Below are 121896 nucleotides of genomic sequence, written 5' to 3' on the forward strand. Positions count from 1 at the left end.
GGGAAAAAAACTTGCGTGACGCGATTAGTCGAGTACATTCTGGAACGCACGCGAGCACCAGCGATTACGTTGGAAAGTACGAGGAGTCATGTATAAATTGCCGAGCACTTGTATATCAAATTTAGACGAGCGTTGATTGCGCTCGCCGCTAACGTTGTGCTTGGAGGGTTGCTTGTTTTTCCTGGGCACCAAGTTTGCCCAATAAAGAGTGAACTTCTTAACTCGCACCTTTGGTTGTGTCTTATTATCAATAATCAATGAATTCCGGGAAATGATGGGGATGACTTGGTAGTGCTTAGCCTAGCCTAAATACGTAGCCAATATCTTGCGATAGCCTATGATAGCCAATCAATATCTAATCGATAATCAATCAATAATCAATAAATTCCGGAAAATGTTGGGGATGACTTGGTAGTGCTTAGCCTAGCCCAAATACGTGGCCAATACCTTGCGATGGTCAATCGATAGCCAATCAATAGCTAATAAATAATCGATGAATAATCAATAAATTCCTAAGAATGCTGGGGATGGTTTGGTAGTGCTTAGCCTAGCCCAAAAGCCCGGACTAGCTTGGTGGCAAAGTCAACTGTTGCAATTGCGTCTCGTACATAATGATCAGCTGCAAGACAACGTACAAGTGGCTGTGCTATGTCTACGAGCTGCAGCTGCTCTTGATGCAATCCGACGAATTAGGCGAAGTGTTCTTGTGGAAGATTGCCTGATTCTACCGAGCCAGTGCACCGCACTGCCAGACTTATGAATTTCGAGGCCCAGTATGCGGACCTCAGAAGGTTCAGTAAGTGTTGTAGCCCCAAGTTGAAATGTAAAAGGGCAGTGCGTGAGCCTTCTACGTCCTGCCTTGTTAGCTACCACGACAAAACCAAAAAAAAAAAAACACAAATCGGCTTTGCAAAGGACTGTGCCCTGGAGTAAAAGGCAGGTGGGGGAAAGAAAACAGTAGTAAACATATATAAATACCGGTATGTGCGCATGCGCAAGTGAACAGGAACATAATACAAACAGAATAAACCACAAAGATACCGGCAAACAAGGGAGAATTATTATAAGCACAGGTCTCCGCGTGAGGGCATAAAATACACTCAACATATAACATGCACTGCATCAAACAAGATATAATTACTAAGCCTACACAAACGCAGAAATTGTTTTTTTTTTATTTTTTATGCTATCATTTCATCCCCCAAAGACAATATCATGTGCGTTGTTCTGCGTAAAAGCTAAAATGGCAGTCAAAATAAACAACCATTTTTACCGCGTATATCGGCTAGGAATTAGCCAGGGCAAATTAAATGTAAAATACGTGTGTAACTTTGCCTTGGCGAGTATGATATGCATTTTTCACAATGGCGAGGTAAGTAGAGAGGGGAGCAGATAACGTATAATTTGTTCATCGTAGCCCGTTCTGGGACGTGGTGTAGTCCAGATATCATTTGTTCTGGTAGGATATATTCTGCCTCATTCGGTAAGGTTCACTATAGCAGGGGAAAAAACACTATCATTTTTTAGTTCACTTTCGTACCGATGTAGCAGTATCGTCCTATAAAGTTGTTGAACAGTTTTTATATCCAAAGCGCTTAATAAAGGGCTGTGGGAGCATAAAAGGAAACATCAGCAATTATTCTGACGGGTTCTTTTTCTGTAACATGTACAGGCTTGAAATATTTGTGTGAGCAGTCGTACCCCAAACTAAGTGACCATATCTTAGGTTAGATAGAAATAAAGCATTATAAATTAGTCCTTTGACCCCTGTAGACAGGAAATTGCCTAAATAACACTCCAGCAATTTCAGATGCTTTAGCAATAAGGTCACCGATGTGGAGGTTCGATAGCATATTCTATTGAAATGTCATGTCAATGTTTTTATTTCAGAGGTGCGAAGTGTCGCGAGACAGGAAATACCTACCGACCTACCGCAAAGTGCCTGAAAAATGGCAAAGAATGCCTTCACATTAAAATAAAGAAAAAAAGAAAGAAAGAAAGAAAGAAAGTTCGTGTTTTCTGAGAACAAATCTTTTTGTACCACGCTCTCCAAGCGCCTATTATTATCCGTCTTGTGTGGCTAACTTAACCTTAACTAGGTGGATTCAAAATTTTCCATTGTTGACAATACACTAAAGACACCTGACCTCCCGTCTAAATTACTTCACACCGGCTTGATTCCAAACAGAGTTGAAGTAAAGATAAAGAGAAATAAGGAGTGCCTTCAATAACAACGTACAAAGGGTATCATGCAGTGAACAAAGAATCACGGCCGGTTTAGTTATTACGATGAGGGGTGCCTGCTGCTCTACAAAGAATAATAATGATAAACCTGGTAGATGGCGACAAGTTAGGTGAACTTCAAAAGGAACGGAAAACTTGCTTCTGGGAGCAAGCAAAAAAAAAAAATATAAGATCTGGTACGGTGATAAAGGTTCCGAAAAAAAGGCGCCAAAATTAAAGCGCATACTTACGTGCGGTACTTGCACAATGCGACCCCCTCCCCCTAAAGTCTTTTCTCGCGTTGGAAACGTAATTTCTGATTCAGCCACAGGCCACTTTGTTGTAACGTATCCAACTTGTAGTGGACCAGATGTGGGGCGCCATGGCGCTCATTTTGGGTGAATCATTTTGGTGATCTTTTTCTCTATCTCTGCAAAGAGGCTAAACAGATGGTCATTGTGGGCAATTTCAACGTCCCGCAACTGGTCTGGGGTTTATATTAAAAAAACTTTATTCACTCTCTTTTTTTTTTTTTTTTTGAGTACGTACAGGCACAAAAGCTTTAGATTTGAAACAGTGCTGCAGACTTCGTGAAAAAGCCCTCCAGCATGTGTGCACGATAAGTGCTGTAGCAGTCCGTGTATGGAGAAGCTAGCAGATAAGGCGCGAAGCCTTTATCTTTATGCGTGCGCAAGCGAGCTCGGCTGAATAAAGCGTCTTGTGAGGGTTTATTTATTTATAGAGGAGGAGGAGGAGGATGTAGACTGCAGGCGGATCTAGCCTTGCAAGACATGCCGGCAATAGCTTATCTCGAGCGCCTCTGTTTAGGGAAATTAGGCACTATTGAGCAGTGATTTAATCGAACTCTTTTAATTTCACACCAAATAGATATGAAGTGCAGAAGAAAGGGACGCAGAAAGCTTCAAAGAAATGCGGGTTGGGGGGGGGGGGGGGGGGGAGCATAACTAAACAAGAATTAGCCTGGCTTCTTTTTTTTTTTTTACATTCAGTACAGGAAATACTCCAAGAGCAATTTCAAAATATGGCGCAAATATGATCTGGTATAGGAGAAAAGCTTGTCCTTTGCTCTGTCTAATTCATTATTCTTTCTGGGGTTTTACGTGCCAAAACCAGTTCTGATTATGAGGCACGCCATAGTGGAGCGCTCCGGATTAATTTTGAGCACCTGGGGTGACAAGAAAATAAATAGAACGCAAGATCATAACAATAATAAAACAAAGAAAAGACAAACAATTCAAGCCCCAGATGACAAAAGGTCAAATAACTTCTCTAAGTCTTGACTGGCTTAAGTGTAACAGCAGGGCTTTCGTGGCTCAGATTGCGTCCCCACTTCTGTCCCGGAACGTTAGCAAATGACTAGTATGTCCTCCTATACCAAGTGAAGTCTGCTGCTAACCGCGCGGTGGTATAGCGGCTGCAGTGACACAGCATGTGCTCAATATTTATTTATTGATACTGCCAATCCCGATTGAGGTCATACCAGGAGGGCATACACAAAATGAGAATGATTAAAGGATACAATATTCACAGAATTCATCGTAAATGGTTAGTATCATGTATTTTATCACCAGGTAGCGGCGAATTGAGTTGCCTGATCTTAAACGAAAAGCTACTGGTGTAGACTACACGAAGTTTCAACCAATGAATGACCCACTCAACGCGCTTGCCCAGTAACCGGGGGACGCTGTATAGACGCAGTCCGGATCAATACTGAAAAGAGGGCCGTATTTACAATCACGGTCGGTCCAACAAGCAGCTTGCATTCATCACTCGATGTAGAGGACAACATCTCTGATGTCCTCACGGTAAAATGAGATTTGTGTATTAGATTGCACCATGTGTTTTTCTTTTTTGCAATGGCGTCCGACTTGACGCTTTCTATAACGCTACAGTGTCCAAGTAACCACTGCAGAAAGATCTTGTGACCTTCTCACGACACTGGTGTGTGTATAGAAACGTTTAATTGAGTAGCTGATTGGCGCTGCTTTGAGCTCCTTTTCGTGAGATCAAGAGATGAGCGCGAGTCTGAAAACTACGCACTTCCGGGCAGGTTGATGACACCTATGTTGCAATGGCGTCCGGATGGCTTCCAGCTCAGTTGGAGACGACGTGATATGGCACAGCTTCTGTTTCATGAGTAACCCAACAGATGGTACCCATATGCTTGTGGTATAACTGCAGTGCATCATCGTGTGTTCGGCAGTGTAAAAGCATAAGCGGTCAGGAGCAAATATTGTTGACTTTTGGCCGATTTCTGGGACCATTGTAGATACGTCTCATGGAGATACGTCACTGCGAAAGTTCTGCCTTATAACAGGACGCTGGAAATTTCGGGAGGTGAACCATAACTTTCGCAAACGACACTGTTCCAAAAGGGTAGATGTAGCATAGGGTCACGTGTCGGAAATTAGTTTGGAGGTGGTCCTGCGTCTCAAGAATGGATGCTGGCAGCCACGTGCATCCCAACAAGTTCCTATTGAAGTTAAAAAGGTAAACTAGAGCGAAACACACGAGACAGAAAGAAGACACGGATAACACGGGTTGTTGTGTTGTTGTGTTGTCCGTGTCTTCTTTCCGTACCATGTGCTTCGCGCTAGTTTAACTTTTAAATGATCTATCAACTAGCCCAACATCTATCCTTCTAGAATTCATCCCTATTGAATATGTGCATTTTAGGAGTCCGAGGTTTATTCGGGGCTCTGCAGCTTGCGAAATCTCTATAAGTTTCAGATTAGTTCGAGACACTGGCCGCAGTCTGGAAGACTGAAACGTAGCAGACTATACCGAAAAGAGACCAATATATATGTATAAACTGCAGGAAAGACGGGACGACGCTGCCCCACGTACTGCCTGTTAACATGCGCAGGATGTTCAGGACTGGAGTGGAAAAACTTAATTTAGGTCCTGCAGGACGCGCTTAGGGCGTCCAGGAAAGATGGCAGATTACAATTCAGTCGTATAACATGTGGAGTTTAAAACCGGTCAAGGGTGACGTCGTAGCCGTCACCTTTCACCTATTCTATTCACCTCTACCAGAAAAGTCTAGAAAAGCTTTAGAAAAAGGTTAATCAGTTAGTTCAGCACGTTTTTTGTAACAACACCATTCCACACTGAACACAATTGTGTAGATGGAGCTTTATCAAAAATGTTGCAGTGGCTTAGCTCGGCTATGCCAGGATATACGTAGCGTTAGCAAAGGTTCAGCTGATTATTCTTAGCTTTCCTGGTTGTCTAGATTGTCAAGGATTAGATTGATTGTCATGCTTACTGCTGCTCCAATGACACACACAAACGCCAGTCAGAAGCGCAGCGGCTCCAGCGCAGTGTCAGACGGCGACTGAGAAGCGAGCGCGCGCCGGCGCCAGTGCGTCTACCACGGCTACGACGTCACTCCTCTTGAATGCGCAGACCGGCGGCGGTGAGTCGCGCGCGGCGGCGGCGCGGTGCGCGAGAGGTGCCGGCTCCGGTGGCTCCGGTGCGCAAGCCGTGTGACATCACTGATCCTTGCGCATGCGCAGCACGGCTCTTGATGTGCCGCGCGAAACGGGCTTGGCTAGGCCAGTGTAGCTAACGCTACAAAAAGTGAATTGAAAGTAACTCGCGTTTCCTTGTGCCACTGCAGTTTGATAGAACTTCATGGACGAGTGAAAAAGGAATGATGTCATGAGAAGGGAGATATTTTGGTAGTGTGGTTCCGCAAAACGTTCACGATGGTTTCCGCTTGATCCTTTCTTTCGACCCGAGCCTCGCAATGAGAGCAAGAAGCTAAACAATCAGTATGGTCATGTATATTTGCACTAGTAAACGTTTTTAGCCCTCCCTTCCTTCTCCTGCTATAAACATTCGCTTATAGGTTTCGAGGCAGAGCAATTCAGTGCCCTATAGCATTTACCTACGCAATCTAAGAACTGTCTTTCATAAATAATGGATGGATACGTGCAAACGGCTTTGTTGTAGAACGACATTCGCTACCTCTTTGCAAAAAAAAAAAAAAAATCACTGGGTCTCTATATGTTATTCCCAAGTGACTTAAAGGCGACAGCCCAAGTGCTGATGCATTAAAAACGGGCACATGACGTACACGTCACTAAGTCTACTTCGCTTAGTAATTCCTCTTAATTCGCTTACACGTCCTCTTAATTCGCCTGCTCATCCGCTTATTTCGCTTACCCGTCCTCTTAATTCGCTTAGTCATCCCTCTTAATTCCCATGCTCGAGGGTAGGACTCCCACCCAAGGTCGTGGATTCGAGTGCCTCAATTAACTATATCTTAATTACCTGTGCCTCAATTAACTTCGCCTTCATTAATACCAAAGGTCACGGGTTTGAGTGCCTTAATTAACTCTATCCTTATTGCCTGTGCTCGTTAACTTCGCATTCATTAACGCCAAAGGCGGAGGGTTCGACTCCGACCAAAGGTCGTGGGTTCGACTCCCACCAAAAGTCGAGGGTTCGTAGCTTTAATTAAGACGAAAGGTTGTGGGGGTTTACAGTGTTTCGGAAGGCTGACACAGTACAACTCAACTCCTCCACTTATTTTCTCGATTATGCACGTAGCAGCGCTGTAATTGCCGTTTAAATTTTCGTTGAAGCTCCGCCCCCCTCTCGCGCCGAGCATAGCGGCGAAAGACCGGGCGCGAGGATGACGTCAATGCAGGGGTTACGAGGAGGCTCTATTTGAATCACGCACCTCGCTGGTATACCTATGACGACGTCACGCTCCTGTTCGCCATCATAGCCCGTTAACCGGCCCGCGGCGTCTCCCGCAGACGCGGCGGGCGCCTTGTTTTTGGTAAATTAAAGCGACTAGCAGTGACTTATGGCCTGTTGAGCTATGAATTTCGTATTGAGGGGGTCAAAAAGTATAATAATTCGTTGAAAGCTCACTTTTTTTCTCAAGGTGCTTCAGCTCCCCTTTAATAATCTGCATATGACACTGAACAGCTTCGTCATCATCGTCGTTGTTGTTCTTGTTGCCTCATGACGCGGCCTTGCTGTCCACTCTCCAAACAGATTTAGGTATAAATTTGTAAACATGAAGTGGCTGCTGAGGACTTCCCCTTGTGTCATAGGTGACTGTCACAGGTACTCGACCATGCTTCCAATGTTGGCGTATGTAGTGACACTACATGTGTGCTATTTGTGCAAAGGTTCACAGGAAGATAGCGCCTGAGACATGACTTTTTCGACCACTATTGATATTCTAAAGCGCAGCTCTTACGCGCCCGTTCCTGCGGCGAGCGTCGGCGTCGTACCTCATTACCGAGCGAACGAGCACAGTGAAAGATGATAGTGGACGCGGGAGGCAGCGGGCGATGAAAGACGGCGAGAGCGAAGATAGCGCGAGAGAGAAAGCTGAGGAGGAGGGCGCAGCGGAACCATGAGGCGGAAAGCAGAGGAAGTGGCTTTGGCGAAATCGTGAGAAGAAAACCGTAGTGCCGCGCAAGACGGACACGGCGACGATGGCCACGAGATGGCGCCAAAGTAGCACGCGTCGTTAGGGTGCCTCGATGCGCTCGCTCGCCTCCGCTCTGTTCGCGGGGGCGCGCTCATCAAGGCACTTTACGCGTCGTCTGTTCACCAAAGCGCTGCATGAGCGGAGCTCTGTCTGCAGCGGCTGCTGTGAATCGCGCCCACGCGTCAACCACGCAACCAGGTTTATGTATGAATTTGTAAACATGAAATGGCTTTTTGAGGACTTGCCACTGTACCATAGGTGACTATCACAATCGCGATCTCCCGATTAGCGAGGCTGTCGCGCCACACTTCGCTCCGTTTGGAACGTACCGCACGAAACAGATTGTCCGTGCCTGCCAATATATATATCCCGAAATGAAAACACGTATACAGCTGCGCTCAAATTTCGCATTAGTGAGTATCGTAATCGTCTGTGAATTTTTAACAGCGGAGCTGTTTAAGGCTGCCGTTATTCCGTTATTCGTACACAAAAAATGTGGGCCGATCCTGGCGGTAGTGCAGAAAAGGTCCAAGCGCAATGGCACAAACCCCTGTGAACTACCGAAGCTGAGCCCGGCTTAGTCTAGCTAAGCATGGTTCGTACTACTTAAGCTTAGTCACTCATCGATAGCCAACCGATAGCCAATCAATAGCTAATCGATAATCGATCAATAATCAATAAATTCAGGAAAATGCTGCGGATGACTTGGTAGTGCTTAGCCTCGCCCAAATAGGTAGCGAATACCTTGCAATAGCCAATCGACAGCCAATAAATAGCTAATCGATTATCGATCAATAATAAATAAATTTCGAAAAAATGCTGGGGACGACTTGGTAGTGCTTAACCTAGCCCTAAAGCCAGGACTAGCTAGGTGCCCATCAGCTCCGCTGTGTCTTTACCATTGCGCCTCCGAAGCAAGCTACGCTAGTTTTTTTTTTTTTTTTTCGCTTTGCAAAGTGAGTTAATTGCCTAACTTTCTTGCGCTTGCTTTCTGTTCCTTTTGTCCTCTTGTCTGTGTACCGTGTTTATAATTTTGGGATACTGGGTATTCTAAAAGCTCACCTTTCCTTTTTGCGGCATTTAAATTTTAAAACAAGGAAGAAAACTCTGCACGTGAGTTACTGGCCCATATGGAGCTATATATGGAGGTGGAATACTCTGGCAGGATTGATATTGCCCACATGAGCGTTTGCTTTTTCTTTCTGTTGTTAATGCTTTACTCTGTTAATGCATTTGTTAATCTTTGCTGTTAGTGCCCCAAGAATAGTTCGAAAACGCGGTATACTAGTTTTAACGCTTTCCTAAAAAACTAGAAAACTCATAAGGTTTATATTTTGAATAAATGTGGGGATTAATAAGGACAACATGCAGGAACAATTTTAAGTTTGTGTGTCAATCAGCGGATGAATTAAAAATGCTAAACCCTCGTTTTGGTGCCGTGTAAACGCGTTATATGAAACGCTACAAAATTTTCTCCGCTTCCATTGGAGGACCGAAAATGGCAGAGATTTTATATTCTGATGAAATGGGTATGACTTTATGCGTAACGGGTGCCGAAAGTTTGGCGTGTCTAGGCTAACTATGTGCTTGGAAAATAATTACTTATTACTCGCCTTTACGCAATATTATGCGATATAGAAGGCGATATACAGTTGCTTTTACCCGCTCTCCTCGGCGAACTCTGCAAGGCACGGAGTTTATATTTCGTTAAAGTAAAAAGCATGTTGCGAGTGACGAGCGATAAATGGTTAACTCAAGCGTTGAATGATTTATTCAAGCATTCCAGAGTATCATACTGCCACTATGTGCAATGTTTACCTGATTCCTAAGACAACTGCGCAAGACAGCAACTTCGAATTGCTTGAAATTAGAGGGAAGGTTAAGCGTATTGTGAAGCGAGACTTTCACGTTCTTGGCCTAAATAAAAACGTCCAAGATAATTACTGAACTCTCGTTTTGTCTCGTTTTTTTTTTTTTTTCATGTGTTATACGAGAGTCTTAGTTGGTTTCTCTAGAGTTGCCGGTGAACTAAACAATTCACCTTGCTTACATCTGACGAAAATAAGGGGAAGGTTACGGGTAACACGTATAGCCAAAGTTCAAAATGTGTGGGTTAATTTCGGCCTTTGCAATAAATTACGTAAGTCCTTAGGAGCATTATGACTGTGTTTTAAGAACAACGCAGAATTCATCCCACTGCCTTGGAAGATCTGTGAACGCGACCAACATCAAATTTATGAAAGATCAAGGGGAGACAGGGGGGAGAGATGGACAATAGCCAATGTTCTGGAGAAGCAAAATGTTTGTGCATGAATTACAGCCTTTGTAAAAATGCCTTAACAAGTGGTCAAAGCGTTATATGCGGGCAAGTCTTCAAACGGAACATATATGGGCAACGTTTTAAAGTATGTGATATAATTACAAACAACTGCAACTCTTATTGCAACTTCTCGAAGGTAACAGCTTCGCTGGAAATTGGGTTGTGATTCTGCTAAGTCGCACAAGTCTGCTGTCATTTTTTTTTTTGTTCAGGGCTGTTGAAACCTGACTACAGGGACAAGTTTGCCTCCTGCCTTCTCGGGAATGGGGTCGGGAATTGAACCCACGACTTGGCCGTCAGCAGCAGAACGCTATCACGGCTGAGTTATCGCCGGTAGGTGGACCACACAACTACACGACACCATGCGCGCCACAGGGCGTATCAAGGGAGTTTCGTCCCGTCACAGAACGGGCACGCAACAGTTTCACAGGCTGCGTCGGTTGACCGCAGCTTCCTGCGCATTTCGTTTACTGTCGCCGCCACGAGCGACGAGGCTGTTCGCCGAAAAGCAGCAAAGGGCCGGCGCCTCTGCGAGCCCGGCGGAGTTCAGTGGCGCGGAGAGCGGGTCGCAGTTCTGCATGGCTGCAGTTCTCGGACCCCCCCGGTCGTCACAGCAACGCGTCCGGGACCCTCTGCCAGAAAACCGACGCCGCGCCACCGGGCCGCATGTGGCGACACCAAGCCGTGCCCCAGCTGCGTGCGCCGGAGCTTCAGGTGAGTCGCCTCCATCAGGTCCCGCCACAGGGTTCCGGTTCCACGAATGGCTGTGGACGCCCGTTTCTGTCTTTTATAGAGACCAGAACTAAGCCACAATGCTGTGCATGTGCTTTCTTCTTGTCGTGTTTTGCTATGGTGTGCTGCATGCCCATTAATAATGCCCTGCAAACTCGCACAATCCTCGGAATTACCTTTTCGCCCAACCTCTCCTTGCTGATATACAATGCTGTCGAGCACGCGGCTTACTTCCGTTTAGTGTTGTCCTCTAAAGGAAGAAACGCGGGAGTAGGACTCCCGGTACATGCCTTACACTATGCTGGGACCACAGAGAATGAAAGTCAGCACATAACTATGGACCCCTACAATACAATTTCAAAACTATTATGCAGCATCCTGAAAACGAAGCATACTACGCTGCCACTCAGCATTTCCGGTGGAAGTCGAACAGGGTGTCATACTTTATCTGTTCTTCATAAACCAAGTTGTTTTAATTTTTGTGCTGCATAACACAGAAAAGTAATAGCCCAGGTTACGTATTAGAACAGACTCTGTACAGAAACTCATTTGAAAGCGAACCGAACTCAACTTTTCTTCCTGTTTATAATCAAAGCTCGAATCGGTGACGGCGACGTCGGCAGATGGTTTTGGCTACTTGTCTAGATAGACTTTTCTTGTTACGCGAAGAAAAATGACGTTACAGCTTTTAAAATGAAAAGGTGGTACGTCATTCGATGGCACTCAATGGATTATCGTTGTCTAGGAATGAAACCTCAAACTCCGACTTATCGGACAACTCTTCAGCCATTCAACGCTGTCCCCTCTAAAACCGTGCAGCGTTCGCTCGAAAAAATTGCGTTAAATATATAGGGTTTGTAAACTTGACCTAGATCACACAAAGAGATGGACATCACTTACACAACAAATTGAAATGCAGAATTGTCTCATTAACGAGGTTTTACTGAAAAAAGAATAACTTTTTAACTCGTGACTTAAGGACACTTTGAATCTTCCAAACTGGAACCTGCGCGTTCGCAAAAACATATCCACTCAGATGCAATTCTAAGGCTTGTACTAGTTTCTAGTTCCCAAATTGGGCGACGAAATGCCTTAGCTTTCCAGTTAAATTTATTAGATACTGCTTAAGACATTGTTTGTTAAAAGTAGTGTATTTTGGGTGAACCTTGACGGTGCCTATCTCGGAACTGCGCGTAGTTTTGAAATTTGTTCCAAGTAGACTTGTCTTTAGAACTCACCTGCTTCAATTCTAAACTTGCAATATGTGCCCTTATGTGTGAATAAAAAGTTATTTAGTGATATTTTGCTAGTTAGTCAGAAATAGTCATTGGACATCTTATACAAGTAATGCCCGCTTCTTTTAGAAATCCAGGTCACACAATAGAATTGTGCGATCTGGCACAGCAGACCTTTTAAAAATTCTAATAAAGGGACACAAAAGAGAAACATTAAATCCGTTTATACAGACAAACTATTCTTTCGAGTTGTGTTTTAATTAATTTCGTGGTAACAGGTATCAGAAAAAGAATGTGAGAGGTCCATGTTCTAAGCTTTGTGCCGAAACCCTAGCGCTGGTGCATCAGTGCGATGTCATGGGTGTCAATCCATTTTCTCGTATCTGGACCACTGCCGCGCAGTAATGCTTATCAAAACTTGCAAAGTTCAGTCTTGGGTTATTTCAGAATACAATGCAGTCGATATTTTCTGATAAAAAAAATCACCTCCCCTTGCACTTCGTGAAGGTAGTCGAACAGCGAAGCTGTGAACAGCGCTACTTACGGGAGATGGGACGCGTCGGCACCCTTGGGCGACGGCGTTCCTAGCGCGTTCCTCACGCTTTTTCTACGACGTTCCCAGACAAGAGTCCCTGACCAAAGCTCCGTATATACAACCAACGCTAACGCGAACTCCTCTCACGCCCCACTCCTCCGTTGACCTACTTTTTTCGTACACCACCATTGGTTGGCGCGCTTCACGCTCTCCCCCTCCAACGCGAGTATTGGACAACGCGACTTACACAACCCCCCCCCTCCCCGTTCTCCTTTTCATCTGCACCCTCTCCCAGCATTCTCACAGGGCTGAGCTCTTCTTTTCCTCTCCTCTCTCGCTAGGTCACGTGATTTTTAGCGAACCGACAACGACAGCACAGGGTCCGCAGAAATAGCTTCGTCGTAATAATTAACTAGGCCCGAGAAGACGCTGCCAAAATCCATGACGTCACGGCATACTAGTATGGGGACTTCAAGACGGCGTCGCCAGCCGTATTTCGTTATTGCGTCTCTTTTGGATCATCAAGCCTGCTCTCACGCTAAGAGTGAATTTGTTGGTAGTGTGAAAGGAAGGCAAAGACATATTCGCAGCGCTTGGGCTTGTACAGACTGGAGGGCACGGACGTTGGTCTTACCGGTCGCATCCAGTACTGGCAAGCTATAGCGCATGAGACTCAGGAACAATGGGTTATAGAGTTGGACAATCGCACTCCAGACGCACCCCACGACTTTCACGAAAGAAATCTGAGGACATGGGTTATCATGGTTAGCTTCTTTTTCAGGCAGAAGACATTTTATTTTATTTTACAGAGTACCTACATCGCCATAAAGGCATTACGTAGGGGGGGAGGGGGGGAACAAAACATAACCAGTAATACAGAAAAGCTTTTGCACCGATATACTCACAAACAGAAGCACTACAATAGTATTTAGAGAGAGACATACAAGTAATGTGAAAAAAAAAACAGGTTTTCAAGATAAATAGCAAATACATTTGTTTTACCAGAGCACCGTCACAGCATAGAATAGAATAGTTCGTTATTTGAGACATTTACTATATCATTTGATAAAGTATTCCATTGTCTAATTGATTTGGGGAAAAAAGAGTAGTAAAACGTGTTTGTTCTGCAGTTATAGGCTGAGATCTTTTTGTTGTTATCAAAGCGAGTCGATATGTAATCCGGTTCCAGAAGATAGATATGGCGATCGATATCTGTCTCACTGTTATATATTCGGTGCAATAGTTTGAGCCTTAACTTCTTCCTACGCATATGTAGCAGATCCCACCCTAAGGTGGCCTTCATTTCGGAAACGCTAGAGTACGGGCTGTAATTATTGCAAACAAACCTTTCTGCTTGGTTCTGTAGTTTTTCCAGTCTATTAATGAGGTAATTTTGATAGGAATCCCATATTACACAAGCATAATCAAGTATTGTTCTGACATGTAAGAAGTATAAAGTTTCTTTAACTTCGCGCGCGTTGCCTGTTTGAAATTTCTGCGAATAAAATGTAACATCCTACTAGCTTCTGCTATGACAGTGTCAATCTGTTTATGCCAAGTGAGTGATTCGGTGAAATAGACTCCTAGATACTTGTATTCCAACTGTATGTCGATAAGCGTGCCATTGATGTTATATCGGTGCTGAAATTTGGATATTTTTCTGTAAAAACTTATGCTACTGCATTTTTTATATTTAAATTCATGTTCCATTTTTTACACCAGTTCGCTACCTTATCTAAATCTGTTTGCAAAGTATCTATGTCATATTCAGTAGTAATTTCTCTGTAAATCACAGAGTCATCGGCAAATAGTTTCATGGGTGGTGTAATTAGTTCGACAATGTCATTTATGTAGATTAAAAACAACAAGGGGCCCAGTACGCTTCCCTGAGGAACGCCCGAAGAAACAGTTATTGGTGTAGATGCGGTGTTGTTTAGGACGACAAAAAGGGTTCTTCCGTTTAGGTAGTTTCGTATCCAATTATGAACGTTTTTGTTTACATTTAACGCAGCAAGCTTTACATCTAAGAGCTTCTGGGACACAGTATCGAAAGGTTTTTGAAAATCAATAAAAACCGCGTCTACCTGACTATTGTTATCAATGGCTTTGGATAAGAAGTGCTGAATTTCTATTAGTTGTGTGTGCTCCTCGTGCTCGAAGACAATCTGATTTTAATGTAGCCGCTTTTGGAGTCTGGCGCGCACTTGAGGATGTGTAATTCCTGACGGCCAAATGCATATATCATCTTCATAGATCGACACATGAACGGATTGCGGAAGGGTCGATGAGCATGAGGTTAAATAGCGTTCGGCTCAAGACTCTACCTTGTGGTACGCCACGGTAGGTATGTTGTGATGTCACACGATCCTCTGTTTGCACAAAGAAGGACCTGTCTTTCAAGTACTGAATATCTATCAAAATACAAGGCCACTTAGACCGACATCGCCCAAGGCGTCAACGATAGCTCGATGAGTTATGTTGTCGTAAGTGCCTTTAAGTCCAGGAACATTACCGCTGACAATATCCTTAGGCTTTTTTCACGTTAAATGGACGAGACAAAGTCTATGACGTTGTCTATAGAAGACAGTCCGCGTCGGAAGCCTGCCATAGAGTCAAGGTTTATCCTGTAATGTTCTAGAAGTCACTCTAGACGTGTCCGCACTTTGCTCAACATCGCCTTTCCTAGACAAGTGGCCAGAACAATGAGACAATAAGACGCCATGGCTAGGGGTGATTTGCCTGGTTTGAGCAGCGGAACCACTCCATGCAGCAGGAACCACCCCTTCAAGCCGTGAATGGTTGTACATGTCTAGAATAGTACGGCGGGTTGTTTGACCGAGGTTACCATGCAAGAGCCGCGTATGCAACGCCTTCAGGCCCAGGCGATGAGTGGCGTCTGGACGCTGCCAACGCCGCTTGCAGTTCCTCGATGGAAAACAGATTCTCCATTCGAGAATCCTGCAAGATTGGAGCGTCATGGAGATCATGTGCAGTGAACGAGTCCTCCGCTGCGCTGATCTCTCGGCAACCTTGACAGAGAGCGATCCAGTGGCACGACGTGGGTTTTCTGGCAGAGCGCCCCGGACGCGTTTCTGTGACGGCGTTGTTGCGGTGATGTTCAAAAACCGCACACCGTTCTCCATATACGTGACAGGGGTTTAAGTGGGTCAAGGGACTCACAAAAGGACTTCCATCCTACAGATTGCAAGAAGCTGATCCGATGCTGGATCTTCTTCCGCATGTGCCTCGCCTACTTTAAGTCGTAGTTAGACTTGGGGGACCTGTACCATCGTTCTGCACGACGGCGAATTGCTCGGAGCCACTTCAATTCCGCTTCGAATTCAGAAAAAAAATTAGGTGTTGGTCTAAAACCACTTGTGGCTTTTTGAGCAGCGTCGTTAATTACCTCCTCGATGTTTGCAGGTAGACAGTGTTCAGTGTATTGACAAATTTCTCCAACTTCACACATTCCAAATCGGGACTTTCGCTTGCCAAGGAAATTCCTTCTAGAGAACCAAATTGTTCACCGCTACCAAATATAGCTGAGGCTGGCAACTAGTGATTTGTGCTCGGTTTGTACGTGTACGCCGCGCGTACCATGCCCATGTTCGTCATATTTCTTGCAGCATTCACAACGCGTACTCAATATACAGACCACAAGTTATCTCAGGCGCGAAGCTTCATACAGCCGAGGGGCGAAACCTTAAATTGACGAATGCAATGTCCCTTTAGCGCCAATCTATAGTATATGGCGATATGCCATTTGACCAGATTACGAGCTTAGGCCGCGAAGAAATTCACCACTTTTAAGGCGAAGCTCTCTTTGCGAAGCCTCCAGGACTTTGCTTACTGTGGATTCTGCTGCTTGGTGCTGCGGTCTTGCCGAATAACTCGCACACAGGGCAGCATTCATATAACCAGGGGTGGGCGAATATTAGAAACTGTCAGATAACCAATCGAATAGGGCCCTATTCGATTCGATCTACGAATAGAATATTCAATGTTCGTGAATGCGAATATTTTTCGAATACATTTCGAATGTTTCAAAACGTCAACTGTGCCCAAATAAACATAAAATTGGAGCAAAATTGCGATAAATTTTCACCCTGGCGGGCATCCTATATACACTATAAACATGAGAACTTGCGTAGTGGAGCAAGCTACGTCACTTAGGTAGCCATACTTTACAGGCTGTACAGCGATCATTCGCGCTTTCTGAAGAGCCCTGTGCATGCGAAGAAACTACTTGTTTGCTCAAAATTCTCCGTTTCTGCTGTTAACAAACAACGCTTCATAACGTACTATGCAATGCCAGAAACTTGCTAACTTTAACAATACTGAGATGTGAATACCGTTTCATATTAATTGTCATAGCGACTGTTCATTATTCAAAAACTATTCGAAAAGCATTAGATATTCGATTCGATTCGCGTCTGGCACTATTCGATTCGTATTCGATGCGGTCTCAAAAGTCACTGATCGCACACCCCTACATAGAACGAATCGGCTTATATGTAGCCCCATCTGTACCACCCTTACAGGTGTGCAGGTGACAGCATCTGTTCTCCACGGAATTACGCAATGAAGTAACAATCATTCATCATCATCAGCCTATATTTTATGTCCACTTCAGGACGAAGGCCTCTCCCTGCGATCTCCAATTACCCCTTTCTTGCGCTAGCGCATTCCAACTTGAACCTGCAAATTTCCTAACTTCATCATCCCATCTGGTTTTCAGCCGTCCTCGACTGCGCTTCCCTTCTCTTGGTATCCATTCTGTAACCCTAATGGTCCACCGGTTATCCATGCTACGCATTACATGGCCTGCCCAGCTCCATTTCTTCCGCTTAATGTCATCTAGAATATCGGCTATCCCCGGTTGTTATCTGATCCACACCACTCTCTTCTTGTCTCTTAACCTTAGGCCTAACATTTTTCGTTCCATTGCTCTTTGTGTGGTCCTTAACTTGTTCTCGAGCTTCTTTGTTAACCTCCAAGTTTCTGCCCCATATGTTAGCAGCGGTAGAATGCAATGATTGTACACTTTTCTTTTCAACGACAGTGGTAAGCTCCCAGTCAGGATTTGGTAATGCCTGCCGTATGCACTCCAACCCAATTTTATTCTGTGAATTTCTTTCTGATGATCAGGGTCCCCTGTGAGTAATTGACCTAGATAAACGTACTTCTTTACAAACGAATGAAGTAACAAACGCTAGCTAAATATCCTTACTGCAACAAATATACGCCTCCAATTGAACGCGTAATTATTTTATTAAAGCAATGCCTACATCCCAGGAGCTCAGCACATTATGCACGGCCTGTTTCTCGCCGAATGAGGTGAGCCGGTTTAGAGCAACAGTAAACTGAGCCCCTCTCGGAGATGGTTCAATGAAGACTGGGCCGATCCCGGAGGCAGCGCGCATTCGTGCGGTGGAGGTTTGCGCGTCTTGGCGGGCAGTCACGTAATAGATATACTGCAGAATGCGGTGCAGAATGTCAACACTTGTACATCAACTAATTAACCGCATCACATAAATTATAATATATGAGATGAATCATAGGCTTATTGTCCACACGTATAGCTAGCGTACACAATTGCAGAAGTTGTAATCTGACATAGCCGACATGGTGTACTTAGCGCGGATGGAGCACAATTAGTATATTGAGATGTCCGTATCTTTAGTCTGATGTCTTCCCGTGTGTTATCTTATATTTTCTATCTGCCCTCCCTCCCAACTACTGTACAACTGCATTTCTGCTCTATAGCAGTGTTAGAATAGCCAGTTCTTTGGTGACAATATAATTTTATTCTCATTTATGTCTCAGTTATTATTAATCTCAACAATATCTTTTTCCCCTATCTCTCTCTCTCTCTAGAATAATGTTTTACTTACAAAAAGCCATAATGTACTATATCCTGTAGGTTTTCAGTTATGCATATCCTTTGTCAATGAAAGCGTTTTTATGTCCATTGTCTAAACGATTTGCTTTTGTCACGAGTGCTTTCTGACGTAATCGTGCATCATAGGGATACAGAGCGGCGTGCTGAAATGTTGCAGTCAATATACCCAGGATACTTCAGTCAACATACTATTGATGTTTCTTGTTTTTTTTTTTCTGTCTCCCACACAACGCTCAAATACATTGTGTTCGAAAAATGTGAAGTACGCGAATGCGTAGAACTTAGAGCGGCCGATACAAATCTCACTCACACTTTCCTGGGCCCATTCTTTCTGTTCTCTCTTTCTCCTTCTTTCTTTTCTTTACATCTTTAATTTATGTAAGTTTTTCTAGAAAAAGAAGGGGGGAAGGGACGCAGGTGAAAAAGTTGCTATAGTTTATTTTTCAATATATGCTGCTTTTCATGCAAAATACTTTCCCACTCACGGCTGACATTTGTACGAGTTAAATATTGTAACAGAAGCTAGTGTTCTTCTTTTGTAGGAAGCTCACGTATAGCTGTGAAGCGGGAACCACGCACGTTGTTGCAAACGTTTGGCTTTTGTTCACGAACGTCACTTCATTAGCAATATGTCGAACGTCCAGATCGTCTGTATACCTACTTTAACGATCGGTTCTCACGCAAGATTTTTTTTTTCGTGAAAACGGGTCTCAGCTTTGCAGCTCAGGACAATCCTGTTGCTGGGCACATTATTAGCGAAGGCCACCGGCCAATAGCACAGAGCGCCAAATATTTGTGAATTCGGCCTTTCCAAACCTGCCAACCTGCTTATGCAGGGATGAGGCTGCCCTGCCGACTTTCAGTTATGGCAAAGCTCTCACAAAAATGTGTAGCGTGCATGATAGCACACAACGACCGGAACAAGACGCAATCATTCTAACACACAAAAAAGAACCCTATGTGAACATCACAAAAAATAGACATTATTATCACGCGCAGTGCGCGTTATAACATATAAACATAAACATATTAGCTATGAGTACACCCTGTATCGCCCACCCATCTGTGATACTTTAGCAAGCATTAGCCTGCTGCAATGACTTACTGCTCGTATGAGGTCGCAGAAATTTCTCGGAAAGGAGGAATGATGAACCACTATCTATTTTAATGGCTTTGGTTATAGAAGGCGGCATTTTACTTCCGTCTTCTGTTACTCACTTGTTTACACCATTCAGTGTAATATTGAAGAATACCTATTTTTATCGTCGCCGCCGCAACTTTCGGTCTTCTCAAGCCAGCACCAGCGTCTATCTGAAACTTCTACATTTTTCACGATGGATCTCCTCCAAACTTTTCCAGGGACCACTAAAATAGCTGAAGCCGAACATCAACTCTACAAGTTGACGTCTTCAGTGCTTCATATGTTAACTTTATTCGCCGGGTTCGGTGACCTCTGTCTGAACTGAGGGGCTATCACATGTGGCAGCTACAGCATAGTGCACTGCATGCACAAAATTACACACGTACATTGCTTATGTTTTTCAGGTGGTCATTTTTGCACCGGCTAACCACTGTTACAAAGTTATCGCTCAGTGCAAGACGCCCCTACGTGTATCAAAATTTTCCCGAATGTTGTCGTCGATTCTGTAGGGAAAAAAAGCTTTCGTGATGCGATTAGTCGAGTACATTCTGGAACGCACGTGAGCAGCAGCGATTGCGTTGGAATGTACAGAGAGTTATGTATAAATTGCCGAGCACTTGTAGATCAAATTTAGACGACTGGTGATTGCGCTCGCCGCTAACGTTGTGCTTGGAGGGTTGCTTGTTTTTCCTGGGCACCAAGTTTGCCCAATAAGGAGTTAACTTCTTAACTCACGCACCTTTGGTTGTGTCTTATTATTCACCATCAGGTCAACGTGAGAGTATGTTGACAAAAATCACCACGCTCTAGTGCTGCTTATTCAATTTAAAGCACTTTAAGTACATTGCGCTGGCTTCTCAGATCTACGAGGGTTAATTTTTTGTAAGTCGCAGTTTCACCCGAGGGGCGAAGCATTGATGGCGATAGCAAAGCATTAGACAGCTACACAAAGTAGGGTTCGTAGTTTTATCGGCCGTACAAATTGCAGTAAACATTCGCTTGCTAAATAAACTAAGCAGCTAGGTGCCACGCGTGCACCGGCAAGCATGAACAGGTCTCACTCGAAGACAACGAACACTCGCTGTCACAACGCTGGCATGATGAAGAGCGCCGTCGGCGGGGATCGAACGCTTCATGCAGCCTCTCGCTTCACCGCCTCTCAGAAACTTGAGATTAAGCGACCTCCAACACTAGGCCCGCGGGAACCCAGAGCATGAAGCCACCAGCCATCTAGGCGCGCCTGAAACCTTTGCACCCGCAGCAGATTAGCTCCAAGATAAGGCGCGTAGGCCATGTATGCGATCAGCCGCGCTTAGCTACGGGCAGCCGTGGTTGCGATAGAGGAGGAGACGCGCACTCTCCTCTCGTAGAATGGTAGAATGCGTTTGATCACGGGACGTCCAACATTGGGCGCGGGAAGACCACGCGCATCGAGCCACCACCCTTCTAGGCTCACTCTTCTATATGGTCACCCGGGGCACGATAGGATGTTATCGCCGTGGGAACTTATACGGAACATCACGGCAATTGCGACGGAGACGAGAACGGCGGTGAAAATCTGCCTGAAGTGTCCAAATAATTGCTATCGCAATAAAACAAAGGTTAGCTCAAACAAAAGTCGAATATACCAGGAGCCCAAGAAATCCGACATTTCTTACTGCTCTCTTTGGATACAGGCTTTCAAAGAACCCTACACTCTAAAAACAGTTGCACCCTTTGGGGCGTATTTTTGCCACAAAACAGTAATCGTCATCTGACTTGCGTGGCTTCCCTTTCTTTAACGCTGTGCGCCCGGCACTTCTCGGTCACGAACGACAAGAGCGTTATCAGCGTGACACAGCGTTCTCGACAGGAAAGTAGCAAGTGCAGAGTTTTCAAGATAGGAAACGCAAGCAAGACAGATGACGATTATTGTTGTGTGGCAAAAATGCACCCCAATGGGTGCAGCTGTTTTTAGAGTGTACGTAAAACCAAGCACCAGGTCACATACAAGTTTGGAGAAAACACCCCGGTGTGGTCTTGCTTCAAGCCGGAGGAGATAAAAGGCAGAAATTCGTGTGACTTTTTTTTAAGCTTGGGCCATGGGGTAAGACAGACAGGAGCGCCGACTCCTCCGCTGCGCAACGCATTCGCTATGGACAAATCGTGAAACACGGACGCCGGGCGTCTAGTTCACTTCTGTGCTCTCTCCCTCCGCTCCACTTCCTAGCGTTCGCACATGTTTTCTCCTCTCCTTCCGAGTCCGACCGTCTACAGTCCTTACGTAGCGCCGTCTGTAGTGGCGTGTGGAAACAATTCCATAGCTTGCTTCCATATGCGCATTCGCTACAGAGGCGGAGAATGGCGGCGGCGACCGCGTCGAGCTGGCGTTGCAGCTCGTCGTCTGCTAGAAACTCGGTTCCTCGGCCGTCTCGATTCGACAGCGATCAAACACAAAAGGTTATGTGCACAAATAAAGAAAAAAACAGAAGAGAACACATGCCCCTCTTCTTTCTGCGCATGTGCAAATCATTTGTACATGTCCCTGAGAAAGCAGACTAAAAATAAAGTTGTACGAAAGGGCACAGCAGCAGTACACGTTTTAGAGCGCAGCTCTTGACGCCCGTTCCTATGGTGAGCTTGGGCGTCGGCGTCGGCGTCGTCGGCGGCGGTGTAACCGAGCGAACCAGAGCAGTGAACGATGAAAATGTGAAAAGCGGTGAGAGCGAAGAGGCACGAGGAAGGAAGCGAAGAGGAGTGTGCAGCGGAAACATGAGGCGGAAAGCGGAGGAGGGTATGGCGAAAGCGTGAGAAGAAAAGCGTAGTGCGGCAACGATGGCTACGAGATGGCGCCAGATTAGCGCGCGTCGTCTGGGAGGTCCATCGGTGGCGGCTGCGGTGAATCTCGCCCACGCGTCACCCACACGCTGCCTCTCGCGATCTCCAGATTAGCGGCGCAGTCGCACCACACTTCACTCCGTTTGGAACGTGCCGCACGAGACAGATTTTCCGCGCCAGCCAATATATCGCGAAATGAAAACACGTATGCAGTTGCGCTCAAATTTCGCATTGGGGAGTATCTTAATTGCCGATGAATTTTTTCACGCCCTATAACGTCTGAAGGTTATGTGCTACGTACTTTTCGTGTTCGGCGCTTTGTTTACTATGCGTGCAGTATGTTTAATTATGCCCGATGGAACAAGGTGTTTAATGTTCGTGCTTGAAAATGCGGAACAACAAAACAGTAATTGATGAAGTGTTTTGTGCCCAGCTATAAATCCGGATATGGCAAAGGACGGGAGAAGTTTATCTCTTTGCAGCACCATCTGATCCGCAGCTGCTGCAGCAGTGGCGACAGAAAATTCCCGGTAGTATGCGACTGCCTAAAGCAAAAAAAAAAAAAAAAAAAAAAAAAAAACATGTGCGCGACATTTCGAGTAGCACCTGAATTTTTATAAGTACTGCAGTGAACATAAAAGGAATGTCCTACTAGACGAAAAGAAAGTCCTTTGATCAACTTCGAAAGGAAACAGTTTGTACGATTTTCGGGGTAAGCCAGGCGCAACTCAGTGATGCTGAATTCCAAAAGCAACCACAATACATCGATGTGGAAAGGCAGTACAACAATTTGTCTACACTGTCGGTGCGCTCCTTTATTCAGGCACGTGCAGGAATGGTAATTCTCAGCCTTGCCTTCAAAAAGATAATGATTCCCACGATCCGAAGCCTAGAGTCCATAGGAATCTGTTCAGCGAAGAGTATGGTTTGAATATGCCTTGCAACGACGATATTGCTGAACAAAGCGGCTCAAGCAGCTCCACAGCACGAAATGACCCAAGCACAAACTCTTCTAGAGCAAGTCAAAATTCACTTTTGCAGGAACAATTTCTGCATCCAGAAAGAGTCAAGCTTCCGCCTTCATGGAACCGCCACAAGGTGCGGAGAGAACCGAGGAACGCAAGAAGCGTCGCGAGAAAAGCAGCAAGCGATGCATCTGCCTACTTTAACGACGCTCAGACAAAAACAGGCACCCTTGCCATAAAAGCTGGTTTTCACTGTCTTCTGACATAGCTCGAGACCAGAAAGGTGGCCGTTGTATCCCCCTCCCCCATTTCTAGTTTCTTTTTGCTTGAATAGTCTTCGTATTTCGTTTATTTTCGGTGGTTTCTCTTCCTGTGTCCACCACAATTCCAAGCAACCTCCCTTAATAAAGGCTGTTGTATGCCCCCCTCCCCCTTTTTCTAGTTTTTTTTTGCATAGTCTTCGTATTTTTTTTCTGTGGTTTTTGTTCCTGTGCCTAGCACAGTTCCATGTAACTTCCCTTAGTGAATGCATGGCAGGGGGCCTGTAAGGTATAATTCGAGTAAATGAATTAAAATGAAATTAAGACCTGTTGGGGGGCGTCTGCTAATATCTATTCGCGAATCGCAATACGTACGCGCGCTATTGGCCTCAGGGCATGCGCAGAGCAGACGACACAACGAGTGTGCAAGGAGGTGCGGGAGCATGGCAAAGCCCAGCCTAGCGCCGTTGCTATAGCAACGGCCGAGAGACCCGAGCTTGGCGCAGCCGCGCAACCACTACATCGGTTGAGTGGAGCAGCACCCCCCCCCCTACCCCACTCACATTTTAACAGCGAAGCTGTTTAACCTGGGCGTTTGCCGTCAGGTGCAACGCCGAAATGTGGGCCGATCCTGGTGGTAGTGCAGAGGGGGTCCAAGCTCAATGGCACATACCCCTGTGAACTAGCGAAGCTGTTTAAGCTCGCGGATGGTCCGTCGAGTGTACGCCGCAAAACCTGCGATGACGTCACCATGCGTCGCCTAGCAATGCTTCGCCCTCGCTGCGCCGACCGCACCGAGCCTCGCCACAGCTGCGTGAGCCGTGGCGTCATCGCACGCGCCGCATCGCTTCACCTTATTAGATTTGCCGAGACATGACGTCACCGCGCCGTGCGGAGTCGTTGCCGCGGCTGCGCAGAGGTGGAGCTAAGCGTTGACGTCACTGCGTCGCCACCGCGGCGCCACAAAGCCCCGCCGTCTCCGCGCCGAGCACATCGCCGCGAAGATGGGGCGGCCGAAGAAGAGGAAGCGCGGCGCGAAAGCCGCCGCGCCGCTACTCGAGAGCGAGTGAGACGACTTCGGTCCGATCCGAGTATAGCTCCGCCGAAGCGGCGGCGAAACGTCGGCGATTCGCAGAAGATCCGAAGTTTTTGAGCGTCCAGAAGCATCCAGATACTTTAATGAACGAGCATTCGTTGCTCCTTGGGCTGTCGATGATTCCGGGGAGATCTTGTGCAAAACGTGGCCGAGTCTAGAAGCGCAACCTCGCAAAAACTTGGCCGAACCGAGATAAAGCTAGGTGGGGTTGCCAGCTTCGCTGTTTGCCCAGTCTTCGCACCACTATAGTGTGAAGCTGCCCCTAATTTTTTCTCTCATGCATAGCGCCGTCTAGCGAACGCGCTGTGGACCGGCAACCGACGTTTCAGGATCTGTCCCTTCCAGACGAGCAGAGTCGGCGCTCGTGTCTATCTTACTCCGTGACCTGGCCTCAATGTTGAATCTGTACCAATAGAGTCCGTCAGAGCGTATAACTGCACTCTCATCTAGTTTGCTCTCGAGTAAACTCATCGTCAGTAAAACAAGAAATAAAACAATCAGCGCATCGGATGGATGATTAATCCGGATATGGACGCCACTTAGTGATAGAGGAAATTTTGTGTGTTCGTAATAATTGCTCGATCGCTGTTGTCCTGTTTGTCACGTCAAAGGAACCACGGCGTTGTTATGTAACTGCATTTAGCAGATATTTGCATTGCCTCAGGACGCAACAGGCATTCTGAGGCAATTACATTGCTCGTGCGAGGAGGCATTCAAGTCTATATCTACAACTAAGATTTCCATACACAAGCAAATGAGATTTATATTGCACTTGTTTACTACTACGGCTATGGCGGTTAGCGAAGAATACCTGAACATATAGCAACATTTTGAAGAAAGCAAAATCGCACTGACGCTCCCTAGCGGCGCTGTTAGCAATATCAACAAAATACCTGATGACTTTTAACTGCAATGCAACGGTGTTTCGATTTCTCGTGCAAGTAATGGCCACCTCTTTGACTAATCCAGCTCACAGACTAGAATTAAGCTGTCAGCCACAGGCGATATTTAAGAATTCTGGAAATCTGAATCCATCCCTGAGTTAATCCCTCCTATCGCGGCGCGCATCTGTGCGTATACGCGTGTGTTCTTCGACCACTCTCTCCGCTTCAACGACTGTCTGTGCGTTCACGTGCGTGCATTTATGTGGGATTTATTCGTGTCGACGCCGCCTTTCATGTGAATCGCGGTGGTGGGTTCCTGTTCGGCGGCTGCGCTTCCTTCGACTTTCTGGCCACTTCTATATAAGTCACCTTAGTTACAGAAACATGTTCAAACATAGATGTAAGGCCGTAAATAACTTCATTTAGTCACACCAGACGTGGCTAAAAATTAACATATGAGGCTCCTTTGTTTATTACTACTCCTCAACAAAGGATGACAGATGTCTGTAAATGCAATTAGAGACACCTCTTGATGCAGATACTCTCCAGTTTTGTTTACCTTTTTCAGGAAGTCATCGTCGTTTATTCTGTCAAAAAGTATGCACATGTACTAAGTGCTTTACCTTGCGTTCAACAGCGTCTGCAGTTCATCTTTTTTGTATTAAGAACGCTAGCTTCCCAAACAGACATTCCGGAACATCGAACTGGCATTTCGTTTATATATAGGCTGCATTTTGGCTGACGGAAGTAATACCGTCATCGATCAAGTTCAAATCGTCTAAAATACTGCGGTGATTGGAACCATATCAATAGCCGATTCGAGCCATTACAGTATTTATTTGGAGCAGGGCACGTGTTCACGAAGGAGTTGGTACAATTATATAGGCTGTAGGCTGGTTGATAAGCTTTTCGAAATAATTCACAAAGCTTTTCGTTCGTAAGTGCCCTTGGCCATTGGGTGGTAACCTTCCCTAATAATATGTTCACCCTCAGGATTAGCTGGAATTCCCTCTTATAGACAATTCTAGCGCAAGAGCTTTTCGTGAATACGAGCCAAGGTACACAGCGGCCAGTCGGTCCAGCGAACATATTATCGAAGGCGGCCGGCAGATTACAAGCACTGATTTTATGAAAGAAAGGTATTGCTAATTCGGCCCTAGATCTGAGTCTGAAGCAATCGGCACGCATCGAAGAGAAACCGCGAGGCAAAGGTACTTTCGGTGCGACCGTCTGCTGTCAACACCTCATCGACGCACACTAGCACGAGGCAGTCTGTCACCGTCGAGTTCCTCAAAGCCCCGTCGTACATACGTTCCAGCAGCGATTTTTGGGCTGCTCGCGCTTCACACGAGTGTGTCTCTTTTGGCTCGATGAAGGAGAAGGACGCAATGACGTCAGTGCTGCCTGCCACGTGCAGCGGTAGAATCGGACGCAGATCAGGGAGCGCGGGAGAGAACTAGGCCTCCCTTGACGGGAGGCCTAGTCAAGCTGTTTACCAACAGCTTTTAGCCTATGATGTCCACCGGAACTCTTGTATTTCTGGAAATAAATCTGTATTGGCAAGTGCCATTCCCTACGCGGATATGAACTTCCGCTCGGCTTGGTCGGCGAAAGGGGAGGTGCAGGCAAGTGACCCAACTTGTGAAGCTGCCAAATTATCCGGCTTCTGAATTCCGACCGTCACTTCTGTAGCCACGTTGTTCGTTTTCTGTCTGTCCCGTATTTAAGACGCCGGCGTCACGTTTTCGCCATTTTGACCTACAGCGTGGGTAGGCTCTGAAAAGCTTATCCGCACGAGCAGACTTAAGACAAAGCTTTAGATCGGGGCTCTTATCTACATATACGTGGGACAGGAGAAATCGTTTTTCTCGGCAACCACTGCACGAAAGTTGAGGAGTTTTGTTGTATTTAAAAGAGAAGTTATAAATCTAGTGACTGGTAGTAGCGAATTTTCGATTTACAAACAGGACTCATTGAAAAAGCTATAGAATGTGCGAACTGCTGCGTTCCTTTTTTTATCTTCTCTTGTTTTCATATATTTTCTGCCCTTACCACATCGCCCTGTGCAGAGTAGCCAACCGGGCACTTCACCTGGTTAACCTGTCTGCTTTTCACCTCTTGTTTTCCTTCCTTCGTTCCTTACACGAAGCCAGAGTCAGGGTTCTTCATTTAATCGTACAATACAAAAGGACGTAATAAACGCAATAACAAGCGCTTGCCGTTCAGCTTATTGTCGCAAAGCAATGCGCTGGGCTGCGAGATAGACAGGCTGTAGTGGCAACAGCATCAATCTTAACGTTACTTATACACGCTGTTTTTCTTTAGCAACACCCAATTGTTAAAAATCACCTGTGTCGGATAGCAATATTCTAACCTTTGAAGTAAGTTGGTCATTGAGGCGGACATTACTTTCACAAGAAATCAAATGCCTAATTTACGACTTACAAAATTTAACTAATTACGGATTTTACTAATTAATTTACAGCACATACTGCAAACTACAAATAGTAGGTAGTGAGTTTGCAAGGCATATCGACTTGGAACGAATTCTTAGGATGGCGCCAGTATCAAGATATGTGCCGTCTAACTAGCCCCAAACAATGCACTGTTGTTCCATTTACGTTTTAAAGCGAAGCTTTGTACCTCTACCAGTCAAGGGTTCTGTCGTGTCCGTCGTTGTAATCAAAAAACGATCCCGACGAACCGCTAACAATTGCAGGTATAGCAGTATAGCTTACTTGAATTCAGGCATTCAGGGTACAACTAAGCACTCGTTTTCGCAAGAAAAACCACAAAAACAAGCTTCAAAGTGATGAGCCAACATGATGGATGATAAGGGCTGCGGGCAAACAACGGAAACAGCCTCGGCGCGGTCCGTAAGATTAGATTGCAGCTGTTGCAAAGCTTATGCAGCTGCTTGAAAGAGGGTTGACGCCATTCGAAACCCTTCCAGCCTAGTAACTGCTTCGGTTCATTTTCTAGACTACCCCACTATGGGGTAGTCTAGTAGTGTATATCACACCGATCATAAAGCAGTAGTGAACATTGTTGTGAAGTAAATAATAAAGGCCGTGGTTAAAGTTACGTTGTAGTGTGTGAAATATCAAGTGCGCCGCAGTCACCGTGAGGGTGGCGTAAAAAGCTTCGCTTTCCAACCATCTTCACAGGGTGGATTGGCGGGCAATTTTTATTGCGATAGCAATTATATGGACACTTCAACCGAATTTCTGCCGTCGGCGTCACCGTCGCCGTCGCCGTAGCCGTCGCCGTCGCCGTCGCCGTGAGGTTCCGTATAGATAAAATCTTCACCGCGCGCCGTATGCCCGAGCGCAAGCGTGCTGGGACGCGCGCTATCACGGAGAGCGAACGCACTCAATCCCCCACGCGCAAGCAACGAAGCGGGAAGCCAGCGCCGGAGGGAGCGGGGGGGGGGGGGGGGGGGGGCACTTCTACTGTGCCAACAACCGCGCTCGTCGCTCGACCGCACGGTCTCTTATCTCTCCCACGCGCAAGCAAGGAAGCGGGAAGCCAGCGCCGGAGGAAGCGGGGGGGGGGGGGGGGGGGCACTTTCTTCTGCCAACAACCGCGCTCGTCGCTCGCCGCACCGTCTCTTATCTCCACACGGCTCTGACCTCTATGCGCCGCGTGCATTCGCGGCTCAGTTTCTGTTGAAGCGATAGACCGCACGTACCTTCGCCCGCAGCGGCGTATGCTTGCTGCCAGCGTTTTGACAGTCGTTGTCTGCAGTCATTCAGTGTGATCTCTTCATGTTTGTTTGTGCGCGCTCACACCACGCTTGTTCATTCAGTTAGTAATAGTCGGATCACCGTTTCACACGCGCCTTCTCGTGGTCATCGAGTCTCTCTTCATGTCGGTCTACTTACGCCGCAGCACACCTGCTTACTTAATCAGCTCATGTTTACTACAATTCATATTGCTACCAAAGCCGCTCACCTTACTTCGTATGACATTGCTGTGTTGCTATCGCATTCATTGCTTCGCCCTTAGGGCGAAACTGTGACATTTTCTTTTTTTATGAAAACGCAGTTTTATGCATTGAAGTACAAAAGTAACTTGAACGCCAATGAATTTCGTTGGAGACATTGAAAATTAATATCTCGAAACTAATGCCATTCTGAAAATTCGTCCAGTGCATATGCCTTGCGAACTCACCTGCTACCAGGGTGTCAATTTTTGGGTTTGGTTCGCGTTCAGGTTCAGGCTTCTGCATATTTTCCGGTTCGGTTCAGGTTCAGCTCCGGAGCAAAAATATAATGGTTCCAACCGGTTTGAACCGGTTCATACGGGTTCATAATGGTTCGGAATTAAGGAGAATGAAAGAACGTAGAAAACGTTTTTCAGCCTCAGCGGCGATTTTATTTGAGAGAAAAGTCATTTATTTCCACTCTGAAGTAACGCGGACGCATGTATCTCTGGTACCTTGATAATATGCAAAAACATTAATACACTGCGACCGGGGGCGTGCAAGTGTACTGCGATTTGTTTCCGAAGGCCATAGTGCCCAAAGCGTTTCGTTTAGTTGCGCCTGTAAGCCGCCTTACACCAGTAACCGCAGCCCAGCCGGCTGTGCACAGCATGGACCGATCTATTAGCGCCCTGTAGTTTTAAAAATGAATATTTTTAATATGAAGTATAGTCAAAGCAATTTTGATAAGCTTATCCACCTCGGGCGAAATATCTCGCAGCTGCTCACAGTTATCGCCTGAAGGCATTTCTACAAGATCCTGAAACATATTCAAGGGGGTATTGCGCTGCCTTGCTATATCTATGAACATACTGCGGTGAACGTTGAGCCGTTCAAGCTCAACATCTTGCCCGTAGAACTTCAACAGGTACGCCCTGCCACTATTGCCAGTCAAAAACTGCTCAATCTGTGTCATGTGCTGCCACATTTCTGGTGGATACCTGTCGTCCAGCGAGGAATCAGCTGCGTCCAATAATTCGTAGAACCGGTGGCGGTACATGCCCTCGGCCGAAGGAAATACGTGAGGTGCAGATCCATCGTCATACCGTCGTGGGCTCTGCCTTTGCCTTGATGATGATGGCCTCACACTATGGCTTGTACCGACACTGGGGGCCGCTGGAGCTTCTCTCTCTTTAACATTCAGTTCCAATTCACGCACCTCTGCGTGTGTCTCCTTCCTAAATCGGCAAAAGCTTTACTTCCTAAGTGCGATAAGACTCTCCTAGACGGCCTCGACCATTTTGCTGCCTGATAAAATCTCCGTGCTGCTTTCTGAAACGCAGTATTTAACTGTTTCTAATTGCGAAAAGGCGAGTGTGATGAGCTTCAGGGTTAAGTGTGCGTCGAATTTTGACAGCGCTTTCAAAAATCCACTGGCTTTGGCTCCGGCGTTGTTCCGTTCTTCTGATGCAAGGCATAAAGAGTCCCATTCATTTTGCTATAATCATTTTATTTATATTCTCAAGGATGACGTGTAGTCTATTCCGGGCTTATTTTTAAAGGTAAGTTCATAGTTGATGTTTCGAGTAAAGAGTCTATTTGGGTGTTCGGGAAGGGTTCGAAGTCTTAGAAGAGAATGTGCACGAAACAAACACCTGCACTTTTCAAGTGGCTGTTCATTTGATTCCGCACAGAGACGTGGAACAGCAGACGTTCGGAGAGCTGCCGTTGCCAGTCGGAATCCCTGATGGCGGACTGGACCTAAAACTTTTGGTGTTGTCATCTTTCTCCTTTGTTGCCGCGAGACAAATCTACGTAGCCGCGGTAATTTAAGGCTGTGCTGTTGTTTCAACTTTTAGGCAACTGTAGTTGTTCAGTCGATTTGTGCAAAACTGTACAAAAAAAGACATGATGCCCCCTGACTCCGCCGCTCATCTCCGGAAGGGGGGGGGGGGGGGGGGGAGTATAGTGTCCCTAGACCCCCGCAAACCACTATCTCAAATATGGAAAACTGTAACAGGCTTACGTTATGTTCTGGAACAACGCTTCCCATTCGAGGCCCCAGCACTTTTCCAACGCCGACAAGACCTCGACGTAGCGGAAGATTTCTGTGCCATCATTGCAGACCAGTCAACGGGCTCAAGTTCGCTTACCTTTAACTACATTCGGGACACACCAGACTCACGCATGGATCTGCCGTTCACCACTCCAGAGCTCGACGTGGCACTTGCCTTATGTAATTGGTCGTCGTCACCTGGCCCACATAGTAGTTCTTACCATGTGGGCCAGGTATATTCTATATTGGTATTTCGTATATTGTGTCACCTCGGGGAACAAGCGCGAAGTGCACTGCTGCACATCTTCAATGAGTCCTGGGAGGATGGAAACGTTCCTCGACAATTGAAGACCAGCCGCTTGGTACCGCTCCTCAACCCTGGCAAGTCTTCTCTAGAGATTACTCTATACCGCCCAATCACGCTGGCTAGTTGAATTGGGAAAGTGATGGAACGAATGATCCTCGCCAGACTTGAATTGTACCTGAAACGCTACGAAGTTTACCCAGCCGTCATGGCTGGCGTTCAACGTCACCGATGCTCCATTGACAACGTCATCGATTTGATTACTTACGTTCAACATCTAAAGGCGTGTGCGATTATCTGTCGCCATGTTCCTCGACATCAAAGGAGCATATGACCGGCCGCTTTCGGAGCAGACCTCTGTTTTTGTATTCTTTTTGTTTATTTTTTTCGTGACCTTGCTTTTTCTCTCCCCAATTCTTTCCGTCTTTCATTTCCCCTTACCCGCTTCCCCTAGTGCAGGGTAGCAAACCACAATCTTTTCGGATTAACCTCCCTGCCTTTCCCACCCCATTTCTCTCTCTCTCTCTCTCTCAGTGGGGGGGGGGGGGGCGCATGGCCCCCTGGAAGAAAATTTCGGGGAGCCTGTGATTTCAGGGGTAGTTTCCTTTGTAGCTTCGTGCTGCATTCGGGTGGATGACACTTTTTCCAATTCACAAAACATGAAATTGAACGGAATTGTTCTTGTGGCATTGGTGCAGCAACATGTGCAAGCACGCGTTAGGTTCCCGCATGTTTTATCATATAAAGGTCGTCTTTTGTTTTACAAAAATTGACAACATAAAGGCTGCCAGAACAGAGCTGAGGTTATTCGAAGATATTTTACTCTTGCTTGTAACGTGGTAATCGCTTGCCGACTAAGGGAGATTTTGATCCTTTGTCCAACATTTCCCCTCTCACGTGGCCTAGCAGAGAGTCCACAGGGCCTTTTGAAGTGTTTGTCAAACCGGTTAAAAACAGTTCCGGTTCCGGTTCAGTTCCAAGGTGGCGTAAAAATAACGATTCGGTTCGGTTCGGTTCGGTTCCGGTTCAGCTGAAATTAGCGGTGCAGCTCCGGTTTTCAGTTCAATTCCGGTTCGGTTCGACACCCTGCCGGCTACAATTCGTAAATTGCAATATGTGCCATAAAGTAAAGAATTAAGTAGGCAATAGTACAATTATGTTAATTATTTATTAAGCATTTTAATTTATTTCCCCTCGAAGCAATGTCCACCTCACCTAGTATCTCACCTCCTCGGTTAGACTGCCACCTGCCATAGGCAATTTTTTTTTTTAATTTGGTACAGCTAAAAAATAAGATGCCTAGTATTTCTTGCTTACCTAACATTAATTTGATTCTTTAGGCATATAATACGCGTGAAATCTTTGCTTGAACGACAGGCTTCAGCAAACAAGGACGAATATTATCTTGGCATGGCTAGACAACGCACCAGAGTCAAGAATCACCAGAACATAAGATTTCTTAAAGTGAAAGACCAGGCTCAGAACATAAATTGAGATAACCCCGCTGATGGAAAGATCGTCTATCGTATTGGTTAGAACGGGCCCTGTTTTTCTCATTAAACGTGGATTTATATATTTAATTGTTCACTAAAAGTCGCGAAAAATGACCTTTGGCACCCCGCGCGGCAAGAACATGTACATACTTGTGAGGTCTACCACCTAGCCTTCTAGTAGTGTACGCGGTTCCTGGTCTTTTTATCAATACTGAAATGCAGTAACATTCTTTCCATTATAAGTTCTTTTCTAACTTACAATATGCAGATTATTCCTTTGTTTGTAGTGAGCAGAAAAGTGGAGCTGCCTTGGCCTTCGTTTTCGATGAGTTGGCTTGGCTCATCTATCGACAGAATAACGACGTCGGGGGCCAGCCTGCCATGACGTAGGCGTGTACTTGGGAAAAAAACGAGGTACAACTATAAGAAAGGTCTCTACAACAACGCAGACTTATTCTACCAGTCTATTTACCTTTAAAAGTGGTTGAAAGGTGACAATATAGGTGGTTAACCACAGTTGCACTTCCTGCAGTGAAGGCAGGACGATGGGCGGCTTTCACATTTTGTGAGACGGGCTATCGGCATCGCTATCACTCCTCAGCGTTTCTGGAGGAGGGACTCTTATGTTTTAGAGGGTGCTCAGATAGAAAAATTCTGCTTACAAAATATCCACGCACTTTTGGAAGTAAGCACTGCAGGTGTAAACACTACCGAGGGTGAGCTTTTCGTTGCGCCATAACAAAAGTGGGTCCATAAAAATCGGTTCTCAGTTCCCTTAAATAAAGACGTTTTACTTCAATCTAGGAGCAGTTTGCTGTATTAAGCACGGATAAAATTGTTTCATGCCACCACCACCGCATCTTTTATGAATTTCAATTTACTTATGTGTGTCAAATTTATCGGTATTTATATGCAGAGACAGCGTCCTTATCTAAGCCTTTCAGGCCTTTTAACGTATCGACAGAAAGTGGCCAGTACTGGCGCTCAAAGCTGTGGAGACTGAAGGCGAAAGTTCCCCAAACCATCCAGAGTCTTGGAGCGTCTGCACCACATGTGGCATCTTTCACGGCTCCAGTGACGCGTCCAGTGTCCTGCACAAACGCACGCATAGCCGCGCATTTCACACGGTGCATCTTACCCATGCCTGTACATGGGAACCTGAAAGCTGCTTCGAAATCTGCTCATGCATAACCGAAAACGTTTCTGCAAGGTTCCTTCGCCGCATAAAACGTTTCGTGTGGACAAGCCCGCTTCTCTATCTCTCTTCGCGTAGCAATAGCTCGCGCGTTGGAAACACTTATGTGGTAGTCGAAAACGTTATCGTGGCGTCATCAAGCATCACTGAGAATAAATTATGAGCACTGAGCAACAGCGCATCATCTTGTACCCAAATATGACACATCTCAAATATGAGACCAGTACTGACCCACTGCACTTGGAGAACTGCAGGGTCGGGAGAATGTAACGATTCTATACTTGTTCTTTCCATTTTCGTGCTTCGTCGGTAGTTCGAGCTGTGCCATGCCAACGTTATCATCATCATCGACCACGAAGCATATGATAAGAAAGGTATAGAAGCAAGCGAAAGCCGTTCTTACATTATAAAGACCCAGGTACTTGCATGCGCGATAGGAAATCGCATTTCTGGTGACACAGTGTGCTGCGTACCTGCCGCCTGCGGAACGGTGATGGTGGCTGAATCATCCAGTAGCCGGAAAGTGGTGTGTAAATAGGTAATTGGGGCCGAATTCACGAATCCGTTAGCTCGTAAGTGCTGTTGGCCACTGACTGGCAGCATTCGCTAATAATATGCTCAGCTTAAGGTTTGGTGGCAACTTGCTCTTATGAACAATTCTAGCTGTATGAGCCTTTTGTGAATTCGAACACTGGAACACATCGCAAGTAGAGCGCGCGCATGTAAGGTAGTGCGGACGCGAACCTCATTCTAGAGCGCGGAATCATTATGCTGCAATGTCGATTTTCGCAGTACATCTGAGGCACTAGATCTGTGAACGGAGATCGCTATGTCGAGACCATCTTTTTCCCCACCGACTCGCACTTGGAAGTGAATTCACAAAGCTTTTCGCTGGTAAGCGGTGTTTGCTACTGACCGGCCGCTTTCGATAATAATATTGTTACGAAACATGTTTATAGAGTGAAACGAGGTACGGGAGGAAGCCACAGGGAAGGACCAGCCGGCACGGAGTACAGCCGAGGTCACGCGCGCCACTCTGCTTCTTCTTTCTCTGGCTAAGACGCGCAGCGCTGCGATATTTTCCCCAGGGTGCAGACGAAGCTCACTGAGCGAGCTAAAGAGACCTGTCAAGGTACTGGTTAAGTCTGGCCACGTGAACAACTTGCGTCATGCGTGAACGCCGATTACTTGCCGTCACTTTGGCAATAACATAGTTCACAACACTCAAGCGAGTGAGTATAACGAATGGTCCCGAGTAACTGGCGAGAAACTTGCAGTACAATCCCTTTTTGCGAACAGGTGTCCACAACGAGACATAGTCACCGGGGGTAAAGTTGACGGGGATATGCCGGGCATCGTTGCGAGTCTTGCTGTGGCCTTGTGAGGACAACGTCCTAAGATGCGTCAGTCGACGAGTTTCTTCAGTACGACACAGAATTTTGGCAATTGAAGGATATTCTTGACACGATAAAGGTAGAATAATGTCCAGAACGCTCAGGGGAGTGCGTGCGTACAGCAGAAGAACGGCGCATATCCAGTAACTTCATGCTTGGCAGTATTGCACGCATACATTACAAAAGGTAAGACGGCGTCTCAATTTTTGTGGTCAGCGGTGACATACATTGACAGCATGTTGGTAAGAGCTCGATTCGTCCGCTCCGTGAGGCCATTGGTTTGCGAATGATAAGGAGCGGAATGACGATAGGCAGAACCACAAAGCCATAAAAGGTCTTCAGCGACGTCGGCGGTGAATTGCCGTCCGCGGTCACTGATGACAACCTGTAGAGCACCGTGACATAGTATGACGTGTTGCAACAAAAAGGAAGATACATCTGCTGCAGTGGCAGATGGAAGTGCCGCCGTTTCCGTGTAACACGCCACAAAATCTACGCGGTAACCAGCTGCGGTAGCCAGCTGGTTACCGCTGGTTAATATAATCCAGCGGTAGCCAGCTGAAGTCTTTGGAAGCGGGCCGAGCAAGTTGTTGCCGACTTTTTCGAAGGGCAATGTCGGTGGTCTAACTGGTTGCAAATAGCCTGCTGAAGCCATCGTCGTTTGCTTGTGGGGCTGACAAACAGTACAGCTGGTGGCATACTGTTTCGTTGTTTTCCGTAGTTTAGGCCAGAAACATCTCTGGCGAAGTCGATGTAGTGCGCATGCAAAGCCAAGGTGCCCGGACGTGATATCGTCGTGCATGGAACGAAGGACAGCAGGGTGCAGGTTTTCGGGCAACACTAGAAGCAATTGAGGACCATCAGCTGAGTAATTTTTTTTTGTGTGTAGCAAACCATTACGAAAGGTAAATGGTGTTTTTCCAGCAGACCCACGTACAGCTGCCCGCAGAGATTGCAAGGTAGGGTCGAAACGTTGCCCGCTCTCGAGAGTACTGAGGTCGGGAAACTCGGAGGAGATGGAAACAAGATAGTCATCGCAGTTATCGTCGTCAGCCTTAGTGCGCGGCGAAGGGAGACGAGATAGGCAGTCAGCATCCGTGTGACATCGTCCGCTCTTGTAGGCGACGGGAAAGCTGTACTCTTGAAGGTGCAACGCCCAGCGCGCCAACCGACCAGACGGGTCGCGCAACGCAACCAGCCAACATATTGAATGATGGTCAGTCACTATCGTGAACGCGCGGCCGTGCAAATACGGACAACTCCTGGATAGTGAAGAGGAGTGCTAGACACTCGAGTTCAGTAACGGTGTAGTTTCTCTCCGCTTTTGTCAGTGTCCGACAATCATAGGCAATGACATGCTGGCGACCACCGTAGCTCTGAACAAGCACAGCGCCAACACCCACACCGCTGGCGTGAGTATGCAGCCCAGTTAAAGCCTCCGGATTGAAATGCTGCAGAACAGGCCCAGAAGTCAACCAAAATTTCTGCTGTTCAAACGCAGATTCGCAATCAGCAGTCCACAAGTAGGGGGTGTGTTTGTGAAGGAGAGAGGTCCGTGGAGAGACAAGGTGCGCGAAATTCTTGATAAACCGTTGAAAATAGGAGCAAAGGCCCAAAAAACTTCCGAGGTCTTTCACGATTTGTGGCTGTTGGAAGTCGCGAACCGCTGGTATCTTTTCAGGGTTTGGTCGTATGCCGTCTTTGTCGACCAGAAAGCCTAGTACGAGGGCTTGACGCGCGCCGAAATGACACTTTTTAGAGTTTAAAATAAGGCCAGCTTGCTGGATACAGTCGAGAACGACCGACAGGCGCTGAGTGTGCTCGTGAAATATCCTGCCGTATATAATGACGTCATATAAATAGCACATGCAAATTTCCCATTTGAGTCCACAGAGCACCGTATCCATAAATCGCTCGAATGTCGCTGGAGCATTGCACATGCCAAAGGGCATAACGTTGAACTCGAAGAGAAAGACGACGCGGAATGGAGGCAGTCGACAGCGTCGTCTATTCGTGGTAGGGGGTATACTTTCTTTGTGAGGGTGTTTAGGCGGTGACAGTCCACACAGAATCTCCATGAGTTGTCTTTTTTCTTGACTAGGATCACAGGAGCAGCCCAGGGGCTACATGATTCCTGGATCACTCGCTTCGGTAACATTTCTTCGACCTGCTCGGCGATGACTTTTCTCTCTGAAGGTGAAACGCGATAAGGCTTCTGGCGAATTGGCGTTGCTTGCCCTGTATGGATGCGGTGTTGCATACGAGACGCCGGTGGTGTATGCGACGCTCGTTGGTCTTCGGCAAAATCAAACACTGTGGCGTAGTGAGCGAGCACTTCTTCAAGTAGACACTGCTCACTAGAAGACAGTGACTTGTTAATCATGCGCTTCAAGTCAGCAGAATAATCATGGCTGGAATCAGGGTTGGGTTTCTTTCCAGTAGTTGTCATTTCGACCGTTCCGACGCTGACAATGGCTTGTTCGTCAAAGCTCGCCAATTTAAGTCCGAGCGGCAAAGTTATCGATTGAGTTGAAACGTTCACTGTCCACAAACAAGTACAACCATCAATGGTGACCACGAGGGAGCGAGGGACGACCACGTTTTTCTATAGCGCGTTACTATAATCGAGCTCGGCTAAACCATAGCAGGAACTCGTACGAGGGCAAGAAGAGTTCACAGGTACAAACATGGCAGTCTGAGGAGGCAAGCACACATCTTGCGACACAGAGAGAGCGTCCGCGGCATCACTGGTGCTATCTGTCATTGAGGCTCACGCGTTGCGGCGAAGAGAAATCGCGTCAGTGCCACAATCCAGAGTTGCCCCCCCACTCACGTAAGAAATCAATTCCTAAAATAATGTCATGCGTTGCGCGTGCAAGCTCAGTAAATTCACTTCGAAATGTCTGGTCCCTTACCGTAATTGAAGCAGAACAAACACCCAGAGGGCGTAACATTTCCTCGCCAACTCCGCGAAAGGTAGCGTTCCGATATCAAGAAAACATAACTTTTATTCCGAAACTATTTTTGAAGGCCAGACTCATAACAGAAACTGCAGCCCCGGTGTCAATTAAAGCAAAAGTACTCACATTGTACACTGAAACACGCACTTTGTTTTTAAACATGATCGCACATGGGGGTGTTGATGAAGATGAATGTATTGCGCCCTCACCCCCGTCGGTCGCTCCAGCTAGTTTCCCAGCGGTGGCGTTGACAACGAGCGACGACGAGGTGACGGAGAGCGCCGTTGTCGTGTCACTGGTGGTGTGAGGCTGCGCTCGAAGACAGGAGGGTCACTGCGGTTCGCGAGTCCCTGCTGCAACCATTAGAAAGGACTGGGAAACTGCCAGGGCTCGTCAGCGGACATTCAGGGGGTATAGGTATTAAACCGTGGAGCACGCTGCTGGCGACGGTGGCAATACCTAGCAATGTGTCCAGGCGCACCACAGCTGTAGCAAATGCGGGAGTCGTGGCTTGTCACGGGTGACATGGGTGTCACGGGTGAAAAGGAACTCGCAGGTTGGTTGTAGAAGGGAGGCGCCCGCGAAACAAATCGTTGTGGCGCATCTTACAGGCGTCACAGACTTGTGGGTTGCGGTAGCCAGTTTCTGCTGTCCACACGATCAGCATAATCCCTGCGAGGCTCTCGGTAACCCTGACGTGCCCAGGTGGCCTGTGGCACGTGAGAGCGCTCGTCAAATGCACACTGATAGCAGACATGAGCGTCGTCAACAACTTTAAGGTGTGCGAGCTCTTCTTTAACCAATTGCGGTATCACAATAGCTGTCGTCATGGGCTGGGATTGACACACTTGCAATAGTGGGGACATTCTCTTAGCGTCCGAACTTTGGTAAAACCCTTCTCATTTTCAGTGCTTCAAACGCCCGGCAATGTTTTTTTTTTTTCAAATCAGCTGGATATTAAGGTCTTCTTTCGTTATAAGACAATTATAAACATCTTGAGCGATTACCTTAAGGAGATGCTCTACTTTTTCTTCGTCGGACATGGTGGCGCTGATGATCCCGCACAGTTTCAGGACAGCCTCTATGTATGTTGTACAAGTTTCGCCTAGTAACTGAGCTCGACGGGAAAGCGTCTGCTCAGCCTTCTTTTTCCTGGAGATCGGGTCCCCAAAGCACTTTGTAAATTATTCTACAAAATCGTCCCAGCTTGTTAGCACGTTCTGGTGGTTTTCAAACCAGAGGAGCGCGGTTCCAGCGAAAAAAAAATCACGTTATCGAGATGCTTCGTAGTACTTCAGTGGTTGTGGCGACTCAATCTTTTGTAGTGCTTCAGCCAATCATTGACGTCTTCGGTCGCCTTCCCCGAAAAGGTGGGCGGCTCACGCATTGGTGTCCAGTAGCCAGCCTGCCTTGTGTGACTGCTATCAAGGTCCATGACGGTGGGGTCGTCAATGGCGTCTCCGGAATCGGCCATGTCCGCTGCCTGTGGTGGTAACCTGACCAAGCGTCTACTCCGTCGCAAAGTCGGTAGAGCGGGATCGTCCAGGATCATCCAGAGTATACCCAGAACTTCCACCAAAAATGTTACGAAATATGTTTATTTAGAGAGTGAAACGAGGTACGGGAGGACCAGCCGGGGGAAGGATCAGACAGGGAAGGACCAGCCGGCACGGAGTACAGCCGAGCGCACACGCCCCACTCTACCTCTTCTTTCTATGGCTCAGACGCGCAGTGCTGCGACAATATGTCCGACGTCGTGGTTGACTGGCATCTACTCTTACGAAGAATTATAACGTAGGGACTTTTATGTGAATACGGGCCCTGGTTGGTAGGACACCGCTAATCGCATTGGCACTTCTGCTGCGCAAATGGCCACTGCTTTCAGCCATGGACCGCTGCACTTACGAAGCTTAAAGCTTCGTTAATTCACCCCCAATGTTTCTAACGCGGGACAACAATAACATAATCGATCAGGTTGTTTACGGATGAGCAACCACATTGAAAAACAGTCATAGCATCCGGATTATACGTCGTAACTTAATATCTACCACTCCAAGCACACCAAAACCATCCTTAACATTAGCTTTCTGGTGTAATTTGCGAGAGCAATGAAACGGTATGATGACAAATCTATAAGGAACTTACTAGAATCAGGGGCTGAATTCACAAAGCTTTTCGTTCGTACGTTTTCTTTGCCATTGACCATCCGCTAATAATGTGTCCAGCATTACTATTGGTAGAATTTGTTCTTACGAACAATTCTATCATAAGGGCTTTTTGTTAATACGGGCCCTTACTCGCGGAACCATTCCATCGCCCTAGGGAGACGCACGTGTCATACTTTCTGACATGATTTTAGAACGCCGCGTACCTAAGGCCCTTAGGCCCGGGTGGTGAAGAACGCCTGGAAGCTCAGTAGCACCGCTTCAAGCTCCTCCACTCCAGAAAAAAGAAATATCGTTTTCAGTAAGTGCGCGAAATTTTGCGCCGAATCCTTCATCTATATATCACTCTCTCGTCGACCTCTTGGAATGGATTTAAAAGGGTCGCGTGGTTGCGGAAAAGACGGAACCTCGTACACGGTGCTCCATATCTGGGACAAGCGGTGACGAGGATTCAGCGACTCACAAAAGTACATCCACCATTGAGAGTGCAGTGTGACTCTTTTGTGTGTGTGTGCGTGTGCGTGTGCGTGTGCGTGTGTGTGTGTGTTGTGTGTGTGTGTGTGTGTGTGTGCGTGCGTGCGTGCGTGCGTGCGTGCGTGCGTGTGTGCGTGTGTGTGTGTGTGTGTGTGTGTGTGTGTGTGTGTGTGTGTGCGTGCGTGTGTGCGTGTGTGTGTGTGTGTGTGTGTGTGTGTGTGTGTGTGTGTGTGTGTGTGTGTGTGTGTGTGTGTGTGTGTGTGTGTGTGTGTGTGTGTGTGTGTGTGTGTGTGTGTGTGTGTGTGTGTGTGTGTGTGTGTGTGTGTGTGTGTGTGTGTGTGTGTGTGTGTGTGTGTGTGTGTGTGTGTTTCGTTTTCGTTTAACGGCGAACCACTCGAGCCACCGAAATTAAGCTTCAAATTATTCACATTATAGAGTGCAGTTAGCCTCCTGCGTGGCTTATTGAATCTCATTCCCCAGGTTCAAGCAGTTGCCTTCCTGATGTATTTCCTCTAAGTCTGGTCGGAACACCAATCAGTCTACTCGTAGTAGAGTCGTAACAGAATATTCAAATGAGCTCTTGATCTTCAGACAAGTAGAAGCATTATCGTTATCGTGTAATTCGATATCTGGTGACCATTGCAAGCTCTATTCAATAAACTGATAACCCAAGGTGAAAACCGGGCATCTATTATGTAAGCACTTGTAGATAAGTCGGACTACCATCGTCGAAACGGCAAGGCCAATGGTGCAGATGACAATGTACAGCGCATGTGGAGGTGGGTCACTTTGGGCATGCGGTATACGGTCTTTCGTCCCTGTGCAGTAGCCTGAAAATTAGATTTGCGCAGAGCAGCTGAATAGCATACAAAAGTTATTACATCGTGAGATGTGCCTTGCTAGGTTCGCACTTATTGGTCGGACTTTTCTCTCAATTAAATATCGTCTTCTTTCTGGGGTTTTACGTGCCAAAACCAGTTCTGATTATGAGGCACGCTGTAGTGGAGGGCTCCGGATTAATTTTGACCACCTGGGGTTCTTTGACGTGCATTACAACGCAAGCACACGGGCTTTTTTTTTTTTTTGCATTTCGCCTCCATCGAAATGCGGCCGCCGCGGCCGGGATTCAATCCCGTGACCTCGTGCTCAATTAAGTATAAATAAACGCTAGATATATTGTTAAGGAAAGAAAAGAAGCATGGGAGCATGAAGATGAATAATATAATTTGATACCATCACTCCCGCAGTGCGGCGCTTGAATTCGAGCCGCTGCCTTCACACGGAAAATCTGCCGCTTGAAAACTGCGACAGGAACTTTCTAGATGATGACGAAACCATTAAGAGCGCAGTAGTTGCAGAGAAAGCGAGTTCATCCATTTTAAAGAGGCGGAGCTTCCAGTGCGCGAGCAATAAATAGCGGTAGGTTTTTTTTTCTTTTTTTTTCCCACCGAGTAGCAAATGGAATATTGAAAAAAAAAAAAACCTTGTTTTCATCGGGCTTCTTCGACCTCGTTCCGTGCGCTGCGCAAACGCAGACAACTGAATTACACATGAGCGACGTCCTGATGCTGCTCACTGGCGTGACAAGTGCACACATTAAAAGTTGAAAGGGAAATAAGCTCGCCTATCCCTAACATTTGCAACAAAGCGATGAAACTGCCCTTGAGGCGACAAGTTTGCAAAAATAATTTCAGTCACACCCCATAGGATTTACAGAATGGGAGATTCGTCGCTTTGCCGAGCTATGCAGGCTGGCCGCTTGCAAACTTCGCGCAGAAGGATTACGCGAAATGTTCTCGATATCGTCACTCAAGGAGAGATAACAGCCTCACTGTCGTGCTGCTCGCCATGTCCCCGAACGGGCTCGCTCACTTTTCAGAAAAGGCCGCTGTGACTAGGAAACCGCTGTAGAGGTACGTATATGCAACGATGACAGCAACACGCCACGCCATCTAGAGGAAATTGATGATCACAAGATGGATTTGTGTGTATGCGATCTTATCCCGAATTGGACATGCAACTCGCCGGAATGACTTTAATTCCGAGGAAATTACGCGGGAAATTAAATAGTGAGCGAACAAAGCAGTGCTTACTACGACTTCAGAAAACAAGCTTCGGAGATTCCCAGAACGCACACAACTCACGGTAGCATGTTCTGTTTTTTTACACCTTATCACATAACCGCTAAATTTCCATGATTGACGCAATATCTTTGTAGATAATAGTTCAAAAACTTCAGCAACTTTAAAAACAATTCTGCCACTAGTGACCATTTCAGTCAGTGTATTCGTGCATCACGATGAAGACATTCTAGAAATTACATGCATCTTTGTACGCCTGGTAACAATCACATTGGGGAATTCCATGTACTCAAAGTAAGTGGAACGTCGAATTCAATGAGCAAATCAATAGTAAATATATACAAGCTCCTGGAATAACGATTAAACCATATCCTTCTACACATATTGCTCGAGGAGACCTTTAAAAGACGGTGCAGGTTGCTTCCTGATGGAAGGAAAATACCACATCTCTACCAAGTGTCTCATTTTCTAATTATGCCTTTTTGAATGCCATTGAGCTCGAGGTTTCTCCGCATTCTGTAAGCATGTATAATGGCGTCCGACCCGACAGTATTGTTGTGGGGACGTGAAACAATCGCGCATTGCAGCTCACTCAAGGAGAATGCAGCGTCTGTAGGTAAGAGCGCTGTGTTAATTGGCAGGTCATGACTTTCTGCTTAGCCATATAACGCGACTAATATCTCAGATCAAGCACATTGTAATTAAAAAAAACGTGTACTAAGTCGACCAATGAGTAAAGTAATACGTCTAGTCGAGTAATAAGCTTAGAAAATTCATCTGCAACCACTCTCTGTCTCCCTCAAGCGCGTCCAGTGTTAGTGCAAGAACACGAAATGGGTGACCATGTGTTATAGGGCTGGCTGATGCGCGCATAACCGACCAAGTTCTGGGGTTCACCTTTAAGGAGACAACACGTCACATAATTAATGTCAGCGCCATTTATCTAGTTTTTGCACGCGCCTACACGTGACACTGTCTTGATGTTTGGCAAATACTGCAGCTACTCTAGACACAATTTTGGCTGCCTGGCGACGCAAACGCAAAATTATGTTAAGCCATGCCCTTGTGTCCCTCGCTAAAATAGCATAGCCCATGCCTCCTGGCCTAGCACATTCTTGATGCGCTGCAGCAGAAGCGGCCACCGTATTTTTTCGAACGTTCATGGGAGAGCTGCGGGTGCGCTTGTTAGATGGTAATTTAGTTAGTATTGTGTTTCTGAAAGTGGAGGTGTTAATGTAATGCGAAGTCCAAATTTTGTGAGATGAGCTACGACAAGTCCCAAGCCGCATTAATCCGCTTCCTAACATCACTTTTTACAATATCTTGGCATCGCTATTGACTAATATAGGCGCTTCTTTTTCATACGCACATTTTATATCCCATTTTTCAGGCCCTCTAATACTAATTTTTCGCTTGCCACGCCAAACAATCTAGCCGCTCGAATGTTAGGCAACCACACATTTATTTATTTTTTCAACATTCTGTAGTAGTTGCCTTGCACCCAGAATCATTCGTGCTGTCTCTGAGCATAACCGATTGTCACCATGGGAATTAACACGGCAGCAGCTTGTCGCCGCCTTCTGGCGTAAGTGGAAGTCATACTGGCGAGCGGAGGAGATCGTGCCGCTGTTTTCGTCGTGAAGGGAAGATTTCTGCAAAGTCGCACATGTCTCCTTATTGAAGAGCTGACAGCGCGAATCATACAATAGGATGACTGCAACGAGATCGCCATACAAGTATATGACCAGAGCCCCAAATGACATAATAGGAGAGCAGCAAGTGACTCACTTATGTGCCCTGCAAGGACAGTCGATAAAAATTCGAGAATAAGCTGCACACAAAGACAGGAACAGGACGCAAACAGAGTTGCCTCGATGCTTTTTATGGTCTTTTTCATTTGAGCTGTTTGATCAGAAATACGGAAACTTGCGCAACGTGAAAGCAAGCCAAAATCGCGTAAATTAGGAGAGCAATTCACAGGATGACCTTTCCAGTGTGAACGTAAGTAGTCGCCAGTCATTCCTTGGTCGCGAGTCCATGTCAGTCACGCTGTAAATGCAATTGGCTGTTGTGAAGGCGTCTTTAGGTGCCCGTGATGACATGTGCTGCAGTTTCATAAACAATAATGAGGCCGCTACCGGGGATAACTCATGTCCGAGCACAATTATAGTTTGTTTTAAAAAGCTTGTATATATTAAATTGATGAAACTATGCACGTCGGCATAGAGGAGAACGTAATGATGACAAAAACCGGACACAGGTAATTATATCGTATTCTATACCGAACAACTACGTAGGACTTGGCAAATGTGATCCGCAAATACATTTCGCGTGCCAAACTGCACAATCGTCATAACGAACTCTCAGCGCCTTCGAACACCACCATTCGGGGCCAAAATTTGCCTCCCCCCCCCCCCCCCCCCCAAATACACATACACAATTTTTTTTCTTTTCCGCTGCAAGATGCCAACCGCTGTACGCCCAAATTTTGGCTGCCAAGCCACCACAGTAGTGTTCCTTCATCTGCCTGGCGACGCTCCTTGAGGTTCGTAGTTTAGTAACGCCAAGCACCCACTTTTCACGGCCCGTTTGATGGACTGCATTCACAAAGGTTTTCTGTCGCGAGAACATCTTGTAATTCGCCGAAAGCGCTCATTAACAAAATATGTTCATTTTCCCGATTGGCCAACGCCTGGTTTTACGAACGACTTTATCATACCAAGTGCTTTTTTTCCATACGGGTTCATGTTCCTGAACGCAGGATCCAGTCCTGCGATCTGGCAGTCACTGTCATAGGACACCAACCTTACGCCCATGTGCGATATTACATAAAATTGTATGTCACAGGGTCGACCATGCGCAGGTATTGCATTGCTGGACGGCACGTCATGCTGCTTATCGCCTTGAAGACAAGTCCACTTGTCGAAACGTTGGCTCCTGCTCTCACCTTGCTCTCGTGTCGCTCATTATCAAAAGCGGGTTTCATAGTATACAGCGAAAGCGGCGTCAGTGTGTACGGTCGGCCCTTTAAAACGAACAGCCTGCGAACGCCGGCGAGCGTGCGCTCGTTGACAAGGACATTAAATGAACAATCGGAAAGGCATTCAAATGAACCGTTCGCCTGAGTTCTGAACTTCTTGGTTTTCTTTATTTCTCTGTACGCCTGCACGGGCTGCACCACACGTCCACCGCACTTGCGAACGAAAAGCTTTGCGAATTCCGCCTCAGATTGACATACTGCAAACTCGCGGTGAAGTTCCCGTTTTAATCCTAATCGCATTGAAATGACGGGACCAGCTTCGTCGCTTCATTTCACTTTGCTGCTCTTCTTCCGTGGTTGTTGTGATCCCCGGTCCGCACCATTTCCCATTTTTATTTCTGCCTTGTTTCGTGAGGCTTCGACGTGAGGAGCCTTCCCTTCGTCGGTGAGCCACCAAAACCACGAACGGGTCGTTTTTATTTCAGGTTTTCTTCTTTATTATATGTTATTTTTTCGAGCCCTAGCATTTTTTTGTGCTTGTATACATCAAACGCTCGCTTTTACTAAATTGAGCTAGTCATGTGTTTAACGGAGCGCGCAAAGACACGTGCAGCCACGTGCGCAAGTTTTTGTCGCTGTTTCTGGAAACTCCTCCAAAAATACGTCCCAGAAATATTCCTATGCACGACTAACTGAATATCTCCGGAAATATTAGAAACAATGGAAAAATATTCTAACCGTTTCTTCGCATATGGAAGCAAAATACCAGCAGACGCAGGTGCATGCGAATAAATGTTTCTAAAATTTCGGATGTTCTAAAACAGATCGCCCACTTTTTTCTTCGCGCGGAGATTCTTGGTAGCTTTCCACCGACCATGAAAGCTGTGCAGGTTTATCATGTTATGGAGGGGAGGCTGGTGTGCTGCCTGCCCACTTCCGGAATTTCACTTTTTGAGATTGTGGAGGGACTATTTACCACATGGTCAATGACATAACACGAAATGTTAAACCTAGGTCAAACATGTGGCCGCCGTTAGGCGTACGTAACGGTGGGAAACGAGCCACCATAAGCGCATTGATTCTCTACTGCGACCCGCCTGAATCTAGTTGAGGATGGCAAAACATTGTTTCAAGATTGTTTTTATGCATTTTTGTAAAATAAATGTTGGCGAATAATTGAGTAAATGTAGACCAAACGTTTTCGTTTTTCTAAATTTCTTGTCGCAACTTCCGTACCATTATTTAAGCGTTACGTGATGAATTTCAAATTTTTCTTTCGTATTTGGGCTGTTTTGGCGTCAGATAAGTTTTTCATAACTTGCTAAGTTCAGCCTTTGGTTCATTCAGAACGCAGTGCAATCTGTTAATGAAAAACAGTTAACCATAGGTCCTTGCGAATGCTGTGCAAATGCCACAATGGGGAAAACTGAGACGCAACTACCACGGGATGGTGCTTTTGCTTTGATGCCAAGAAACGCAAGCGCAAATGCTGCACAGAACTACCAGCCTCTCGGCTCACGTGCACATTGATTACACCAGGTCAGAGGAGTGCTGAAGCAGTGACACGATATTTCTGAGTCCCAATTATTGTGCTTGTTAGGGTAGCTGTCGGCTCCACAATTACAGCACGAAGCTTCAATTACTCGAGAGCACCACAAATAAATAATTACAGCACTTTTTATGCGACCAGTTCCAAACGTGCGCCGCATGTGCATTTCGGCTTTGAACGTGAAAAAAAAGAGACTATTCTTGTCACCGAAAGTGGAAATAGCGATCACGTGGTATCACAATTAACTAAATGGCGTGCCCGTCTGTCCGGTGCAGTGGCTGAAACGACATACACAGACAATGCGGCCGAAATCTGCCATATTTCCCATTCGAATTGTGCGCTTCTCTCGAATGCGCAGGGGAGTCCGCTTTCTCCTTTTGTTCCGTCGGTGTGCTGGCGGACTCAGTTTTGGGCAGCACGGTCATAGTGTGTGTTTACGCGTCAGTGGTGCTTCGTACGATGAGACCGCCACATCAGGCTTCGGTGGGGTGAATAGGCTGCCTTTTCACGTCGGAAGCCGTGCTGCACTTGGCGCGGGATTTTGAATTAGACACAATAAAGTGTAACATAATTAATTATTTGCTATGTTTTCGAGCAATTCAGGCTCCATGCCGTAATTACTGCGTTGACAGCTATCCAATATAGAAATGAGACAAAACTTCTATGTCAGTCCTTCTTTAAAAACGACGAATTCTGTACTTTGTACCCGAATGGACGTGCATTGGCAGACTAGGCAAAACGTCTTAGGAGTTTTCAAAGCCATCTTTTTTCTTGATGATTGTGAATGAGCGCGTTGCCAGGACTGTACTTCCTGTAGTTTTTGACCTGTAAAAGGTCGGATCCTGTATACCGTGACAGCTGATGCTTGTAGAGGTTGCATGCCTATCTGAGCTACAAACGATGGAGATGCAGCACATAACCACCATCAAAAATGCAACAAAAACTGGATGAAACAATATGTCGCCATGATATACTCACAAAGAAACACTGACCTAACTTGCGCATGATTTACATCAATGCAGTTAATTTAATAGGTCAATTCGGACCTTTTCTCTTCTTTTTTTTTGGCTTTTTATGCCCTGGAAAAAAATTGAGAAAAAAAGTTTATATTTTTATTCAATATTGTCAGCTTTTTTTTTCCGAGTCCTCAGATTGTTATGACTAACGCCTAAAAAAAAAGAAAACATTAGCTGTAGACTCCCTCCGGTTCCTGATGGCACAGCGCTGCGCCCTCAAACCATATATATGTTATGCAAATTAACGGATAGTTGTGGTCAGGCGTTATAGTGGAGTTTTGTGATGTGATGGTTTTCGTAAAACTGAAGGTTCTCGACAACAGTAGAGTTGTTTCTTTATAGTACTACATTGCGGTAAAAAATATTTCATATCAGAAATACGAGACACGTAGAAACGCCCGCTGCAGCTCTGATGTGAAGTTTTACTATTCAGTGCTCCCTCTCAGCTCTAAAAGCAGGTTTGGAATACTGCTCTTGTCATTTCATGACTGTTATACATTGTTCCTACCTATGCTTAGGGAGCTACGACGTGTTGATGTGATTTCCTCTTTTAGCGCCTCCATTCACATAATAAGCTTAGGACTGCCAGTGGGGCAAAAGACCAAAAAAAAAGGATATGGCTTTGAAACGTACAAAAACAGCTGTTCATAAAAAATCTCTACATCAAAGCCTGTTACAGCATTCCCGGCTGCTCTGCGTGGCACACGAACTGGTTCGTTAATGTCTGCAAATGAAATTTTCACTTCAGTCCTCTTACAGCAATCAGGCATATGATAAGCTGCAATATTAATCGTCAAGAAGAAACTATTAGTCCAAGGGGATTTATGAACGTGCACAAAAAGGCATTGCGCAGATTCACATATGGGAAACTGTAAGAGCACCGTACGAGCACTGGAGAGCCCCCTTTCTCTATTCCGCTTCTTGCGCCGACAAATTACTGCAACGGGCTGTAAAGGTGAAAAAGAATAAATGCACATATTAATGCAGGCTTCCCAGTAAAGCTACTGGACCGGAGCCTCCATCGTATGCTTGCGACAGGACCAAATAGTAATGTTATAGAACTTGCTCTCTTTTCATTCGGCATTTCTTGACGCACGCACGTATTTTCGTCATTGCAATTTATTACTGGTTAAGCGTTCTTTCGAAGCCATAGAAGACGTGCGAGTATGCCGAAACACCCTCGTACATGAAGTAAATTGTTTGACCCGTTGATAATCAAAGCCATCAACGGAATAATTAACCCTCTTCTCGGGTGTTTCAATATCTCCGCCCACCGTAAGTATTTCCCATTTTTGATCACAAGTGCCAGCTGCTTTTATGGCCTGTTGAAGGGAACAGTTCCGCTGGAATGTTATTCCTTCATTTTTTAAATATACATATACGTTGGCGGTCTACTTAGAAAAAACCATATCCCGCAGAAACTCCTCTAGGAGTTGTCTAAGTATGCGTAAACATTGTGCCTCTTGCTCATCTCCACGCAACCCGGTGTCATTATCCGTGTTATAACACTTGATTTGGCCAGTACAAACGACAGCGCTGCGGCGACACGACCTAGTGCGGAAGGCGGCGGAAGACGGCGCAAGGTGCATTGATAACGCCAGAAAAGTACTGTAGGTGGCGGCGCCAGGTGCGCTGATGACGTTCCGATCATCATAAGTCATTATCGCTCTTTGTCCATCCGTGTCGAACTATTACGAACCATGATCAAAGGACTCCGGCGGCGGCACGGACCGATCAAGCGTACTCTGGCACGGCCGTGCGGACCGTCTCTCGAAAGCGATCTGTGAAAGCGGCAAGGTGCGGCCTGTGCCGAGACCTTTGTGAGTGCTGCGTTATGACCGCTTAGTTAGCGTTGAAGCGACAGGCAGCACGAAAGTAAAGTGGCTCGCGGCTGCAGGCGACTTTGCGATCGTCTTACGGGAAGGACGGACGGATGGACAGTTTTCTTGTTCGGTAAACATTTAAATGCTTACGCATTTAAAACTTCGGTTTTCTGATTAGCTTTTTCTGCTGTTCTGTGTTGTCTTGTGTGGTACCGCGCTGCTGCGCTGTGGTACTAGCACTCAAGCATTGCAAAGCTAGCATCTGGGGCTGAATTCACTAAGCTTTTCGTTCGTAAGTGCTCTTCGCTAATAATATCAGAATTCACTAGAAATTCCTGTTACGAATAATTCTAGCGTAAGAGCTTTTTCTGCGAATACGGGACCTGGTCACCTCAAGCACGCGAAAACGCTACTCTGCCGAGCTAAACATGTTGAGCCTCGGCTTATAAACAGCATTCAGAATGATTGAAAAGCTGGCAACGTAGTGGCGCACTCTTAACTATACCTGGGCAGCGCGACGGAACACAGAAATCAGACAGACGACAAAATATAAGCGGGGCATGCGGTCTATTCCCAACCAGTTCAAGCGAAGCTTGTTATAAGGTACAGATTTCGGTGGCGTACGCAAAACGCTATCATCATCAGCAATGGCTCGAGCGCCCTCGTCTTCTTCCACAGCTAGCACGTTGGCGCCCCTCGACGCAATCGTGCGAACGCGCTCGTGCCCACTGCTCGCGCGTTCGTCGTCGCCGTCATCTTCCACAGCTGGCGCCGTTCCACATCTGCTCGAACGTATTCCCCCAAACGCGCGCATGCGCGCAATGTCATACGTTCGAGCAGATGAGGTTGCGGTCTCATTTTAGCTCCGCCTTCGCCATGGGACGGCCGCGAGTGGTCCGTATACGCCCGAAGAACAGCGATTTTACGAGGAAAGACGCTAAGAGCAGCGGGGTGAATGTGACCGTCGGTGTGTCGCCGCCGACTCGCCTTCCCGAGAAGAACGTGCCCGCGACGCGGCGAGCAAGCGTCCACGTCGCGCCGCAGACCCGGCGGTGCGGGAAGAAGAGCGCGCCCGCGCCTCGGACGTCGTCGTCGCGGCGACTCGCCTTCCCGAGAAGAGGAACGCGCCCACGACGCGGCGCGCAAGAGACGGCGTAGATAAAGATTTGAGGGGCTTTAGGCGCAGCGCCGACGACTATGGCCACAACGAAGGCGCGCGAGGATTCGACGGTGCCTACGCGAGGTTCGAGAGAGACTTTCCTGACCGCAACTTCGGATCGAGCTGTACAGTGTGCGATCGGCTGTGGTTCGACAACGACCTCTTTGAAATCAACGGGATACGGTCGGAAGACCTGTGTTCTACATTTAGATGTACTATCTGCCGGGTGTTCAAAATTAAGCTTTAAGGATTTTTAAAGATCGCTTGTGGCAGGTAGCATAATTGTTATCGATTGAGCTGGGTTATTCGAAGAGGCGGACATTATTAGCGCCAGAAATCGAAACACATATTAAATTAATTAACAAAAATGACTAATGAACTTCTTAGTTAATTACTTTATGACACATATTGCAATTTACGAATTGCAGCCGGTGAGTTTGCAAGACGCATCCACATTGAAATGAATTTCCAGGACAACACCAGTTTCGAGATATTATTTCCCAAAGTGTGGGACGAAATACATGGGCGTTCCAGTTACTTTTTGGCTTCAATGTATAAAACAGTCTTTTGAGTAAGTGCAACAACAGCGCATTTTTACGGCGAGTTTGATAGCGCGTATCTGCAAACTGGTGTGGTTCTGGAAATACATTCTAAGTGGATACACCTTTCAAGTTCTATGAGAACTTTCTTTTTCTTCGTTTTTGAATACCTCCCTAAGCAGAACAGCATTATAATTAATATTATCGGATAACCGTTGTCTTTAACTTCGTCAGGCATGCACGCCTTTAGTCCTCGCTTTCCCTTGAACATTAAAAAAATTAAAAATGCTCAACAATCATTCACTCAATCAATCAGTCTAGCACCTACTCGCTTGCGCAGTTGGCAGTTAATCTTTTTCCACGGTGCATCTATTTTTACTTATCACAGCAGGTTCTAAAAAAACCAAGGGCTCACAAGAAGATAAAGACATAAAATAATCAACGGCTATCAAACAACATTGTAATTTTAAGCCTGGAGGCTCCAGACTGAAGATTCTCTTCGGCCACTGTTGATCGCAATGGCATGTGTTTCACAATACGGTAACATTAACTATGTAATGGCCAACCTATCTACCATAACGTATATGCTATACGTTGAGGTTGATGCCTAAAAATTGAGATTTGAGAGTGGTAAATTCATCGCTTAGTCTATAGTATCGTTTTTCATAACGAATTTCAAGTTTAGGAAAAGAACCGTCATTAATGAATTTAGATACTAATGAAGTTTTTCCAACTCAAACAACATTTCATTAACGTTTTGCACAAATGTTCGTATTCTCTCCAGACCCAGAAATAAATATGGACAAGTAGTTCAAATTTTCCTCAACGTGAGACAATTTGTGGGCATTACAGGGTTAATATAAAACCGCAGTTGCGAAAGTTTGGCTTACTGCATGATCCCTACGCGTGTTCCTTCCAGGGCACCATCGGCAGCGACAACCTGCGTGGCCCTGGCGGCTTCGGCTGATGGGCAGCGCTTGCAGCGTCCGCAAGAGCGGGAAGCGGGCCTCCACGACGGCTGACAGCGCCACAGGCGTGCCCTACCTGACCGAGCGGCTGGAGCAGCACCGGGGCGGCATCAATTGCCTGGCGCTGAGCGAGGACCACTCGCTGCTCGTGTCCGGCAGCGAGGACGGCCGCGTGCTCTTGTGGAGCAGCCAGTCGACGCCCGTCGAACTGCTCGGCACGCTGAGTGGCCACGCGGGCTACGTCACGCACTGCACGGTGCACGGCAACTTCGTGCTCACCGGCTCCGCCGACGGCACGCTGCGCAAGTGGTCCATCGTGGACGCCAAGTGCGTGCACGTCTTCGTTGGCCACGGCGCGCGCGTCAACCGGGTGCTGTGCACGGGCGACCTGGTGCTCAGCACGTCACACGACAAGACGGCGCGCGCGTGGCGCTTCAACGCCGACCTGGACGAACAGGTGCGTCTTCCCGGCTCGCCCCCGCGTGAAGGGTCACCACGCGATTCTGCTTGCGCTCGGCTTGTCCAATGTGAAGAAATGGAGCACGCGCTAGGAGAGGAAAGCGTGCGTCTCCTCCTATAAGCCCTACCGCGGTTGTCTGCATGGCTGATAGCATGCGTTACCCGCGCGCCGTATGCTGGAGGTCATCTGCCGAGGGTGCCATGGGCGAGGCCAGATGACTCCCTCGGCATGGCCAGAGGCAGTTTCTTGGGCGCTGTCTTCCCGCGCGCCTAGTGTTGGAGATCACGTACTGTATGTTTTGGAGAAGCGGCACAGTTCAAACGGTGAAGCAATCGGCAGCACGAAGCATTCGCTTCGGGACTATAGCACGGGCGCACCCCGCTGTCGGCGCTCCTCACCACGCCAGCCTTGTGACTGCTAGTGCTCACGGTCATCGAATACGATAAGTTTTCTTTGCCTCTGTGTGCGTGACTGTTTAATTAGTAAGTGAATGCCTCTTTAGTTAGTAGGGGAATGTTTAAGGCAATGCAAAAAGCCTGATGTAACTAATACATTGCTATCATTATCAATGTTTTGCCTTTCGGACGAAATTTCAACCTTTTTTTCTTCACTCGGGCTTCCGATAGCTGTGGTTCTTGGTGCTATCGGTCCGACATCACGATTGGCTGGCACCCCCCACTCTTACGAGCAGTTCCAGCGCAAAGCTTTCTTGTGAATCCGGGCTCAGGTTCTATGAGACTATGGAGCACCCATATCAGTGGCTATGGATGGTTCAAGCGGCATCTGTAATGAGCACGAAGCTTTTATACCGCTCGCTGCAAATAATCGAAACTCAGTCACCTAAAATTTATTGCAGAAGCTCAGAAATGTCTTAGAGACAACGCCTGTGCTTAGTGAATCGACTGCCGGTGGCGCTGTCATTGGTTCATATATACGCAGTTATAAAGCGAAGTACACCAAGGACGAAATCACGTGTGCTTGCTGTGGTAAAGCTAGAGAAACGGTGGAACATGTTTTATTGGAATGTGAAGAAATCTACCTAGCTGCAAGTTCCTCCTCTGACCTCCTTGAAGTCCTTGGGTTCAGGGATAACACGGGCAAAGTAAACATGTCAGCTGTAGAAATTAGTAAGAGGCGGTTGGAGGTTTGGTGGCAGAAAAGTAGGGAGACCACAAACAACGGAGACGTACAGAAACAGAATTCCCAGTAATTATTCAAAAAGGTTGATGCCTGGAATTCTTTGTATATGTGTGTTTCTCAAAAATAAAAGCAGGTTATTAGGAAAAATAAGAACAAGAGCTTGGTGGCGCAACCCACCACCCCGTTTCAAAGGGGACGCTCAGAGCATCCATCCATCCATGTATACGTATACGGCGTGAGTTCGCATACCATGACATTTTTTGTATTAGTTTTAATCCCCTCCGAGACAAAGCGGAGTTGCGCCCCTTGAGGTGGAAATTGCATACCAGGTTACGACGTTCAGATAGGTAATAAATAAACTTCGTTGTAGCTCAGCTACGTCGAGATAGTCTGCGGACTGAATCAGGGATCGGGTGAATGCAGCTTACTCCTCCCACGTAATCCTTCACAATCTAACATCTTGAATACTTCTTCCGATCAAGCCGTGCATAGCATTATGAAGGTCTTCTTGCCTGGGATCCTTCTTAATCTGTCTTTTTCCGACTTCCTAATGAAGAATTGTAGTAGCCCCCGTGCAATCTCTGGGGATATGTCTTCCTATATTCACGTATGCTTCATCAACCCCTTGACGACGCAAGTTAGGTAATGTAATGCCCAGAACAGATAAGCAGTGCTGTCTATTAGAGTAGCATAATAAATGCCAAGGGAAGGGAAGCGCAGTTGAAGATGGCACGGGATCAGTTCGTGGGATGAGATTAGGAAATGGACTCAGCTGACGCAAGACAGCGGTAATTCTGGGACAGTAAAATGAGCTAACGCAAAGCAGTAAAATCGCTGGGATAGGCCTTCATCCTTCTGTGGACATAAACAGGCAGATGATAATGAGTGTAACGAAAGCAGTGGTGATATTTGTCATGATTAGCACGGTCTGCGTACCATTCCACTACCATAATAGTTAAGAGCCCAAGAACTAGTTTCGTTGTGTTTATCCGCCAATGCTCTGCGTTAGGCAGTTATTGTTTCATCTTCGTCATACGAGCTCCGCAGCCTCCCCTTCGCACTCAGAATTCGGTTGAGAAAAATAGAGCTCCGCCACCGCCATTGAATAAAACTCACATCCATGCGATATAATCGGCTGTTTGGAGCCGGACACTGTCACCATAGTGCTATCAAGCAGCTTCCATGAATGACGAATTTCTTGGAAGTTTTGTGCTCCACGCTAACTATTTTTAATCGTGGAGTCTGTGCATGTATTTAGAAGTCCACTGCAGGTAATATACTGTAGCGGCAATATTGTGTACGTCGCAAAGACACAGTTGATCTTGAGATGATGGCGGTATCCGTTGTGACAGCCTGCTGTAGTGGCAGTTAAGTTCAGAGCCGAAGGAATTGATGAAATCTGCAGATTTACTTTTTTTTTCTTTACAGGAAATGGAAGAGCAGCGGCTGCTGCGTCAAGTGGCAAGCAGCGGCCGCAGCAGTCCACGCAGTACCGCCACCAAGAAGCGGTCAGACAGCCAGGCTAGCACCGTCCAGAAGGACCCCGAAGGAGACGACACCTCCACGTCCTCGGGATTCTCGGAGGGGGCAGACTCCAGATCGCAAACGCACACAGTCGATGACCGCATCACCGTCTTTCGAGTAAGGAACAACGACACTTGTTCAATGTGCTCGCTATAGCAAGAGCCTGGGGACACTGGCGATTCGATAGTCAATAAGGCGACCACATCCCAACTGTCCTCGTGTCAATAAATATCTCCAGCAGCAGCAATAACATGAGATCGCCAAAACAGGGAGAATTCGCAGCAGTAGATTTCACTGTTTACCTTGGAGTGTTTACACGCGTGCTCTCTGGACAGCTGTGGACAGGCGAAGAACTCTCACGCTGCCACTTTCTTCCTGCTTGAGCGCGCTCACAACAATATGGCAAACCGAGGCGTATTCTCCTTCGACAGTTTTTTTCTTAGTGGGTATAGCACAGAGTGTCCGCATCAGGTGTTGTTTACTGCATTGACACGATGGGAAGAAACGCAACTCAGAGTCCGTCATACAAACAACTCTTGGCTAATAAGTGAACACTGCGGAAAAAAGAAAGCATGAAAGAAAAGGGAAACCAAAACAAGATATAGACATGTCTCCGCAAGCATACGTACAGTTCTCTACGCGCATATCATGGAGAGGATAAGCACCTTAACTTATCAGCCATCCTATGCCAGCGGCTTCTAATTCAATGGCTCCTAAGGAACATGATACGGGCTATCAGGATAGACTACAACAGCGGCTTTTTGTTATCAGGGAAGCAAGCAGCGCTTCTCTCGATACGGAGAGTAAAAGTTTGGGCAGAAGTGCAAGTGGCGTGGCTAAGTAAACAAGGAGGCGTCCTCTCTGGGTTAGTTGAGGTAGAAGGGGGCAGCTTGAGTCACCGTTTTCAGGGTGAAATGGTTGCTCAATTATAGTACACTCCAAGGTTGCCTCCGAATTTCTATTGTGCCTATTTGGGCGACATCGAAACGTCTAGCAGGCTAATTAAATAATTTCTTTGTCTCTCTACTTTCACTATGAACAAAATCGTGCGTGCTCAGGCAGATGTGCGCTCTTAGCTTACTTTGCGTAACTGTAGCTCACAATGCGGTCAAGTTTGGCCTCAAAATGTTCTTTATCTAACATTTAAACCATTGCCGTCGTTTTTTTTTTTTATTATTATTATTTTAACACATTGGCGGAATCTCTATGTCGCAATCGCATGCTGATTTTGAGATTTTCTTTTTCTTTTTTTCTTTTTAACAGCGTAGCTGTTTAAGCCGGCCGTAATTTGTGCCGCGAGCAGCAAAACCTCGCCGAGCTATGACGTCACTGCGTTGCCTAGCAACCCCATACCAGTTGTGCGATAGCTTCGCACGACTCCGCGCCGAGACGCTGCGCGCAGCGCGTCTGCTCCTCTTGCCACAAACGTTCCGTGTAGCAGGTGTGAAGGCGGGGTTGCTAGTGTGCGGGCGGTAGTAGCAGCCATGGGGAGACCGAGGAAGAACCGCACTCCCGAGGAAGAGGCCGCTTTCCGGGGATCACGCCGCTTGGTCAAACAAGAATGCAATCGCGGGCGTCGAGCTGATCCTGCCCGGAGAGCTGAGAAAGTTTTAGCCAAGCGACGGCGCAGGGTCGAAGCTGCGCCTCGCTTCTCCCAACTCCGGCAACGCTCCTGCGCCACCGCGCCAATGATGGCGTCACTGCGCGTTGCATAGCGCAGCTTGCAATACCGACGCCGTGTTCCAATGCCGACACCGTGTTCCAGAAGACCCGCTCCGTCAATGCGATGCCTAGCAATCACTTACCCAGCTTGACCCAGCCATGTCATTGCTTCGCGCCGCAATTCTTACTTTGCGTAGTCAAGACATCACTTTGTGAAGCTTGGCCATGATGTCACACTGATTATAAAGGTCATGTCGCCGCGACGGCAACACACTCAACTCTCGTAGACTTCGCACTGAGTAAATGTAACATGGGACGGCCGAAGAAGTACAAGACTCCCGAATTAGAAGCTGCTCAGCTGGAAGCTCGTCGTGATGCCAGCCGAGAACGAATGCGGCGATTGCGTTCTAATCCGGAGTATCGCGCCGAAGCCGTTGCTGCTAAACACGCCAAGGCTAGTAAAACCTCGAAGAAGCTAGGTCGCTCTCCAGCTCCGCTGTTTACTCCCGCCTTGCACCACTAGCGCAAGCTGCCCACTTTTTTTTGAGGGGTGGAGGACGTGAGGGGACGGTATACCATGTCTGAAAGCTCCCGTTCTTGCCTAGGTTGTTTCAAGCACCTTCAATTATGTTTCTACAGCGGCAGCTCTTTGTGTACAGGGTTGTAAATTGGGGGTATGTGTGTTTGTGAGTACAGATCTTTTATTTTTTCGTTGTTTTTTATTTTATTTGACAGCAGTTCTATTTTAGTGTAACCTCTGGAGCACGCTGTATGGCCCATAGTTGGTTTTGCAGGTGTGAGCTGATCAGCGCGGCCGCATCATTATACAGGGTGTTTCAGCGAACACTTTCAAAAACATTTTAGAGGTTGCCTGGGGCAGATAGCACAGTTCTTGTTCATGAGCTGGTGTATTCGAAGAGAAGGACATTACTTGCACAAAAAAAATGAAATTTATAATCGACTAATTAACAAAAATTAACTGACTAAATTTTAAACTAATTACCTTATGGCCTATATTGAAATTTACAAATTCTAGCCGTCTCACGTCACAACATCGACGGCAGCAGAGCTCGCAGCGCTTTGTGCCGCACTGCAATTCATTAGTGAACAAGTGACACACAAATGGACAATTTTCTCCGACTCAAAGGCGGCTCTGCAGTCTCTACTATCACCTTTACACCGCGGTCCACACGAGCAGCTGGTCTTTGAGATTGCCGAGGCAATACACACTCTGACTGAGATAGGGCAAGAAATAACTTTTCAGTGGCTTCCGAGTCACTGTGGAATTATCGGCAATGAACGGGCCGATCAAGCTGCCCGCACAGCTCATAAAGAAGATCACAAACGATCCATACCACTTTCTAGGACTGATGCTGCACGGAAGCTCTGCGTGCTTGCTCGCCAACGCACAAGATCACAATGGAATGAATCGCACTTCATGCATGCTCGCTTATACTCTCTGGACCCAACCCTAAGCCTTCGAGTACCACCAAGGCTTCGCCGAGGAGACGCAACTCTTTTGTGCAGGTTATGGTTGGGCGTTGCGTTTACCAACGGCTATGCGTTCCGCATAGGAATGGCCGACAGCGCAGCCTGTGACCACTGCGGCAATGAAGAATCGATTCAACATATTTTGTGCGCCTGCCCGCAGTACAGTGCGCAAAGACATTCTCTTACCAACGCGTTCAACCAATTGGACGACCGGCCTCTGTCGGAAGAAAAAATTCTCCGCCACAGACTGGACTTAACGTCACAGAAGAAGGCCGTGCAGGCGCTTCTGCGCTTCTTGCGAGCCACCGGCCTATCTGACCGACTGTGATTACAACACTCTTCCAGTGCGACGAAACAATCGCACACCTTCCTTGTGAGTGCCCTCGCTTTAACCCGCAGAGAGCAGCTCTCTCAGCCACGATATATATACTGGACAAACGCCCAATAACGCAAATCAACTTCCTTGGAAACTGGCCTACACGAAAAACAGCGCGAGCCGCCTTGAAGGCACTGTTGCGTTATTTAATGACACCGGACTCTGTGACAAATTATGACTCTACACTGTGTGACTCTACACTGTGTGACTGTACACTGTGTGACTGTACACTGTGTGACTCTACACTGTGTGACTCTACACTGTGTGAGAAATTGTGACTCTACACTGTGTGACGTAGGATGGAACGTTGACACTGTGCAACACTAGAACGCCTTCTCAGACTGCGTGACTATGCCCACAGAAACAGTTCTGTTTTGTGTGTGTGTGTGATTTTCTTTTTCCTTTTTCGCCCTTTTTTATACTTATTTTTTCTCTCTCTCCTGTCAAATCCCTTTACCCCTCCCCCAGTACAGGGTAGCCAACCGGAGATAATGTCTGGTTAACCTCCCTGTCTTTCCTTTACCTTTCTCTCTCTCTCTCTCTACAAATTCTAGCCGTGGAGTTCGCAAGGCGGATCCACTTGGAACGAATCTCAGGATGACACCACTTTCGAGATATTGATTCCCCGAACTTTGCGGAGAAATGCATTGGCGTTCTAGTTACTTTCTTAATAAAACATCATTGTATGCACTGAAGCACAAAAGTAACTGGAACGCCAATGCATTTCTCCGCAAAGTTCGGGAATCAATATGTCGAAACTGGTGTCAACCTGGGAATTCGTTTCATCCTGAGAATTTGAAAGTGTTCGCTGAAACATCCGGTATTATGAAGAACAACAGTTTCACTTGGAACTCTCTAAGGAAGTTAATTCCCTCACTAAACATTACCTTACTTTTTGCAAGAATTTAATGTGTTCTGCTTGCCGCAGTGGACTTCGAGTAAAGTTAATGAATACGTTAACATTCAGTGGCAGCTTCCAGTTGCGTTCACATTCAAAAAGAAAAAAGAACGAAAAAAAAAAGACGGCGGCTGCATGACAACGACTGCAAGACGACGCGCGGGTTTAAAACTCGTCGTCGCTGGCCGCAGCGTAAAAGAGCAAACGTACCGACAGTGCAAATGATGTTTGGAACTCATAATGGGTCTCGCAGTAAAATCCGACTATTTGCAGACACTAACGGCGACGCAGCTGTGCGTTGGACGTGTTGGTTAGCCTATATTTATCGAACATTGTAACGCCAGCAGGCAAGGTCAAGAGGAAGGCGTGGACACCACGCTGGTCCAATCGCACACAGCTTATACAGCTTATACAAGGAAAATTCGCATAACTACCAAGAATTACCTGTTGAAGTTATCGTAACCTGTTGTCCTTATTTCCTGGAACTCTAATTCTCTCCAAGTTCGTAGACGGTATTTTTTGCATATTTTACTACTTCAGACATAAAGCTCACTGTTAGGACATTATTTTAGAAAACAGTAATGGAATCAGTCAACAGTGGGTGAACAAAGCAAGCTTCAACCTGGAGCTTGAACATTTCGTCAAGGAAACTCGTGTTCGACTCCGGCAGAGGCTTCCTTTGTTTGTACAGCTTTGATCAATTCAAGTTTCAATCTTCCGGTGAACCCTTTGTCTAGTTTGGATTAAAATGGAAATAGGGTTTTCTAGTAGTGTACCTAACACACCGAGTGTATATTTAAAGCAGCCTATAAAATGTGGCCATACAGTGACCCATGATCATGTGAGCCATGTTCATGGTGACCTGTGCGTATGAAAATGCACGGACCAAGCATTACACGGACCGTATTCTTGACCTAACACTTTTTGTTTGTCTTTTTAACGATTGCTAACTGCAGCGAAATGAAGAATCAGGCTCATGTCATCAGATATGACACGTCACGATGTCCGCACATAATATCCCCCCCCCCATTTGAGATTGTACGGATGCGCAATGCTCCCTGAGCCCATCTTTGAGGCAGCGCTCCGTCTGTCCGATATAAGCCTTTTCACAAGACAGCGGTAAATATACAGGGTGTTTCAGCGAACACTTTAAATTTTTTTGATTGCCTGTGGTAGATAGCAAAATTAAAGTTTGAGTTGATCTACCCAAAGAGGAGGACATTACTTGCACAAAAACAATTGAGATGCATAATCGAATAATTAACAAAAATTCATAAATTTCAATACATGAAGTCTAGCAGGTGAGACTGCAAGGAATATCCACTTGAAAAGAATTGTGTGGATGACACCATTACGACATATGCGCCGTCCAACTTGCAGGTAAAATTGCACTGTCGTTCCACTTACTTTCTTAAAAAAAGTAGTTTTCTACATTGAAGTACAAAAGTAATAACTGCAACGCCAATCCATTTCTCCGCAAAGTTCGGGAATTAATATCTCAAAACTGGTGTCATCCTGAGAATTCGTTCCAAGTGGATCCGGCCTGCGAACTCCATGGCTAGAATTGGTCAATTTCAATATAGGACCTAAGGTAATTCGTTCAAAACTTAATTAGTGAATATTTGTTAATTAGTCGATTATGCATTTCATTTTGTTGTGCAAGCAATGTCCGCCCTTTCGAGTAGACACAATCATGGACTAGAATTCTGTTAGCCTGCCACAGGCATTTTTTTTCTTATCTATGAAAGTGTTCGCTGAAACACCCTGGTATATACCACGCCTGTTTACAAGCGACTAACTCCGTAGCATGCCTCATTTCGCCGGCCGGTTTTCTTTCCGCGTTATTTACTTTTGGGCACATTTTGGCAAGCTTATCCGGTACTGAAAACTCCACAGGGGTGCCGCACTTCTCGGCTACCTTCTTCAGGCGATGGGGCAGACGGTGCCCACATGGAACTGCTACAGGCTTAGTCTTGCCCCGGCATCTACCCATGTCTTCCCGTCCCTCACCTCGCCTTACTTCCTTTTCATGGGTTTCAGACACCGTGACCGCCAATTCCATCGGGTAGCCTGCTCTCTCCTACCGCGCTACTTGGTCCTGTACACTGTCAATTGGCCCTTCTGTGCGGACAAGACTCCTGGAGCGCATTACGAATGCTGTTTTTTTTTTTTTTTTTTTTTTTTTTTACAATGCCTCTTTTCCCGAGCTTTGAGTGGGCGGACTCATAGCTTAGGATGTCTTTTCTACTGCTGGCTTTCAACGCGCACGACACAACAAATGACAAAAGTTATGGTTGCAAATAAAAGCCACATATTTAGACACCAGTGACATCGTTATGTCATTTCCTGCGCGAAGCAATTAACGGCTCGACAACGACGCCTGCGGTACAAAGACGACGTCAACGACGATGAAGGCTGCATGACGACAGTGGCGACGACCGCAACGGCACGACCACCGCACTTCAGTTGACGGACATCCAAGGCAGCAAAGAGCTTTATCAGTGGAACGCTGAGTACGAAGTGCTGCGCTGAAGCCACCGAGGACCACGGTTCACTTGGCCAAGCGCGTCAAAGCCTGTGCCCTTTCTTAGCAAATAATTAGGTCTGTGCCTTTTTAGCAAATAAATATATCTGTGACAATTACCCCGCATCCTGATCATTTCCAAATCTCATCTCCAGTTCATCGAATCTGTCTCTGCCAAATCTTATCTCCGTCTCTTCTTTAGGTTGCCCATGAGAACAGTTTAACGTGCGCACTTTTGGCGTTCGACGACAACGTCACAAACGCCCGATAAAAAGCAATTAATTATGTCTATGCTGTTAAATTTAATGTTCAGTTCCTCTACACTTAATGCCAGCCCAAATCTCTGCACCTCTGTTACCCTTCACATGCACTGAGCGTTTCGTTATGGACACTAAAACTCGGTTTTGTAGGTCATTGCTGTTTTGCTCAGGAAAAAAAAAAAGCAGAAGCGAATTGAGATGCAAATTGAACGCTGAAGGTTGCCAACATTAGCTGCAGCTTCTGACCTAAATGAGCTTCGTTTCAGGGCCACACGAAGAGTGTCTTCCCGGTGATATTCGTGCCAGCGGACGGGCTCTCAGATTCTGACGCCGAGGACATCGTTGTCACAGGGTCGCACGACTGCACGGCTCGAACCTGGGGCATTTTCTCCGGTGATTGCTTAAAGGTACTCGCATCTTTCTTATTATTATGTTTAAGCTCGAAATGCGTGCAGCGTCATCCAGCAGAATTCTGTCAAGACCTGTCAGAATCTCAAAGTTTCAGCAGGGCCTGGTCCTCACCGTCAATCTAGCAGGGCCCTGCTGGCATCGCACAGGTTCGTCGATTTCGCAGTCTCGCGAAACGGTACCAGTAATCCGCTTTTTCATTTTTCTGTGCTGCCGTCTGCTGCTCTTAGCTGAAAACGTGTTGGAAGGGTGCCGGTGCATTATTCTGGGCCGCGATATTGTAGCGTTGCCTTTCCATTCATTCATTTTATTTGTTCTTCAAAATTACATATTGTGAAAGGAACTTCCAAGGACAAAAACTGCTACTTGACGGCTTGAGGAAATCCTTGGTGCTGGCTTTCTTTTTTTTTCTTTTTTTTTTTCATTGGCAGTCACAGCAACACAGCTAGAATATGGTCAATAAATGAAAAGAACAAAACAGGTAAACACACTTCTGGAACACGCTATGGGCTGCCGCAACATGAAAAAATTAATAATAAGAATAACCGCAAACATACGGTGCAAGCTCATGAAGAAACATTATACCGGGTGTTCCAGCGACCACTTTCAAAAATGTTTAAAGGTTGCCTGTGGCAGATAGCACCCATCTAGTTCATGAGCTGGTCTACTCGAAGAGGTGGATATTACATGTTTAAAAAATTGAAATTCATGTTGAATTAATTAACAAAATTCACTAATTAAGCTGTTAACTAATTACCTTATGGCCCATATTGCAATTTACAAATTCTAACCGAGGAGTTCGCAAGGCTTATCCACTTGGAACGAATTCTCAGGATGACACCAGTTTCGAGATTTAATTCTCGAACTGCAGAAAAATGCATTGGCGTTCCAGTTACTTTTGCGCTTCAATGCATAACACGACGTTTTGTTAAGAAAGTAACTGGAAGACCAATCATTCCTCCGCAAAGTTCGGGAATTATTATTTCGAAACTGGTGTCATCCTGAGAATTCGTTCCAAGTGGATCCGCCTTACGAACTCTACAGCTAGAATTTGTAAATTGCAATTGGACCATAATGTAATTAGTTAAAAACTTAATTAGTGAATCTTTTTCAATTATTCTATTATGCATTTCAATTTTGCACATGTAATGCCCGCCTCTTCGAGTAGACCAGCTCATGAACTAGAATTGTGCAATCTGTCACAGGCAACCTTTAAAATTTTTTAAAGCGTTCGCCGGAGAACCCTAGCTGTATATAGGCGAGATTTGCTAGTATATTGTATATGTCTGTGTATAACATGCATGTCACTCGTGTAACTTGTTTTGATTCGTAAATAACATCACTAGTTGTGTGAAACTGATGTTAGCATAGAAGCGAAAAATGGGCAACTTGTTATGGAAGCATGGCTAATTCCAGATGCGGCTTAACACGTGGCAGATCTTTTGGCGTGTGTAACACCGAAAATTATCCTTGTTTTTACCTGCTCTTTTTGATGACGTAAGACATATCACGTTTTTAAAGTTTCGAACCTTTCGAAGAAACTTTTAGGTGCCAGTCTTCTCGTGTCTTAGATTGTGTCCTAGTAGTTCGGGTTCCTAATTAGCCTTGATGTTTGCATTATCAATTGGGAATTTCCGGTAATGATTTAGCTTCTAAGTAACTAATTTCGGAGCATTTGTACGCCGTAGTTAGTTATACAGTGTGGGATTATCCCCTGATCAATATTTCTCGTGTGATACATCGGATCTCCGATGCTATTCCTTTTCACGCTTTTCGCACGTTGTCAGTGGTCAGAGCGACGCTCCGCCAGCGTCATTATTGCATGTCAGCCGTGGCGCCAATGTTGAGTGCGCGCCGGTTGTGCGTTTCCTTGATCGCGATTGATTATTAATGAGTCCCCAGGACAGCATGTCGATCCTGAAAGCTACTCAGCGCTCACCGGCTACTGGGTGAGAAGTCCTGGCCGCGCTCTTGTTCAAACAAAGTGGTCGACAAAAACAACCCGCCGATTTTGGTATTGCCAATGCGCCTGCCATGGAATTTGTTGTCGAATTTTTTGTCGCAGCTCGCTTTTTTTTTTATTCCTTTTACCCATTCTCTACGGAACACTTCGCATATTCGTTTCAAGAAACCTTAGAGCGCAGTTTTTCGTGTTTGATTACCGATTCAGATGCAGAGCGGTGCATTTGTTGACATCGGCGCATATGGCCGCTCGTCGTTTGCTTAAAATTGAAGGTGGGCGAATATGAACTTTTTGGAATGCGAATCGAATACGAATAGCAAGTATCGAGTATCAAACTGAATATTGAATAGTCAAACGCAGGTGCATATGTTGCAGCAGAAATATTTATTTAGGTCTAGTTAGGTGCTACGCCTGTACTGACTAGGGCAAAAAAGACTGCTAACTATCAGGGACAAAAGAACAGTTTCAAACACAAGATTAAAGTTGTCGATGAAAAAAATCTGCACGATTAGCTTCTCAACAAGTTCAGAGGCTGATTTCAAGCAAGCTTTCCAAGAAAGAATGGCTGCTGCATATGACTAGCTTTCCAAAAAGACTAAATGAATGGTTACCGAAAAAGCATCAGTAGTGGGAGAAAAAGCTGCTGAAGCTCTTGCGTGTCAATAGGCACATGTAAAAGGGCCCCTTGCAAAGAAAACATCACGCAGCGAGCTGCATGATGTTTCGCAGCTGCTCGGGCAGCTCGCAGAGGGTCATCGCCACCGCCGAGAGGACCCTGTCGTTCAGAATCGAATTATTTGCCACAATATATCGCGAATACAAAAGACCTAACGGGTGCGCTCAACATTCGCATCAGGGAGTATCGTAATCGTCGAATAATTTTTTTCTCTCTCTCAGTCCTGCATCGTCATATTATAGCAGACCTGTGGGAATCACTCAGAACAAGACAAAAAATAGGACAGGTATGTTGACGCTGTTATCAACAGCATCTGACGTGCACTGCTAGTTCCGATACTGGGCACAGTGGTCTTTGTAGTTGTGTTGCGTCGTTTCTTTCACTTAGATGAAGAAGAATGGGAAAGTAGGTTACTCTAGAACCGGCTATCCCAAAATCCCAAGTACACTACTATCAAGCATATAAAAGAGAATGCGACCACAGGTACGGCACCGGAAGCACGGTCTACGTGTTTATTATATTTGAGACAGTCATCGCGTAATCGCTAGGAGTGAGGTCGCACAAGTCTTTCCATATATAAAAATGTGCAGCATCTAAACTTGCACATAAACATACTATAACAGTGTTGTGCTATAGCGAAAAGCACAACACGGCAGCGACATGAACTTGTTAAAAAAAATGGGAGTAAACACCACGGAGAGCAGATAGTAATGCCAACCAGAAGCAGTCCATGATATCACTGTTCACTAAGAAATAGCGAAGGTCACCGACCACACCCCTCTGCCTTATTAGGGCGTGACACAAGCACTTTGCTTACAGCTAGAGGCTGTCCTGCAAGGAGGTTCAAATGCCGTGCAGGCAAGCCCGCTACTGGTCATATTTGTAGTTGTGTTGCGTCGTTTCCTTCGCTTAGATGAAGAAAAATGGGGAAGTAGGTTACTTTAGAACCGGCTATAGGACAAACTGGAGGAGCTTCACAAAGCTTCTCCTTTGTAAGTGCTTTTCTCCTTTGGCTGGCCGTCTTACATCACCAGGATTGGCTGGAATTTTCTCTTACGAACAATTCTAGCGTAAGAGCTCTTTGTGAATTCGGCCCCTTATCCATTCGAGCGTCGGGACTGTCGCAGAAGCTACAATCTGGGAAAGTTATTTTGATTCGTCAAAGGAAGTGGGGCTTGCACACTACATCTAAGCGCAGACTGATAGAGGATCGTGCTGTCTTTGTTGTCGTCGCCGTCATTGTTAATACCAAACTGTCAGTCTTCTGTTTGCGACAAACAGCGATAATAGGATGCAATTTGCGGCACCCACCGCAACTGCTGATTTTTACAAACATCAACGTAAACGGCAACAGCAACAAGCGCCGACCCCACTGACATTGACGAATCGACTCTGCCATCTATAAGAAACCAAATGACGCGGTTTTCTTTTTTTTTAACTAACAGTGAACTCTTTCAGTGCAAGCTACCCAGCCTAAGAAGAAAAGCTGGTTCATTAATGACTTTATTGATCGATTTCATCATTCATGCAGGATGAGCAAAACAATACACGATTAGTTTATACCGAAGCTGACTGGAAACGTGCTTGCAATGCAGGGATAAGTCAAGTACCATTTCATTTCTCTTTCGCTTGCTTTTTTTTTACATTACAGTCCCCCCCCCCCCCCCCCCACACACACACACACAAACTGCGTGTACGCCGTAGTCGTTGTCCTGAGTTCGCATCGCAAGAAACCAATATTTTGCAACCCCGAAGCGAAAAGACACTTGAGATAATTGTCAGGGGCATTCTTTCAGCTGTTGCTTCGCTGGAAATGATTACTTTATATCCGGAGGCAAATGGCGTATGTGATTTTTATTGAAGGAAACAACCACCGATGGCGAGGTTCATTAGCTTACTTTTAGATGCTCGAGCTTAATTTTACAGACGTAAATATTCGCATGCTGTTCAGCGTCGTAGAGGCTGAGAGAAAAAGTGATGACTGAAAGGCAGAGGAATTAAACAAACGAAGTCGGATTGGCCGTCATGCTCTCGGGGAATGAAAAAGGAGGCGAAATGAGAAAAAGCACAAACACTATTGCAAACGGCACGCACATGGTCAAGCGTTCGACATTCAGTCATAAGTAGTGTCATAGGTGAGTATATTTCAAAAAAAAAAAGAAAGCAAAATAAATGCAGCAACGCATTTCTGGATTTTTTTCTTCTCAGGGGCACCAAGCCTTGTTCCCGGGATATTCTCTGTGAACTACTTATCGGATCCTGTAATAAAAGCTGAAATTTCTAATAAGGTTAGCAGAGGCAAACCAAGGAAGTGGTGGGTGATCACTGGAGATACTTTAATGCCCACCACTATCCCTGGAAAAGTACCAAGGTCATCTGGATGGCCAGGTTTTTGTTCATTGCCTCTGAACAAAAACATCGTTTTTTTTTTTGTTAAATGATAGAATAAGCCCTACTTTTCTAAGTAAAACAATGCGCAGTAGGCTGCCAGCACGTTACCTTTGTTCTATGCTCCTGTGTCGGTTTTCGGACCTGGAAACGCTGGAAGAGACCACCTCTCACCATATCTGAGTATTTGGGAGCTGACTAGCTTCAAGCTATCCGGCACCATTCATTTTATTGACTGGCCAACGTTCAAATTCAAGGGCCTTTCTTCTCCTTCGTCCCATTCCCTGCAGAGTAGCATGTAGGCGAATATATGATGACTAAACACTCTGCTTTTTCAATAAAGAGCTTTCTCTCTCTCTCATTCTCGGAGGCGGGTGTCACGATGGCTGATCCTCTAGCCTAGAGAACGTCATAAGCAGTGCTCTAGAGCCCGGCACAGATTTTCTTTTGAGGATCCCTGCACGCACACACTTTGACATCGAGTTATAGAAGCTTCGAGCTATTCAATGTCACCTTGAACCAAGATGTAAACGCACAATGTACGTTCATGATTTTATATTGGCCATGAGCACGCAAAAGAAAATGCAACGTTGTATCAGACCTTGAAAGGCAGAGGCTACAAGCACTCAGTAAAGTCAAGCGAACACTGCATACATTCTTTAGAATCACGCATACAACATACAAAACAGCATACGTTTCAATAAATAACAAGCTCAAAACAAGCATCCGAACCACGTAATTGATGATAAGGCGCTCCTGATAACCATGCAAAGCACGTAGCACTCCCTGCATACGTTTCCCGGTAAAGATTACCGTTGCGCAAGCTGCCGCGGCGACGGCAGCTTGCGACGTGGAGAGGGACGTCCCTGTAGCCTTTCGTATATAAAATAACCAGCCTAGCAACTGATTTAAGTGTTGTTGCAGCACCGCTATGGGCGGCGCCGCGCTGTCAACATTACCATTAATCTCATTACTATCATTAGTCTACAATAGCATTACTACCATTAGTCTAAAGCCACAAAGCATCGCACAACCCCCTCAGCAGTTGTAGTGCTGGTTTTCAACAGCTTCGTTGGACATCCACTTTCGCAGGGCCGGGACGGCGAGTCAATTTTTCATCAACAATTCAGTGAGCTTCTGATGCCTTCTGAAGGAGGCCTAAAAAAAATTAAGATATAGGGTTACGTCCCAAAGAAACTCACGTGCTATGAAAGACTCCATATTAAGAGACTCCAGACTCCAGTAGGAGGCTGCAGAACAATTCTGACTACCTGGGAGTCCTTAAGATGGGCCGAAAGCACTGTACGCCAGCGCTTTTGCATCCCCCTACAATATGGATGGTGTCCCCGCGACTAGGAATTGAACGCGCGACCTCGTGTTCAGCAGCAAAACGTCATGGCCACTGATCCGTCGCGTCGTGTGTGCAAGAGGACGGCTGGCGAACCAAGCTCCACTGAAGCATGGCCACTCGGGCACTCACCGTTTTAACGCGATCTTCGCATACACCGCCACTCTTATGGGCGAACTAGAAGCAGGGCTTGCCTTGTCCAGGCATTCGTAATTGCCAGGACCTTATGGCATAACTTACCGCGCTTCAGCGACCTTGGTAAACGGGCTGAGAAAGTACTCCTGCTCCTTACAACGACTCCTGGTAGACAAACACGGTTCCGCAGGAATTGAAGGAAAGTCGCCGGATTCCTCCTCAAGCCGGGCACATCGCCTTTGGACATTGCGTCATACCGTCCCATTGCGCTTACCAGATATATTTGTAGAGTAATTGAGAGGATAGGTTTAGCACATCTGAAGTGGTACATTAAACATTACAGACAGAGAGAGAGAGAACTCATAAGGGCAAGGTAGGGAGGTTAACCAGGCTGAGCCCGGTAGGCGACTCTGCATTGGGGAAGGGGGAAAGGGGATTGAAAGAGAAGAAGGAAGAGAGAAGTTGACGCCCTTCACAGTTACACAGTGAAGCGTTCATCGCTAAGTTAGTCCCAGGTGGTCATACAAGCCGGTGCACCTTAAAATACGCCGAGCACGTTCTTCTTCTGTCCCCGCAGCTCGTTGCCTCCTCCTGGTTTCATTCCGTCGTTGATCCGCGGCCCTGGCACGAGATGCCGAACTAGACGACGAACCATCCTCATCTGAATGCACTCGCCTGGCCGCTTCGTACTTACGACGCTTCTCGAGGCGTGCGGCTCGTTTTTCCTCCGTCTCCTCGGCTCGCTGCCTCCTCTTGGATTCGTTTCGACGACCAAGCCTGGCTTCTTTCAGTCTCTCCGACTCACTTTTCATATCTGCCGACGAATCCCACCAAGCCGCCCCTTCTATATATACGATGCAACGCCGGCTCCTCCGGCGATGCAACGCCGATGCAACGCCGGCGGTTGCTAGGCAACGGCTCAGCTCGCGGTTTCACCGGCTCCTCCTCTGGCGTCATGTCAGATGGCGCGGCGAACGGCGCTGCCAGCTGCGGCGGTTGCTAGGCAACGGCTCAGCTCACGGTGCGGCCACCGACCACAGCGAAACGGCGAGAATACGGCCAATGGAGCATTCGCTACAAAACACAGCAGCGCCTTTGTAGCCCTGCACATAGCAGACGCACGAGGCCACGGGCCCAAGATCGTCTCCACCGTAAAAGGCCTGTCGTCTAAGTGCCCCAAAGCGGTCCGAAAGGCACTCCTCTCATCTTCGTATCTGGTGCATTCACATATGAGTTGTCTAGTGGCTTTCTCAACACCACATGTGCTGCAATTGGCACTGTGCGCCCTTCCAATTAGGAATGAATAGGCGTTTGTAAAGGATCTCCTAGGCATTTAAAAGTTTATTCAGACACTATGGCCGGATTCGAGCGTAGCCATCGCTCTATAGACAACGTTGCCTGACTTCCAATTAGGAATGAATAGGCGTTTGTAAAGGAAACTCCTAGGCATTTAAAAGTTTATACAGACACTATGGCCGGATTCGAGCGTAGCCATCACTCTATAGACAACGTTGCTGACTTCCAATTAGGAATGAATAGGCGTTTGTAAAGAAAAATCCTAGGCATTTAATAGTTACACAGACACTATGGCCGGATTCGAGCGTAGCCATCGCTCTATAGACAACATTGCTGACTTGGTGACGCAAGTCGAGCACCATCTATGGTTCTGTATGTTAAAGGAGCTTATGGTAAATCACCCATGAAGCCATCTTCAACGCGTGAGATGCGTATAGGCTTCGTGGCAAGATACATCTCTGGGTTTGTAACTATACCTATACATGAGGTTGTTTTTCGACAAGAGAGTTTGCTGTTGGGAGTGCTATTACATGGTATTTAGACAGAAAACAACGTAATTACGAGGCAAGAAAGGGAGAAGTATACAGAGCTATTTGTTTTGTGTGTGGTAAAATATATGTCCAAAGAAGGATTACTATGAGGCAAGCAAGACGAGAACACACTCACGCAACAAAAAAATGTCACAGTTTCGCCCTAAGGGCGAAGCAATGAATGCGATAGCAACACAGCAATGTCATACGAAGTAAGCTGAGCGGCTTTGGTAGCAATATGAATTGTAGTAAACATGAGCTGATTAAGTAAGCAGGTGTGCTGCGCCGTAAGTAGACCGACATGAATAGAGACTCGATGACCACGAGAAGGCGCGTGTGAAACGGTGGTGTTGATGAGAAGCGCTGCCCGTGGGCAGTGCGTGCGAAGGGGCACACCTGTAGCGCTGCACTGCCGATCCGGGCAGCATTGCATGTGTAGCGTGCGTTGGAAAATGTGGCCCGACTATTACTAACTGTGATGTGAGCGCGCACAAACAAACATGAATAGATCACACTGAATGACTGCAGACAACGACTGTCAAAACGCGGGCAGCAAGCGCATATATGCCGCAGCGGGCGAAGGTACGTGTGGTCTATCGCTTCAACGGAAACTGAGCGGCGAATGCACAGCGCATAAAGGTCAGAGCCGCGTGGAGATAAGAGAAGGTGCGAGCGAGCGACGAGCGCGGTTGTTGGCAGAGTAGAAGTGCGCCCCCCCCCCCCCCCCCCCCCCGCTCCCTCCGGCGCTCGCTTCCCGCTTCTTTGCTTGCGCGTGGAAGATTGAGTGCGTTCGCTCTCCGTGACAGCGTACGTCCCCGCACGCTTCCGCTCGGGCATACGGCGCGCGGCGAAGATTTTATCTATACGGAACCTCACGGCGACGGCGACGACGACGACGACGACGACGGCGAGGGCGACGCCGACGGCAGAAATCCGGGAAGTGTCCATATAATTGCTATCGCAATAATAAAAAGAATCGAGACAAACCACGTCGTCCGCATAGTGGACTCCTGAGCATTGCACTAGTCGTGGAGCCCCTGAAAGCGGTGTCCTGTGCATTGCGGTCTTTGATACAGCCCTCACTGGACTAATTCACAACCTCCCCTGCACCGTACGACTCCCCGTCTACGCTGCCAGCACCTTCATTCGGATTTCGAGTGTCAGACGGGTGCATCTTCGCGCTTTCACAAGGCGAGCGCGAAGAGGACATTTTCTGTACATTGTGTGTTGCGTATTACATTTTAAGTGCACCAGTACAAAGGCTCCGTAGCTGTTCCTGGGAACTGTAATAAACAACTGATTGATTGATTGATTGATTGATTGATTGATTGATTGTCTGCTGCCTTTCTGAAATTGTATTCTACCATGTGCCATCCACTATTGGAGTATGCTTCTGTGATGTTTGGGGCGCAACTTGCAAATCTAATTCTGACATCATTGAACACGTCCAGAATAAATTTATGTTTATTCTCAAGCACCATTTTTGCCGTTCTGGCGACCATGGTACCGCCCTCTCAGATGTGCCTCAATTCTCATCTGTTAAATGAAGACGCATTCAATCAGACATTTTGTTCCTTTACAAGGAGGCTCATAGCACTAGACATTACCCAAAGCTTCTTGATTATGGACAATTATCTGTGCCGCAAAAGTATACCAGACCGCATTCCGCGCTTTCTGCGCGGCCTTGTTGCAGCAGTCACTGTCCTATGCCTCGACTTCAAAAAAACATGTAATGTGTATTCTGCCTGTATTGATATATTTTAGAGTTCCTTCGCTTTGCTCTTTACATGTGTAGATAATCATGCTGTGTGATTAACTCCCTATTACACCCGCCTACTCGTTTTCTTTTTCCCATTTGTTTCTGTCCTTAAGACTGTTTTGTCTACAATATTTGTATTTTCTGTACATAGTGTCTTGTCTATTACTCCTTAAGTGCACCAATACAAAGCCTCTGTAGCTATTCCTGGCACTGTAATAAACATTTTATTATTATTATTATTATTATTATTATTATTATTATTATTATTATTATTATTATTATTATTATTATTATTATTATTATTATTATTATTATTATTATTATTATTATTATTATTGAGAACTTGAAGAGGAAGATGTTTGTCCGGACCAGTGGCGTACGGCCTGCCCAAGATTTTAAGTGCATTTCAAGGGCCTCCCAGTCCCAGGCCACGGTGGCGCCCTCCCACGAAAAAACTTATCTCTACGCCACTGGTCCAGACATGGCGTGCTTTAAAGGAACGAAAACCTGTAGAACAAAGTTGTGCCCTAGCTTCTGCTACACGACGTTTTTACAATTTATAAAAAAATAACACATGAAGCGCCGCGCCTTTTCCTTTTTTTTTTTTTTCAGCCTGCTGTATACCCCACGGGAACTGTTTAACGATTCTTGCCGGGGGCTACCCGAAACTTTCCTCGTATACGCAGGCTAGCCTTTTGCAAGTCGCACTGCCGCAGATTGCGCACGCCACCCCCGACGCCACGGGGCGCAATATTTCACCGGCCAGAGCGTGTTATTCACGGCAGGAAGATGCCTGCGGGGATGACCCGCTTCCCCTGGGTTGAATACCTCTTTCGGACAGGCAGCCACAAATCAGCGCCTCACCCCCCCACGCCCCTTCCTGCCACGTCGGGACATGGGTCATCCGGTACAGACTTGCGGACGTACAGCACACTGAGAACTGAGCAGTTAAATTTATACCGAAACACTAAGCCGAAACGCCGCCATGCCCCGAATCGCAACCTTTTTGCCACAGCTGTCCACACGTTGCGCTGTGAGATCAATTGCTGCAACGCGCGAGACATCAGCAGTAGCGCAAGTTCTGCCGTTAAAAGACACCGCGCGGCACGCCTGCAAATCAGCGTTGCCCTGCACTGGCAGAAACAGCCTGGTGGCCACGTCGGGAATCGCAGCTTCCTGCGGAAGACAGTTCGGAATGGCCGGATGGGGGCACCGGACACGCGAGCCTCCATAAGGGCGTTCGCGGAACCCCAGGCGGCCGAGCTTTTTCTTCGGAGCCCCTCCATCGTCGCATAGCGCAAAACGACGCGAGCAATTACGGCGCCGGCTAACACCACGCTCCACCGCATTGACGTTCTTACCGTAAAAACCGGACTATAGGTCGAACCGTAGTATAGGTCGACCCCCAACTAACCAATTCTAAAAATGAAACAAATCGTTTTCAATGGCAAAAGTACCGAAAGACACCCTTACATTTAAAAAAATGCGACTCAGCCGGTTGCACAATGGTGACAGTATTCATTTAAATGCTGCTCCGTGCCGTGATGATAAGGTGCTGACAAACACGCAGGTCGATGATATCACGATACGAAACCCACGGCAACCTGGCGGGTTGCCGTGGGCTTCCGCGTACTCAATCGCCTTTTTCTTGAAGGCGACGGTGAATTGCTGTCGGCTTCCGCTCATTTTGAAACAAAATGTGAAAAAGCAGCATGAATGCGATGATTACTTCATCTGCCCATTGTTGCAAGACTTCCCTAGTTTTTCCGCCAATGTCCGGTATATAAGACGAGGGTCGACTTTTCGCAATGGTTTTTTGAAAAAAAGTTCGACCTATATTCCGGTTTTTACGGTAGGTCGCGCTACGGAGCGTGTGGGCTCGCCACGCTGATAGCAGGCATCACCCCTGAAAGAACAGGGAAGCGTATACGAGCGTTTGGACCACCATAGAAGCCGTGAGTGTCTCGAGAAAAGAACCAATAAACAGTCAAGCTACGCATTTTCGCAGTCAAGCACTACAGCGTTGCCCTGTTGGCAGTGGGGATGAATAGCTTTGAGCCTGCCTCGCAGTAGTAAGCACGTTACACGATGCTGATAGCCTGTTTAGCAAAACTTAATCTATACCACGCTAAACACGCGGTAAAATCCTAAATTCCGATCCTGTCTTGTGGAACAAACCTCGTGGAAGTGGCGATTTTTTTTTCTAAGGATTGCGCGATGTCATTAGCCATGTCAATTAAGACAAAGACATGCATGCCGCCATTTTTCCTATTCATTTCACTACTGTTATAACCTGTCTGTCTGTCCTGTCTGTCTGTCCGTCCGTCCGTCCGTCCGTTTGTTTGTTTGTTTGTTTGTTTGTTTGTTTGTTTGTTTGTTTGTTTGTTTGTTTGTTTGTTTGTTTGTTTGTTTGTTTGTTTGTTTGTTTGTTTGTTTGTTTGTTTGTTTGTTTGTTTGTTTGTTTGTTTGTTTGTTTGTTTGTTTGTTTGTCCACCGCGCCCGTCATGCTGATTTCCTGGTTTCAACCACCAGCGACGGCGAGGTTCTGTTTTCTTCCACTTTCATTTCCTTTTTCACCTTGCCCAGCTCACCGTAAAAATTAAAGAAAATGTTATACTATTTCCTTTCAACCACATTTAGACCACTTGATTATCGGGCCGAAGACTTGGGCCTTGAAATGGATCTGTGCAGGCTGCGGTTCACCCACAGTCAAGTCGCGGCCACATTACAGATTCTGCGTGGCCACACAGCGCCAATCAACGCCATGGAGGTGGACGCTGAAGGAGTCTACGTGTTTACGGGCGGCGGCGATGGCGTAATCCGAAGCTGGCACGTCCGCAGCGGTGAATGCCAGCACGTGCTCACTGGACACCAGGGACCCATCGTTTGCCTGCTAGTGAGTGCATTACACTCACAACGCAAACCGCGTTGCAGTTCATTTCTATTAATCGCGCCACTGCACACATGGAGGTAACAGAACGTATTGATTGATTGATTGATTGATTGATTGATTGATTGATTCATTGATTGATTGATTGATTGATTTCGACCATCCAAAGCAACGCCGGCGCAATGAGAGGCGCCGTAGTAGAGTCCTTTGGAGTAATTCTGACCAGCTCGGGCACATTGAAGTACACCAAAACCAACGTACACGATCTTTTTTCGCAGTATGCCCACCCAACCAGAAACCACCTCATAGCCCCTACACAATTCTCTCCGCAATGCCGCTTCTGCGCAGAGCCCGGGTCCCTCAGGCACATAGTAGGGGGCTGCAGAGAGGCACCACTCAATCCTCCGAACCCCTACCACACCAACGAGCTTTGGGAGAGAGCCTTGGCCAGCTCCGACCTCGAAGATCAGCAACGGCTGATTGCGAGGGCCCAGGACGCGGCCCGAGCTCAAGGCATCCTGGAATGAGGACGCCTCTCCAAAGCTGCATTTATACATTAAAGATGTTTATTCTCTCTCTCTCTCTCGCAGTATGCCCCCATAGGAACGTGGTTTGCACGGTTGAGACTCAAACCCGTTAGCTCGTGCGTGGCAGTAGAGCACTATATACATGTATACTACACCGACACGTTGGGTCGACGTCGAAACATGTACGCCTAATAGGATACAGAATATTGTGTATACCTATAGGCCATCTTGGCATTGCGTCTCTCTACCTGCGTTTCAACGGAGGTGAAAGTAAATACGCTAGTTTACCGGGTTGCCTTCTTTATCTATTCCTTTTTCTTGCGCTGGTTTCATGTTTTGCAATATATAATTAAAGCATTCATACAGTTCATCGAATTCTGCGAGCTGGAGGCGATGTTATGCTGCTCAGAAGCGCGAAGATTCCTTGTTTGCAGTGCGCAGTTTTAGAAAGCTTATTTGCATGTTTGCGGAAGATCAAATGCCGTATCTCTCCCGATTTCGCCACGAAAATAAGTACAATTGTGTGTATCATGAAAATGTAACGCTCAAAACGAACAACGCACTGGTCAGCGCTCGCTGTGGTCGCACACTGTTTCTGCTGGTGGTGGTGACGATGTTGCTACAGGTGGGGTTAGCCTGGAAGACTTTGCCTGCAATTGCTTCGCCTGAGCGTCTCTTTCCATGTCGTAAATATATACCTGTTTCCTTGAGTCTCAATCTCTCGTGGAAATGTAACTAAAGAATGCGCAAAGCTTCCTCGCGCTCTGTCCGCGGATTTTCAATGAGCAATTACCACCTAAGTACCCGGAATGCAGGGGATGTCCCCGTTAGAATCGCAAAATGCTCTAGTACAACTACAGTTAAGTGCTAGATGGTAAAATTTACACTCGCCTATTGAGCCAAACATGACTTTCTGTAGCTCCACGTATACTGCCTACACGGCAGTGGAGAGTTCGTGAGCTCGTCGAAGCATAAAGCTACTTTGAATTGATGCATTATACAGGTGATAAATTTGACATGTCCTTCAAACTTTCGCTTCGACGTAAGCTAAACATTTCGGGACTAATACTTTAGGTGATGACCATCTTTCCTGTAAATCACCTATCGGTACTGGATTCATCGATATACGCGACCTCAAGGGGCATCTGCGCGCTTTTCTTGATCGTTGCAATACGGTTTCTTTCTTCTCTTCAGTGTTAAGGAGGCGAGAGAGAGGTATGGTCACTGAGCGCGTTTAACTAATAAGAATAGAAAGCGACGGTTGATGCTGCACTAACAGCAAAAACGGGTTGTTACGCTTGTGGCCCTCAGCACTCACATGGAAAAGCGGCACGCCTTGTAGACCAATGCGCATAACAAGAGCTTGCCACTTCGCTTATAGTATAGCCAATCTTGAAGTGTGATTAGAGAGTGTGAGCATGGGCGCTATAACGTAGAATGATTCCAAACTGTTTTGATTCCAATTCTGAAATCAGCCTTCACGATTGGTCAAAACATTTTCAGGCCACTCCCAACTTCGCCTCTCTGTCACGCGACGTCACAAAAATCGCGATCGCTCCACATATGATATAACGTGTACACACTGATTATGCATGATTAAACCACGCAAAAGAAAAATAATCATTCCTGATTCGACGCCTTTTCACCATTAGCCCTCTGCTATTGGTCCAATTTTTTCTGGCTACGCCCACTTCGCCTGTCTGTCACGCGACCTCACAAAACCGCGTAAACTCACCACGTCAAAGTGACTAGTTCGCGAAAAAAAATGCATTAATATGCCGAACAAAACTGAAAATTTTTCTGAATAGCCACAGACTGCCCCGTTCCGAAAGGAACAGAAGATGGCTGCCCGCCGATCGCTCAGGCCCTCGCTACTCGCACCTTCCGGTGAGCATGTGTTTATTTGCGCATGATAAACATTTTTGCGTGGCAGTAAAACGTTATCGAGCTCTTTCGGCATACATACGACATCGCTCTGCCAACTCTTCCTTGCTGAGGATCCGTTTTAGCGGCATTCTTATCCTTCCGTTGCACGCCGCCGCGATTTTCGACCAGCCACCGCAAGCTAAGTAAGGCGAAGCGGACCAATCGGAGAAGCCGGCAGCACCCTCTTCATGCGGTTATCTATTATCACTGTGCTGGCTCGGCCCCATCGAAACCCTCTCCACTAGAGCGTGCTCATCACCCTTTGTCAGCCAATTAGATAAGAAAACCCGCTGAGTGCAGACAATGTTATTGGTTTTGAAAGCGAACAAAGGTGACCTCCTATAAATGAGGAGAGTGTTTGATTGGGTTGTTTAGACAACGCTGCGGGTCACTTGCCCGATGCTTGCGTCGGTGGTTAAGTAAATTTGACGTCAGGAGTTTGGAATCAAAATAGTTGGGGATCATTTTACGTTATAGCGCCCAATGTGTCGTTCACCATACTTCGTACCTCGAGAATATGATATCGCTCGTATTGAACCATTTGTCGCTAGCCAGTGCAAAAAGAACAATTTGCTTTTCGCGCACCGATGATTTGGTTCGCCATCTGCAATAACATAAATAGTCATAGTCACTTAAGGTGTATTAGTCACTGACTATCTCAAGCCTCTGCCAATAAAAGAGTATGTTTAATCCCTGTTGGTGACCAGAAATTTTCGTTCACCTTTTGAGAAATGTAATAGCTGTAGATGAGATAAAGATCCCGGCATTCTGGCCAAGCATAGCAGTACAACGTGGTCACAGAATAGATTTGCAACTCTCTGAATGTTTTTCGCAACACTCGCACTGCACTTTGGCGGGACGGCTGGCTGTACTGTAAGAGTGGTGGAGCGACCATGAACACTGCACTGTGCGCAGGCGCACAGCAAGATGCTCTACTCGGGCAGCTCGGACAACACCGCCCGAGCGTGGGTCATGGAGTTCGGCGAATGCACCCGCGTCTACCGGGGCCACCAGCACACGGTCGACTGCCTCTGCTACCACGACCGGATGCGTACGTTTTCTTCCCTGACGGGTGCGCATTGTGAAAAGAGAGTTTGAAGCTGTAGACACGCAAAGGGCACAATTTCGGCTTGTGTACAAACCTAAATGGCTGGAGACTACTCCTACGCATGCACTTCCGATTCTAATTCTAGTTGGATTCACACAACGGGCCCAGATCGCTGATTCGGACCACATACGAGCATGACGCAGCTCGGATTCAACGAATCGCGAAACCTCGCCTGCGGCGTCCTTGTGGGCAGCGTGATTCGGTGGCACTGAGCCCGAGTCATGCTCGTGCGTGGAATTCGGTGCGTCGTGTGAATCGGGTTTTATTTTGCATCTTCACGGATACAAGGGGCGTGACCGAAAAGCCAGCAGAGAAGTTGGCTTGGTTGATACACTGGCGAATGCAGCAGGCGAGAACAGGGAAAGCACCCAGGTTGCAGCAGAAAAAAAAAACATTAATATTAGAGTAAAAAGGCGAAAATAGAGAAAAGTTAGAGTAAATTTTAGTAAATAAAACACACTGGCGCATATTATGTCCAATTGAAGCGGAAGGAACACAGAGACTGTCTGTCCCCTGTAATCATTCATTGCATGCCCTTGCATGCAACGCCGAAAATGCCACAATTCAGGGTCACCTTTAACTTCTTCGCGTGCAAAGGACAAATCACGTTGAAGGGGCAGGGTTTTAACAGCGAAGCTGTTTAATCCAGCCGTAATTTGAGGTTCGTATCGTGAAACTGCCGCGCCGTAGCCATGGCAACCAGGCGACGCCACAGCTGCTAGAACACTTGGCGCAACCCCGTGACGGCTGGCGCAACCTCGGCGCCAAGCCACGTCTACCGCGTGTGCACTGCGCATGCGCCATAATGCTATGTAAGCCGGTGCGCGGGGTGACGCTCGATTAGATGTAGCCATAGGACGCCCGAAGGCGGTACACACTCCAGAAGAAGAAGCCGCGATCCGCGAAGCGAGGCTTACCGCTATGCGAGAACGGCAACGGCAGCGACGAGAAGATCCACAGTATGTAGCCAGGGAACTTGAGAACAAGGGGCAGCGGCGACAGGATCCCGAGTTCGGGGGCCGATTGATTGCGTCATAATGAGCTAATAGATGCCTAGCATAACCAAGCTCAACTCAGGCGCAGCCAAGGCCGAACCTAGCTACTACGAAGTTCAACCTAGCTACACGAGTATAGGACCTAGCTACAACCATGTTTAAACTTCGACATAGCCAAGTTCAACCTAGCTACAACCAAGAGACGCAATCAATCGGCCAGATTCGCTGTGTCGTGAGCATTGCGCGGCCTAGTGCAAACTTTCGCCTTTTTTTTTTTTATTAGAACAATTTGCAAAAGCAAGCACCAACGAATCTTGATAGTGAATGTGGCCGTCAAAACGCAGGAAGTCCCTCTGAACAAATTGCTTTGTGAATTCAGAGCATGAAATACAGTATCTGAGCAACCAAAATTTATCTTCTGTCACTAGTCTAAGCGCTTATCGCTATGCGGAAGTTCACTCGAGACTATAGTATGTACTAGTACTAATCAAAGTACTATTCATAAGCTGAGGCAATGTAATAGTTGCGCGAAGCCCAGAGCGCTGACCGAAAGCGCTCGTTTATCCTCCACACGTGAGTATAGCATTCGCGTACACAGAGTAAGCGATCTGTGAGGAATCGCCACTCGTCCCTTACAAGGTGGCTCCCTCGCACGCACCGTCGACGTTGTGCACATTAGTACAAGAAACGTGCACAAAACCGAAACGTGACACAAAGGAGGAACAGGAGCAAGCACGGGAGGAATGCAGGCAGAAGTGTTCGCTCACCATTTGCAAACATTCTCGAACTATATCAACAACTTGCCGACAACCAATCGACAGCGGCGAAGTTATTCCAATAATATATATCGTACCGGAAAACACGCCGCCGGAAGACAGTGTCCACTTAAGAACGGAATTACCTGGGGCCGAATTCGTAAAGCTTTTCGTTCGTAAGTGTTATTTGCTATTGGCCAGCCGCCTTCGCTAATAATATGCCCAGCATTAGGATTGGCTGAAGATACTATATAAAGGGTGTTTCAGCGAACACTTTCAAAATTTATTTAAGGTTGCCTGTGGCAGATAGCACAATTCTAGTTCATGAGCTGGTCTACTCGAAGAGGCGGACATTACTTGCACAAAAAATTCAAATGCATAATCGACTAATTAACAAAAAATTACTAATCAAGCTTTTAACTAATTACCTGATGGCCCATATTGCAATTTACAAATAGTAGCCGTGGAGTTCGCAAGGCGGATCCACTTGGAATTAATTCTCAGGATGACACCAGTTTGGAGATATTAATACCCGAACTTTGCGGAGAAATGCATTGGCATTCCAGTTAATTTTGTGCTTCAATGCAAAAAGCGACGTTTTGTTAAGAACTTAATTGGAACGCCAATGCATTTCTCTGCAAAGTTCGGGTATTAATATCTCGAAACTGGTGTCATCCCGAGAATTCGTTCCAAGTGGATCCGCCTTGCGAACTCCACGGCTACAATTTGTGAATTGCAATATGGGCCATCAGGTAATTAGTTAAAAACTTAATTAGTAAATTTTTGTTAATTATTCGTGTATGCATTTCAATTTCTTCTGCAAGTAATGTCTGCCTCTTCGAGTAGACCAGCTCATGAACTAGAATTGTGCTATCTGCCACAGGCAACCTTTAAAATTTTTTGAAAGTGTTTGCTGAAACACCCTGTATATATAGTAATGGTGTGAGAAGGCAAGGAGGATAACCGGAAGATATCTTGGTTTTCTACCATGCACTGGGGGAAGAGGAAGGGGAAATTAAAGATGGAAGGAATATAGAAGAGACAAAGCAAACATGGCTTAGAAAACTTTCTGTGGGCCTAGTTGGTGCATACTTGACAAACTATTTAAAGCGCATACAAGAGACACAACACAAAAGGAAGGTCAAACACCGGACAGGCGCTACTTTCAACTGTTTTCAACTATAGAAACAGTTGAAAGTAGCACCTGTCCTGTGTGTGACCTTCCTATTGTGCCGTGTCTCTTGTTTGCGCTTTAAAAAAAATGTCAGATAAAGCAAAGGCACGAAAAAAATAGATTAGTTGGGGAACGGTTTGTGAGAACTATAGTTTCTCCACTAGGCCGTTCGAACGCAAAAACTTCGAGATTGCCTTGAGCGACTTGTGGTGTGACGACTGTATAGGCTGGCGTTCCACGACTATCTGCTCCGAAAGCGGGTGGTCGTCAAGATGGGCCAGCGCGGTCGCGAGGAACTGCCTGAGTGTGTTGTATCGTGGACAACCGCAAAAAGCGCGTTCATTAGTTTCCTCGGTGCCGCAGTGGTCACACGCAGCACTATCTTCCCTTTTGGTGCGGAAAGCAAAAGATTTTGTAAAAGCGACGCCAAGCCCAGTGGGCAAAGTACTGTTTGTTGTCTCGAGTCGGGATAGTCCAGGTGGAGGACGAAGTCGAAGGCAGCGGTCCAGTCGGTGCAGAAGTGTGTGCTGGAAACTATAGGTGTGTTCGACAACTATTGTGTGGCATCATTCGCAAGCACTCTATGCTTCGCTGCTGCGTCTTTTCTCAACAGCGGGATTGGTTCTCACACGCCATCTTATGAGCAGATCGAGCAGCTTCATCGGCATGTTCCTTGCCCGTTACACCACAGTGGCTAGGAAGCCACTGAAATATGACTTCGTGTCCTTGCTCGACGAGGCGATGAAGGAGCTCTCGGATTTCTAGAACTAGTTGTTCGTTGAGTCCAAGGCGTAAGGCAGAAAGTAAGCAATTTAAAGCTACCTTGGACACTCCATTTTTGACGTGGTTCATCACGGATTATGCGAAGTGCACTAGGAAAAGCAGAAAGCTCCGCGGCTGTCGATGTTGTCTGGTGAGATGCCTTGAACTTTGCGGTGGTGACTTTCGCAGGAAATATCAGTGATCCTGCAGACCTGTCGACGGTGGTTGAGCCATCAATGCGCAAATGGGTATGATCGCTGTACTGTTCGTACAGCAAGAGCAGCAAAAGTTGCTTGAGAGCTGGTGATGAGAGCTGTGCCTTCGTTCGAATTCTTGGTACTGTCAGTCGAACTTCTAGCTGAGTCAGACACCAAAGGGGAAACAAAACTCCAGCTGCAGCTGTGCAATCTGATGGAAGGTATACACGATAAGGCAGTATCGTCTGACAAAAACATGCGCGTGGTTGGTCTTCCGGAGTGAGGTGAGATATAGTGGAAAGGAGCGCGAACAAGATGCCTGACGTGTGCTCTCAGTGCTTCCATAAGCCCGGCCCACACGGAGCGAATTTTCACGGCGAACTTCGCGCGGCCCGCACGAGCGCGGCGGAACGCGAGCGTGCCGCCGCCGTGCTACACCCACATGCAGCGAATTACAGGTGGCCGCCGCCTCCACGGTTTCAGTGTTGCTAGAAACAGCGTGATTCCATTACCAGTAAAATTCAGTGAAAAATAGTTTTGTATCTGCAACTGAACCATTATTCTGCAACTGAACCATATTGGCCGTATACCTGGACAGCTGTGATCAGTCGATCATTGTACGCGATGCGCGCAGCTTTTGTCGCCATGTTCGCCCTAGGCTCTTTGGCTGGCTAGCCGGTTCAAATGCGGCGGCAGGAAGTCGGACGTGACCGCGCCCTCATTGGTCCGCGCTGACAGCCTTCACTCGCCGCTTCCGGCGAGCGGTTGACCGCCTGCGAACATAAATATACTCGCGGACAACTTTCTGTGGCAATGAAGGGAAAGCTACGGAGGCAAAGCGCGCACAAGCGAGAGCGCTTCTGAAAAGAGTCCCTCGTTTTAAACCGCGTTGGTTTAGGCTAGGGAAGAGAAAACATAAACAGCTTATATATTAGCAGCAGTTAAATAAGACAGAACACACTACTGAGCGTAAAAGTTTACTTATTTTGTGGCTTTTCCCTTCCGTGTCTGGGCAAACGCGAAACCGTCGCACGTGAAAGCTGCGTCGATTCAGCGTCCGTTCCGAGCAACCAAAAGCACTGTCAAACGCTGCCGGACTACTTGGCGCGTTAACACATGTGCAGCATCCATGCGCCCGTAGCTTTCCCTTCATTGCCACAGAAAGTTGTCCGCGAGTATAGTCCGCTTTGATTGACGGCGAACAGCCGCCGGCCGCCTGGCGGACGTCGCGCGCGGCCGTTCGCCAGTTTTTCGCAAGAAAATCGCTCCATGTTAACAATGTGAATCGTGACTGGGTAGTCATGCGCAATCGCAATGGTTTCTTCTGTTGGTGTACATCGTGGCGACACTGACAAACCCTAAGCGCCTGAGCGCTTTCGATTGAATGGACGTATCTGCAGATTGGCAGCAATTTTTTGTTGCGAACAATTCTAGCTTAAGAGGTTTTTGCGAATACAGGCCCTGATTTGCAAACATTCGACAGATTACGGCCGTTGCGTGATTTCGCGGTAGCAGGTATGACCAAGAGCCAGGTGCCCTTGCTTCAGTTTTTGAAGCGTCCTTCGTGGGTTTAAAGATGTTCGGTCTAGTGCCGTCTCAACTACGAAAGGCAATAGTTGCAAAGTAGGCTGCCGAATAAGAAGATAGTTTCGTTGCGGCCAACATCACTCCTATCTGCGCTGTTCGCACCCGAAAATCCGCCATGGAGACTAGGCGCATTTCCCATAAGTGTAATTCGCCCGTTCTTCCTGCTAGCTGAGCGCTTACTATTACAGGCTATTGTTTTTATCTGCTCGCACGCGCTTGCCTTTCGCATCCCTGTAAGTTTTTCTTTCCCAGAACATCCGTAAAGATTCCGAAAACAGACGGAGTGGTAGGCAAATAATGAGCCCTTAGTTATTTAATTAAGTAGCTCTCGACAGCCGCCCTTTACCAAGCACTATATTGTGCACAATCTCAATCAATGAATGCCTTCGTCATCCTCGGAATAGGTCAAGCGTGCTTCCTTGCTTTGTTGTTTTCTTCTTTTTTTTTTCTCTCTATCGCTGCGACAGACGGATGTACGTAGAAACAGTCCAAACGCACACATAAGAAGACCTCATTGACTAATTCTTCGGTGCTCTTTCCTTTTTCCGCTACCGCCTTGCGCCACATTTATAAATTGCAGTACTCTCGAAGCTCTCTGCTAGAGGAAAATGCTGACGCCTCTTTCACATATTTCCCCATTGCGAACCGTTCTTGGAAGCACGCCCATGTTTTTGTTCGCGCTTCCCCCAGGAGACTCAACTTCTTTGTCCGCTTGCTTTTGGCTGGCTCGCGTGCAAAAACAAAGATATGGTCATGAACGTTCCATTGTCCCCAGCTGCCGCGATTCCTTTGTCGGAAGAAGGCCTGTACGAGGCTCGGGCCTTTGGGCCCATTCAAAAGTCCGTATACCGGCATCCTTGGGCAGGATTTATTGTTCCCGAGACTATTAGAATCATACCTTTTCCCGATGGCCCCGTACTATCCTGTGCAGTGAAAATCGCACTGTGACTCTTGCACTTCTCTGCAAAATATATATGATGTCAAATCAACCACAGCTCCCAACTTCAAGAACATTACGTGACCTAGAAACATCATCATCATCATCAGCGCATATTTATGACCGATGCAGAATGAAAGCCTCTTCCTGCGATCTCCAACTACCCCTATCTTGCGCTAGCTGATTCCAACTTGCGCCTGCAAATTTCTTAACTTCATAACCCCACCTAGTTTTCTGCCATCCCCGACAGCGCTTCCCTTCTCCCGGTATCCATTCTGTAACTCTAATGGTCCACCGGTTATCCATACTACGCATTACATGGCCTGCCCAGCACCATTCTTTCCGTTTAATGTCAACTAGAATATCGGCCATCCCCGTTTGTTCTCTGATCCACACCGCTCTCTTCCTGTCTCTTAACGTTAGTCCTAAGATTTTTCGTTCCATCGCTCTTTGTTCGGTCCTTAACTTCTTCTCGAGCTTCCTTGTGAACCTCCAAGTTTCTGCCCCATATGTTAGCACCGATTGAATGCAATGGTTGTACACTTTTCTTTTCAACGATACTGGTAAGCTCCCAGTCAGGATTTGGTAATGCCTGCCGTATGCACTCCAACCCAATTTTATTCTTCTGTAAATTTCTTTCTCATGATCAGGGTCCCCTGTGAGTAATTGACCTAGATAAACGTGCTCCTTTACAGACTCTACAGGCTGACTGGTGATCCTAAATTCTTGTTTCCTTGCCAGGCTATTGAACATTATCTTTTTCTTCTGCATATTAATCTTCAACCCCACTGTACAGGTCAGTATAGAATTCTTCCGCTTGTTTTACTATGTCATCGAAATTACTGATGATATTACCCTGCTTGTCTTTCAGTGCATACATCTTGCCTTATCCTAGGCCAAGTTTTCTTCACACTGATTTCATGCTGCGTCCATACTTTACGGCTTCCTCAATCTTTTCCACGTTGTAATTTCGAATATCCCTTACTTTCTTCTTGTTGATCAGTTTGAACAGTCAGCGAATTCTATCTGATCTCTTGAATTAGACACCTTCATGCTTTGTCATTTCTTTATTAGGTCCTTCGTTACTTGGGAGAGCTTATCTACTGGTTGCCTTGGTGCCTTACCTCCCACTTCAATCGCTGCTTCTGAGATCAGCCTAGTTACGGTTTCATTCATTACCTTTATGTTATCTTCATCTTTCTGTTCTAAAGCTGCATATTTGTTTGCTAGCACCAGCCTGAATAGGTCTGCTTTTACCCTTACTTCGTCTAGGTTGGCGTGTTTCTTCTTGACTAATTTTGCTTTTTCTCTCTTCAAATTGAGAGAAATCCTGGACCTCAATAACCTATTTATGGTCACTGCACTTAACCCTACCTAACACTTCTACATCCTGCACTATGCTGAGATCGGCAGAGAGTATGAAATCTATTTCATTTCTTGTTTCTCCATTAGGGCTTTTCCAGGTCCACTTCCTGTTGCTACGCTTCCTGAAGAAGGTATTCATTGTTCGGAGCCTATTCCTTTCCACGAATTCCACCAACAACTCTCCTCTAGTGTTCCTAGAATCGATGCCGTAATTGCCAATTGCTTGCTCACCAGCCTGCTTTTTCTCCACTTTTGCGTTGAAGTCGCCAATGACTACCTTATACTGAGTTTGCACCTTCCTCATTGTTAATTCAACATGTCCATAAAACTGTTCTATTTCTTCATCATCGTGACTGGAGGTTGGGGCGTAGGTTTGTACAACCTTCATTCTATACCTCCTATTTAGCTTTATTACGACGACTGCAACCCTCTCATTAATGCTCTCGAATTCATCAATGGTGCCCGCTATGTCCTTATGGACTAGAAGTCCTACTCCGAATTCTCTCCTATCTGGAAGACCTCTGTAGCAGAGGACGTGGCCGTTAGTCAGCACTGTATAAGCCTCACCAGTTCTTCTCACCTCACTAAGGCCAATAATATCCCAGGCAATGCCTGATAATTCCTTGCTACGCTAGCCTCACTCGAGAGCTTTCGCGTGTTGAACGTTGCCAGGTTCAGTTTCCAGTGGCGGCCTGTTCGGATCCAGAGATTCTTAGCACCCTCTGCCACGTCGCAGGTCTGACCGGCGCCTTCGTCAGGTGCTCCGCTGCCCTACCTCCGCAGCAACATATGCCCAACTTTAATGCAGGCATAACAGTATTTCGCTTCCACCTCTCGATTAGGCTCCTTAAATTGTTCTGTAACAGCCGCACTTAGTTCATTTTTGTTTTGGAAGTAAATACTACCGCGTAATAGAACGTAGCTGCCCCTACTAAATAAAATAAGCAGAAACTAGAAAAAAAAGAAAACAAGGAACCAATTAAAAGTAAAGTAAGACAAAAATACCCTAATTCTGATGAAGCAGCTTTTTAAATAACGTTATAGGCCCCGCGCACTGCAGTGATGACCAAAAAACATATTAATTCCTCAAATAAGCTGAGTGGATCATAGGGGCACCAGGTGCCATATTTAACAAACATTGCTATGGCTACAACTGCCATCTAGCCTTTCCCGCAGGGAAACAACCTTGCTGTGCCGCTTGTGGCTGGGAGTGGCGTTCACGAACGCTTACTCATTCCGTATGGGAATGGCCGAGAGCCCGATGTGCGACTCCTGTATGTGCGAGGAAACCATCGAGCACCTACTGTGTACCTGTCCTCGCTACGACGTACAACGCCTCTCTCTCAGGACAACTTTAAACCGACTGGACTCGAGACCGTTCTCTGAGGCAAAGATACTCGGACCGTGGCTACACCCGTCACTGGCACAAAAAAAAATTGTCGCAGTTTCACCCGAAAGGCGAATCATCAATTGCGATAGCAAATTAGTAGAGAGCTATACGGAGTAAGGATAGTAGTTTTATCAGCTGTATAAACTTGGACATGCAGCAGCACCAGCAACGCGCAGAACTGTTGTCGACGCCGTCGGCGTTTTGCCCGCGTTCGCACTGAACGCGCGCGGCGTTTTTATATAAATACGCATTTGGTGCCGCAGCTAAACGTCGCCTCCCCTCTCTCTCTCCCTCCCGTCCCCCCACTGCCTCTTGCGCGACGGAAAAAGTCGCGTTTGCTCTCTATATATGGAAAGGAGGAAAGAGACGCTTAATTCTGCAGCCCTTCAGGGAGCACGGCGCAGAACGCGCGTTTGCTATTCGACGTGCGTTCGCTCCCTGTGAAAGCGCGCGTCCCTCGCGCCCTTTCACTCGCACATACAGCGTCCGGTGCGCGGCTACGATTTCATCGCCGTTGACGTCATACGGAACCTCACGGCGACGGCGACGACGACGGCGACGCCGACGGTAAGAAATCCGCTTTGGAGTGTCTATATAATTGCTATCGCAATAGAAGCGATTCGTGCATTAGTACACTATTTAAAGTGCACCGGTTTGAGAGACCGCTTATTGTGTCCCTGTACATCGTCCCACGTGTACTCAGTACTCACTATCGCCCTCTTTTCCTATTTCTATTCCCCTTCCCTTACCCCTAGTGCAGGGTAGCAAGCCGGACGCTCGTCTGGTTAACCTCCCTGCCTTTCCTCGCCTCTCTCTCTCTCTCTTATCATGTTTCGCTATTTTCGCTCTTGGTCAATTGCTCGCGTAAAGCCACGCCGCCGCTATTGCGAGGTACCCGGTCACGGGTCGAAGCAGATATATATAGTAATACCCGTGCCACACGGGCAAAGTAAAGTGCACTTTGAGCGAGTGCACTTCGCGGCTAGTGTCAATCGCAGGCTGCCACACGGGAACGCTTAGTGACACTCGCTGCGGAGTGCACTCGCCGGCGAGTGTGTTCGGCGAACTCACTTCGCGGCGGCAAAGTGTGTAGCCTCGTTAGCAATGCTTAGAAGATACATAAAGTGATATTGAAAGAAGAGTCAGGAGTAATTTTTAATAACATTGTTTTAAATTGCTAACGTTACAAGATAATAAAATGTGCTACACCGCAAAAAAAAAACCAAGAACAGCAAAAAACTACTCTTGCTCTCGGGCTGTTCACGACCACGCCCGATAATGACTGCGCAGTTTGGCGAATCGAGTCGTTTTCACTGTTGCTGGTCAAGTTTCCGTCGTTGCCGGCGCTTATAAAATTGGATTGTAAATGTTGTTTTTAACAATAATAAACTGTTTTCGTGCACACATTTTTATATTAATAAACATATGCTTTCCCGTCTGACTCCCGGTCGCCATGGTCATCAATTTGAAAGAACACTTTTCTTTCTCGTGTAGCAGCACACCGCCAAAGTGACACTCAGCGCGCTGAAGTGCACTCGCTCAAAGATCACTTTACTTTACCCGTGTGGCACGGGTATAAGAAATGCATTGAATCGTCAGGAAGTAAAAGGTCTCACAATATATGGCCCGATTCGGTGTTTGACGCAAAATTAGGCATGACGTAACTGCGCAAATATTTGTTTTTCATCGTATAAAAATACTTCAGCCTATTTGGCTTGCTATCATAACATACTCGGAACGCCCATCCCGTAATCACTTCGCCTTTTTTGCTTTCTCTTTTCTTTACCATCTCAAGCAGCTAAATGCGTCAATTAGGACCGATGGCCGGGTAGTCGTCACACAGTTCCTACCATAGTATTGTTCATTCAGTGTTAAGAGGAATTTGCTTTGGCCTGCGCAATAGCTGATGTGGCAGCAATACGTTTTGTTTTCTCCTCCGACCCCCCCTTTTGTTTCTTAATATATACACGAAAACTTTATTTATGGCCCTACAGCGACAAGACTGAGACCACACGCGTAATAAAGATGTTAGAGACGAATAAGTGCTGCAATTTAACAGGGAAAGCAAAATACGGATCTATTTCTCCCAGAGCGATAACAAAACAGTATTGCGAAGACCGGTGTCATATGGGGGCGAAAAACTCATATGAAATGGTTTCGTTGATTTCTTGCACAAACTACTTTAGGCCGCTTTGGCTGACAGCTCAGCGTTGACACATCGCTGACCATTTCGTGTGATCGGATCGCTGGCGCACTCCGCCCTGATATATGCGGTTGATATCGACGGAGAAATGTAATGGTGGTGAAAATGTCTTGCAAAGATCCCTTAAAAATGCATATCATCATTTGTGGAGGCGGAGGTTCAGTAGCTGTTCCTCTAAATTATTATTTCACTTTTTTACAACGATGGCAGATGGTTAGCATTGATAAATTAACTCGCAAGCTTGCTTGCACTCGTGCTTTTTATTTATTTCGGCTTGACTGCTCACTTGAACTATCCCTTGCAGTAGAGACTGTTCGATACTAGCGACTTGAGTCGTCTATCTTCCCCGCTTGTTCATTTGTTTTCTCACTAGGAGACGCAGACTAAATGCTAAAGTATAATATTTAAGGCGTCAAGCAAGATAGACCATCCTAGAGGAGCAAATGTGACGAGTACACTGACGTGTACCACCTGTTGTGTACTTACCTCGCACACGACATATGCACGACCTGCACGATGCGGGGTTACATTCATATTTACAAATTGCTGTATTTTTAAATGTACCTTATGGCAGACCACCTCGATATCATATATCTATAAATATAATGCCGCGCGACTGGCCACTCGAGGAACTTTGCGTATATTCGCGGGCTTCTTTCACGCTCGGAAAAACACTTTTATGTATCACGTATTGAGCAACAGAAAGCTGTATCGGGAGTTTTAACAGCGGAGCTGTTAAGCCGGCCGTAATGCGTGCCGCCTGCCACTGCGTTGCCTAGCAACCACCTCGCGAAGCGTCGCGCGCTATGCTCGGGAGAGAGAAAATGAGAGCGAGAGAGAGTGCGTGCGCTATGCTTGGGAAAGAGAAAGGGAAAATGAGAGCGAGAGAGAGAGAAACAAATTGTAGCAGCACCACGGTGTAAGAATAAGCAAGAGAGGTGCTGACACTCTTTCCACAACGCGCGACAGCACCGCCCGCTCACGTCCAGATTATGTTCGGCTCGGTTACAGCTCGGTCAGCGCCGTCGTAGAGGGCGCTGCGAAATGCGGTCCCAGCCTTGGTGGCAAGGCGCGTGCTGCCGCTGCTTCGTCTTTCAGCTTGCATGTGCGGCCGCGCTGTTTTGAAGGCACGCTTTTTGTTCGCGCGCCTTTCATGATTTTTTGCTTGGGTATTGTCGCCACGGGCCCTCGACAAAGGTGGCAGTGGTCTTCTGAGGGGCGTTTGAAATGGCTAGAAAGTGCTTTGTTCCGAAATGCAATTCTGGACACCGCACTTGTGCAGAGCGTGTGCCTTTATTCAAAGCGCCGTCCGACAGCGGTCGTCTAGAGCAGTGGCACCATGCAAATCTGATGGCAGACCGAACTCTAATGCCTACCGGCCATGTTTGCGCCAATCATTTTTCAGAGGATACGATATCGACGGCATATTATGCGGAGCTCGATAAAAGGGTTCCCACCTCATTTCCGAACTGTCCAAAGAACCTCACACGGTCAAATAAACTTCGAAAGCCGCTGCGGAAGAGAGAACCTCCTGTGTGCCACAGCAGTTTGTGCAAATTTTGATGCATTTACAAGATATATACTGGGTGACTTAACTATCATGCACCAAGATTTAAAGATGTGCAAATGTCATGTAGCCGGACAGAACCAAGGTAATGTTGTCTGCCTTCGCTTGGAGATACTCACATTTTTTGCATTCCGCCTAATTACATAATTTTTTTCCTAATTGAATAATCAACTTTTTTAATGCTATAATTGGATAAAAATGTGAACGAGAGAATTGTACAGCAACATGGAAAACTCCCGATAGAGCTTTCTGTTTCTCAATACGTGATACAGAAGTGTTTTCCGAGCGTGAACGAAATCCGCGAATACAGCAATATTGCCGCGCGACTGGCCGCTCGAGGCACTTTGCGTGTATTCGTGAGCTTCTTTCATGCTCGGAAAAACACTTCTACGTAGCGCGTATTGAGCAATAGAAAGCTGTATCGGGAGTCTTTCATGTTGCTCTACAATTTTCTCATTGACACTTTTAATCTAATTATAATATATGAGAAGTTGATCAATAAATAAGACTAATTATCTAATTAGGCGGCATGTAAAAAATAAACTGAGTATCTCCAAGGTACGGCAACAATATTACGATGGTTCTGTGCAGATACGTGACACTTGAGTATTTTTTAAATCTTTGTGCACCCTGTATAATACTGTTGTTTTCTGTGCAAATGTGTGCCTGATTTTCAAATTTGTTCCATCCTGGCTGCTGATTTTTTTTTACAATGCGCGTGTGTTGTATATTAAACGCTTGCATGTTTTTATTCAACAGTTTTTCCATTGCGGAAGTGTATGAAAGCGTAAGCTTCTAGGATGGTTCTCCCCTATTAAAATTATCGAGCTGCTTCATGCACAATTTTGTTCGTATGGTGCCTTTGCAAAAAAAAATGTCTATGGGATTGTTGTGTGATGGGTGTAAGTGTATTTGTGGACAGGCTGTAGCATGCATTCTCATATGCAATTTAAGAAAAAAGAAAGTCACGCCTTTTTTTTTTTAGATCTTGCAAGAGCCACTCAATCCTCATGGACGAAAGCCAAATGAATAATATACACGGTCTATGTTAAGTGGCATTAGAATAAAAAAGGCATGTGGTCAGGTTTTCATCAGTAAACTGTATTAGTGATGCTCTAATCCAAGATAAGACGCCTGCCTTCGTCCCGCCTCATAAATTCCCATTTGAAAGAGTTTTTACATAGCTGATGTGCATTCTCATCTTAAGTTCTAGCCATGAACAGCCACTTTGCTCTAGTGCGTTGCATATCGCAAGTTTGCGCCGTTTCATTTCTTAATTTATATCGTGGCCACACTGAATTCGCGCAACGATGCTTGAACGGTTTTCTGAGTGTGAATGGAAGCAGCGATAAGCATGACATAAAACATTTTCCGGTGCAGTCACTCTTTAATTCTGATCGAGGGGTACCACGTGGGCTAACACTTTTACTTTTTTATGCTTGGATGAACGGCTAGACAGGAGAAAACAAATTGTGCGTGCGAGCGTAACTTAAGTGGGCTTTGAGTGCTGCCCGATCGATCCGTGTTCACGTCATTCACGCCCTGCACAAGGAACCTTCATGTTAGCGAAGCATTAAGCCTGGTATACTTATCCTTTAATTTGAAATAACGAATTTCCTTCGCGCATTGAGTTTTACTCGCTCCACTATGCACGAAAATTTAGGGAAGGCAGAGCAATTTCAAGCCGCCAGCTCCGCAAAGCTGGGACCGCTGCCCGCGGCACCATCTATCTGTCCCGCAGCAGAGCTACTCGGTGCGCCCGCGCACTGCCGAACATATTCTGGACGCTCGCGCGTGCGCAGTCTCTACACCTAAATGTTCTTACACCGTGAGCAGCATCAACGCGGCAACGCGCAGAGGTGCTGCCGACGCCATCCGCGCTTCTCCGTTTCCCCGCATTAGCGCCGAACGCTCGCAGTGTCCGTAAGTATACAGCAGGCGCTTCTGGGGGCGGCTCGCCCGAGCTCCCACCAGCTGCGCGCTACTGCGCATGCGCCGTGACGTCATCCCCGCGTGTCGTCTGCTGCGCGCCACCCGTACACTGTGCATAGCTTTCGCCCCACTTCCCCTGCGTGTGCTCGGACTGCAAGTGCTTCGCGAGACGTTCCCCGATGTCACGGACCACGAGGAAATGCTTATACACCTGGTATAACTTAGTACCACTTGGCATTACTTCGTATAACTAAGCATAACTTCGTATAGACAGGACCAGCTAGGAACCGATCAGCTCCGCTGTGTCTTTAGCCTTGAGCCACTAGTGCAAGCTACCCCGATTTTTTTCATATTGCTCTACAATCTTCTCATTGACACTTTTCATCGAATAATAATATTTCAGAAGTTGATTAATTATTTAAGACTGATAAAGGAATGAGGCGGGATGCCAAAAAATAGTCTTACTATCTCCAAGCGACGGCAAACAACATTACCTTGGTGATGTCCAGCTACGTGGCATTTGCATATCTTTACATTTAGGCTTCTCAGGACCTATTTAATAAAGTTCTTTGTCTGTCTGTCTGTCTGGTGCATGATACTTAGGACTCCCTGTATATATATATATATATATATATATATATATATATATATATATACTATCTGCCAATACGCTTAATCGGAGGATTTATAAAACTGCATGTTTTACAATAATGTTGCAATCATTAAAGGTTTGAGATGAAGGCAGTCCAGAAAGATGACTTTGCAGAACAAGGACCGGTAAAAAGTAAAGACCTACCTTCCGATCAATTTTTCCTTATGGTCCATAACCCACGCCTGGCCCATACTGGCGATACGTAGCCGAAGCTCCATTCGGACCAACTAACGAAGCGTGAAACAGAAAGGAATCAGAACAAAGTCCAGGCCCAAGCATCATCACCAGTGACGGCCAATACGTGCGGCCAAAGGGCCAAGTCTACCCTTTGTCTTAACTGCTGTCGTATATTAATTTCTTACGAACGTGCTTAACAGTTCTAATTGTGGAGAACGTTTTTATAAAGGAAGAAAGAAGTTACCAAGCAAGTGTTCCTTGATAAAGCAGCATTTGTATAATATGTAAGAGCAGCAGTTATTTCCCAATATTCTTTTTCTTTTACGCTCACTTAAGCTAAATACTCACTGCAGCGGACTCGGCTTCTTGTAGCGTCCGAACACGCCGGCTATGCGCTGACCCGCTGGCCTCTTTCGGAGCGTGCGCGGACGGAGGGTGAATGCTGCCAAACTACAATTCAAGGAACTTCGTGTTTCCAAAGGATTTCAAGTCTAATTCCATTCTTTGTCGACCAACTCGAGTTCGTCGGCCCTCGGGGCCCCAGAGCATGCAATTCACGTATTCTTCTACCTTATGTCGGCGCATGCCGAAAGGAGCGGGCAAGTATTGTGAAATATCCAACAAGCATATCTAATGAGAGGAGGTGGCCTCTACATATTAGCCAAGTTGTTCGTGCAAAGCTTGGATTAGCAAACGCGCATGCATGGGTGCAAATAAAATGACAAACAACTACGAACAGGCCTTTCAGTGTGGATAGTACGGACTTTGCAGCCAAGTATTAACGTGTCTCGCTCACTTGTGTTAACGCTACATTCGAAGCCTGAAGTGCATTTTGTTTTTGGTAATTAGAGCGTGTGTGTGTGTGTGTGTGTGTGTGTGTGTGTGTGTGTGTGTGTGTGTGTGTGTGTGTGTGTGTGTGTGTGTGTGTGTGTGTGTGTGTGTGTGTGCGTGTGCGTGTGCGTGTGCGTGTGCGTGTGTGTGTGTGTGTGTGTGTGTGTGTGTGTGTGTGTGTGTGTGTGTGTGTGTGTGTGTGTGTGTGTGTGTGTTAGATTACCCAGTACAATAAAACAATTGACTCCAATTAGCTTTTCCAATAAGAATCAACTGGGGCCACTAGGAACCAATTGGAAAATCCTTACTTCCAACCGGTTATGATTGGGTCAGAAGAGAAACCAATTGAAGTTGCCAATTGAAATGAACTGGACCCAATTGAAACCGATTGGAACATTCCTAGTTCCAACTGGTTACGATTGAGTCAAAGTGAAATCAATTGAGTCCCATTCGACTTGCCAATTGGAATCAACTGGGCCATTGGGAAATCCTTACCTCCAATTGGTTACGATTGAGTCAGGGATGCAACCAACTGAGTCCAATTGCACTTGCCAGTTTGAACCAGTTAGGGCCACCTTACATATTAATCCCAACTGAGTCTAATTGGACTACCAATAGGAATAAACTAGCTAGAACGTAACCAACTGGGAAATCATGCTTTCAGTTTATGAACCCATTCAAGGAAACTGGAATGAGTTCTACCATGCATGCAGTACTAAGGCTATAGCAAACCTGTTTCTGACAGCTGGAATATTATTTAGGTTTGCTTTGTGGGTTATATATGTGTATTGGTATTGCCCATTGGTGGCAATTGGGTAATTCCAACCAATTGGTTTCAAACCAATTGGCCCCTATTGGGTACAATTGGTCACTCCAACAAAAACCAATTGGTCACGTTCCAGTTGGTTAAATTGGTCCAGTTATGTACTAATTTACGATTGGAAATCTTCCAATTGGTACCAATTGGAAATTTCCCAATTGGAGTCAATTGCTTTTTTTGACAGGGTCGTTACGCACGTCATCATCTTATTTCTTTATTGACTTGATAGAAGGAGATGTTGGCGCACAAATCTCCTACTCCCTGTCTCATGAACAGATGGTACAGTTATACGTACAAGTTCTTCTGGGCCCCCGCCCAGGGCCCACAGTCTCTGCTGTGCACTCTACGGTTATTAAATGCGATTTCTATGCTTCCCCAACGTGAAAATTGTCCGCGCGTCCGTCCGTCCGTCCATCCCGTAAGACGATCGCTTTCAAGATATAGCCCACAGCAGCGAGCGACTGTACCTTCACGCTGCCTGTAGCTTCAACGCCAACGAGGCGGCGAGAACACAGCGCTCACGGCGCTCTTCAGCACATGCCGCACTCTGCCCGTTCCGCAGATCGCTTTCACAATACGGACCCGCGCGACTCTCTTTAACGCCAAGTGGGCGGCGAAAACACAGCGCGCCAAGCTATGAGCAGTTGGCACTCTGTCGGCATCGCACATCGCTTTCAAGGTACGACCCGCGCCGCCGCGCCCGACGTAGCCGCTGCCGGAGCATGGTTGATCACGGTTCATAATGGTTCGACGCGGCTGGATAATGCGCTAAAGAGCGACAACGGCTTATACTGCTCGGAGCGTCATCAGCGCACCTGGTGCCGCCACCTGCAGTAGAACCAACCAACAAGAGACAGTGCATCTAATAAATGCTGCATACATATCATTTATTTCCTACATTTCCCTCGCCATTTCACTCCACGTCCACATCCGCTGCGGGCTATCCATAACACGAGTGAACATTGCTTCCACTCGCCTCTTCTACGTCGTCTTGTGCAGGTCTCACTTAACAGTTCAGTGTTGCAACCGCGCTTCTCTGTTTCACGATTCTTTCGCGGTTGTTCTCGCAATTATACGAAACACACCATGCGTACGACCACTGAACACCACGTCGTTACTACGAAATGCTTACGCGCTTTTCAGATAACTCCCACAGGAGATTCTACGTGAATTTTTCGTGTTTTCTTCTTCACTACTTTTTTCCGCACTCCGTTCTCCAGACGAAGCGGTTCAGGAGTCTGCCATTGTGTCAGACAGTTACAGCGGTTTTGCTCGTCCGACAGGCTCCACATCTGCGCACAGCTGGGATACAAATGACGTCCAATGAACGAATACGTTAGTGCATGTCACTTTTGACAATGCATGGATGACTTATTTCATCAATAACGCACGAACTTGATACGCCAGAAGGCGTTTGTCACGTGACGTTGAGATGTTCTGCAGCATGTGCAGCTGATTTCACAGTTGGCGGCGACGTCTTGTCGAGGCTTATTACATGTACATTATTAATACGATGTCAAAAAATAACAACTCTGATATCGAAAATAAAATAAGATATAATCAGGCACCTTTTGTGCACGTTTCCTGCTGCATAAAGGTGCGTACCTGCAATGTCAGGCTATCACCTAATGAGTATGCCGCAGTTAATAGGATGGCAGATAAATGAATCAAGGGTTATTCGACCTTTAATTGCGTTTTCTTCGGCTAATGAGTCACCTTTCAGCGCTGAATAAATGAAGTCTTACGAAATGGTAGCGAAGAAGTGCAGACTGAATTATGGCTTTTTTTAATGCCGCCTTACAGTTTCGCAGCTTGGCCTCGCTAATTCTCTGCGCCTCCTTCTTCTCTCCCCTCTCTCTCTTTCTCTCCCTCTTTCTCTCTCTCTCTCTCTCTCTCTCTCTCTCTCACAGTGTACACGGGATCCGGAGACAAGGTTGCCCGCATGTTCGAAGCCAAATCGGGCACACTGAAGCGGTCTTTTCGAGGACACGAGCATGGCGTTGTCTGTATTGAGGTAAGTATGTAATCTGCCACTAACAGATTCTGCCTGGAAAGAATTCTCCAGCGTTCTTGTGCAGAAGGTGGCATATTGACGACTTCAGCAATGACGATACTAATTCAGACAATACTAATATATTTCTCCAGAATGTCTTATATTGCTTCTTTTACTCATGTTTCCTAAGACTGCTCACTAAAAACATCTTCAATTTCAATAATGGACTGCTGTTGCTATTCTGCTGCTTAACATTAAAGGGCAACATGTCAACACGTTTCTTCCACCTAGCAATCGTTGTGACTACGTGTAGGTCACCTTTTTCAAGGAAAGTAAACTTTTTTTTAATTGCCCCTCAGTTTTTATCTCCAACAGCAAACTTACACTCGATCCGGGCGACTTTGTGCATCACTGTACACAATCCACTGTTGATTCGTTTTAAGGGGAACAGCGCGCACAACTACCCTATCCTGTTGTCCCTCGTGTCTTTTATTTCATTTACCCGCCTCCTCATCGTTCTAATTAAGCTTGCCAGTGGTAGCTTTCCAAGTAGGTTAGCCGTCGAAATGGACAAAAAAGCTGAAGAATCATTGGTAGGCTTCGTATATAAAGATGGCCACTGCCTGTAACACGGATACATTTAATCAAGCCACGCACCTATTTATTTACGTTGACAATTTTGGGCCACAAAAGAGCTGCGATGATTCTTGAAATTATCCGGCCTATGCGACTGCTTGTGACTAAACAACGAACGTTTTAGAGTGTGTGCGCGTACTGGTGACTGTCTTCTCTCCTTCTTATCACCTTTTCTGCGTCCCTTTCTTCCTTTCGCCTGTGCATATTACCCAACACGGCTCAGCTTTATTAACGTGGTTGCTTGTCTTTTATCGGTTTTGCCATATCTCTTAATTATAAGTCAAATCAGAACAATTACGAGTCTGAGAAGGTCTCGACCAAGTCCTTTCGCACGCCGTTTTTCCCGCTTTCTCTCACCGCCTTGAATTCGTTACGGGTCTTCTTCACGTCATCGAGTTCACTGTTCTCAATTAAATTGAGTTCTTACAGCTCCTGGTCTGCGAAGAAAAAGAAACGTCAAGGCAGCACGCTGTCACGTTGTTTCTATTTATCTGGCTTCTTGAAAGCAGCGGGTTCGCATCCCTTCTTCTGCGTGTACCTCTTACACGTTGTCTCATTGACACTGAATTCTCAGTAGGAAATGGCATAAAAGAGCGGTCTCGCCTGTAATGCCCGCAATTGGCTCCTTTCTGAGGCTCCCCGAATGAAACACTGTTTTCGTGTTTGCAAGAGAAGGAATGCGCGCGGTCGAACATTGAGGCTTCAAAGCGTAATGCACTGAAACGGTGCATACGCCTCGAGTTTGACAAACGAAGTTTCTCAATTTCGGTTGTTAAGCATGAATGGCAGAGCCAAGCGCGAGTGCCTTGATCCCCCTGATCAAGTTTCTCAACGCCTGCGCTCTGTGCCGAAGCGTTTACTTAGACGTCCGTTCGGCGTGTTTCGCGCTTTGTTCCATCGCCGTCTACAGCAAACTCAGACGCGTCGTTCACGCGTCTAGTTAAGAGTACAATGAAAGATTACGATCAAGAAAGGCGCACTCTCAATTACAGAGGCGCAGCCTGTCCATCGCCAAGTGCAATGATCAACTGCATTTTTGTTCCCTTGTATGTTGGGGCTTGCACAAAAAGATGATCCTGTCCATTGACTGTAGTTTATGCTGTGTTAGTATAACCTTGTAGTAAATTTTTGCTCGTTAACGCAGCGTTTCAACGTTATCGCCGCGCTCACGGCTAATCAATTATTGCTTAAGGTCTGAGAGATGCCTCCACGGGTTAGTGAACTTAAAGGAATCAGCTCACTGCGTCCGCTGCCTCGGTTGCCTACGTGTTGCTAGTGGAGCCATGTATTCAAACCTTAAGTATATTTAATGCTGTATGAGAGAGAGATAGAAGAGAGAGAGAGAGAGAAATAGAAGAGAGGAAAGGCAGGGAGGGTAACAAGACGCACGTCCGGTTTGCTACCCTGCACTGGGGAAAGGGGTATAGGGATGAAAAGAGAGAGAAAGGAAATAGAGAGAGCACAGTTTCGCGCACATTTGAAACTTCGTACGAAGTCTACAGATGGTTGCCAAGACCTGTCGACTTGAGGTAGTGCAACAAGGCTTTCGTGGCTTTCTGTTCCATCGACGCATACGGCCATGGTCCAAGGATCATTTCCGAAAATGGTCGAGAGTCCAGCCGGTTCAATGCTGTCCGAATGCTGTATGAATTCTCCACTTACCCGTGAGCCAAGCTAAAACGTCGAAATCCCAGCCACGGCCATTGTTCCTTGCTTTTTCACATCTCTTGTCATGGCCTTTCTGAGAAAAGTTATTAAAGTTTGAAAAATGTATCCTTCAAGAAATGACCTCATTTTCTAGATAATATTAGACCGGGCATGCACAAGCGAATAAGGCAGATCTAGGCCAGTATTCGTAAAAAACTCTTACGCTAGAAAGGCTCGTAAGTGCAAATTTCAGCCAATCCTGATGCTCGACATATTATTAGTGATGGCGGCTAGCCAATAGAAAATATCTCTTACGAACGATGAGCTTTGTGAATTAGACCCCTAAATATTAAAAGGGCAGAAACACACCTCGGTGTCTCTGGTAGATTGGAAGCTATGAGATTTCCTGTGCCAGCCATTTTTATAAGTCAAGGTCTTGACCACTCGTTCATCTCCAAATATGAGCTTCTTCCTTTTTTTTTGTCATTTAATGCGATCTTACGACGCCACCTTATGAATTCTAACACTAATCGCAATCAAGAATCCAAGGCCGAATTCACAAAACTTCTCATTCGTAAGTGCTCTTTGCCATTGGCTAGCCGGCTTATCTAAAGATATGTGCAACCTCAGTATTAGCTGAATTTTGTTCTTCCATAGAATTCTAGCGTAAGTCGTTTTTGTGAATACGGGCTCACAGCCGAGTTCCCAAAGCTTTTAATTCGTAAGAGCTGTTTACCATTGGCCAGCCGCCAATGGCAAACCACTCACTAACGAAAAGCTTTCAGTTAAGTACTTTTCTATGAATACGAGACCTTTTCACCAAAACACAGCGAAATGCATTCTTGGTATCGAACACGACGATGCTATTTTACATACAAGGAAAGAGAGAAACAAATGCCGCGGAGAAAATAGGGGCCAAATCACTAAGTTTTTCGTTCGTAAGTGCTAATAATATGTTGAGCGACAGGATTGGATGGAATATGCTGCGCTCGCGAACAATTCTAGCCTAAGAGATTTCCGTGAATACGGGCCCTAAGTGTGTTTACGAATAGATAGTATTCATGTGACGTCACGCAGCCATATCTCACCGCGCAGGCACCCTAAGATGGCCACTACGATGACGTCAGTGCAACGTATTATCACGCGCAAACTGTTTTGCTTTTTCACGGCGATTGTTTTACACCGGTTTATCATTGTTATCGCTCTGATCTTCGGCGCAAGACGCGCTTTTGTTGCTGTTTCACCCGTTTATCATTGTTATCGCTCTGACGTTCGACGCAAGGCGCGCTTTTTGTTGCTGTCATGCTGTCATGTTCCTTGCTTACGCCCCTTCTCGACCTGCTGGTACCCCAATATGGCGTCCGCGATGACGTCCGTGCAACCTATGTATAGAACGGCGGTGGCCGTCCTATTGGAGGCAGAAGTGCATGACATCATGTGCTGCCAGGGAAAATCTAATGGCTGTGAATGCTGCATCCCTTGAGTACAACGGGAATAGAAAGAGTGCTTTCCTCAGCGCGCGCATCAGGCCAAGTGGCGCTGCTGGTCTGCGACACATACTAACAGACTGAGCTAACAGTCCACGAATCCAGGGGTTCCCTTTGGGTGTGATAAAACGCTAAGTGCATAAGCAGCTGTGGCTGAATTCATGAATCTTCGCTCGTAAGTGCTATTTGCCATTGGCCAGGCGCGTTCGCTAATAATACGTCCAACATCGCGATTGGCTCGCAGCTGCTCTTACGAATAGTTATAGTGGAAGAGCTTTTTTTGTGAATGCAAGCCCTAATCACCAGCAAGACATACTTCATCATTAGCACGGAACTAAGAGCAAACTTTTTTTGTTTCACGATACTGCAGAATCTGGGAGCACTGAAGCGAGCACCATGTAACCGCATGTGAAATTCGCAAGTAGTGTTGCCGAAAACTCTAGGGAAGCCATTCCTGAAAACAACAGACCGCTCCCAGCCTACATCACGACGAGCCGGTCACGCGAAATTCGGGCACACGCAGGAGTGTTTGGTGGGCAAAAAGAACGCCGCACCCACGCACAGACTCGTCTATCGCGGATGCCCTTTTCTTTTTTATGTGTGTTTTGTGCGCGCCGGCAGAGCCGGCGAGCTGTTACGCGGTCAGATGCCTGCATCACACGAAAAAAAAAAAAAAAGAGCAGCGGGATTTTTTTCTGTTTCTGAAGAGACGAGAAGCGGCGACTAACGTGGTTGCTGGCAATGCACCGCGACAAATGCCAGCCGTCGGACGCCGTGCGTTTTTCGGGTGGCTGCCATTGCACATATCTACGCTGACAAGAAGAACTGTAACCGTTTCGACCGCAGTTTCAGACAGAAACGCTGCTGGGGTACACAGATTATGTGCACCGTAGTTGCCTCTGGATCCGTGGTCGGGCGTTTTTTTTTTTTTCTTTTTTTTTCTTTTTTTTTTAAATTTGAGATGAGTCGCATGTAAGCATGCTGCGCTGCTGCCGCGGATCGAATTTCACGTACGGTGTTCTGTGCATATCGCTATACGTGGCTATTATGTTGCCGAATCCTCAGTTCGGCCAACATTTCGGATCGTTTTTCTATAGCCACCTATGAGGGAACGATCACCGCAACCACAGAACTTCTCTACATGGCGCTGGCAGACAGCTTCTGGCAGCGAACTCATGTACCCGGACAAATAGATTGCCGCTGATGCCTCGGTAGCCTCGGCACAAGGGAAATGGTTTGACCACCAGCTCTTTGCAAGTGTCTCGCACTTCGTTTTGCACACGGCCTGTGAGGTCACACTGTTTATGAAAAGAAGAGGTCCACTGAGTTCCCTTCGCAGAGATCGCAATGTTTGCCATGGTAATGTGATGCGCGATAAAGTCATCCTTCCTTTTCTGGGCAAGAACAGCAGCACAGTACCGACACGTGCTATTCCCTTGGCGCAGAAATGGCTTTCAAACTTGTAAAACTAAGGTAACTTTACGGTGTCGAATACGATCCTTAAAATTTTATCAACACAGGGCTGGTCTGACAACATTTACAAACATTGCAGTAAATTTTGCAATGCCTGAAGTTCTTTTGAGCATTCTCACAAGGATGCTTGCTCAGCCGTTGAAGAGTTCATAGTTCTTTCGAAAAGATCTTTTAGTTAAATTTGTATTTATTAGTTATTTTCTATTCTTTTGATTCTTTCTCAATTATGTTGTTTTCCCGAAATACTAATCGTCTTCCGATTCCATCGGCATGTTGGGCAATTCCCCACAGTGGGTATGAGCCAGTGACAGAGGGCAAATAAACAAACAACAGCCTTCTCGATCGCACGTTATAATCAACTGAACTTCGAAGATCATAAAGTTGTGTGTGCTAATCATTTTTTGCCGCTATTTTCATGGCTGCGGCCGTGTGAATTTCACTGATGTTCTTGGGCATGTCGCACATTCAAGGGCTGCATAGCACAGCGTATTTCAATTTTTTCCCACCCCACGAAGAGAGTACTACACATCTGAAGCGATATTATTCAGCGCCCTTGTTGCTCACTCCCCATTTATATTCATGTAGTGAAAAATATGCCTTATTCGTGTAAATATTGAAAGGCATTTTTTTTTTCGAATAGTCACATTCAATCGTATTAATTTTTTTTTCTTTAGCATTCGAACATCCCTAGTTCTCGCATCAACGCTCAGCATTCTCGAACAAAAAAGAAAAGAAAAAGAAAAACAAGAAAATAAAACGAAACTTTCCTGTTTTTCTTGGATAACTCGGGAGTTACATCATACAGCGAAGCCGTACAACTTAGCGACATACTAATAACGAAAGCAAACTCGAAAGCAGTACATACACACATACACGCAAAAAATATATATATATATATATATATATATATATATATATATATATATATATATATCAGTTGCGATTTAGCAGTATATGCGAGAGAAATCCTTTAACATTACGTCGCGCTTCTCTGAGGTCCCCGATCCATGATTTAAGCCGTGTCCACCACATTGCGAAGTGTTATTCAGGAGCTCACTCGACATGTATATATATATATATATATATATATATATATCATGTGACCGGCTAACACCGTAAATAAAAAGGTGGAGGGGGGGGGGGGGGTAGTAGGGTCGCAGTCAAGTACATTTGGTACGTCTGTCTGCACAGCGAGAGCAGCTCATAGACAACACTGTGTTCTCTATGTTATCAATTATTTACTGGATAGCGCGTGGCTCTGCGCCTACACGGCCTACACGCTTAATCATGAATCAGAGCACGAAACCCGAAAAAGAGGTGCCGCCGTATGATCTTGCACGGGTAAGCTGTTGCAACATACGTGAAAACTTTGTCAGGATCGACAAGGTCATTTGCGAAGGACTAATGGTGCCCACGTGCCGAAGGCCTGAAATCCGGCCTCTTGCATAATGAAAAACTTTCGATGACAAATGGTATGAAAATGCCATTGTATAATGCTAGTTCTTTTATACCTTTGTGTGCCGTTTAAACTCACCGCTATAATTTCTTAACGCCTGGTTGTGCGTGCAATCGGCGATAGGCAAAATGAGTCCTCACACAACTGCCAGAAGTTAAAGAAGCCTAGGAATCATTCACTGCCGTGCTTTCTCCAGCGGATTGTGGACAGTGCACTTTCCGAGCATTGCGCACGAAACTACGAATTTGAAGGAGGCCGCGTCAGCTGAATATTAAATTATTAGCCAAAAAGTAAGACAGTTGGAACAGAAATGTTGCGACTATCGGAATTTTCTAGCTGATAATTCAGTGTTTGAGTCGATAGATAGAAGGGAAAATAAGTCAAGTTTAGGACAACAAAATCGCAACCGACCACGCTTCAATTCTGAGTCATTGTCCGTGAATAAATAACGTAACAAGGCCGCGGGGTCACTATCGTTGGCTCTCGGGTTAAGGAAAGCTGATCCAAAGTTTCACTTCTCGTTACAATCCAATGAGTCTTTCGCAAAAGAACTGACAATTTACTCTTTCGTTTGAAATATTTAACAGATGCGCCTTATGCATATTTGCAGAACTTGAAATGTGCGGGCAAAAGCCTCTAGAAAGTAAAGACACCGCCGCCGGGCACCCACTGGTGCAATTGGGCACAAGCGTACCCCGGCCTGGCGTTCGGCTTCCTTCAGGGGTGATATATACGCTTGGGAAAGGAGCCTAGCTGCGCCCTCAATTCCCGTCAAAACCCTCGTGAACACAAAAAAGTGATGTTTGGGCCGCTGCCATGGCGGCCAGTTCCCATGTGGCAACCCAAATGCACCTATTGAGGTGGGGACCTTCGGGTTGAGGACAAACACCTCTTCCCAAGCGTTGAGGTGCCATAATGGCCGAGCACCAGGCCGGGAGAGCGCTTGTACCTATTTTACCGGTAGGTACCCGGCGGCAGCACTTGCCTCCCACAGCCGCGGCGGATGCTCTTCAACAAAGCCGTGTGTGGTTGGACAAGAGGCGCCCAGAGACCACTCCTGAAAAATCTCTATTGGGCCCTCTTTCGAGAAGTGAATCCCTCGCGAGAGCCAAGCACCAGGCCAGGGAAGATCTCTACACGTTAAAAAAAAAAACCCCGTTGGGTTCCCGGTGGCACCGGAATTTGAACTCGGTGCCTCCCGCATACGGGGCGGATGCTCTACCCCTAGGCCATCGATGCGATACATAAAGTGTCGCATGCAGGCATTGATTGGTTGATTGATTGATTGATTTCAAAACCTTTAGAGGCCATATTAGAAAGTAGGAGTTCCGTCTCGCTTCGATGCCCCGCGACAAAGTTTCTGAAAAGTGCCAACATGTGTGTATACATGTATAGACTGAATGGCACGCATGACAGCGAGTTTTCTTGAACGCTCTATGCCCAACTTCATAACATGAAATACAATGTCTTAGTAAGCGACCGCAAGTTGAGTGAAACGATTGAAATACTTCGTGGTAAGTAGACAACCCCTGTTGTACGTGCCTGCCCGCGAACCGCATGTATCGCTGAACTAGAGTACACGTTTGTTTCGTTCTTGCAGCGGAGAAAAAAAAATAATAATAAGGGCCATGTTGCACATCCACCCGCGCGAGATCTACGACCCCGCGAACAGACTCCCGCCGTAAGGCACAGCTGGCGGATGTTGTGTCGGCCAAGCAGTTTTTTTTTTTTTTTTTTTTTTTTTTGCAGTGTCGGTGAAAACGTTCACAAGCGCCTTAGGCTCTGCGTTGGTACAAGTGATCAAAGCTCCGCGTATACCTCAACGTCCGTGCACAAGACGCTAGATATTTGCCGGTGCTCTGCGGTCTCACTTTCTTGCTTTGGCGAAAAAACAACCGCCTTCTTTGATCGACCTCACGACCAGCTGCAACGTCCGCGTATTTTTTTCCCCCAACCAGCCTCACTTCACTTTTCTTTTATTTATTTTTTGATACAGATCCGCACAGAGCTCAGTGGAGGTGCGATACTCATAGAACGCTGCCTTTGATCCGAAAATGTCCAAGTCTTACTTTCATCGGCCACGTTTGCCGGCCACCGCAGCTTTCCGTATACATCCGTGCATCATCTCAAGATCTCAATCATCCAGTGCCCATATATAGCTGTTCTAAAAAAGCTAAAGAAAAAAGCAATATATTTCGACCACATTTATTGCCTCAGATATACTGGGTGTTTCAGCGAACACTTTCAAAACATTTTAAATGTTGCCTGTGGCAGATAGCACAATTCTAGTTCATGAGCTGGTCTACTCGAAGAGGCGGACATTACATGCACAAAAAATTGAAATGCATAATCGACTAATCAACAAAATTTCACTAATTCAGTTTTTAACTAATTACCTTATGGCTCATATTGCAATTTACAAATTCTAGCCATGGAGTTCGCAAGGCGGATCCACTTGGAACGAATTCTCAGGATGACACCAGTTTCGAGATATTAATTCCCCAACTTTGCGGAGAAATGCTTTGGCGTTCCAATTACTTTCTTTACGAAACGACGTTTTATGTATTGAAGCACAAAAGTAGCTGCAACGCCAATGCATTTCTCCGCAAAGTACGGAAATTAATATCTCGAAACTGGTGTCATCCTGAGAATAAGGTAATTAGAGCGCGAGATGGCGCTCGCGTCGTTGGTTCACCGATGCCGTCACCGATACCATATATGGAAACAAAGCGCAGCATGAGCACAGGTCTGTCTGCGGCGGCTGCTGTGAATCGCGTCCACATGTCACCCACGCGCTGCCTCTCGCGATCTCCCAATTAGCGAGGCCGTCGCACCACACTTCGCTCCGTTTGCAACGTGCCGCACGAGACAGATTGTCCGCGCCAGCCAATATATCGCGAAATGAAAACACGTATAGAGCTGCGCTCAAATTTCGCATTAGAGAGTATCGTAATCATCGGTGAATTTTTTCCTTTATGAATGTTTGTTTGCGCAATCAATGTCAATCGCATGCCTTTCCAGCGCAGCCCTGTGAACCTATTTATAGTTGACTACCTTATTGCTTAACGCACCCACGTACAGTCGCGTTCAATATGAACTGCAGCAAGGTGCCCGCGGTCGAAGGGGCTCGAATGAACGACGTTGCCGGCAGACTAAAAATTGGATTAATAAATATCGGTAATTGGAACGGTGTTTAGTTCTACAATTATTCGTAGGTCCGCACCTACGAATAATACCTTTGACCATACAGATACAGAAGGAGGTTAATAATAGTATCTTCGACCATACAGATACAGAAGGACGTCCCATAGTCAAAGACTGTACAGGACCTCCTGTGCAAAACAATTAACAAAGATAAAAAGCAACAGTAGCATAGTATTGAAAGTGGTACGCAGAGATATAAAAGCGAATAGAACAAAATACAGAATTGATTACAAATAAGAACAACGAACGAAGGTATAATATCACAGCATGAAAAAAAAAACGCATAGATATGTAAGAAAAGACAATAACTAACATTGTTACAAGAAACTCAATAAAAAAAAGATACAATAAACCTTCTCGTTAGTCTGTCCGTAATAAGTGCACTTTAGTTATCTTGTAATGGTGTAGAAAGATATTGCGTATTTCATAATGAGTGGTAGTGTGGTAAATATTGATATGGAAGTAAATTATACAGTCAGTTTGCCATACTTCTTACGGACTCTGGACAAAAAATTTAGCGGAGACACTTATGACTGCTTATGTGTGGGAATGCGAAAGCATTATAATCGCTTCGGTGAAATGTTTTTGATTTATGCATGCATTAAAAGTTCTTTCTGCTGAATCAATGTGTGTGTGCGTTTGCGTATACGTTGCCCACAGACGGGAAACATTCGGACCGTTTCGCTGCAGAACAATGAATGCTTTTGTGTTCCCTTGCTTTGTTTTCTGAGGCGTGCTTCTGTGGGCAACCAAGTTTCACAGCTGCCGCTGAGGTAGACGCTTCGGAGAGCACCCCAGTAGACACAGCACCGATGAAAACTGTGGGGATGCGCGACTGTCACGCGTCCCCTGATGTTGTTTTCCCCGCATGGCTCCCGTCTCCTGGAATCCGGCTTCTCCGCGTAGCTAAGTGCCAGCGGCGGTCGGCGTAGATGTTACGAGAGAGGGCGCGAGGGTTGCGCTGCTAACGGCACCTGACGGCGGGGGCTACGCGGGCGCAAAAGGGAGAAAGCTGTTCCGCCTGGACGTGGGATCGGTGAGCGATGCGAACGTTCCGCGCGTGCGGCGATCCACGCTTATCGAGACCGTCTCGCGAGGCTAGGAACAGGACACGGGAATGGACGAACACGGATCGTTCGAACCCACCACCGTTGGCGTGACCGTAGACGTGAACGACTAGGCGATTGGTGTCATTGGTGTCTAGCATGCTGGCGAACATATTCGTTCGCGATCCGATCGCGGTGAGTTGAACTTCCTCGATTTGTCGCGCGCCCATCGGCGTAGTAATTCGGGTAGCGTGTATTAGTGTATGAAAGGTACAATAAATGTCCGTTTGATTGTTTACACTACGGTGTTGTCGCGCCTTTGTCACAAGAGCACGTGTGAGACCCCACATCTGGCTGCCCAACGTGGACCTCTTGGGGCATCGGACGATAATTTTGACAGTTTTGCTCGGTTCTAGACAACCTTTGTTTCAACCGAAGCGTAGTCCTAGCGTGGATTTTGATCGCTAGCGTCGGCGGCGTGCTTTCTTGAGCGAGGCGACGGTTGCTGTAGCGTGTTCGAACTTTTCAACATAAGCCTTTTCGCGAGTGTTTGAAGTAGTACACTCGTCGATACGAGAGCCACGTGGTCTGCATCCTGGAAGAGCGAGGCCTAGCTCTGTAATAAATTTTTTGCTCAGATTGCATGCACAGCCTTCAAACTCGGGCGCTGAGATGCGTATTTCCTGTGGTGGCCGCTAAGTACCTTTATTCTTTACCATATGCAAATGTAATTTTCACGTGCCTTCCCGCGTTCACCTAAAAATGTAAACGTGCAGGTTCTTCTCTTTCGCTATTTTCGTTTCTTTTTCTTCGTAATTCCCACAGAGAGAGAGTGTGTGTGTGTGTGTGTGTGTGGGGGGGGGGGGGGGGGGGTTACAGCATGTGGGAAGGAAGGCGAATGCTCCAGTAAACTGTAGTTTTAGCAAAAGAAGTAGCTGACACCCATCGTTTATTTAACCCATTACGGTGTCGTATGAGAGCGAGGAGGAAACAAAGCTCGGAATAAACGACAAGAAATGAAAGAAATACGGTGAATTGATAGCATGATCGCACATCATGCTAATGTATTCGAGGCTATATTCTTACGGCAATCCACTGCACACCCCTATTCGACAGCTTCCTTTTCCGGGCGTCTGCTACAGCACCGACGAGCTCAACCACGCTCGCCCGTTCATCACACCGCCGTCAAAAGAATTGCGGTGAAAGTGTTACGCATTCTGCTCACATTTCTGCGAGAGACAAGACTGTTGGACACATGGCGACATATTTGGCGCAGAAAGAGACGCTCAGTCGGAGCAATTGGCGGCCAGGTCTGCCAGGCTCACCCCGCCTGTATACATCACCACCACCGTCCTATTATAAGGCTACTAAAGGTCTTCATTTCCATATTAATTAAGGAATTAAAACCAAAAGTTTCATAATATATAGTTCGTATGACCTCAAGGCGAACGTTCATCGATATGGTATGTGATCGCGCTGCACACTGTTGCATGTGTGGTTCTAATGCCGCGCATAGGCTCGTTATCAGCTCCCTCGCCAGCCCGTACCGTCTAAGGGGCTGGTCGACGGCGTTGTCAAGCGCCAACCGACGACGAAACGCACGCTCCCTTCGCATAGGATCACTGTCGAGGGCACGGAGAGCTCTTAAAGTAGCCCTAAAATGAAATTCACAAAGAAGCCGTGACTATCAATACTTCCAAATTATGACAGAAAACTTCACTACGTAACATCCAACCTGCAAGCTTCCCTGCCTATCAACACATTGACATCGTATCAGCGTTCATCGCTTCTTCTTAGCTTCTCCTCAGCTGACAAAACAATGATGCCTCGATCCAGGTCAAGAGTCTGTTATTGCCGGTTCAGGCGAGCGCATTCCGACAGAGGCGAAATGCACAAAGGGGCGTACAAATAAATTTTGGAGACCGGTAATAAATCATAGGTTCCCGATGTCAGGGCCTGGAGCCCTTAACCTACACTGTCTGCCATAGCCCAAGTGGCCCCTCATAGAAGTCAAGGCTAATCAGTCAACATCACCACGATGCTCAGCGCCAACGTTGCCATAAATTTACCAGCCTCATAAGAACACACGCTCAAGTGCACGTCAGAATACTGCACAGCAACGTACTCGAAGCACATAACGGTTCAACATTATAGCTAGTTTCAAATCAAATCGGTTGAACTCGTCGATCTTGCGACGTTGACGCACTTTGTTCAGAGCAGTCACTGCCCATATAGTACTAGGCCAGGGTGGTATGGTATCTGCTGCTTGGGTGGAATCCTTGCGGCGCCCGACGCCCTTCTGTAAACATGCGAACGCGTCCTCGCAGTACGAAGCGAAATGCGGCTCAAGAGCAACAGTCCGTTAAAATTCCGCACGAATTCTGTGTGTTCTAAAACGTCATAAGCGTAATTTTATGTTCACTGCAGGGCGAAGGCCTCTCCCAGCGATCTCTTTTTACCCCTGACCTGCGCTAGCTTATTTCAAGTTATGCCTGCAAACTTCCTGATTTTAATACCCCACCTTATTTTCCGCCGTCGCCGACTGCGCTTCCTTTCCCCTAGCACCCACTCTGTATTTCTAATGGACCACCGATTATCTGGCCTATAAATTAGGCGGCCTGCCCAGCTCCTATTTTCCTCTTAATTTCAACTAACACTACTCCCGTTTGCTCTCTGATCTACAGCACTCTCTTCCAGTCTCTCTTAGCGTTATATAGGCATACCTTTTTGCGTTTCATCGCTTGTTTGAGCGGTCCTTAAGTTATTCTCACATTTCATTGTTAACCTCAAAGTTTCTGACCCATATGATATTACTGGAAGAATGTAATGATTGTACGCTTTTCTTTTCAACGACAGCGGTGAGCTCCCGGTCACGATTTGGTAATGCCGGCCGTATGCATTCCGACCCATTTGATTGCGATAGCAATTATATGGACACTTCAAGCGGATTTCTGCCGTCGTCGTCGCCATGAGGTTCCGTATAAAGTCCAAGTGCAATAAAATCGTCGCCGCGCGCCGTATGCTGTATGTGCGAGTGAAAGCGCGCAGGGACGCGCGCTTTCACTCGGGTAATGGGAGGAAGGGAGGGAGGGGGGCGCGACGTTGTGCTGCGGCACCAACTGGCGACTCAGTCTCGCGCGCGAAAGGAGGAAAGCGGGAAGGCAGCACGGGAGGGAGGGGGGGCGGCTTCTACTCTGCCCGCAACTTCGTACTTGTACTTTGCCCGGCTCCGGTGGTCGCCCGCACCGTATCTTGAAAGCGATCTGCAGACGGCTCAGACCTTTGTATGGGCTGTGCATTCGCCACTCGATTTCCGTTGGAGCGATAGACCGCATGAACATTCGCTCGCTGCTGCTGCTGCGCTTGCTCACGCCAGCGTTTTGACAGCGGTTGTCTGCGGTCATCGAGTGTGATCTATTCATGTTTGCGTGTGCGCGCTGACACCATGCTTGTTAATTCAGTTAGTAAGCGAATGTGTCCAAGTTTACACAGCCGATAAAACTATCCTTACTCCGTATAGCTCTCTACTAATTTGCTATCGCAATTGATGCTACGTCTTTCGGGCGAAACTGCGACTTTTTCTCATTCTAATGCAAATTTCCGTCTCATGATCAGCGTTCCCTATGAGTAATTGACCAATATAATCTTACTCCTTTGCATACTCTAGAGCCTCACTGCCGATCATGGATTCTTGTTCGCTTGTCAGGTTATTCAACATTACCGTTGCTAACCTACTCTCACACTTTCTCGGTTAAGGTCCTCAATCAATTGTTGCAATGTGTCCCCTGCGTTGCTGAACAAAACAATGTCATCGGCAAGCTGAAGGTTGTTTACATATTCGCCGTTGATCATTGCCCTCGATCCTCCCCATTCTAATAGCTTGAATACTTCTTCTAAGCATTCCAATAATAGAACTAGACAGATTGTGTCTCCTTGCCTGACGATTTTCTCGATAAGTATTTTTCCACTTTTCTAGTGGCTAATTAAAACATGTGAAGCCACAACTATCAATGAGGCAGAGGAAGTTACACATAAATGAAATAATTATTGAGTTGTCAGCCGTATGCCACGAGCACCCCGGCCTTGATGTGAAGTTCGTTCAGTCATTCAGTACGATCCCTACGATATGCACTTACACCGCTAATTACATAGAAATGTCGTTGCATTGTCCAAACGCACTGAATTAAGTGATCGAACTGTGCACCGCCGGGAGAGCGCACAAGGCAACATAATTCGAGTGACGTCAATGCTGATCTTGCTGATTCGACGCGTTTTAGTGACTTCGCTTAGCGTCGGCCACGCTCCACATTGTTCACTTCACGATACTAAAGTCCCTATATAAGAAAAGTACCACCATCCTTTGATAAACGCCGCTTCTCTCTCTCCTGTATCTCCGATTGGACGATGATAGCGCGCGCTTTTCACTTCTTTATATTTTCTTTTTTTCCGCCTCATAGCCATGTTGAAAGTCCTCTGCGCAACCGCAGTCGCCGGCGGCGGCGGCGGCGCGCGCCCGGCCTGAAAGTTTCAACGTGGACTTTCTAGGTGCGCCACCGTCGACTTGGTTTTCGCAAGCAAAAAGTAAAGAAAAAAAGCAAGCGCTTTAGGAGAGGAGGCGGCGGAGGAAAGAGTAGATGGCGGTACTTTTCTTATATAGGGACTTTACACGATACCGGGCCACTGTGACCGGCTTTTTCGCGCCGTCATGTTGACCTGACTACTGCGCAGCAGGCGCGGAGCACCGTAAGACTGAGGTGAGGTGAAATGGACTTTATTTGGTCCTGAAGAATCCCGATCAGACACCCCTCGAAGGGGGGTCCGCCGCAGTTTCTGGCCGCGCCCACGCCGGTACTCGAAGACCGAGGCCCTCCGCCCGTTCGCAGGCCTCCTGGACTGCCGAGAGCTGGACTGAGAGTTCGCCGCTTTTAAGGGCCCTCTCCCAGTCCTGCTCCGTGCTGAACTTGGCGCCACGTAACGCCGCGCGCTGCCAGAGCATGTGAGCGAGTGTGCACTTATCCACCCCGCAGCTAAGGCATCCTGGATATATGCCTTCAGCAAAGTGACTAAACGTGCTACGACGCAGGAACGAACCTGCCTGCAGCATCCGGAGAGCCGACGACTGCGGTCTAGTGAGCTTTGAAAGCGGGAGGTGGAATGCGGGAGGGTACCTCCGTCTTGACAGCTGATAGTGAGACGTAACTTCGTGAAAGGTGACAAGTGGATCCCTGAAGCTCTCCGCGAACCCGCCTGCAGACCCGCCCGGACCGCCGCGGCACGTGATTTCTCGCGCACGGTTATGGGCAAGTTCGTTGACGTTGGAAACTGACGGATGAACCCCTAAGCCCATGTGGGCCGGGAACCATGCAGGGGCCAGATTCACAAAGCTTTTGCTTCGTAAGTTCGCTTTGCCAGTGGCTGGCCGCTTTCGCTAATGATATGTCTGGCATCCAGATTGGCTAAAATTCTTTCTTACGAACAATTCTGGCGTAAGAAGTTTTTTGTGAATTCGGGCCCAGGTAATTGTGTGAAAGCCTACCGCACTCCCCGAACTGAGGATAGCGGCAGCCTCCCTGTAGACCACCCCCGAGGCGAAGGCCCGAACGGCAGCCCTGGAGTCAGTGAATATCTCCGGACGCGAAGGATCCTTCATCGCTAGAGCTATTACTACCTGCTCTGCTACGGAGGCAGACATCTTCCCAACGGAAGCTGAGTTGAGTACGCGACCGAGATGATCAACAACCACGGTCGCAGAGCTATCGGAGCGGCCATACTGCGCCGCATCAACGAAAGCCACCTTTCCCGGGGATTTAGCTACGAAGTCAAGCAGCGACCTGGCCCGTGCCTTTCGTCGGCCAACATTGTACTGCGGATGGACGTTACGCGGGAAGAGTTCCACCTCGTAGGTACCCTTCACTGTCTGTGTTGAAAAGATCTGTTCGGTACTGCCGGTATGATGGCAGCCCAGCGACTGTAGGAGACACTGCCCAGCCTTGGTGGAGGAGAGCCGCGCGAACTGAACTAGTTTCTGTGCCTCAATCACCTCCGATAGGCGGTTTTGCATGCCCTGCCCAGGCTCACGAGCCTGTCCGTGCCGGTGCTCATGGGGATCCCCAGCACTCCTTTGATACTTTTTCGCATTAAAGTGTCCAGTTTATCCTCTTCGTGTTTAGACCAATTTAGTACCGATGCGACGTAATTAATATGGCTCATGAGGAACGCGTGGTAGAGCTGAAGGAGATTGCTCTCCTTCAGTCCTCCCCTGCCGTTTGAGACCCTTAAAATCAGCCTAAGCATATTCTCCGTCTTGAAGGGGATGCGGGCCAAAACCTGTGAGTTCCTGCCGTTGGACTCAAGAAGCAAGCCGAGCACTCTAATACAGTTGACTCTGGGAATCAACAGCCCGTCTCTTGTGGTTAGCGTAATCTGTACCTGATCAAGCGGCGTGGAGGGCCTCCTCCCGGGCCGAACCGGTCTGTAGAGAAGCAATTCCGATTTGGAGGGGGAGAGTCGAAGCCCCGTACCCTCCAGAAAACTTTCGGTGATAGACAGTGCCAACCGGAGCGCTCCCTCCACCTAAGCATCCGAACCTCCCATGCACCAGACAGTAATGTCGTCCGCATATAGGGCGTGGTTGGTATTCGCTACAGTGGAAAGACGCTCCGAGAGGCCTTTTATGGCTATGTTGAACAAGAGACGCGAAATGACCGCTGCCTGTGGCGGGCCTCTCGCACCCAGTGTAAAGGCCGTCGATTTTAATTGGCCAATCTTTATAAACATAAGTGTGTGTGTGTGTGTGTGTGTGTGTGTGTGTGTGTGTGTGTGTGTGTGTGTGTGTGTGTGTGTGTGTGTGTGTGTGTGTGTGTGTGTGTGCGTGTGTGCGTGTGTGCGTGCGTGCGTGCGTGCGTGCGTGTGTGCGTGTGTGCGTGTGTGTGTGTGTGTGTGTGTGTGTGTGTGTGTGTGTGTGTGTGTGTGTGTGTGTGTTGTGCGTGTGTGCGTGTGTGTGCGTGTGTGTGTGTGTGTGTGTGTGTGTGTGTGTGTGTGTGTGTGTGTGTGTGTGTGTGTGTGTGTGTGTGAGTGTGTGTGTGTGTGTGTGTGATGCATTTAATTCACATCATGGTGGTACGTCGGTTTATACGCCATTCCTTTATTTTTTCATCGTACGTCATTATCATAGACAGGATTGCCATCCGTCGTACGCATACGTTGATTCACACCGTAGGCCACAGAATGAGCAATACCGTGGGCGCAGACACTACGTCGCTTCAACTTTGTGCTGAATTAAAACTATGACCTATATAATAGAAAGATGAGGCTAACAGCACAGAAGACGACAGCGAATTGTGCAGCAGCAACAAGTTTTGATAACTAGAAACGTTTAGGCGTTTTTTCATTGTTTCATCTCGCATGGAGAATTATAGCCCTCAAAGCGCTGAAAAAAATAATCATCCGCAGCCCTATGAGCAAGAGAAAGCTCAAACTAGACAAAAGAAATACGATATAATTGGGCTCCAATCACACCAATGACAAACTTGATGGTTGTCAGGGACGGACACTGCACTTATGCTTGCTAACACCCAATAGAGTGTCATGACGAGTATGAAAATTCAGGCTACTGCGCGCATACAGAAACACAGCCTATCAAAAATTAGGCAGAAGTTCGCGCACAGCATTAATGTTACTGCCTTCCACAGCAGCGCCCGCTCAATACAATTATGCACTGATACAGGTCAATGCACTTTGAGATGACAAGAAGAGTGCGCCACAAAGATATAAGCACGCGCCATCCTCGGCTATTAGTTGTCGCCTCTGGCCAATCAGCCGCAACAGCGCGTTCCAACGCTCACTTGCGTCAGCTCGAGCGGCGCAGATAGACATAATGATGTTCGTTAGACGGCGACACCCCTATCGTAGGAATTTCCTCTTAAGTCGTCATCTGCGACGGCTGTTTAGGTTTTGTGAATCGACTTACGCGTACTATTGGCGGAAGTACTGAAGTTCGCACCTCAGCTACCCTAACATAGATGCATTTTTTCGACTACAGCACTCGTCTTTGCAGCGGCGGTCAGCGCAAGCTTTCTGATCTTACGAACAATTTTAGCTTTGTGAATGCGCTTTTTTCGTAAGATTTTTTCTTACACCAATATTTTTTCGTAAGTTCGCTTAGTATATTCCGTCCCAGGGTCCCGAATTCACAGAAAGCTTCATACGCGAGAATTGCTCGTAAGAAAAAAATTCAACCAATAGGGATGCAAGACATATATTATCGAAGGCGGCCGGCCAATGGCAAAGAGCACTTACGAAAGAAAAATTTTTTGAATTTGGCCCCAGATTTCGAACTCCACTTCCACAACATACTTACCCGCCTTCTTTCTACACCCATGTTAAGGGTAAGTACATCTCGGAGTATGAGCATGAGTTTGATCGCAGCGGGCTTTCGCAGGTGGTGAAGGGCAAACTGTTCACCGGCTCGTACGACGGCAGTCTTTTCGTGTGGGACACAACGGGCGTGGTGGACGAGACGGTGTTCGGCGACGAGGTTCTCCAGGAAGAGGACGACAACGAACTGCCTGACGACAGCGAGGAGGTGAAGATGGCCGTCAACTTTCTTGAGCCTTTTATCCACGAAGGCTGACGGCGTCCACCCACATCGAAACCAAAGTCAGCAGTTCAGAGGTTCAACTCGACGCTACTTCAACCGGCAGAGAAAGTTTTGAGGGATTCAATATGAACGAGACCTGGTAGCTACGTGCACAAACGGCCAAATAATTGTGCTGCCGGCGTCGCAAGCACTCGAAGAGAAGCCGAGGCTTGCGACAGCTGAAAAATGTGATCTCTTGTAAAACGCTCGTATTGCTTTTTTTTAACCATTTTTACTACCTTTTGCTAGTCAATAAACGCATCGTTAAACCCACGGTGTGTCGTGTGGGAAGGATGTGCATATTTTTTCAGGCCGTAGAAAATATGTCAAAGCCATACTTTGACAAACTTTCACCTCTGACGGCTTTCACTTCTAGGGGGTGGTTTGGAGCGTGTTACACTCGAAGATTTCCCGTCCATCGGGAATAAGAGTTTTATATAACAGCTCCAGCTGCGTTCTCAGTAAACTTCAGGTACAAAAGTTCCAACCGCTCTCTCACAGAGACATTACACAACTAAACGCAAACCAAATACGTGCAAGGAATGTAATCAAATAGAATGTACAGTAACAATATGGTATATGCCATATTGTTATTTGCTTCTTTGTAATAACTGTATGTTCATCTGAGATTGTGTGTTTACATTGTTACATTTTCAGTTATGCGTTATATAATGTCAAACTGCACAGGGGAGCCGAGGCCTTCGTCAGGCCTTCCAGCCTTTAGCCCCGGCTTCCTCCTTTGTAAGAAGGAAAAATAAACTTCACTTCACTGAGGACTTTAAGAGGCATAGGTGGCATTTCGTCTGCACCAAGCATTGATGTGTTGTACGAGGATCAGCCTTCAACAGGGAAACAACTAATAGCATATTCACTCGCTTAGTTCCAAGCCGACATAGGGGATTAATCGCTGGTTGAATGCCCCGTTATTTTGTACATTACACAGTATCAGGTATGCAGATTACTCGCTGAATGTTGCTCCGCCATGCTGAAGCCAAGCCGTGTGAAATCTTGATGGAGCATTCAATGGCAGGCAGTTCAGAATTTTAACCGTAGTCGGTAGTGGGTACGTACTCGCACTCGGCGGTGTTGTGCCTCTCGGCTTCCTTTCTTTATAATACAAGGAAGCCTAAGTGCCAAGTGCAAATCCTTTCCGAAAGCATGCATTACCAAAGCGTTTGACGAATGGCTGGCTGTTGCAACTAAAGAAAGAAAGCTTTTCTAGCAAAACGATCCTTGAGATTGCTGTCGCAAGCATAGTTTTATGCGTAAACATTCTAAGTCCCAGTTGTTGCGAGGAGGCTTTTGGGTGGAATTCAGTTTAAGAAAAATCACAAAAAAGCAAGTGAGATAGAAAGAAAAAGAAGGAAAATACGCCCTGCTCCAGAAGAAGATTGCTGTAAGCGATGAAGACGAACGCTATCGCTCTGAGAAAGCAAGGTTCTTAATCTTGGCATGTTTATTAGTGTACGAAGCTAACGATATAACGCTCCCCTAGTTTTTGTGTTTGTGGATATATATGCCTGTGCCACAGAAGCACTTAGCTCTCTTCAGCTACAATTGTCACTTAACCGGCTAGGTTTCGCAACGAAAGTTTGAATGTTTAATGACTTTCTCTCTGAACTCCAACTATCGAACCCGTCTATCACCTGAAGAAAAAAAAAAGGTTTAGTAAAGGCTGCACAGAATCTAGCAAACGAAACACAAGGACCCGTCGGCCACACATGAAAGCGTGGACTTGCAAAATTCAAGGTGAGTGTATTTTTTAGTACAAGTGTTTTAGCAAGCGCGTGTCTTCACGCTCGTTCCATTCATGTAGCAGACCTTTGTTCCATACACTTCTTTTCGTAGATTCTGCGCTGTCTTTTCTGCCAAACATGCAATATTTATCTAAAAGCACACGCAGTCGCGCACAGTGAAGTAAATATGAAAGTATATGTAAACATGCCATAACATCTATTGCTTGTAAATCAATAATTGTTCATGTCCAAGTACAGATAACCTTTCCATATACGG

At 46.7% G+C, this 121896-nt stretch overlaps 1 protein-coding gene across 1 annotated transcript; it reads left to right on the forward strand.

Moving 5' to 3' along the window:
- The first annotated feature begins 53629 nt into the window (after nt 1-53629).
- LOC119446829 (WD repeat-containing protein 86) lies at nt 53630-120148 on the forward strand. Its single transcript, XM_037711487.2, has 7 exons — nt 53630-54127; nt 56699-56911; nt 64272-64412; nt 77240-77404; nt 80767-80902; nt 100214-100317; nt 119686-120148. The coding sequence occupies exons 1-7, from the start codon at nt 53669-53671 to the stop codon at nt 119875-119877; spliced, it is 1410 nt and encodes a 469-aa protein (XP_037567415.1). The 5' UTR covers nt 53630-53668; the 3' UTR covers nt 119878-120148.
- Nucleotides 120149-121896: the final 1748 nt, after the last annotated feature.

The sequence above is a fragment of the Dermacentor silvarum genome, chromosome 1 (assembly GCF_013339745.2).
Source record: "Dermacentor silvarum isolate Dsil-2018 chromosome 1, BIME_Dsil_1.4, whole genome shotgun sequence".
Classification (NCBI taxonomy): Eukaryota; Metazoa; Arthropoda; class Arachnida; order Ixodida; family Ixodidae; genus Dermacentor; species Dermacentor silvarum.

Bases quoted from the DNA above. Each gene is read 5' to 3' on its own strand.
- LOC119446829 (XM_037711487.2), top strand. From the start codon at position 53,669: ATGGGCAGCGCTTGCAGCGTCCGCAAGAGCGGGAAGCGGGCCTCCACG. The intron at 64,413-77,239 runs GTACTCGCATCT...GCCACATTACAG, and splicing joins TCTCCGGTGATTGCTTAAAG to ATTCTGCGTGGCCACACAGC. The intron at 80,903-100,213 runs GTACGTTTTCTT...TCTCTCTCACAG, and splicing joins CTGCTACCACGACCGGATGC to TGTACACGGGATCCGGAGAC.